Source organism: Chlorocebus sabaeus, chromosome 8 (genome assembly GCF_047675955.1).
Source record: "Chlorocebus sabaeus isolate Y175 chromosome 8, mChlSab1.0.hap1, whole genome shotgun sequence".
Taxonomy (NCBI): domain Eukaryota; kingdom Metazoa; phylum Chordata; class Mammalia; order Primates; family Cercopithecidae; genus Chlorocebus; species Chlorocebus sabaeus.
In genome coordinates this window covers 403,082-547,260 of record NC_132911.1, presented here as the reverse complement: position 1 = coordinate 547,260, position 144,179 = coordinate 403,082, and the positions used below count along the sequence as shown (strand labels likewise).

The following is a 144,179-nucleotide window of genomic DNA, read 5'->3' as shown; positions in this document are numbered from 1 at the left end:
GAGCCTTCCTGGTTTGACCCCCCTACCCCCCATGTTTCTGGGTCTGTCCTCACTTTCACCCAGCGGATGTTGAGTATCCTTCTTTGAGTCCCCACGAGTGTGTTGTGTGCAGTGGGGCCAGGCTGCTTCATCCACTGCACGTTAAATGTTTCCAATACTTTCTGGCCAAAGTTTAGAGTTGCCAGACCACTGACTTTGAATGTTGACCTGGTTCCTTTTGAACAGAGTAAAATCTATTGAAGTTTAAGGTCACCTCTTTTCATGGATGGTGAAGAGGCAGGCTGTTCAGGCGCAACTGCCTCAGGTCTGGAGGGCGGCGGAGGTCACTGTGGGTGGTGGGTGAATCCGGAACCTCTGTGGTTCTAGACTTTCAAATATTTCAGTTTTTCTTTTGTAGTTTTTGTTTGTTGCTTGCTTTTTTCACAATGGGAACTGGAATGTAAGATGCAAAACTAGCCTGTGGGGGACATGTATTTTCACAACAGTAACCACAGAGTGTAGTTTCCATTTCTATTCCCTGTTCATGTGGGAGGCAGAGAAGGAAATCAAGTGCTCAGTTCTAGGGACATCACAGGACTAGGACATGTACAGTGAGGGTGGAAGGCAGAGGCATTGCTTTAGGAGAATAAAATTACTGCATGCACACACATATGTATGTATATGGATGTATGTACACAAATATGCATATTTATAGATTCTGTTCTCCCTCTCTATATATAATTTTCTTTATTTCACACTTGATATGATTTTTTTTATTATACTTTGTGTTCTAGGGTACATGTGCACAATGTGTAGGTTTGTTATATATGTATACATGTGCCATGTTGGTGTGCTGCACCCATTAACTTGTCATTTACATTAGGTATACCTCCTAATGCTATACCTTCCCCCTCCCCCCACCCTACATCAGGCCCCAGTGTGTGATGTTCCCCTTACTGTGTCCAAGTGATCTCATTGTTCAGTTACCACCTATGAGTGAGAACATGCGGTGTTTGGTTTTTTGTTCTTGTGATAGTTTGCTGAGAATGATGGTTTCCAGCTACATCCATGTCCCTACAAAGGACTCAAACTCATCCTTTTTTATGGCTGCATAGTACTCCATGGTGTATATGTGCCACATTTTCTTAATCCAGTCTGTCATTATGGACATTTGGGTTGGTTCCAAGTCTTTGCTATTGTGAATAGTGCTGCAGTAAACATACATGAGCATGTGTCTTTATAGCAGCATGATTTATAATCCTTTGGGGATATACCCAGTAATAGGATGGCTGGGTCAAATGGTATTTCAAGTTCTACATCCTTGAGGAATCGCCACACTGTCTTCCACAGTGGTTGAATTAGTTTGCAGTCCCACCAACAGTGTAAAAGTGTTCCTATTTCTCCACATCCTCTCCAGCACCTGTTGTTTCCTGACTTTTTAATGATTGCCATTCTAACTGGTGTGAGGTGGTATCTTATTGTGGTTTTGATTTGCATTTCTCTGATGGCTAGTGATGATGAGCATTCTTTCATGTGTCTGTTGGCTGCATAAATGTCTTCTTTTGAGAAGTGTCCGTTCTTATCCTTTGCCCACTTTCGGATGGGGTTGTTTGTTTTTTTCTTGTAAATTTTGTTTGAGTTCTTTGTAGGTTCTGGATATTAGCCCTTTGTCAGACGAGTAGATTGCCACAATTTTCTCCCATTCTGTAGGTTGCCTGTTCACTCTGATGGTAGTTTCTTTTGCTGTGCAGAAGCTCTTTAGTTTAATTAGATCCCATTTGTCTATTTTGGCTTTTGTTGCCATTGCTTTTGGTGTTGTAGACATGAAGTCCTTGCCCATGCCTATGTCCTGAATGGTATTGCTTAGGTTTTCTTCTAGGGTTTTTATGGTTTTAGGTCTAACATTTAAGTCTCTAATCCCTCTTGAATTAATTTTTGTGTAAGGAGTAAGGAAGGGATCCAGTTTCAGCTTTTTATTTATGGCTAGCCAGTTTTCCCAGCTGCAATTATTAAATAGGGAATACTTTCCCCATTTCTTATTTTTGTCAGGTTTGTCAAAGATCAGATGGTTGTAGAAGTGTCGTATTATTTCTGAGGGCTCTGTTCTGTTCCATTGGTCTATAGCTCTGTTTTCATAACAGTACCATGCTGTTTTGGTTACTGTAGCCTTGCTGTATAGTTTTAAGTCACGTAGTGTGATGCCCCCAGCTTCGTTCTTTTGACTTAGGATTGTCTTGACAATGCGGGCTCTTTTTTGGTTCCATATGAACTTTAAAGTAGTTTTTTTCCAATTCTGTAAAGGAAGTCATTGGTAGGTTAATGGGGATGGCATTGAATCTATAAATTACCTTGGGCAGTATGGCCATTTTCACAATATTGATTCTTCCTGTTCATGAGCATGGAATATTCTTCCATTTATTTGTGTCCTCCTTTATTTCATTGAGCAGTGGTTTGTAGTTCTCCTTGAAGAGGTCCTTCACATCTGTTGTAAGTTGGATTCCTGGGTATTTTATTCTCTTTGAAGCAATTATGAATGGGAGTTCATTCATGATTTGGCTCTCTGCTTGTCTGTTATTGGTGTATAAGAATGCTTGTGATTTTTGCACATTAATTTTGTATCCTGAGACTTTGCTAAAGTTGCTTATCAGTTTGAGGAGATTTTGGGCTGAGACGATGGGGTTTTCTAAATAGACAAGCATGTTATCTGCAAACAGGGACAGTTTGACTTCTTCGTTTCCTAATCAAATACACTTTATTTCTTTCTCTTGCCTGATTGCCATGGCCAGAACTTCCAACACTATGTTGAATAGGAGTGGTGAGAGAGGGCATCCCTGTCTTGTGCCAGTTTTTAAGGGGAATGCTTCCAGTTTTTGCCCAGTCAGTATGATACTGGCTGTGGGTTTGTCATGAATAGCTCTTATTATTTTGAGATACGTTCCATCAATACTAAATTTATTGAGAGTTTTTAGCATGAAGGGTTGTTGAATTTTGTCAAAGGCCTTTTCTGCATCTATTGAGATAATCATGTGGTTTTTGTCTTTGGTTTTGTTTATATGTTGGATTACGTTTATTGATTCGAGTATGTTGTACCAGCCTTGCATCCCAGGGATGAAGCGCACTTGATCATGGTGGATAAGCTTTTTGATGTGCTGCTGGATTCGGTTAGCCAGTATTTTATTGAGGATTTTTGTGTCAATGTTCATCAGGCATATTGGTCTAAAATTCTCTTGCTTTGGTGTGTCTCTGCCAGGCTTTGGTATCAGGATGATACTGGCCTCATAAAATGAGTTAGAGAGGATTCCCTCTTTTTCTATTGATCGGAATAGTTTCAGAAGGAATGGTACCAGCTCCTCTTTGTACCTCTGGTAGAATTCAGCTATGAATCTTTCTGGTCCTGGACTTTTTTTGGTTAGTAGGCTATTAATTATTACCTCAATTTCAGAGCCTGCTATTGGCCTATTCAGGGATTCAACTTCTTCCTGGTTTAGTCTTGGCAGAGTGTATGTGTCCAGGAATGTATCCATTTCTTCCAGGTTTTCTAGTTTATTTGCGTAGAGGTGTTTCTAGTATTCTCTGATGGTAGTTTGTATTTCTGTGGGGTCGGTGGTGATATCCCCTTTATCATTTTTTATTGCATCTATTTGATTCTTCTCTCTTTTCTTCTTTAAAGGGTTTTTTGTGTCTCTGTCTCCTTCAGTTCTGCTCTGATCTTAGTTATTTCTTGCCTTCTGCTAGCTTTTGAATGTGTTTGCTCTTGCTTCTCTAGTTCTTTTAATTGTGATGTTATGGTGTCAATTTTAGATCTTTCCTGCTTTCTCTTGTGAGAATTTAGTGCTATAAATTTCCCTCTACACACTGCTTTAAATGTGTCCCAGAGATTCTGGTATGTTGTATCTTTGTTCTCATTGATTTCAAAGAACATCTTTATTTCTGCCTTCATTTCGTTATGTACCCAGTAGTCATTCAAGAGCAAGTTGTTCAGTTTCCATGTAGTTGAGTGGTTTTGATTGAGTTTCTTAATCCTGAATTCTTGTTTGATTGCACTGTGGTCTGAGAGAGAGTTTGTTATAATTTCAGTTCTTTTACACTTGCTGAAGGGTGCTTTACTTCGAACTATGTGGTCAATTTTGGAATAAGTACAATGTGATGCTGAGAAGAATGTGTATTCTGTTGATTTGGGGTGGAGAGTTCTGTAGAAGTCTATTAGGTCCGCTTGGTGCAGAGTTGAGTTCAGTTCCTGGATATCCTTATTAACTTTCTGTCTCGTTGATCAGTCCAATGTTGACAGTGGGGTGGTAAATTCTCCCACTATTATTGTGTGGGAGTCTAACTCTCTTTGTAAGTCTCTAAGGCCTTGTTTTATGAATCTGGATGCTCGTGTATTTGGGTGCATATATATTTTGGATAGTTAACTCTTCTTGTTGAATTGATCCTTTTATCATTATGTAATGACCTTCTTTGTCTCTTTTGATCTTTGTGGTTTAATGTCTGTATTATCAGAGACTAGGATTGTAACCCCTGCCATTTTTTTGTTTTCCATTTGCTTGGTAGATCTTCTTCCATCCCTTTATTTTGAGCCTATGTGTGTCTCTGCACATGAGATGGGTCTCCTAAATACAGCAAACTGATGGGTCTTGACTCTTTATCCAACCTGCCAGTCTGTGTCTTTTAATTGGAGCATTTAACCCATTTACATTTAAAGTTAATATTGTTATGTGTGAACTTGATCCTGTCATTATGATGTTAGTTGGTTATTTTGCTCGTTAGTTGATGCAGTTTCTTCCTAGCATCGATGGTCTTTACATGTTGGCATGTTTTTGCAATGGCTAGTACTGTTTGTTCCTTTCCATGTTTAGTACTTCCTTCAGGAACCCTTGTAGGGCAGGCCTGGTGTTGTCAGAATCTCTCAGCATTTGCTTATCTGTAAAGGATTTTATTTCTCCTTCACTTATGAAACTTAGTTGACTGGATATGAAATTCTGGTTTGAAAATTCTTTAAGAATGTTGACAATCAGCCCCCACTCTCTTCTGGCTTGTAGAGTTTCTGCCAAGATATCTGCTGTTAGTCTGATGGGCTTCCCTTTGTGGGTAATGTAACCTTTCTCTCTGGCTGCCCTTAACATTTTTTCCTTCTTTTCATCTTTGGTGAATCTGACAATTATGTGTTTTGGAGTTGCTTTTCTTGAGGAGTATCTTTGTGGCATCCTCTGTATTTCCCGAATTTGAATGTTGGCCTGCCTTGCTGAGTTAGGGAAGTTCTCCTGGATGATATCCTGCAGAGTATCTTCCAACTTGGTTCCATTCTCCCCATCACTTTCAGGTACACCAATCAGATGTAGATTTGGTCTTTTCACATAATCCCATATTTCTTGAAGGCTTTGTTCATTTCTTTTTACTCTTTCTTCTCTAAATTTCTCTTCTTGCTTCATTTGATTCATTTGATCTTCAATCTCTGATACTCTTTCTTCCAGTTGATCAAGTCGGTTGCTGAAGCTTGTGCATTTGTCATGTACTTCCTGTGTCATGGTTTTCATTTCTATCAGGTCGTTTATGGACTTCTCTGCATTGGTTATTCTAGTTACCCATTCGTCAAATCTTTTTTCAAGGTTTTTAGTTTCTTTGTGCTGGGTTCGTAGTTCCTCCTTTAGTTCTGAGAAGTTTGATCAACTGAAGCCTTCCTCTCTCAACTTGTCAAAGTCATTCTCCATCCAGCTTTGTTCTGTTGCTGGTGAGGAGCTGCGTTCCTTTGGATGGGGAGAGGTGCTCTGATTTTTTGAATTTTGAGCTTTTCTGCACTGCTTTTTCCCCCTCTTTGTGGTTTTATCTACCTTTAGTCTTTGATGATGTTGATGTATGGATGAGGTTTTGGTGTGGGTGTCCTTTCTGTTTGTTAGTTTTCCTTCTAACAGTCAGGACCCTCAGCTTCAGGTCTGTTGGAGTTTGCTTGAGGTCCGCTCCAGGTAGGTTCCTCCCAGTTAGGCTCTCCAGTTAGGCTACTCGGGGGTCAGGGACCCACTTGAGCAGGTAGTCTGTCAGTTCTCAGATCCCAACCTCCATGCTGGGAGAATCACTACTCTCTTCGAAGCTGTCAGACAGGGACATTTACATCTGCAGATGTTTCTGCTGCTTTTTGTTTAGCTATGCCCTGTCCCCAGAGGTGGAGTCTACAGAGGCAGGCAGGCCTCCTTGAGCTGCAGTGGGCTCCACCCAGTTCGAGCTTCCTGGCTGCTTTGTTTACCTACTTAAGCCTCAGCAATGGTGGGCACCCCTCCCCCAGCCTCACTGCCGCCTTGCAGTTAGATCTCAGACTGCTGTGCTAGCAATGACAGAGGCTCTGTGGGCTTGGGACCCTCCAAGCCAGGCATGGGATATAATCTCCTGGTGTGTTGTTTGTTAAGACCCTTGGTAAAGCACAGTATTGGGTGGGAGTGACCCAATTTTCCAGTGTTTTGTGTCACAGTTTCCCTTCACTAGGAAAAGAAATTCCCTTCCCCCTTGCACTTCTTAGGTGAGGCGATGCCTTGCCCTGCTTCGGCTCTCACTCGTTGGGCTGCGCCCACTGTCCTGCACCAACTGTCCAACATGCCCCAGTGAGATGAACCCGGTACCTCAATTGGAAATGCAGAAATCACCCATCTTCTGTGTTGCTCACGCTGGCAGCTGGTGGCTGGAGCTGTTCCTATTCGGCCATTGTGGCACCAACCTCACTTGATATGATTTCTAAATTTAAATACCTTTGGGACAAACGCGAATTGTGAAGGGATTTAAAAATGTCAGTGAAAAATGGAATTAAAAATAAAAATATAAATATCAACTTTATTTCTCAATATAATCTCTACTGAGGTCAAGACACTGCATTAAGGGATGATCCCAACCATTCAATCCATTGCTAAAGAACTGAGGGTCATGGGAATTTAACCATGTCAATGCAGTCTTCTACTATTAACTAAAGAAAAATGGGTGCCCTTTACAGTTATTTCAAGATTAGGAAAAATAAGGTCAGAAGAAACCAAATCAGGACTGTAATGTTGATGCCTAATAATTTCCCATGAAAACTCTTTCAAAATTACTGGTGTTTGTCAAGAGGAAGGAACAGAAGTGTTGTTGTGGTGCAGAGGGACTCTCTAGTGAAGCTTTGCAGGGCACTTTTCTGCAAAAGTGTTTGCTAATTTTCTCTAAGAACTCTCCTACTAAGCAAATATTATGGTGCTTTGATCCTACAGAACGTCAACAAGCAAAATGCCTTGAGCATCCCCAAAACCTCTATGGCTTTTGCTTTTGAGAAGTTTGCTTTTGCTTTGACTGGAGCACTTCTACCTCTTGGTAGCCATTGTTTTAATTGTGCTTTGCCTTCAGGATCCTATTGATAAAGTCAATTTCACTCCCTGTTATAATTCTTCAAAATAATGCTTCAGGATTTGATTCTGCTTGTTCAAAATAGTCACTAATAGCTCTGCTTTTGTCCATAGCTGATCTAGGCACAAGGGTATTCAGGACTCATCAAATGTAAAGTTTCTCAACTTTCACGTTATAGTCAGTATTGTGTAAGCTGAACCAATTGAGATGTCTGTGGTGTTGGCTATAATATCTCTCGTTAATTGTCAGTTCTCCTCAATTAGGGCATAGAAACAATTTTTTTTTCTCTCAAAAATTGGAATGGATGCCCCTCCTCTGTGGGCTTCATTTTCAACATTGTCTTACCTCTTCTTAGAATCAGGTATCCGTTTGTAAACGACTGATCCTTCAGGTCATTTTTCCCATAGATTTTTCATAAAGAATAATTTATTTCACCGTTTTTTGTACCCCAGCTTCACCATAAATTTGATGTTTGTTCTTATTTCAGGTTTGGCAGAATTCAAGTTCGGCAGAATTCACGTGGCTCTTTTCAGACTGATGTTTTAAATCCTGTTCACATATGTTAAAACAGGTCTGGGCATGGTGGCTCACGCCTGTAATCCCTGCACTTTGGGAGGTTGGGCAACATGGCAAAACCCTGCCTCGACAGAAAATACAAAAATTAGCCTCTACAAAAAATACAAAAATTAACCAGACAAGGTCCCAACTACTTGGAAGGCTGAGGCAGGAGAATCGCTTCAGCTTGGGAAGCAGAGGTTACTTTGAGCCAAGATTGCTCCACTGCACTGCAACCTCGGTGAGAGGAGTGAAACCCTGTCTCAAAAATAAAAAAAAGTTAAAATAAACTAGCATATTTGTGTTTTGATGCAAAAGCTAAAAGTTCATGCATAGTTTTTTCATAATTGTTATTTTGCATGAACTTATTGAAGCCCCCTACTATTTGCCATAATTTTCTCATCTTATTAATTTCTATATACATACAGAATTTCCAATTTGTGTAAACCTTTCTTCCCAGTTACTGAACAATTATTTTAAATTTGAAAAATATGAGCTATTTTAATCTATATATTTTTTTCTACTTCTGAATATTTTAGAGAAAATGTGGATAATGACACTTGTAAAATGGAGATGTTTGGAAGTTTCTCTTACCAATGACAAATTAATTTTTAAATAATTTCAGGAAAATTTAGGTGAATGTCTGTACTTTCATATGAACATTCATAGTAAAACAGATTTTTGAATTTCTACCCTTGATAAACTTTAATGTAAAATATGTGAGTAAATGTGTACTTTTCCGTTCCTCATGAACATTCTCAAGTTTATACTATCTGGATTTTCTCAGGACGAATTACAAGCTGTATATGCTGCTGAAGTGTCTCAAAGATTAAGTCCCAAAGAGAGTGCCCTACTGTTTTTCCAATATTAATTTCTAAGTTTTACCAAGTTACAAGTTTTTTTTTTTCATAAAATATAAAATGTTTTGCCTCCAGCAGAAATACATTTTGGAACATAACTTTCCTGTAGGTAAGGGGTATAAAGGAAGCTTGGATTTGTTCTGAGAAAGGGAGAGGGTACTTCTGCCCATTGCCATGCACATCTGATTTTAGAGCTGAATGTCTTTCTGAGCTTGGTTCACTCCTCTCAAACTTGCTGGTAAATGGACACAAATTAAAGAGAAATAATTGCACACCATTTGGGATCAAGGAATCCAGATATCTGAACCATTGTTTATTATTAGCCCCTCCCACCCTCTCACCCTTCCAGAGCTCTAGTGTCTATCATTCCACTTCTATGTCCAGGTGTACAATTATTTAACTCACACTTACAAATGAGAACTTCATGTGTTCGTTTGTACAGATTCTCTTCCACCTAGCTACCTCTGAGACTGCAAGAACAATCACTCCCCCCTCCTCCTTCTCAGCCTACTCAAACAGAAGACCAGGAGCATTATCTATCTATCTATCTATCTATCTATCTATCTATCTATCTATCTATCTGTCTGTCTGTCTGTCTGTCTGTCTGTCTATCTATCTATCTATCTATCTATCTATCTATCTGTCTGTCTGTCTGTCTGTCTGTCTGTCTATCTATCTATCTATCTATCTGTCTGTCTATCTATCTATCTATCTGTCTGTCTGTCTGTCTATCTATCTATCTATCTATCTGTCTGTCTGTCTATCTATCTATCTATCTATCTGTCTGTCTGTCTGTCTGTCTGTCTGTCTATCTATCTATCTATCTGTCTGTCTGTCTGTCTATCTATCTATCTATCTATCTATCTGTCTGTCTGTCTGTCTGTCTATCTATCTATCTATCTGTCTGTCTGTCTGTCTGTCTATCTATCTATCTATCTATCTATCTATCTATCTATCTGTCTGTCTGTCTGTCTATCTATCTATCTATCTATCTATCTGTCTGTCTGTCTGTCTGTCTGTCTATCTATCTATCTATCTGTCTATCTATCTATCTATCTGTCTGTCTGTCTGTCTGTCTGTCTGTCTATCTATCTGTCTGTCTGTCTGTCTATCTATCTATCTATCTATCTATCTATCTATCTGTCTGTCTGTCTATCTATCTATCTGCACACACACGCACGTACACATATATATACACACACGAATATATATACACACACATGTGTATATATACACACACTCATAAAGAATTTGCATTTTAAAGAATGGTAGACCCATAGTTGTTCAAAAATCAACTATATAATTCTATATATGATAAATGTCTACTACAAAGTTCACGTTGAAAATTGCAAACACGACTTAGAAAAAATAAAGTTTTTAAAAATTTTATTTTATTTCATTTTAAGTTCCAGGATACATGTGCAGGACGTGCAGGTTTGTTACATAGGTAAGTGTGTGCCATGGTGGTTTGCTGTACCTATCAACCCGTAACCTAGGTATTCAGCCCCACATGGATTAGCTATTTATTCTGACGCACTCCCTCCTCACTCACCCCCAGACAGGCTCCAGTGTATGTTGTTCCCCTCCCTGTGTCTATGTTTTCTCATTGTTCATCTGCCACTTATAAGTGAGAACATGTGTATTTGGTTTTCTGTTCCTGCATTAGTTTGCTGAGAATCATGGCTTCCAGCTTCATCCATGTCCTTGCAAAGGACATGATCTCATTCCTTTTTATGGCTGTATAGTATTCCATGGTGTATATGTATCACATTTTCTGTATCCAGTCTGTCACTGATGGGCATTTGGGTTGATTCCATGTCTTTGCTATTGTGAATAGTGTGGCAATGAACATATGCATGCAAGTATCTTTATAATACAAGAATTTATATTCCTTTGGGTATATACCCAGTAATGGCATTGCTGGATCAAATGGTATTTCTGATTCTAGCTCTTTGAAAAAATCACCACACTGTCTTCCACAGCGTTTGAATTTACATTCGCTCCGACAGTGTAAAAGTGTTCCTGTTTCCCCACAGTCTCGCCAGCATCTGTTGTTTCTTGACTTTTTAATAATCGCCATTCTGACTGGCATGAGATGGCATCTCACTGTGGTTTTGATTTGTATTTCTCTAATGATCAGTAACGTTGGGCTTTTTTTTCATATGTTTGTTGGCTGCATAAGTGTCTGTTTATATCCTTTGCCCACTTTTTAAAATATTTTTATTTTCGCTTTTTAAGACAGAGTCTTGCTGTGTCACCCAGGGTGGAGTTCAGTGGCACAATCTCGGGTCACTGCAACCTCTACCTCCCAGATTCAGGTGGTTCTTCTGTCTCAGCCTCCTGAGTAGTTGGGATTACAGGCACCTGCCACCACATCTGGCTAATTTATTGTATTTTGAGTAGAGACTGAGTTTCACCAGGTTGGCCAGGCTGATCTTGAACTCCTGGCCTCAAGTTATCTGCCCACCTCACCTTCCCAAACTTCTGGGATTACAGGCATGAGCTACTGCACCCAGTTTTTGCTCACTTTTATATGGGGTTGGATTTTTATAGTTTTGGGTTTTACATTTAAATCTTTAATCCATTTTCAGTTCATTTTTGTATAAGGTATATGGAAGGGTCCAGTTTTAGTTTTCTGCATATGTCTAGATAGTTTTTCCAGCACCATTTGTTATTAAATAGGGAATCCTTTCCCCATTGTTTGTTTTCATCCAAAATAAAATGGTTGTAGATGTGCAGTCTTATTTCTGATATCTCTATTCCATTCCATTGGTCTATGTGTCTGTTTTGTACCACTACCATGCTGTTTGGGTTACTGTAGCCTTGTAATATGGTTTGAAGTCAGGTAGCAAGATGCCTCCAGCTTTGTTATTTTTACTTAGGATTGTCCTGGGTATATGGGCTCTTTTTTCATTTCATATGAACTCTGAAGTAGTTTTTTCTAATTTTGTAAAGAATGTCCATAGTAGTTTATGGGAATAGCACTGAATCTATGAATTACTTTGGGAAGTATGGCCATTTTCATGATATTGATTCTTCTTACCCATGAGCATGGAATGTTTTTCCATCTGTTTGTGTCCTCTCTTATTTCCTTGAGTAGTGGTTTGTAGTTCTCCTTGAAGAGGTCCTTCACTTGCCTTGCTAGTTGTATTCCTAGGTAGGTATTTTATACTCTTTGTAGCAATTGTAAATGTGAATTCATTTGTGATTTGGCTCTCTTCTTGTCTATTGTTGGCGTATAAGAATGCTTGAGATTTTTGCATACTGATTTTGTATCTTGAGACTTTGCTGAAGTTGCTTGTAGCTTAAGAATCTTTTGGGCTGAGGTGATGAGATTTTATAGATATGGGATCGTGCCATCTGCAAGAAAAGAAAGTCCAACTTCCTTTTTTCCTGTTTGAATATGCTTTATTCTTTCTCTTGCCTGATTGCCTTGGCCAGAACTTCCAACACTATATTGAATAGGAGTGGTGAGAGGGCATCCTTGCCTTGTGCCAAATTTCAAATGGAACACTTCCAGCTTTTGCCTGTTCAATATGATAATGACTGTGGGTTTGTCATAAATGGCGCTTATTATTTTGAGGCATGCTCCATCAATACCTAGTTTCATGAGAGTTTTTAGCATAAAGGAATGTTGGATTTTATCAAAGACCTTTTCTGAGTCAACTGAAATAATCATGGGGTTTTTGTCTTTAGTTCTGTTTATGTGGTGAATTACATTTGTTGATTTGCATATGTTGAACCAGCCTTGCACCCAAGGGATGAGGCCGATTTGATCTTGGTGGATAAGATTTTTGATGTATTGCTGGATTTGGTTTGCCACTATTATATTGAGAATTTTGCAACAAAGTTTATCAGAAATATTAAGCTAACGTGTAGTAAATACATTGAAAATAATAACAGACTGATTAAAAGACTAAATAACATGAATCCTAAGTGTTTTCACAACTGATTTCTAGAGTAAAAGCATTGCCAAACTAAATGAGCTTGGTCAAAAACTGTACAGGGTCTGAGATGTTGTCTCAACTTCCATTACTCATTGTGAGGTGGACCTGCAGTAACTATATTTGATGCAAAACTTCATGTTGATGGAAGCTGAGATGTCCTGCAGCCTCAGAGGGACAGAATTCTGGTGTGTCTCCCTTTGCCCTGTCAGGAATAAAGATCTAGACTCTACAGGTTTTGTCAAAATTTACAAGATGTAGGAAATGGGGCAGGATTTAGGCTGTGAGGCAAAGCCTAGAGATATAAAGAAACAGCTTCTGACCCAGGGCTCATGAAGTCAGGATAGTTTCAGAGGGGATGGTGGAGTGAGCATAGTACAGTCTTTGGAACCATTCCTTCCCCTTTTTTGTTCATAGGCCAGATGTGCTCAACCAGGGGGCATCTCGGTTCTGATGAACAGAGTCCTGGAGAGACAAAGGGGCAATCCTGAGGAAGAGGCTCAACAGGGAGGAAGGAGCCAGCATTTTCTCTCCTGAGAAAAATCCTTCTCCCTAGGAAACCATAGGATTTTCCTTGGTCCCAGTGAGACTTTTCCTGAGTGAAGAGAGCAGAGAGAGCAAGGGACTGATGTGTTATCTGTTTCCACCTCCTGCAGTGATTCTGAAACCATGGGGGACAGAATTATCTTCAGAATCATGAGCAATCCAGATGCTATGGTTTCACACAAGACATTGGAAGTTCTTATCTCTAGGGGGTAGGTACTGGTCATTGATACTCTTTAAAGCTCATTCGCTGATTACAAAGTGAGCCAAATTAATAATCTACTGCAAGTTTTACTAAACTCAGTTTACTTGACACACAATTCACACAGACACATTGTTAATATACACATTTTGATGCTTGGACAGGGTTGGACCCAAGATTCTGTACTTCTATGGAGCCCTGTGTTCTGCCCAGGTGTCATTTACTCTCAGGTAAGTAAACTTATCACCATAACTAACAAGAGATTGATCTGTGATGATTAGAAATGAGAAGATCTGTTGGTTATGTTTTATTGGGATGGATTCTATTAACATTTAAATACAGTTTAAAAACGCAGATTTACAATGAAAAGTAACAAGCAAATATAAAACGTGAAGGGGCTATTCCCCAAACTAGTTTCCATTGAAATACCACCAGAGAGAAACAACTCTCAGGACAGGGATACTGCTTCAAAGACACAGATTTCACAGCTGGATGGTTGATCTCGAATTTCCGAAAATTCCATCCTTTACTCATGAAATGCAGTTTATTTAAGAACTTTCTAATTTGACTGTAGTTTCATACTCACACACTTCAGTGTGTTGTGTATTATTCCATTGCTGATAAGTATAACTTATTTGAAAATGAATTACATACTGGTGAGAAAATTTTCCCTTTAAATTAAACTTAAACTCACACCATAAAATTAGCAGCATCTGTTTGTCTGTTCCAAGAATTACCTAGGTTCTACCCAGGGCACCTGAGATCAGTTGAAAACAAATGCAAAAAAAGTTGGAATAAAAAGTAAGAACACCCTTCCAATGTTACAAATGCATCCCAGTCTCAATTATTCACATTCACGAGAATGATTCACCTATATACCACTTTAGCAAAATTTCACCGACTCTCGCCTACCAATTGACTAATCAAAACAAACCAAGACAGAACAATAAATTCAAATTCATCCAGTAACCTGAGGGGAAAACCTACACCTCTGTAGTCTACAGATATTTACACAGGATGTCATCTACTGTGAAAACACATGCACAGAGACAGTCCCTTCACCTGATCAGAATACTCACAACTCCACAACAACATATTAGATATGGGATCATCTTGAAATGCGGCCATCACTAACCAGTTGTCCCTTTCACATAGACAAAAACCTGAGGACCACATTATGTTGTGTAGAAATGACTGTGCACCTGTGTGCATGTGTGTGTGTAGGGATCCGGGGAATCCAATAGACATTCCAGCCTCTTGATTTTTTCCATGTTCAGGCTCTTGATTCTATATCCGAGTGAAATGACTTTCCAGTGGGGAACAAGATAAGTCTTTGCAGGAAGCGCTCTGGTGGGAGCTAGATACTCAAATCATAAAGCATCGAGTGTTGGAAACATGCACTGAAGTTAGACGAAATACTCAATGCACAGTTTAGACGGTGAAAGACTTTCAGGTAATCATGCAATCACCGACCGGCTGATTGATGACATTCCCCAAATTTATGATTGCAAGAAGAGACAAATGCTCATAACATTCTATTTCCGGTGGTTGGGGACATACGATGGTAACATACTGTCTGCCAGTCATGCTCATCACACTGTACTTTGCACACACGTCACACAGAGACACTGTTAATACGCACATTTGTGTGCTTGAGCAGGGTTGCACCCAAGATTCTGTGGTTGTACGGAGCCCTGAGTTATGCCCTGGACATCTTTACTCTCGGGTTGGTCAACTTGGATCTCTGTACCGAACGAGAAACGGAGCCTGAAATCCAATCAGCGAATACACAAAAGGAAGGGGCCATTTCCCACAATCACTTCCACTGCAACACCACCTCTGATGAACAAGTCTCATTGCTGGTCAGGGACTGTGCTTCAGAGATGCACCTTTTGCAGCTGGACGATTGACCCGGAATCTCCCAAATGCCATTTTGATACACACCAAATGAGATTTATTTCAGTGCTTGCTGATTTTATTTTAGTTGAATACACACACGCTCCTGTGTTTGATTTCCTTTATTATAAATACGACTTACTTCCAAATGACTCACATACCAGTGGGATGATTTTCTGCTTCAATTCATTGGAAATGGACAGCATTCAATAGGCAAGTGTGTCTGTCTGTCTGTTTCCAGCATTCTGTGGGTTCCACCAAGGGCACAAGTCCTAGGGCGCCTGAGGTCCATTCAACAAGCAATGTAAAAACGGCGAGGCAGGTTCAAAAGAAAAACACCCTTCCTCTCTTCAAATGCGTTCCAGTTTCCACTACTCAAGGTAGGGAGAAGGATCCACAGAAGTCCCACGTTCGCAAAATTTCAACTTCTGGTGCTCACCAACAACTGACGAATGAAACACACTCCAAGAGAAAATAGTCAACCCCGTCCCCTGCAGTAACTTCACGTGCAACCCTACACCGCAATATGTCCTATTCAGAAATTCACACTGAATGTCATCTTCCATGAACACAAACACACAGACAATCCCCCCACAGGTTCAGAAGACTCACGACGGCAAAACTCGATGTTTCCCATGTCTGGGCTCATCCTGAAACGCAGCCGTCACTATCCAGTTGTCCCTCTTGTGTAGACAGAAACCTGGGCTCCTCATTACTTTATGTCGGATTGACTGAGTATGTGATGGTGTGTGTGTGTGTGCGTGCGTGAACCCCCTCGTGGGTGTGTGTGTGTGTACGTGTATGTGTGTGTGTGTCAGTTTGTGTGCGCATGCACTCCTGCGTTTGGGTGGAGACTTTTCCTGAGATCACTGGCACACAAACAGAGCCCTCTTGCTGTGTTTGTTCCTCCCTTTGGATCTCCTGGTCCTCCCTTGCAGAGAAGTGAGTGTGTCAGTGTTCATGGACTCCTGAGGTGTCAGTTTCCTTGAAGAGAGGTTCAGCAGGGAGCTTTGCTGTTCAGGATGATGGTTGTTCATCCCATTCTTGTATTTTGATGGATGAATCACAAGCACGTTGGGAGGCAGGGTACATTCGACTTTTCTGACGTTGAAGTCAGGCTTGGTTTTGTTTTGCTCTTGGAGGAACTTCCAGTGGTCTAAGGTGCTTTCCTGAGTGGCTCTTTCCACTAAGTGCTCCTCCAAGTCGGGTACCTGGAGGCAGGGTTCTCTCTGGAGCTCTCCTTGCGTTGCTTGCCTGTCTTTGTGTTCAGCGCCAGGGGCTCCTGGTTCCCTGCCTATTGACACACTCTCACTGCATCTTTCCAGTTCACTCTTCTGGATGTAAAAGGACATAGGCCTGTTGACTCAGGACAGAAGCGATGCTACAGGCAGTGACCTTGGTGTCATCTATTTTATACCACTGGCCTCCTGGAGCTTTGACATAAGAGAGGTAATGTCCGTTGTGACAACTCCACCCAGCGTGGACCAGCACAGCATAGAGGACATAGACTAGAGGTCCTGTGTTCTGCTGAGACATGTATGGCTGCATGTCAAGGCACTCAGGGTATTGCACATTCTTGGCAAGTTTGTTGCCTGTGACATCGGAGAATCTCTTCAATACAAGGATGAGGACCTTGGCAGAAGTGTGTAGAGTGAACGTCTTGGAGGCAGGTGCCTTCTAGAGACAAAGACCACAATGATAGGCATTCTCTCCATTGAGTTCTTCGGGCTTCACCACCTGTTCCAAAGCTTGCTTCACACTCTGAGCTGCCTGGATATCCAGGGCGATGTCCAGGTAAGGGTCAAAGGTGTCCGAAACGCCCTGGCAGTGGAGACACTTGATTTGAGATCTCCAGCAGCCTCCAAATATCTGGTGGATGAGGGTGGTGTCCTCAGAGTCATGATCTACCTGCTTGTGCCCGGGAAGGCATGCCTTTTTCATCGCATCCACAATAAACATCAGAAACTCATGGGCATCTTCCTGCTTGCCTCGATGGAAGCCAGCAGCCAATGCCTGTGAGGGCTGGATGATGTGGCCAGGACAGTGGAGGGCCCGTGTAATGTGAGCTTCCATCGTACACAGCATGCAGCACTTGTGACGCTGACAAAGTTGAGAGTGCTCCTGCGACAGCATGTAGTTGGCAAGGGGTGGTGTGTATGTCAGGCACTGCAGGGAAGCATTCAAGTAGCAAGTATTTCCCATATTCTGGAGCCCAGCCCCCACCGCAGCAGGTCTCCTGCTACTGAGAGGAAGCTTCTTTCTGGGGGCAGGCTGTCTTGCCACAGGAGCCAAATCATCACAGAGGTTGACTTGGGTCTCAGATGACAGTGATGACTTCTCAGGTAGAGAAGTCCGCTGAATTTCAGCAAAAGCTGCATCTGGCCGAGAAGATATGAGTTTTGAAAAGCGGTTGAACTGCCACTCACCTCCCAAGTGGAGTGAATCGGCCTCCATGTCGCCAGGAGCAAGGATCACAAGCTTTTTCTGCTGGGACCACACGTTGCAGAAAGACGCTATCTCTTCCGAGAGTCTTTTTTTTTTTTTTTTTTTTTTTTTTTTTTTTTTTTTTAAAAAGACATTTATTCAGCGTCACGATCAGACTATTACATTTAGCAATCAACAGCATGGGTGCAAAAAAAAAAAAAATCTACATTAAAACCCTTTGTTGGAATGCTTTACACTTTCCACAGAACAGAAACTAAAATAACCTGTTATACAATTAGTCACAAATACAGTCCTCGAGTTTTTTGCCCATACACATGAGTATTTGTCTAAAACATGTCTTCTTTGTAGCAGCTAGGCCCTGCCACCACTGTGCTTGGCTGAGTTCACGAATCTGTTGTAACCTGTAGCTTCCCTGTCACTTCTCTGGCTCTCCTCTCCTGCTAAGCTTTGTTTCCTAATTAAAATCTTCTGCCACTGCCATAGCTACTGCTGCTGCTGGAACCGCCATAGCCACCTTGGTTTCGTGGTTTTGCAAAGTATTGGCCTCCACCGCCATAGGGGCCAGAGCTTCTGCCTCCAAAATTTCCTCCCTTCATGGGTCCAAAATTTGAAGACTGATTGTTGTAATTGCCAAAATCATTGTAGCTTCCACCACCTCCAAAATTGCTTCCATCATTACCAAATCCATTATAGCCATCCCCACTGCCACCATATCCACCACCACCACGGCTGCCACCAAAGCCACCACGACCACTGAAGTTTCCTCCACGACCGAAGTTGTCATTCCCACCGAAACCACCTCCACGACCACCACCAAAGTTTCCAGAGCCACTTCGACCTCTTTGGCTGGATGAAGCACTAGCCATCTCTTGCTTTGACAGGGCTTTCCTAACTTCACAGTTGTGGCCATTCATAGTATGGTATTTCTGAATGACAATCTTATCCACGGAGTCATGGTCGTCAAAGGTTACAAAGGCAAAGCCCCTTTTCTTGCCACTGCCTCGGTCAGTCATGATTTCAATCACTTCAATTTTCCCATACTGTTCAAAATAATCTCTTAGGTGATGTTCTTCAGTGTCTTCTTTAATGCCACCAACAAATATCTTTTTCACAGTTAAGTGGGCCCCTGGTCTTTGAGAATCTTCTCTTGAGACAGCTCTCTTTGGTTCCACAACTCTTCCGTCCACCTTGTGTGGCCTTGCATTCATAGCTGCATCCACCTCCTCCACAGTGGCATATGTGACAAACCCAAAGCCCCTGGAACGCTTGGTGTTTGGATCTCTCATTACCACACAGTCCGTGAGCGTTCCCCATTGCTCAAAATGGCTCCTCAGGCTCTCATCGGTTGTTTCAAAGCTCAACCCTCCAATGAAGAGCTTCCTCAGCTGTTCGGGCTCTTTAGGAGACTCTGACTTAGACATGACGGCAGGGAGAAGAGAGACTTTAACGATGCTTCTTCGGCGGCGTCCACGGGCAGAAAGCCCGAGAGAGTCTTCAAATGACGTGCCATCTGGCTGCATCAGCCCTTATATAACTCACCCCCGCCTACCGCGAACACCCCACCCACCCATCAGGTACGCGGTCCACCAATCCAATATCAGCACTCAGTTAAAGAATGAGTCATAGGGTGTGTCCCCTTGTATTCCCCAGGGAGTTCACTTAAAACTCCTGGGGAATGCGTTAGTTTACTTAAAACAGTGGTAGGGAATAATTCTGTCCTTACAAAACAATGTGTGTGTTTGTGTGTATGTGTTTGCTTGCGTGAACTTGTGGGCATGCGGAATCATGCCCATGTGAGTGTTTCTTTGTTTTTGTTTATATGTCTGGGTGTGTGTGTGTTTGAGCTGCGATGTGCTTCTAACTATGTGCTCTTGGCAGATACGATCATCCTTTCAGGCATTGAAGGACAGGAAGTCAGACCTGTACTTTCTGACTTGAGAATCATCAATGAAGTACAGTTAGTAACACAGTGTATTTGTTTCCTTAATATCAAAGAAGAAATCCGTGCAGTCTAATAAGTATTCTAGCGATAACCTTTCCATGTTCAGCCTATTGATTCTGTGTTCGAGTGAGATGACTTACCAGTGGGGACCAAGACATGTCTTTGCAGGAAATGCTCTTGTGGAAGCTATATACCGAAATCATAAAACATCAAGTGTCGGAAACATGCACTGAACTTAGACGAAATACTCAGTGTCCAAATTAGACTGTGAAAGACTTTCAGGAAATCATGCCATCACCGACATACCAATTGATGACATTCCCCGTATTTATGATTGCAAGTAAAGAGAAATACTCATGACATTCTATTTCCAGTGATTGAGGTCATATGACCGCAATTTAAGAAATCATGAAATCAGAAAACTTGACTAATCACAATTTAATCCAACTAAAACCTTTGGTTCATTTAAGAAAGGATGAATATAAAACAACATATCACACAGCATGGGAGATAATATTTTAATACGTATGTGATAATGGATCAACATTTGAGAGAGATGAAATAAATAGTTGTAAATTTGAGAATAGCATATAACGAGAATTAAACACTGTAAATGCCTGGGTGATGGGAGTGAGTCCCTGTCTCAGGAGGAAACATAGAGATTTAAAAGCAGGGCGTCTAAAAGAGATTTGCATACCATTGTTAAAACTGGCGGTTGTTTTAGTAAGAAAGGGAAAAATAAACCATTTGTCTTAGGGATTGTTGCATGTATTTTTCATCGTCTGAGATGTTGCTTCCAATTCCAGTTAAGCATTGTGTGGTGGACTTGCAGTTACCACATTTGGTGGAAAATGTCATGCTGATGAAGGTAGACTTGTTTCCCAAACTAAGAGGGACAGAATTTGGGTGTTTCTTTGGGACTTTTGGCTTACTAGGAATAAAGATCCTGGCTCTGGGGATTTTCTTAAAATTTTTCAGATAATGAGAAAGAGAATAGAATTTAGGCCAGGTGCCAAGGCCTCGAGGTGTACAGAAGCATCCCCGGTCTCAGGGCCCATGAAATCAGGATGATTTTAGGGAGGATGGTGGAATGAGGAGAGTGTGACCTTTGGTCTCCTTTCTTTCCCTTTTCTTTTCATGGGTCAAGTGTGCTCTATCAGAAGGCTTCCCCTTTCTGTTGGACAGAGTCCTGGAAGAAGAAATGAGCGCTGCTGAGAAAGATGCTCCACAAGGAGGAAGGAGTCACTATTTTCAGGAGCATGATCCCCAGAAGCATGAGAAATCCAGATGCCATGGCTTTACACAGGATGCTGGAGTTTCTTTCCTCTGGATCCGGGAACTTGGCATCAGTGTTCTGTAATGCCCATAACTGATTTTGAGGTGAGTCCACTTGATAACCTGTCTGCGTGTCATGCTCATTACACTGCAATTCACACACACGTCACACCGAAACCCTCTGAATGAGCATATTTATGTGCTTGAACAGTGTTGCATCCAATATTCTGTGATTCTACAGAGTCCTGAGTTCTGTCCTGGACATCTCTGCTCTTGGGTAGGTCAACTTTGATCACTATACCTAATGATAAATGTACCATTAAATCTAATCAGCAAATACACTAAAGTAAGGGGCCATTCTCCATAATTGTTTCACTCTGGTAGGTCAACTTTAATAACTGTACCTAAGAAGAAATGGATCTGTGATGATTCCACATCAAAGAACCTGTTGATTTTTTGTCATTTGAATGAATTATGTTAACATTTAAATAGAGTTTAAAACCCCTGATTTCCCATGAAATCTAATCAGCCATGAAATCTAATCAGCAGATACACAAAAGGAAGGGGCCATTCTCCAAAATCGTTTCCACTGAAACACCACCACCAATAAACAAGTCTCATTGCAGGAAAGGGATCCTGCTTCCAAGATCCAGTTTGCACAGTTGGACGATTGACCCAGAATCTCCCCTAATGCCATTTTTTTACACCCCAAGTGAGATTTATTTCTGGGTTTTCTAATTTTAGTTCAGCTGAATACACACACTCCTGTGTTTCAATTTCTTTCAAACACCTTTTAATAATGAAGTATCTTGCTGCTTCACCGCTTATATAACTAATGCCCACCCACTGGTTCCACTACATTTACCCATCAATTACCCAATTTACCAATGAAATATCAGCAGTCAATTAAGTTTTGTGTCTTAGGTTGTATCCTTTTGCATTCCTCTGGGAATTTAATGGACACAGCTTAAATTGTGATTATGGAACAGTTGAATCAGATTTACTAATCAGTGTTATGGGCAAATATGATAGGAGTGGAACTGGGTTAGGACAGTGGCTACACATTTGCCTTATTTCATGTAAAACAATGCCAGTTAACAATTGTGTACATATTAAACAGTTTGTGTCTGTGTGTGTATTTGTATCTTTGTGTCTGGATGTGACTGTGTGTGTGTGTGTTGAGAAGTACTTCCAAGCATGTGCATCTGGGAGATAAGATCATTCTTTCCACGATTGAACGACAAGAAGTTGGAACTACATTTTCTGATTTGAGAATGTGTAGCGATGTTATGTAATTAACACAGCATATTGTGTCTTAATTAACATGGAGAGATCAATGGAGTCAAATTGACATTCCAGAGATAACCTTACCATTTTTGACCAATTGATTCTATATCACGTTGTAATGATCTGGCTGTGAGGACAAGACAAGTCTTTGCATGAAATGGTCTTGTGGAAGCAATATATGCAAATAATAAAGCATCAAAAAGGACTATGCCTTCAATTTGCAGAAATATTCACTTAAGTTTGATGAAATTCTCAATGCCCAAAATAGACTACAGAACACTTTCAAGAAAACATGCTATAACCCAGAGATTAATTGATGACATCCACCGAAGTGATGAGTGCAAGAAAAGAGAAATATTCATGGAATTTTATATCCAAGCGTTTCTTGTATATGACAGCATATTTTGAAAAGTCAAAATCAGAAAAACTTGACAAATAGGAAGATATCTAAGCTAAAACCTTTTGTTCATTAAAGGAGCGATGAGAGGCAGTTCCAAGATGGCCGAATAGGAACAGATCCAGCCTCCAGCTCCCAGCGTGACACAGGAGACGGGTGATTTCTGCATTTCCAACTGAGGTACCGGGTTCATCTCACTGGGGCTTGTTGGACAGTGGGGGCAGGACAGTGAATGCAGCACACAGAGCAACCGAAGCAGGGTGAGCCATCACCTTACCCAGAAAGTGCAAGGAGGAAGGGAATTCCCTTTCCTAGCCAAGGGAAACCGTGATACACAGCACCTGGAAAATTGGGTTACTCCCACCCTAACACTGTCCTTTATCAAGGGTCTCAGCAAACGTCACACCAGGAGATTATATCCCGCATCTGGCTTGGAGAGTCCCACGCCCACAGAGCCTCCCTCATTGCTAGCCCAGTAGTCCAAGATCTAACTGCAAGGAGGCTGCAAGGCTGGGGGAGGGGCGCTCGCCATTGCTGAGGCTTGAGTAGGTAAACAAAGTAGTGGGGAAGCTCGAACTGGGTGGAGCCCGCCACAGCTCAAAGAAGCCTGCCTGCCTCTGTAGACTCCACCTCTGGGGAGAGGGCATAGCCAAACAAAAGACAGCAGAAACCTCTGCAGATTTAAATGTCCCTGTCTGACAGCTTTGAAGAGAGTAGTGGTTCTCCCAGCATGGTGTTTGAGATCTGAGAACAGACAGACTGCCTGCTCAAGTGGGTCCCTGACCCTGGAGTAGCCTAACTGGGAAACACCCCCACTAGGGTCAGATTGACACCTCACATCTCACACAACCGGGTACCCCTCTGAGACGAAGCTTCCAGAGGAATAATCAGGCAGAAACATTTGCTGTTCAGCAATATTTACTCTTCTGCAGCCTCCACTGCTGCCACCTAGGCAAACAGGGTCTGGAGTGGACCTTGAGCAAACTCCAACAGACCTGAAACTGAGGGTCATGACTATTAGAAAGAAAGCTAACAAACAAACAGAAAGGACATCCACACCAAAACCCCATCTGTACATCAACATCATTAAAGACCAAAGGTAGATAAAACCACAAAGATGGGGAGAAAGAAGTGCAGAAAAACTGAAAATTCTAAAAATCTGAGCAACACTCCCCCTCCAAAGGAATGCAGCTCCTCTCCAGCAATGGAACAAAGCTGAACAGAGAATGACTTTGACGAGTTGAGAGAAGAAGGTTTCAGACGATCAAACTTCTCCGAGCTAAAGGAGGAAGTTCGAACCCATAGCAAAGAAGCTAAAAACCTTGGAAAAAGATTTCCTGAATGGCTAACTAGAATAACCAAAGTAAAGAAGTCCTTAAATGACCTGAGAGAGCTGAAAACCATGACACAAGAACTACATGACAAATGCACAAGCTTCAGTAACCGACTCGGTCAACTGGAAGAAAGGGCGTCAGTGATTGAAGATCAAATGAATAAAATGAAGTGAGAAGAGAAGTTTAGAGAAAAAAGAGTAAAAAGAAATGAACAAAGCCTCCAAGAAATATGGGAATATGGGAAAAGGCAAAATCTACGTCTGATTTGTGTACCTGAAAGTGAGGGGGAGAATGGAACCAAGTTGGAAAACATTCTGCAGGATATCATCCAGGAGAACTCCCCCAACCTAGCAAGGCAGGCTGACATTCAAATTCAGCAAATACAGAGAATGCCACAAAGATACTCCTCTAGAAGAGCAACTCCAAGACACATAATTGTCAGATTCACCAAAGTTGAAATGAAGGAAAAAATGTTAAGGGCAGCCAGAAAGAAAGGTCGGGTTACCCACAAAGGGAAGCCCATTAGGCTAACAGTGGATTTCTCGGCAGAAACTCTACAAGCCAGAAGGGAGGGGTGGGGCAATATTCAACATTCTTAAAGAAAAGAATTTTCAACCCAGAATTTCATATCCAGCCAAATTAAGTTTCATAAGTGAGGGAGAAATAAAATCCTTACAGACAAGCAAGCGCTGAGAGATTTTGTCACCACCAGGCCTGCCCTACAAGAGCTCCTGAAGGAAGCACTAAACATGGAAATGAACAACCGGTACCAGCCACTGCCAAAACATGCCAAAATGTAAAGACCATCGATGCTAGGAAGAAACTGCATCAACTAATGAGCAAAATAACCAGCCAACATCATAATGACAGGATCAAGTTCACATGTGACAATATTAACCTAAATGTAAATGGGCTAAATGTTCCAATTAAAAGACACAGACTGGCAAGTTGGATAAAGAGTCAGGAGCTCTTATAGGGCAGGCCTGGTGGTGACAAGACCCAGCAGTTTGCTGTATTCAGCAGACCCATCTCACGTGCAGAGACACACATAGGCTTAAAATAAAGGGATGGAGGAAGATCTACCAAGCAAATGGAAAACAAAAAATGGCAGGGGTTGCAATCCTAGTCGCTGATAAAACAGAGTTTAAACCAAGAAAGATCAAAAGAGACAAAGAAGGCCATTACACAATCGTAAAGGGATCAATTCAACAGGAAGAACTAACTATCCAAAATATATATACACCCAATTCAGGAGCACCCAGATTCATAAAGCAAGTCCTTAGAGACTTACAAAGAGACTTAGACTCCCACACAATGATAATGGGAGACTTTAACACCCCACCGTCAACATTAGATCAACGAGACAGAAAGTTAAGGATATACAGGAATTGAACCCAACTCTGCACCAAGCAGACCTAATAGACATCTACAGAACTCTCCACCCCAAACCAACAGAATATACATTCTTCTCAACACCATATCGCACTTATTCCAAAATTGACCACATAGTTGGAAGTAAAGCACTCCTCAGGAAATATAAAAGAACAGAAACTATAACAAACTGTCTCTCAGACCACAGTGCAATCAAACAAGAACTCAGCATTAAGAAACTCAATCAAAACTGCTCAATTAAATGGAAACTAAACAACCTGCTCCTGAATGACTACTGGTTACATAACGAAATGAAGGCAGAAATAAAGATGTTCTTTGAAACCAATGAGAATAAAGATACATCATAACAGAATCTCTGGACACATTTAAAGCAGTGTGTAGAGGGAAATTTATAGCACTAAATTCTCACAAGTGAAAGCAGGAAAGATCTAAAATTGACATCCTAATATCACAACTAAAAGAACTAGAGAAGCAAGAGCAAACACATTCAAAAGCTAGCAGAAGGTAAGAAATAACTAAGATCAGAGCAGAACTGAAGGAGACAGAGACACAAAAAACCCTTAAAAAAGTCAATGAATCCAGAAGCTGATTTCTTGAAAAGATTAACAAAATTGATAGGCAGCTAGCAAGACTAATAAAGAAGAAAAGAGAGAAGAATCAAATAGATGCAATAAAAAATGATAAAGGGGATATCACTACTGACCCCACAGAAATACAAAGTACCATCAGAGAATACTAAAAACACCTCTACATAAATAAGCTAGAAAACCTACAGTAAATGGATAAATTCCTGGACACATACATTCTCCCAAGACTAAACCAGGAAGAAGTTGAATCCCTGAATAGACCAATAACAGGCTCTGAAATTGAGGCAATAATTAATAGCCTATCAACCAAAAAAGTCCAGGACCAGAAAGATTCATAGCCGAATTCTACCAGAGGTACAAGGAGGAGCTGGTACCATTCCTTCTGAAACTATTCTAATCAATAGAAAAAGAGGGAATCCTCCATAACTCATTTTATAAGGCCAACACCATCCTGATACCAAAGCCTGACAGAGACACAACAAAAAAAAGAGAATTTTAGACCAATATCCCTGATGAACATCCACGCAAAAATCCTCAATAAAATACTGGTAAACCAAATCCACAGCACTTCAAAAAGCTTATCCACCATGATCAAGTGGGCTTCATCCCTGGGATGCAAGACTGGTTCAACATACACAAATCAAGAAACGTAATCCAGCATATAAACAGAACCAAAGACAAAAACCACATGATTATCTCAATAGATGCAGAAAAGGCCTTTGACAAAATTCAACAGCTCTTCATGCTAAAAACTTAATAAATTCAGAAATGATGGAACATATCTCAAAATAATAAGAGTTATTTATGACAAACCCACAGCCTATATCATATTGAATAGGCAAAAACTGGAAGCATTCCCCTTGAAAGCTAGCACAAGACAGGGATGCCCTCTTTCACCACTCCTATTCAACATAGTATTGAACTTCTGGCCAGGGCAACCAGGCAAGAGAAAGAAATAAAGGGTATTCAAATAGGAAAAGAGGAAGTCAAATTGTCCCTGTTTGCAGATGACATGATTGTATATTTAGAAAACCTCATCCTCTCAGCCCAAGATCTCCTTAAGCTGATAAGCAACTTCAGCAAAGTCTCAGGATACAAAATCAATTTGCAAAAATCACAAGCATTCTTATACACCAATGACAGACAAACAGAGAACCAAATCATAAGTGAACTCCCATTCACAATTGCTTCAAAGAGAATAAAATATCTAGGAATTTAACTTACAAGGGATGTGAAGGACCTCTTCAAGGAGAACTACAAACCACTGCTCAATGAAATAAAAGAGGACAGAAACAAATGGGAGAACATTCCGTACTTTCCATGCTCATGGATAGGAAGAATCAAGAATCAATATAGTGAAAATGGCCATACTGTGCAAGGTAATTTATAGATTCAATGCCATCCCCATTAAGCTACCAGTGACTTTCTTCACAGAATTAGAAAAAACTACTTTAAAGTTCATATGGAACCAAAAAAGAGCCCGCATTGCCAAGACAATCCTAAGTCAAAAGAACAAAGCTGGAGTCATCACACTACCTGACTTCAAACTATACTACAAGGCTACAGTAACCAAAACAGCATGGTACTGGCACCAAAACAGAGCTATAGACCAATGGAACAGAACAGAGCCCTCAGAAATAATACCACACTTCTACAACTATCTGATCTTTGACAAACCTGACAAAAACAAGAAATGGAGAAAGGATTCCCTATTCAATAAATACTGCTGGGAAAAGTGGCTAGCCATAAGTAGAAAGCTGAAACTGTATCCTTTCCTTACACCTTATACAAAAATTAATTCAAGATGCATTAGAGACTTAAATGTTAGACCTAAAACCATAAAAACCCTAGAAGAAAACCTAGGCGATACCATTCAGGACACAAGAGTGGGCAAGGACTTCTTGTCTAAAACAACAAAAGCAATGGCAACAAAAGCCAAAATTGACAAATGGGATCTAATTAAACTAAAGAGCTTCTGCACAGCAGAAGAAACTACCATCAGAATAAACAGGCAACCTACAGAATGGGAGAAAATTTTTGCAATCTACTCATCTGACAAAGGGCTAATATCCAGAACCTACAAAGAACTCAAAGAAATTTACAAGAAAAAAACAAAAACAAAAAAAAAACAATCCCATCAAAAAGTGGGCAAAGGATATGAACAGACACTTCTCAAAAGAAGACATTTATGGAGTCAACAGACACATGAAAAAATGCTCATCATCACTAGCCATCAAAGAAAGGCAAATCAAGACCACAATGAGATACCGTCTCACACCAGTTAGAATGGTGATCATTAAAAAGTCAGGAAACAACAGGTGCTGGAGAGGATGTGGAGAAATAGGAACACTTTTACACTGTTGGTGGAACTGTCAACTAGTTCAACCATTGTGGAAAACAGCATGGCGATTCCTTAAGGATCTAGAACTAGAAATACCATTTGACCCAGACATCCCATTACTGGCTATATCCCCAAAGGATTAGAAATCATGCTGCTATAAAGACATGCACACATATGTTTATTGCATCACTATTCACAACAGTAAAGACTTGGAACCAACCCAAATGTTCATCAATGATAGACTGGATTAAGAAAATGTGGCACATATACACCATGGAATACTATGTAGCCATAAAAAAGGATGAGTTCATGTCCTTTGTAGGGACATGGATGCAGCTGGAAACCATCATTCTCAGCAAACTACTGCAAGAACAGAAAACCAAACACCACATGTTTTCACTCATGGATGGGAATTGAACAATGAGAACACCTGGACACAGGAAGGGGAATATCACACACCAGGGCCTGTTGTGGGGTGGGGGGAGGAGAGAAGGATAGCATTAGGAGATACGCCTAATGTACTTGACGAGTTAATGGGTGCAGCACACCAACATGGCACATGTATACATATGTAACAAACCTGCACTTTGTGCATATATTCCCTAGAATATAAACTATAATAAAATAAAATAATAAAATAAAAAAGGGACGATGAAAATAAATGAAATGTAACACACAGCATGTCAGATAATGTTTTAATACACATCTAAAAATGCCTTAAAATTCAATAGAAAGTAAATAAAATCTTCTAAAACTTGACAAAAGGAAAGAACAAAATTTACAGACTGGAAAAGCCTGGCTGACTGGAGTGATGTCCTGTCTCAAGAAAGAACAAACACACACACAAACAAGCAAAGGATTCTGAAAACAGAGAATCAAACAGATATTTGTACACCGTTCTTCCTTCTTCCTACTGGCACTCTTCATAGTAGGAAAAGGCAAAAACAACCCAAATGTGTCACGAATTGCTTCATCAGCTTTTTTGGATCTGAAATACTGCCTCAATTTTCAGTTACTCATTGTGGGGTGGACCTGCAGTTACCACATTTGGTCCAAAATTTTATGCTGATGAAGGTAGACCTGTCCTGCATTTTCAGAGGGACAGAATTCTGGTGTTTCTCCAGGTTCCTTGGCTTGCCAGGAATGAAGATCCGGGAAGAATGTATGTGTGTATGTATGTATGTACGTGTGTCCATAAGTATTTCCTGTTTTTAAATTTAAAAAATACGGGATACATGTGCAGAACGTACAGGTTTGTTGTATGGGTATCCTTTGCCATGATGGTTTGTTGCACCTATTGACTCATCCTCTAAGTTCTCTTCCCTCACCCCCAGTCCCCAGCGGACCGTGTTGTGCGTTGTTCCCCTCACTGTGTCCTTGTTTTCTCAAAGTTCAACTTTCACTTATTAGTGAGAACATGCGGTGTTTGATTTTTTTGTTACTGTGTTAGTTTGCTCAGTATGATGGCTTCATCCATGTGCCTGCAAAAGACATGATCTCATTCCTTTTTATGACTGCATAGTATTTTATGGTGTATAGGTACCACATTTTCTTTATCCAGTCTAGCACTGAAGCGCATTTGGGTTGGTTTCATGTCTTTGCTGTTGTATATAGTGCTGCAATAAACTTACATGTGCATGTGTCTTTATAGTGGAATGATTTATATTCCTTTGGGTATATAGCCAGTAATGGGATTACTGGATCAAATGGTGTTTCTGGTTCTAGATCCTTGAGGAATCACCATACTGTCTTCCACAATGGTTGAACTAATTTACAATTTCCCCAACAGTGTAAAAGTGTCCCTCTTTCTTCTCAGCCTCACCAGCATCTATTGTTTCTTAACTTTTTAATAATCACCATTCTGATGGGTGTGAGATGGTATCTCATTGTAGTTTTGATTTTCACTTCTCTGATGATCAGTATTGTTGAGCTTTTAAAAAATATATTTGTTGGTTAGATCAATGTCTTCTTTTGATAAGTTTCTGTTCATATCCTTTGCTCACTTTTGATGGGGTTGTTTGTTTTTGTTTTTTTGCTTGTAAATATGTTTAAGTTCCTTGTCAATTTTTGTTATTAGACCTTTGTCAGATGGGTAGGTTGTGATAATTTTCTCCCGTCCTGTAGGTTGATTGCTCATGCTGATGATAGTTTCTTTGCTGTGCAGAAGGTCTTTAGTTTAATTAGATCCGATTTGTCAATTTTGGCTTTTGTTACAATTGCTTTTGACATTTTTGTCATGAAATCTTTGTCCTTGCCTGTGTCCTGAATGATATTGCCTAGGTTTTCTTCTAGGGTTTTTATGGTTTTGGATTTTACATTTAAATCTTTAATCCAGCTTGAGTTAATTATTGTATAAGGTATAAGGAAGGGGTCAAGTTTTGGTTTTCTGTATATGGCAAGCCAGTTTTCCCAGCATCATTTACTGAATAGGAGATCCTTTCTCCCTTGCTTGTTTTTGTCAGGTTTGTCAAACATCAGGTGGTCATAGATGTGTGGTGTTATTTCTGAGGTCTTTGCTCTTCTCCATTGGTCTATATGTCTGTTTTGGCAGCAGTAGCCTGCTGTTTTGGTACCGTAGCCTTCTAGTACAGTTTGAAGTAAGCGTAATGCCTCCAGCTTTGTTATTTTTGTTTATGATTTTCTTGGGTATATGGGGTATTCTTTGATTCCATATGACATTTAAAATAGTTCTTTCTAATTCTGTGAAAAATGTCAATGGTATTTTGATGGATATAGCATTGAATCTATAATGTTTGGGCAGTATGGCCATTTTTACAATATTGATTCTTCCTATTCATGAAGATGGAATTTTTTCCATTTGTCTGTGTCCTCTCTTATTACCTTGAGCAGTGCTTTGCAGTTGTCCTTGAAGAGGTCCTTCACATCCCTTGTACTCCTAGTTGTATTCCTAGCTATTTTACTTTCTTTGTAGTAATTGTGAATGGGAGTTCACTCTTGATTTGGCTCTCTGCTTGACTATTGTTGGTGTAATGGAATGCTTGTGATTTTTGCACAATGATTTTGTATCTTGAGACCTTGGTGAAGTTGCTTATCAGTTCAAGAAGTTTTTCAGTTGAGATGATGGGTTTTCTAAATATGAAGTCGTGTCATCTGCAAACAGAGACAAGTTGACTTTCTCTCTTCCTATTTGAATACCCTTTATTTCTTTCTATTGCCTGATTGCCCTGGCGAGAACTTCCAATACTATGTTGAATAGAAGTGGTTACAGAGGGCTTCCTTGTCTTGTACCAGTTTTCAATTGAAATGCTTCCAGCTTTTGCCTATTCTTTATGATATTGGCTGTATGAAATAGCTCTTATTATTTTAAGGTATGTTCCATCAATACCTAGTTTATTGAGAGTTTTTAACAGGAAGGGATGTTGAATTTTATCAGAGGCATTTTTGCGTGTATCAAAATAATTGTCTGGTGTTTGTCTTTGGTTCTGTTTAAGTGATCAATTACATTTATTGATTTGTGTATGTTGACTCAGCCTTTCACCCCAAAGATGCAGCCCACTTGATCGTGGTGGATAAGCTTTTTGATGTGCTGCTGGATTCGGTTTGCCAGTATTTTACTGAGAATTTTTGCATCGATGTTCATCAGGGATAATGGCCTGAATTGAGCAGGTGTGTGTGTGTGTGTGTGTGTGTGTGTGTGTTTTCCTCGGTTTGCCAGTAGGTTGATGTGTGTGTGTGACGCGCGCGCGCGCGTGTGTGTGTGTGTGAATGTGTGATAGAGAGCCAAATTAAGGCAGAGGAGGCTCCCTGGCCTGTCATGACATTGAATGTTCTGAATTCAAGATGCTCTAATGGACTGTGTCAGTTGGCCTTCAGCCAGGAGGTGGTGCTTGCAAAAGACTGCCAGCTGTGGTGGTAGTGGTGAGATTTGGACTTGCCTTATGTTACCTATGGGAGGTACTCTGGTGTCTCAGGGAACGGGTAGAGCGAAAGGGCTTCTAAAAGTTTCTTCTGTTATTTGTGTTAATCTACCAGGGTAGGTGGTTGAGCAAAACCAGGTGGGAACTAGGTCAGGTAAAGTGATGCTCTGGCTCTCTACGTGTGGGACAAGCAGTGGCTCCAGTGGGAATTGGAAGGCAGTTCTTGGGCCACTGGGGTAATTTTCCAGAGAGAAGTGAAGCTGCCTCTGCCTCTGTACAAGGAGAGTCCATATGAAGAATGGGGAGTAGCAGCTTGGCGGTAAGCCCCATCCAGCTCCCACACGCTTGGCAAGGCAGGTCTCACACCCACAGTGTTCCACTGGGAGTAGTTAGCTAAGTTTCAAGAAGTCTGAACTCAGAGCTCAAAACTGACCCATACCATAAGCCTCTCCTATTGAGACAGTAACTGCAGCCTTCAGGCCACACCCCTCCTGATCCACCTGCAGAACAGGGGCATCCAGCTCCTGTGCTTGCTGCTGCATCACACGTCCCACTCACCTCTCAGTTCTGGCCTGGGGAGTTTGTCCCCACAGGAAATTATATCAAACATTTCAGTTGGGAGGTTCTCTCAACCTGTGACCACCATTTGAGTTAGCTGGCAGACTTCTGGGAGGTCCTCTGTGAGGTAGAATCAGAAATGGCTTCCCTCCATCCTGCCAGAAACTGGGAACGTGCTGGAGACTCAAAGCACATCCCAATGCCACTCCTCATATAGTCGTCACTCTTCACTGAATCACCTCCAGCCCTGAGTACGATTAAGGCCTTCCCCTATGGCCTAGATTGATAGATTTCCCAATGGAAGTGTATATTTTACAGTCAGTTTATCCCCATCTCACACCCTGGAAACTCAAAATTTTCTGCCTAGCTTATGGTGTAAGCTGCATCCTGCTGCTTCTTTCAAATGGTCTGTGGCTTATTTCAATTTTCCTGTTAAGTTCCTGTGTTGCTCCTTGAAAGAAAGTTCAGTGTGAATCTCTACACACCATTTTGTCTTTCCAAGTGCAAGAGGCAGGCTAACAATGCCTTCAATCCACCATCTTGGAAAACAAAAGTAACAGATTTCTCATTTTTAAAGGTTTTGTTAAGATCTGTTAATGACTCACAAAGAAATAGTATTGGGTATATTTGAAATTAGTATTTATTCATTTATGTTGATAAGTGAAAACACAAGATGGTTATCAAGATGGAAGTACTTAATATGTATATTTCTACATTCTTAGATGCAAATAACTTCACTTTTGATGTATTTTTATTTTACATCAGTTTCATTTCAACTTAGGTTTAAGGGGTTCTTGATAATCTGACATGATAAGTGGTGTTGGAATTGGCGTTAAAATCCACCATGCTCTACAGCACTTCATCCTTCTTCGGCAGGCACCAATTTGATCTTCTACTACTTTGCAGACATCTCTTCTGCAAACACCAGACAAATTGAGACAATGACCTTCAGCAGCACCCAAACCACCTCTTACTGCAGGAAAGAAGATCCAGTGAGATAGTCCACAAATGGAATGTAAATCCTTAAACACTCTTAAGTAACAGAATAAATTGAGTATGAGCATTTCTATGTGGGAGCTTTTGAAATGGTTGCTGCTCATATGTCAGAGACACATGCAGATTAAGAAAGGTAGTAGTTCCGATCCTGGTTTGGCACAACAGTCACGGTATTTTTGGTGGGGGAAAAGGGATGTGGGAGGGGATGGTACATCTTCATCTTTTCCTCTGGGTTTTCTCTCAGAAATGGCTGTTGCTTACTGCAGGGCAAAAATGCCAGTGTCTTCTGCCAGAGTGGGTTACTGAGGGCCATAGTGGTTCCACCTTGTGGCTGATACTGATACTCCCTTTCAGCTTTTTTCGTTCCTAGCCAAAAAAGATGTTTCTGCTGTCTCAGGTATGCTGATTTCAGGAGTTGTTTTTTCTATATGGCTATTCGTTTTTGTTTTTTTGTTTTTTTTTTTTCTTTCACTCTCTCTCTCTCTCTCTTTTTTTTTTTTTCTTTTTTGGCTTCACTGTGTTGCTGTAGTTTCTTAAGTGGTCCCTTGAACCCTCCCAGCGCTATTTTGGTTTGTACATAGCTATCTATAAATTTTTTCTTGGGGGAAGTGTAGAGTTAAAGGCTGGTATATCCTGCTCTTGCTCCCCCGAGTGATTTTATTCCCCCAAGCTAATATTTCAGACTTTCAATTTATTCGTGCTTTCATCTGTTCAAACAAGTGGAAATTACTTTTTCTCTCCACATTTATATTTGCTCTATCTACTTTAATTGCTAATAGTGTCTTAGTCATAGGATAGATTAGTTAGAAAAAAGTATATTTTTGACATTATAAATGATCCTTTCAATTTGTGTCTAAAACTGGAAAATATTAGAAAGCTTGACATTTATTATTGTGTCCAGACCAGTTTTTCCTCCAGATGACCTTTATTACAACAAAGATAATTTAATGAAGATCTCTCTAATGGTAAAGCTGGTGGCTTTGTGCTATTAGAATATCCTTAAAGTGACAGTCTGGTGGAAAGACCAACTAAAGCAAGGGTTAAGAGAAAAACAGTTATTACTTTCATTTTGGTCTCACTCTGCATTAAGAGTTTTCATTGTGTCAAAGATTTATTATTCATTAAGTAGCCTAATGTTCATTTAATAATAAATGGATCCTATTAAATATGATTTTTAAAATTATAATCACATTACTTTTATTCACATCTGTCTACTGATGCCATTCACAGATGAGAATGGTATAACGTTATTTTACTTTTTTCATTTTGCCACATCTTTATTTACTTAGGTTTATGCTGTATCGAACAATATATGTGTGGGAGTAATGGGTGATTCAGGACTGCATGAGGGGGAGGTTTAAGCTCTTTAACTTTGAACAATTAAAATTAGCAACATAATATTGAAATACATGCATAACACTCAAGTGGTACTTTCAAAATAGTGTATATTTCCTCTGTTTATTTGTAGCTTTTAAACCCAGCTAGAAGTATTCTATTTCTTTTAGGCACCATAAGTCTGAAAGTCTGTAGTGAAAGCTACAAGTAGTAAATGATGCTAATTCATGTGCTCCCACCTGTGGAAGAATTGAATGTCTTAGATAAAAAACGATGGTGCAATTGGTGTACCAAGTATCTTAGAATATAATTTGGTGGTGGTTTTTCTGTTTCTGTAGCAGAGTAACATATATAGTATATCCAAGTCATCAAGTTATTTAAATATGGCTTTAAACAGGGAGAACTGAAAATAATACTGTGAATCCTGGTAAGCATTTAAAAATAATGAGGAGAATATTGGCTTTATAAAGTCAAAATTTATCTGAATACAACCCATATAGCAATTTCATAGCAAAACACTTCCTTCAATCCTATTAAAGTCAGAAGGAAAAGAAGAATGCCCACTGTCAATGCTGTATTAATGTAGTTCTAAAAGTTTTGAACAATGAAACATATTGTAAGAAGAGAAGTCAGAGGAGATTTGAGCCCATTGTTTTTCCTCTCCTTCTATACCTCCCAAGATACCATTGGAATGTTGTAACATTTTGAAGAATCTATAGTAGTGTCGCAAATCATAGAATACTATGAATGCATCTGAATCTGAGATATCCCCAAAAGATACAAAATAGGTGTGACTAGAATGAAAGAAAGATTTAGGCTTTTGGCCATGACTGCAAGTGAGCTGCTCTCAAGTGACTGCTGCTATAGAACATATGTATAGTAGAGGATCTCTTTGAAATATTTCTATCCCTGAAAATGATTAGGCAAGTTCTTAAAATATCTCCTCTTTCAAACACAAAAATAGTCTGTGAACTGGAGCTTGAGCAGTGGGCACTTTGTATTGGATAGCTGATGGAGGGGGGTGAGGGTTTCCCAGATCTTCTGGGAAGATCTGCTATGATCAGTAATGCCAATGATGGTACTACTGACTCTTGGGCCATCAGAAATTCCAGTTTGTTAATGCTGAAACTTCTATATTGAGTTAAAGCATTGAGTCAGCTTCACGGAGGAAGTCTGGATAATAGCATTCTCATTTCAGACCATAAAATGATGTCAGGTTAAGGATGAACAATGAGTTCAGTATTAAAAATGATCAGGTAAGCAAGATACCATGAATAAAAGTTAATGAAATGAATAGCATATCTAGACCCTTTAAAACTAAATATATTGAAATCGTCAATGTGAAGAAATAATTAAGCAGGTATGTATCAATTGTTTAAAGAAGCAATCTACTATTACAAAGATGTAAAAACAATAGTAAAACAATATAGTTGATAGAAAAAATGGGCAGATCTGGCTGGGCATGGTGGCTCATACCTGTAATCCCAGCACGTTGGGAGGCCAAGATGGGTGGATCATGAGGTCAGGAGTTCAAGACCAGCAGGTCCAAGATGGTGAAACCTTGTGGCTACTAAAAATATATATATATAAAAATTAGCCGAGCATGGTGGTGGGTGCCTGTAGTCCCAGCTACTCAGGCGGCTGAGATAGAAGAATAGCTTGAACCCGGGAGGTGGAGGTTGCAGTGAGCCAAGATTACACCACTGCACTCCAGCCTGGGCAACAGAGCGAGACTCCATCTCCAAAAAAAAAAAAAAAAAAAAAAAAAAAGGCAGGTCTGAAACAAAAAATAATTTAAAAATAAATGCAAGTTATTAATGATATATTAGACACAGGTAAGAGGATAACTAGTGAAGAAAAAATGTTTAAATGATATACCCAGAATGTAGCATGGAAACACAAGGTCTAACATTTATTTAATTCGAATATGGGGGGAGAGAAGTGTAAAATGATTCACCATTTCAAGAGATTCTCAAAAAGAAATTAAGAAAAGGTATAAATCCATTGATTCAAAGAATATATTTCTAACAGATGATATAAAAATAAACTCACTTTAGTTAAATTATAAAACATTAAAACCAAACACCAGACCATACAAACATTGAAAAAAAGGATAATTTATAATGAAATAATATTTATCTGATTATTATAGTAAAGCAAAAACTAAAAATGAGTAAACTAGTATCAACAAATGTCGAGAGCAAATAACTGTTAATATAGAATTGGGTACTCAGTAATGCTGTCTTTCAAGATCAAAAATCACAATATGAAATTGACAGATAAAAATGAAAATTGTTCACTACCAAGAGATCTGCAGCAAATAAAATTTCAAAGGCTACATATCAGAAAGAAAGAATTTATACCAAAAGCTGATATTAGAGTCAACTTGGAATTCCATAAATATCACTGAACTGATGATAATAGTAACACTTTCTGACACGTGGGGATTCTGAAAAGAAGTGAACTTTTACTTTTGTTTAGAATTTAGAAAGTTATAGAAAAATGCTCTTGCCCTGACAAAGAGAATAAGCTGGATAATCTATAGATCCTAGATTTCATTTTAAAACACAGAACTGAGGTCTCAAAAAAAGCTAATTAACTTAAATTCAGAGTGATGAAGCCCTGCTGAAAAAAGAACAGATCCACAGATGCTTTGTGCCTAGCTGAGTTGCAGCAGCAGAAGCAGGAGGAAGCTGCCCTTGATGGAGATAACAAGGAAACAAGTGAATCTCCAACAAATGTTGAAAGGCTGAGTGTGGGCTTGTGATAGTTTAGCATCATCAGTAGGGACCCAAACACACTCACTCTCACTCACTCTCACTCACGATTGCTTCTTTCTTTCTTTCTTTCTTTCTTTCTTTCTTTCTTTCTTTCTTTCTTTCTTTCTTTCTTTCTTTCTTTCTTTCTTTCTTTCTTTCTTTCTTTCTTCCTTCCTTCCTTCCTTCCTTCCTTCCTTCCTTCCTTCCTTCCTTTCTTTCTCTTTCTTTCTTTCTCTCTTCTTTCTCTTCCTTTCCTTTTCTCTTTCTTTCTTTCTTTCTTTCTTTCTTTCTTTCTTTATTTTCTTTCTTTCTTTTTCTCTCCTTCCTTCCTTCCTCCCTCCCTCCCTCCCTCCCTTCCTTCCTTCCTTCCTTCCTTCCTTCCTTCCTTCCTTCCTTCCTTCCTTCCTTTCTCTCTCTCTCTGTCTCTCTCTCTCTCTCTCTCTCTCTCTCTCTTTCTCTCTCTCTCTCTCTTTCTCTCTCTCTTTATTTCTTTGGAGTCTCACTCTGTTGCCCAGGCTGGAGTGCAATGGCGTGATCTTGTCTCACTGCAACCTCCGCCTCCACTGCAACCTCCACCTCCAGGGTTCAAGCGATTCTCCTGACTCAGCCTCCCGAGTAGCTGGGACTACAGGTTCATGCCACCATGCCCGGCTAATTTTTTGTATTTAGTAGGGACGGGGTTTCACCGTGTTAGCCACTGACCTCGTGATCTGCCCACCTCGGCCTCCCAAAGTGCTGGAATTACAAGCGTGAGCCACAGCGCCCGCCCCCACTAATGGTTTTTTCATGACCTATCTTGTGTGCTCCTAGGTAAGATCTGATGGAGAGCAGAATTACCTGAGACACTTTTGAGGGACAGGCATGTAGGAACTGCTGCAATTTGAAGTGAGAGTAAGGTAAAGGTCTTACTGTGAGAATCGGGTAAAATCCTCTGTTACTAGGGGTGGGTGGGGGAGCAGAGACAATGCCCCCTTCACTCTCTTCTCTCACAGGTGCATAAGCAGAGGGGCCTGATGAGGTCTGAAGGCAGGGCAGGGCAGGTAGATGAGAGAAGCAGATTCTTGGTCTTTCACTGAGTGTGAGGCAGCTACTGCCCAAGGCTGGGCAAGGGATAGGAGCCCTGAGAGATTCTTGAGGTGCAGAGATAGAGGCTTGCTGAGGATGAAAGTGTACAGGAGAGCTAAGAGAGGCTCCAGTGCTGACCATGGCATTCAGCAAGAAGAGAAAATCTGTAGGTAGTGGTTTATGAGGGAAAATCATGAGTTCAATTTTGGATATCTATGACTTTTGAAATTAAGTGTCAAGTAGATATACCAGTTATGCAGTTGGATAATTTATTATAAGCCTGCAGTTCAAAAGGAGGTCCAAAAGGAGAATTGAAAAGGATGAGACTTGCTGAGCCCCTCCAGAGTGTGTGGTGAGGGAGAAGAGAAGAGAATCAGGAACTGAGCTCCGGAGCTCTCCAATAGGAAGTGTGATGGGAAAAGATGAGGAAGAAACAAAGGAAGCTGAAGTGGTAGCTCCAGTGAGATAGGCTGAGAATCAAGTGAATGTGCTGTCCTGGAAGCCAAGTGAAGAAAGTATACTATGAAGAAGGAAGTGATTATTTGTGTCAAATGCTGCTAATAGGCCAATTAAAGTTGTAGTAAAAAATGATCATTGGATCTAGCAATATGGAGATTATTGGTAACTTTGACAAGAGTGGTGTCAATAACATGATCGAAAAAAGGCGAGAGAGCCCAACTGGGATATATTTAAGAGACAATGAGAGGAGAGGAATTGAAGGCAGAGAGTATGGACAACGATTTTAAGATGTTTTGCTGAAAACTGGAGCAAAAAATAGGATGACAGCTGGCATCAGAAGAAAAGCAAGGACATACTTAACAGCATATTTGTATGCTGATGGTAATAATTTACTAGCATAAAAATTGATGACACAGTCACAATTGATGACACATGATATAGTGAACTGCAACAGGAAAATCCCCAAGTACACAGCAAAGAGGGAAGATAATATACAAATATATTTTTTAAAAAATTATTTGAATCTCTGAAACATCTGTTTTGACATTAACCTTTCATTCCTGCAATAGTTATTTTAAGCATGTTCTCGTTTGTCCAGTGTTGCCAGGTTATTATAAAGTATATTAGACTTTATGAAAAACATTTTTTAAAATATTAGTTTTTTTCTCATTTGTTTCATTAATTTATATTTTGTATTTATAACTTTCCCTTTATCTTCTTTAGGTGTATTATGCTGTTTTTTTTCCCCCAAAGCCCTCAAAATGCATGCTTAGACCATTAAATTTTAGCCCGTTTAGTATTGAAAGTGATGTTACCCATTTCTGTGTGGTTACCTGTAATATACCATGAGCGGCACTTCTTGGTGTCTTTACTTATTATTAATTCACTTGTCTGAAGTTCCTTTAACTCTCCTTTCTAGTCCTAAGTTTCACTTTGTGAATCATTTTTTATTCATAGACACGTAAAATAGAATTTACTTTGAAGTCTCTGATATAATTTTCACTTATTCTAGGATTATGATTTTTCTGTTTGTCTCTTTGAATAAAACTTTCAGATTTGTCAGCATTCATTTAGCAGTAGCTCCTGTTGATAGAATTCCATCCATCTCCTTTGACCTAGTGAGCAAATATAATAATAAATGCTGCTGAAATTCAATCCTGTCAGATCTAACTGCCTGCATATAAATTTCCAGGTCCCACAAAGGCATCTCATTGAGGTCACATTCTGTTGTATCCTTACTTTGTATCTTGAGATGCCTTGGTGGGGCATGGAAATTTATATGTAGGCAGTTTGATCTGACAGCATTGAATTTCAGCAGCATCCATTATTATATCCACTCACTAGATCAAAAAACATGGATGGAATCTTATCAACAGGAGCTACTGCTAAATGAGTCTCTTTTCTATTTTTCCCTATTATAATCCTAGTGAAGCTGTAAATATTAGGTTCTTGAACCCACAGGACTGATTCTAGGATCTTGTCTGGCCAGGGATATAGCCTTCTAATCTGCAGAACCTTAGAGTAATCAGCTACCAACTTACCTGGGGATAAAAGAATTGAAAAAAGAAGGAGAATAAGAAGAAGCAAATGGAATCTCATGGCTGAAGGGCCAGCATCAATGTGGGTTGAGCCTGGAGTCTCTGGACATCGTGGGTCTGGGCCTTTTTATGACGCTGTCTGAGTCTGTGATTTGTTCTTGGTTAGTAGAGCCTAACGAAAAGAGAATAACTAAATCTCCCACAAGAAACTTCCAGGGACACACAAGTACATAAATGTGGTGATATCTCAATGGATGAGAAAGCAGGTGAATGCTATTTATTTCCAAAAGCCTCAGGATGTCTTATTGTCACCTGCTTTCTTTATTATTTTCAACATACACATGCAATAATCATTGCTCTTACTTTAAGTATAAAGTATTGTTTGCCAGGCAATATAGTAGGAACTGAAGTAAAATTGTTATACAAAAACTGTAGGTAATTAATGTATATAGTTTGGCAAATTTGCACATAGATATTACTCTTGTTACCGCAACAAATATCCAGGTAATAATATATCCATCACCTCCAAATGTTTCCTATGTCCCTTTATTGTTGTTGTTGTTGTCAGAACCCCTAAGTTCGACCCTCTTAACAAATTGTTAAATACAAAATACCTCAGTAATAACTATACGTACTATGTTTTAGAGCCTATCTCTGTAATTGACTCATTTTGCATAGCTTTAACCCTTGAACAATAACTTCCCATATTGCTCTTTTCCACTCAATAAAATACAAAACTCTTTTAAAGCACATTCTATATAATCCACTTTATGAAGCTTTTTCTAACATTCTTTTGTCTGCTCCCCCTCAGTAAAGGGAACTACTAACATAACAATTACCTATTTTGGATTTTTGTGTCTCTTACATATATTCCTGCATGAACCCATTTAACACTTTATCTCCCATTATCTTAATATGAAGTAAAATAAAACTTGAAATGATTTTAAAAATGAAATCACAGAAGGGCTTTGTAAAAGTATGATGTACCATTGCTTAGTTGTAAGAATTCAAGTGACATTAGGGGTTTTAAAACATCTTTTGTTTTGATTTGTTCTTTGCTTGTAAACCTTGTGTCTTGCATATTGTGGGCACAGTGTCTTTCCCAGCTATTTGCTTGGGGAAGATCAGTGAGAGTTACAATGAACATCAAAGGCTATCTTGTCTAGTAACTTACCTTCCAGATGAGGAAATGAGCTGAGGGAAAGGAAGAAACTTGCCCAAGATCACCCAGTGATCAAGTGAGGAAGGTGATAGGGACGGCACTAACGCTTGGTATTCGGAGCCTCATTCTGTTTTCCACTCTTGCCCCTTCTCTGCTTCCTCCTCTCTTCCCCAGCCTTCTAAAGAGAACTTTGCAGTTCTGCTGCAATGTCTGCCTAAGGACATCCTGAGGAGACCCCACTTTTCATTAGACTGCTTTTTTAAGCACTGTCCTGCATTTTCTTCTTCAGTCTTGTTGCATCCCATTTTTGGCGATAAGTAATGCTTCTGCTGTGCTGTTCTATCCAATTAGTCTTTTTCTATTTTCATTGAGTGAAAATTAAAACAACAAAAAACATGAGTTTATCTAAATTTGAAAGTTTTAAAAATTGATTAAAATTTCCTGGACATATGGATGTAAGACATATATTTTAAAATATTTTTCATTTTCAAAATTAAAAATCAAACCTATATATTTAGCCAGGGTGACTACTTGATAACTACTAATCAGATAGGTCTTCAGTAATGCCACAAGGTTAATACACTTATAAATCAATTCCCTGGTGTTTTGTGCTACTGAGTTAATACAATTTGATACGGTATCACCTTTAACCAGGCTTTGAGGAGTCACACAAAAGAACAGCACAACAGAACCATAGGGTGGGATGTGTGGGGAAACCGAGATGTAAAACACAGCCTTGACTCTGACATTTACTCCACTGCTGGGAAAAGTACTTCAATTCCCCGGGCCTTAATATTTTCCTGTATAAAACAGGAAAAATAGAGCCATCTTTAACGTTTTGTCAAATCTTGTTGCTGAGTGATTTTATAGTGTCTGCAGCTATCCTCTCTGCTAATCACAACAAGGTTAACTAACTGTTCTTTTGTTTAGGTAAAGATATTTCTGAATTTGTTTACAAATACTTATTCCTCCCTTCCCAAAAAAGGAAACATTTTAAAGATAATTTATAAGATGTTCAGAGTCTCTTACATATCAACTCTTCACAATGTGGTAGAGTAGCTTAACCCCGTCCCTAAGAGTATAGATTCAGATCAGCCTGTATGTAATTAACCCCCAAACCTATGTGGAGTGTGGTATAGATAATATATTTCATACACATGAAAAGGCGCATGTGCACACACGCACACACACGCACGCACGCACACACACAGTATTACCAAAGCAGAGGTGCAGATGAAAATATTGGATAGACAGCTCAAAACTCTTAGTACTAAAATAATCCTAATAATAACTTTCCTTCCAAAGTCACCACCAACAGTCAGATCTCTTAAAGGTTGGTGCCTTAGGTTTTTGAACTTTGTGTAACTTTTGACTTTCTTATTTGGTTGTATGCTATTGATCTCATAGAAAGAAACTTCTTCTTCATCCTATGCCAGTGCTGTATTGTAGGGGCTTGTGGACATTTTTCTGATCTATAGCAATCCAGGTTACTGGTCTCTAGCTTCTTAGGAGGAAGACCATCACATGCTTTTGTTCTTTGCTTGCTTCCTTGTAAGAGCCCGACATACAGTGGGTGCTTAACAAATATTTGATCAACTGAACTCATTTTCCACCTCCATTCTCTCCCACTTCAATCTCTCCCTTTTACTTCTTCCAGATTAGTTTTCCTACAGCAAAATGGGAATTGTCCAAAAACTGCCCTTCATCTTTACAACTTGAAGGATTCATTACCCTAAGCAGTCCTTCAAAATTGACTATCACAGACTAGATAAAAAGTCTGGGTTCACCAAGAATAGGCATGTGTGCCATTACATTTTCTGTTGAAAGCTTTGGAAAGTGTCTTTTAGCAAACAACATAAAGCATAGAATTTGACCGTTCCTGACAATGTAAAAGGATCATCTACATTCTCACATGTCCATGGCTACTTTCCCACTCCTTCCCCAACCTTGAAATCCTGAATTCAAAAGAAAACATAAGAAGATAGTATGCCTCATGTGAGGCAACAGGTTGCTTAATCTTTCTTGCCTCTACACATTCAAGAGCTCCAGAAAAATTTCTGAGCTACTTAGGATGTCTGATCCTCTTCTTGGGTAAAAGCAATAAGTCCTACATGTAGTCACCAAAACCATGTCTGTTCAAGGGGTCTTATACCTGTGATTCATGATTGCATGCTAAATGTAGAAGGATATGCTCTGTTGCAGGGCCATGTCTGGTCATTGTTTAAGTTCTACTTTGGAGGACTAGTTGCTGAGAAAGAAGAGGGAATGATAATATTAGAAATTGGAATAAAACTTAAGGGGAAAAATCAAGTACAAGGGACCAACAGTACTGAGGGGCAATAGGTTGAAGATTTCTTCGATTATTGTAATATTTTCAAGGAGACCCCCATGAATCCTTCCTGGCTGACTCCAACATAGCTTTGGCATAGCCCTTATGCCAAATGTCTTAGGCTAACTAGCTTTTCCTAAAGAAAATAGAGGAGTTATGGAGAACAATATTTAGTAGAGTAATGCCTGACTCTCTTGCTTTTGAGGTCTAGTAACTGCTAGTAAACTTGCCTAATTAATTCACATTTAGAGGTAGAGTAATGAGGGTTTCAAGCACTTGAACCACCACTGACTTCATTTCACGTGAGAGTTCTTATGGAGAGCTAATGAACTACAAGGCTACAGGTCTCTTGGCCAATAAGTCTTCTAGATGTCCTGTGACTCCCTTTTCTGGTCATAGATGATTTTGCTTTTGCTTTGAGTATTATAGCACCATACGGTGTCAGACACTCTGCTCTTACCAAGGCTTACACAAAGTTTATCTTGTTATTTGGTAGAGTTTTGCCCATTAAAAAAAAAAGAGAGAGAGAGAAAGATAAAGAGGAGGACAGCAATCCTCACTGCTGAAGGAAGAAGAAAGCTTGGCTTTATTTCCAGTAGGCAGAAAAAACTTCTGTCTGTAGCTCTCTAGCACCAGTGGAATGTCTTTGTTTGGATAATAAGTGTTCTTCCATACCTCATTAGGCATATTCGCAGACAGAGATGTACTATGCATGCAAAATCACCTTCATGGGATGACTGAAAGTCCACGTTTTATTGGACACTAAGTTCATTAGAAAGATGTGGGTGCACCGTTTTGACCAGAAAACCTTGTTAAATGGGAACATAAGCTACAAATATTTTGGCAAAAGGTTAAGGCTTATGAACAACCAACCATTTATATTAAGTTACAATTAATTAGGCCATGTTGAGAAACCATTTGGTTTAGTTAATGATTAGACATTTTGTTAACACTTCCCAGACTTTACTAGCCCTGCTAATCCCTGCTTTGCTCCTGGTCTGAACCCCCACAGTACCTTGTTTATGGTACAGTGCCTACTGCTTGTATGCTAGATTAGTGAATGTCTATTTGCCTCCTCTACTACTGTGTGAGCTTCTTGTTTGCCAGGACAGGGCTATATTCCTCAGAGCTGAGGAGAGAGTTGAATCATGTGGTCATTTGTTCTCAAATCCTCTTCAACAAGTGAAGCGAAACAGGACAGTGAAAGGCCACTGCACATGGAAGCAGGAGGTCTGGATTTGAGTTCTGAATCTCTAGATCTGTTAATAACTGTAGGTAGGGATAGAGTCAGGGAAATTTTCTTCCTTAAGTCTTGATAGCACCTATGTAGGTCCAGATCTGTTGGGATTCTCAATAATTATTGTGCATAAAATCAACTGAAAGTTATTTTGCAATGCAGATTCTTAGCCCCATTCTATGAAATGTTTACTGTTTTATAAATTGATAAATAATTTTTATTAGACAATGTAAATTTCCTTACTTGCACCAGCATACAAAAATATTGCATAATATTAGCAGCAGAATCTTTCAACAAAATAACTATGTATAGCTATTAAACCACTTTGTTTCACTGCTTTTTATTTTCTTTTATTTATCACTATTGTTTTATTTATAAACATTGTTTCTGCTCATAAGGAGTATGTATTCTCTACCTGTTTATAAAATTAATGCCTGAATGAAGTTGCTTAAACAAGACAGAGGTTGATTTCTTTGTCACTTAAAATTCACCTGTAGTTACACCATTCAGGGCTAGTACAGATACTTTCTAATATCATTAGGGATACAGGTCCCTTCCAGGTATCTGCTCTGCTATACTTTAGAAAATACCCTAGATTGGCTGCTAAATTCCCACCTATTATTTCTGAATTCTAGACAACAGGAAGAAAAAAGGTGTGAGAGAAGGGCAAAGGAACATCTACCCTTCCTTTTTAAATTTTTTAACCAACCTCCCTTAAAAACACTTTGTTGAGATATGATTACATTAAAAAAGCTGTACCTATTTAATGTGTATATCTCAGTGAGTTTGAAGATAAGGATACATTGTGAAAGCATCACTACCATCAAGATTATAAACATAATCATCACCTCCTGAAGTTCTCCCTCCCATTCTAATTATTATTTCTATTAGTAAGAACAATTAACATAAAATTCACCCTCCTATTATATTTTAAGTATGCAATACAGCATTCATAACTATAAGCACTATGCTGTAGATTAGACCTCCTGAACTTATTTATGTTTGTATATCTAAAACTTTGCACTATAATCACACCTACTCATTTACCTGCACCACAGCTCCTGGCAACCTCCAGTCTACTCTCTGCTTCTGAGTTTATTTGAGATTTCAAATACAAGTGAAATCATACAATATTTGTCATTCTGTGTTTGGTTTATTTCACATGACTTCATGCCCTTCAGATCCACCGATGCTGTCACAAATGACAGGGTTTCATTATTATATAATACTGAATAATATTCCATTGTGCATACATATATATATATAACGTTAATTCATCCGTCCGTGAATGAATGATAACATGTGTGTCTTCTTCATATATCTTGATTATTGTGAATAGAGCTGAAAGGAACATATGAGTGCAGATATCTCTTTCACATAATTATTTCAATGACTTCATATATATTTATATGTTTTATATATATATGTGTGTGTGTATATATATATATATAAAATAAGTGGGATTGCTGGAACAAAATGGTATTTTTATTGTTAATTTTTTGAGAAACCTCCATACTATTTTCCAAGATGGCCATACTAATTTACATTCCCACCACCAGTATACAAAGGCTCCCTTTTCTCCACATCCTTACCAACACTTGTTATCATCCATCTTTTTGATAATAGTTATTCTAACAGGTGTGAGGTGATATTTCATGGTAGTTTTCATTTGCATTCCCGTGATGACTAGAGAGGGTAAGAATTGTTTATATATATATCGTCCATTTGTATCTCCTCTTTTGAGAAATTCCTACTCATATCTGTTTGTTCATTTTAGTTTTTTAATTTTAATTTTATACACAGAGGATACATGTGCAGGTTTGTTCCATGGATGTCTTGTGTGACGCTGAGGTTTAGAGTATGAATGATCTCATCACACACATAGTGAACATAATACTCAATAGACAGTTTTTAAGGTCTTGTACCCAACCCTCCCTCCTCCCTCTAAGAATCTCCGGTGTCTATTGTTTCCATATAAGTGAGAGCTAAGCAATGTATAACCCAATGTTTAGCTCTCACTTATAACGGTGAATATGTAGTATTTGGTTTTCTGTTCCTGCACACAATACCACACTGGGCTAATTTTTGTATTTTTGGTAAAGATGGAGTAGCTTCAGCATGTTGGCCAGTCTGGTCTCAAAATCCTGAGCTCATGTGATCCACCCACCTCTCAAAGTGCTGGCATAACAGGCATGAGCCACTGTACCTGGCTTTTCTGAATTTTTTTAAGCTTATATTAGGTTTGTCTGTTCTAGAATTTTGTGCACATTTATTTATATTATAGGACACTTTTTAGCTTAGCTTTCCCCACTCAGGGTGAGAAAGATTATATTGTTCCAAGATGTTGATTAATAGAGTTGATCATCCGCCTTTATTGCCCAATATTACTCTATAATATGCGTATAATTTGTTTATCGATTTCCTCTCGATAGACATTTGAGTTGTTCCCAGGTTTTAGCTATTGTTAATAGAACTCAAGGACATTTTTTAAAATAAAAAAATTCAATCCAAAATGTCCTTTCCTTTTGACTCTCCAATATTGTGTCAGGGTTACATTTTTGTTGTCATGAAAATCCAATTACATTGAACAAGATGTGTTTCCAGAATCAAGATTCAGTATATGTATGGTCTAGCTGTGTCCCTAGAATGTAGCCCTTTTTAGTTTTATTAAGCATTTTCCTATATAAATTGAAATGAAGTAGAAGATGCATTTTTCCACAGTAGGAGACATAGAACAGTTTTGGACTTTGGAGAGATAGCAACTTGCTGCTTGCCTGTGCAACCCACCTCAAAAAATACAACTCCTCCAACTTTTGGTTTCTGGTGACTTGTCCAAACAATTAGATGTGAACTGACCTTATTCCCTTACAATACTACAAGTCGGTCTTCTGCACCTGGCCAAATACAGTATAAAATTGATGGGCATACGTTTCTTTTGTTTTCATGCTTTCTATTTAAAGCTATTCTCTTTGGCTGGGCACTATGGCTCATGCTTATAATCCCAGCACTTTGGAAGGTCGAGGTGCAGGGATCACTTGAGACCAAGGATTTGAGACGAGCCTGGCCAAAATAATGAAAGCCGTCTTTCTGAAAAATACAAAAATTTTCTGGGCATGGTGGCACATGCCTGTAATCCCAGATACTCAGGAGGCTGAGGCAGGAGAATCGCTTGAACCCAGGAGGCAGAGGTTGCAGTGAGCTGAGATTGCGCCTCTGCATTCCACCCTGGGTGATAGAATTAACCTTCATCTCAAAAAAACAAAAAGCTAATCTATACTTTTCTTTTGGTGCATTATTAGAATGTAGGAGGTAATAAGGCAAAACTATTGTGGGTATGTGAATGTGTATCTGTAGCACCTAGAATAGTGCCTAGCCCATCACTTGTGTTGAAAATTGAGAAAACCATCTTAATATAACTTTTCCACACTCTAGTTCTGAATTTAAAGACAGAAAAAGATAGGTTAGCAAATATAGGTATCAGTTATTTGTATTGACAGATCATTTGGAGAATACGTTTTTGGATATGGGAGAATAAAGGTCCCTAACTCTCCACCCCAGAAATAATTTTGCTGATACAAAAATCAGTCAGACACGGTGGCACATGCTTATAAACCCAGCTACTTAGGAGGATGAGGTGGGAAAATCACTTGAACCCAGGAGGCAGAGATTGCAGTGAGCCAAGAGTGCCCTATTCCACTCCAGCCTAGGCAACAGAAAAAGACCCTGTCTGAAAGAAAAAAAAAGTTGTTACTATATAGGAGACAATTTTATTGTCATCTCATTTAAAATTGAAGAGTACATTTGAGTCGAATTCTTATGCCTGCAGAGACATTTGCCTCTGGCTTAAAATCACTGGCTCCAGGAGGAAACTCCACCAGAGGGCATCGTAAGGATTTCATAGTGTCTAAGTCATCTTGGTAATTCTTCAAATAATTCCTGGCAATTCTGTTAGGTCTTGAACTTCACTTACTTCTTATATGTTTAATAAAAAGAAGTTCAAAACGTTGCCATGGCTGTTGAATTCCCACAGGCTTGTCTTCCCCTTAAAATTCATTACATGGTTTGTACTCTTTTGTGAATATAATACATAAGTTTGGAGGTGGATGCTTTCAGCCATTAAGTTCAAAAGTACTGCTACATGGGCTGGGCATAGTGGCTCATACCTCTAATCCCAACCCTTTGGGAGGCCAAGGGGTGCAGATCACAAGATCAAGAGATCGAGACCATCCTAGCCAACGTGGTGAAACCACATCTCTACTAAAAATACAAAAATTAGCTGAGTGTGGTGGTGCGCAAGTAGTCCCAGCTACTTGGGAGGCTGAGGCAGGACGATTTCTTGAACCAAGGAGGCGGAGGTTGCAGTGAGCTGAGATCACACTATTGCCCCCCAGCCTGGTTATAGATCAAGATTATGTCTAAAAAAAAAAAAAAAATACTGCTACATGGACATCCATCATTCCGGCATCTCTGCCATAACAGCTGAGTATCGAGAATGTCTGTTAGTTTCTTTAACTCCAAATTTGTGTTGTGTCCCTTGGTCTCCTGTTGTACCATAAAGTGTATTATTTACAAAAAGGACAATTTATCTATAGTTATTTCCTCTCAGTATGCTACATTCTTTTAGAATTTAAACATAGTGTCTCCCAACCTGAAATTTGATTTTTAAAAAACCAGAAAAATGTTTTTGGACATCTTTTATTTCCAGCTGTTTTCATCTTCATCTCCTCTCCTGAACTCACCTGAGGGTAAAGTTCATTCATCAAAATTTCTCCTCAACTCACAACAACCTCATCCCACTCCAATATGATTTTTGTCCCCATGAATTGATGCACATAATTTTTGCTGGCAGTGGTAATGTTCTAATAAAAAAAATCATGAGATGGCATCAGACTTTACCTTATGTTCTAGCTCAGCAGAATTTGATCCCTGTCTGATAAGGAAACCATATTTTCCCTAGAAACTTTTCACTTTTGTCACAGGTTTTGTTCCCAGGGAGCTGGATATAGATGAAGTTTAGTGTGCAGGATGTTTATTAGGAAGTAATGTGAGGATCCACATCTGTGGAAAGGATTAGAGTGAAGCCTTATGTGCAAAGGGACAAGTCTAATGGCAACGCAGCCTGACTTTGTCAACTGGCCGCACAGACAGAGCTGTTCAGCTAAGAAGGCCTCCCCTATTTGTCCCAATTGAATCAAATGGCAAAGTCTATGCATCCCTTGCCTCCATTAATAATTGTGTGCTTGCCACTTGTGGAGGGTGAGACTTTGAAGCAGGTGGCTTTCTGTGGCTGAAGAAAACCTTAAATGTGCTGGTAAAGTTTTCCAAAGAGACAGAGAATGGCATCTGCCATGTATGTTGCCCTTTTTCAAAGAGGAAGCAAGAAGGATAACGTCCTCCAATGGCTCTGTATGCAGATGGGTGGACAGTAATGTCTGTCCCTCCTGTGACCTAAGAAGAACAGGTGGCAGACATGCAGCCAGGCAGTTAGAGGTGCCACAGTGTTAGGAGATAAACATCTGTCATAAGCAGTGCTTCTTTGAATCAGGTGTGACACAAGTCTTGCATCCCTTGCATGAACTCCTTCCCCGTTATCCTGCTGTCCTACCTCATGAAGGTGAGTGGGGGCTGGGTGGTGGGCAGTCCCAAGACGAGGTACACTTTGCCTGCAGTTTTCCCACATGAGTTCCAAGGTAGCCCAGGAGGTCATCCATGAACTTTGTATTTTCCTTATGTTTCTTGTCTTTGCCTTTGAGGAATATGTTTCATTGGACTCTGAGTCCAAACAACTCATGTATCCCTATATCTTCACATTGTCCTTCACTTAAGGGAATCTCTAATCTCTAATGCCTTTGTTTTATTATTACTATCAATATTATAATAATTAACATTGTCGTTATTAACTTCATTGTTGATTTTCAGTTATTTTTATTCATGGAGTTAATATGAATTTTTCTTTTGTGGCTACTTACACCAAGATGAAGATAATTTATTAGTTCAGGAAGAATCTGCATTCTGAAGGTGAATAGAATTTCATGCTACAGATGGGCAGACACATGCCCTCCCAATTCCTGATGGACCTCCTAGTGCCTCCTAGACCTAAGGGGTCTCCTGCAATGCTCCAAGATGCCACCAAGGCAGGGATGTGCTTGTGCATGCCTGAGAGCATCCAGGATGAAGTAAGGCTCTGGAAAAATGCACGAGTTTCCACATAATCCCCAAAAACCTTACAGGAGAACTGGATGCCACAGAAACAGGAGTGGTCATTGACACAACAAAGTCACCAAAATTGTTTTGAAGTCAATTAGGAAACCCAGGAATCACTCTTGCTGCCATTAAGTGGAAGAACAGGAGCCTGTGAATGGCATCCTTGTCCTGCCTGAAACTCCACAGATAATTCTGTGTGGCTTCAGGTACCAGGAATCTCCGTGATTTTCAGAAAGGCAGGGACAGCTTATGCCAGCCCATCCCTCTGCAGAATGTGCCCCAGCAGATCAGAGGCATGGAACCATCATGGACTGCACAAAGGCTCAAGGCCAGCTTCCCAGACCTGCCTGTGACTCTAGGTAAGTTCTGAGTCCACGTGGGTGCCAAGGAAAGGTTAATGATGACCTGGAAAGATGGGACAAGCAGATACCACCCCTAAACAATCTGCAGGATTCTAACTTCCGCAGGAAGCCAGAGACCAGCTCATGCCACACTAGTGCACCTTGAAAACTCCTGAATGCAATGCCGCTCTGCAGAGAGTTCAACAAAGAAGTGGCTGGGAATTTTGCATTCTAGGCTGCATTTTACAGTGCTTCTGGACACGTGATCAGAAATTGAACATTGGTATATCTAACTCTGACATTTTTCACAAAATGGTTTTTTTAAATGAGGTAATATAGACAAAATATAATATAACCATATGTATTATATGCCAAAATATGCTTCACTGGCATCAAGTAGACTCACCTTGAAATACAGTCTAGGACAACCTCCATTTTCAGAGTATTTTCTTTTCGAAAGTGAAACTCTCCCACCAAAAACCAACAACATCACAGGTTTTTGCCTCCAACAAACCGACAGAAAGCCAATACATTTATTCTACCACTGTAAAGTGGACTACGGTGCAACACATACGTGTGAAACCCCATATGTGGCATCACCGTGAGCCAAATGGGGACTCGTGGTGTAAGCAACACTCCCCACGTGTTAGCGTGCGTGAGATTCACTTGGCGGAATTTGACTAGGTGCGTGTTGGTAGAGTGGGGCTGAGGTTCTCTTGCCCCTGTGGATGCTTAAGAAGTCACAGGTCCTGCGAAGACCTGCGGTCCCCTCAATCAACTCTGTTTCAGAGACAAAATGACTTGGATTGCTGACCAGTCAAGAAATTTTCAAGCCCTTGGAAAATCAGTTACACACAAACACGGAATGAAAGTCAAAAGAGAGTACGTCATCTTTTTGAGAATTTTATTCACTTCAAAACAAATTAAACACACCTATTTCCAATGGCATTCCAGAGCCCAATTTTCGAGGCTGAGGAAACACCCCAAGAACGCTTTGCGCAGAACGCTTCACAGCGTCCAAAACACTGCTGTCAGGGCGGGGCGCAGCTGAAGGCCTGCATCTCTCAGGGTTCCCTAACTGTTCCCTGATTCAGTCATCTAGAGAGCAAATGCACAGTCATTCCCCAGTTTCCTACTGACATCACAGCGGAAGTCTGACTCCCACGCGTCACCATCAACCAGTTTCTGAGGCAACGAATCACTGGCACAGAAGCTTCTGGTGGTGGGTTTCCGGAGCGCCCTGTGAACTACAATGTCCCTCACAAGAATTCGATGAGGCAGAGTCTCTGCATGTGGTCCCTGCCTGGCCTGGGCTCCAACATCCCCAGAAGCACCACAGCTGGGGAGCTTGGGAATCACCACACACAGTCTGCTCTCTGCTCTGTGCTCCTCAGTCCCACAGACCCCTCCAAATCACGGGAACTGGATGCAATGGAGCCCTGGCCATCTGTAGTCTCACTCCAGGTCAGAATCGCTGTCCTCTGAGGAGGAGGAAACCTGAAGGTCCTCATAGAGGACACTCAGGGGGACAGGAACACAGGGAGCCTCAGACTTCTCTGAGACATGACGGCTGTGAACGAGGAAGGCTCCCGGCTTCTCAGGAGAGAGAAACGAGGGAGCTGTCAGGAGGCTGGAGCTCCACCATCCGTTTTCCAGTCTCCGGAAGAGCATTCTGAGAGGCTGGGCCCCATCGTGGCTGGCCGCTGGGTGATGGGACATGGTGCAGGCCTGGGCAGTAGGCAGGCAAGGTCTGCTGTGCGGAGGCTGCCGGTCGCTGCTGGGCACCTGGGCGGGTGTCCCCCTGCTCATCTGGGGCGACGGACTTGGTCTGAGTTCGGTTGCAGCTGGCAGAGGTTGGAGAGTCTCCGGGGCCCCCAGCTCACCTCCCTGGATGGCATTTTCGGGCATCTGGAAGGAACCCATTCTCGGTTTCTTGGGGAAGTTCAGGCAAGCCTGAGTCAGAGCCTGGGCAGCTCTCTTGGCTCCTGGCCTGAAACTGAGATTGGAGCCGAGGCCCAAGCTGTGTGTGTCGGCTGGTGGGCAGGGCTGTGAGGTCACCGCAGCACGATTGTCTTGTGCCTGGGGGCTGATGACCCGGATCAGGCCGTGGGGCTTGGAGGCAGCCTGGGGAACTTCTCGACTGCCACCCTGAGGCCTGCTGTGTGTCGGCTTCACCACGACGAGAGGCTCCGGGCCCTGCTGCCTGACTCCAGGCTGAGGGATGTCGGCCACAGCCCCTGTCTGTCGTTCCTTTGGTCGGAGACTTGACGAGGAGCTCGGACTGGCTTTTCTGAGGGGAGACAGTGAAGCCAAGACGGATACCGTGTCAGACATTTTGGTAGCTGAGCCATCAGTGAGGGCAGTGTCCACGCGTGGCCTCTTATTAATTGTGTGGACCGGAATTGGCCTGCTTGCAACCTGAAAGAAAGGAGACCACACACGTTAGAGGTTCCTCGGCATCGAGCCAACATGGAAATCAATCACATTCAAAGACAAGGTGCACACAGCAGGAAATTCTTAATACGGTATGGACAGGCGGTCCTTGGAAGTAGGGACAGATCCTCAAGGTGAGTGCTGATCGGGACAAGACCCATGAAAAATGCACTCTCGAGCTATGATCTGAGAATACCATTTTTCTAAAGACTGTGTCTTGGGCATTCACTGGATCAAAGCGCCTCCACTCAGCCTTCCGTGAAGTGGGACGGACTAATGTCCATCTGAAGGCAGGTCAGTGGCTCAAGGGTTCCCAGGACGTCTTTTCTGAAAACATGCATGTTCCTGGGGTGAGCCTCCTCCATGTTTGGCGCCCCAGAGGGACTAATTTCCTCACGCCGCTAGGAAGATGTTGTTGGCAGGCTTGCCATCATTGCACAGAAAGAAAGCAGCAGGAAATACGGCATCTTCAGATGCCTTCATCTGGAATCAAATGGACCTGGAAGGATCGTGGAGTCCCTGACCCCAAGAAGGCAGGGAAGAAGGGTTCCCCGATCCCCTCACACACACGGGAACCTGAAAGGAAATCAACCAGGGTGACCTAGAGGAGAAAAAGACGAGCGGCCCAGGGTGACACTCACCCTCAGATAATCACAAGATTCCATGGATTCTTTTCGATTTGGCGGCAGCTTCTCCGGAGGTGTCTCGGAAAAGATCTGGAGGAGAGCCTTCCTCTACAGGTCTTGTTGCCTGCAGAAGAGAAAAAGTTCAGGCCCTGCCCCCTGGTTCTCCCCAGGAGACAGGGAGAAGCCTGTCTGGGGCCCAGTCCCGTTCTGTGTTTTGTGATACATAAATGGAACTTTTGTGTCCTTTCCGCCTTTGCACCTTCCCTCATGTGCCAACCTTCCCATCCTGCTGGTGGCCCTCTAGGCTTCCCAAGTAAGGACTGTCATTTGCATTCCGTTGCTTTTCCCCCTGTCATGGAGAACCTGCACGAAGCGCCCCCGCCTCTCCACCGTCCCTGAATCTCCCAGAGCCAAAGGAGCTCCCGGATGGGGAACCCGGTCTGTTTCTCTGCAGCGTTCCTTCCCTGTCCCAGAGACGGAAAGGCACACGGTGTGCGGGTGCAGAGACACTGTGTCCTTAGGTGGCAGTACCCTAAGGGTGGTGAAAACCCCTCCCACTGCTCACCTTGGTCTGGCTTCCTTCTCTCCCTTTTCCTTGTTCAAGGGCCCAGGGTTCCTTCGAACCTGGGGCTTCCATGGTTTCCGGTTTTCCTTCCCTTCCTTTCTCCCAAAGGTCTGGGGAACCAGGGCTCCGTTCCAGCACTTCATGGGGCACCTGGTACTTCTGGCCGTGTGGCCAAAGACCCCGCAGTTTTTGCCCTTGACCTGTGGGTGGAAAGGAAGTGATGTCAGTGAATGAGCTGAAGCCACAGGCAGTGATCCAATGTCAACATTGAGACGGATTGTGAATTCAGAACTGAGTGAGGATTCCAAAGCGGGGACACCGGCATGGGGGCCCTTAAGTGGCGGGAGGGTTCGGTTATGATGTTCCCTCCCAAAGCCCATGTGAGGGAGGAACTCTCAAAGGAAGGACTCAGGGTTCTAGCGGGGACGATCGTGAACCCGATGTCCACAACACAGCCCAACCTGGCTACACAGGATTCTGAGTGGAAAGGGAAGTTGCTCCCAAGAGTCTCTCCAGGGACCTGTCGGACCGCGGAGGAGGTCCCAAGCCAGGCCCACCTTGGATGGGAAAAGCAACCCGGGTGGTGCTGGCAGAACTCTTTGGAAACCAACCCAGTCTCTGAGGACCGTGTGACACTCGCCCCCTCCTCCCCCCTCGATACCCAAAAGATTCCAGGGCTAGACATACCCTGGGATCTTCTTCATCGGGTGGGGGAGCCCTTGGCCCAACTGGGGCCCTCTGCTGCTTCTGGAGTGTCTGGGCTCTCACGAGTCTGTTTACCCCACTTTTGGGGTCATGACGTGCCATCATCTTCATCTCCTGGGCGTTTTATGGCCGCCTTTTTCAGGGGTTGATGGTTGGGTCACCTGAATCACGCACAAACACACACAAAGCGATGGTTAGGCACATTGGATATTCACACACCCACAAGAAACCCTCAGCTAATTCCATGACGGTGTGGTCATGAGGAGACCTCACCACCCGTCGGTCAAATCTGTGGATCACAATGTGGTGTGTGCATCCTCAGATATTGTGTGTTCCTCTGCTGTGACTACCTGGTCCAAGAGTAAACTTCACCTGCCACATGGCCCACGGCCTAGGTATGCGGAGTTGGAGTTGAGATTTCAATCCCAACCAAACAACTGATTCTGGAGACTGGACTTAGGTCTATCACCACTCACTCCAGTAGAAGACACAATGATTCTCTCTCCCCTGAGGGACAAAAGAATAGAAGCTACAGGGCATGGCCGATGTCACCCCTTGGCAGGTCTGCTTGAAGTCAGGGATAAGGGATGCTTCCTATCAGAACTCAAATGGCTACTCTTGCCGTTTCATTAGGCAACTTCCAAACACAAATTCATCGAGAGAAGTTATCTCCCTCTCTACCACACTAGCAGGTGATGGTCTTTCCTGCTCTGTCTTTTTGGCTTTAGCTCCAGCCCCTCTTTATTTATTTTTCTGGTATTTTACACACGCCATACGAATTCATCTAAACAAACGCTGAACAAGTGGCATATGAATTTCTTACATGGCTAAAGGGCAAACCACCCCTTTTCCAAAGTTCTTTTTCCATTTACCCACCAATTCAGCATGCTGGAGTAAATTTCTTTTTGCATTTCCATCTGGCTCTTCTCCCAGGCACGGAGATGGAAATGTTTTCTCGCTTTCTGTTCCAAGAATTACGGGTAAGGAGAACACATCCTACCGCATCAGCGAGCCCCAGTGTGATCTGTTTCTTTCACTTTCCTTTGTCTCTTTTCCCCCAACCCCTCAGGGATTACGTGAAACAACCAGTCGTTCAGGGAAACTAACCTGAAATTACAGGTCTACTTTCTTTCCTCGGCTGGCGCTCAGATGGACAGGTGCACTGGCGCTCAGATGGGCAGGTGCTGGAGCAGCCCTGCTGGAAGCGGTGCAGCCTTCAGGAAGCCGGAGGAAGGGGCAGAGAGGGACCTTTGCTTTCCAGGTTGCCTTTTATAGTGCCTCTGGACCCCTGACGCGAAACGGACCCTAACCTAATCAACTTAATCCAATTACATGACCTGGAAAGGTCTATTTGCCCAGCCCACTCTAAGACGATGTTCACTATGGACAGACATTCTAAAACCTACCTGTACAGCTGCAAGCTTTGAAGAATAGATGTTTCCCGTCAGGTATGTAGCACTGGTGCATGTACCCCTGTCTGGTTTTACATCTCTTTTTTTTTTTTTTTTTTAAACAAGGTGCTAAAATAGACACAGTGTAATTGGACCATATTTACTCTATTTCAACGTAGACCTCAGTGTCATCAAGGAGGTGCACCTTGACATGCAATCTCGGTCGTTATCCATCTTCAGAGCTTCTCCTTCTTCCCCACAGTAAGTGCGTCATCAGAAAACCCTGACCACACCCTCACGTGTTTTCTCCTCCAGGAAGCCCTTGGAAACCACCGTGAATTGGACTGCACTGGGAAACCCAGATGAAGAAAGTCAACACCTTTTTGTCCTTCGGTGCCTGGCTCCTTTTTCAGCTCATCCTGCGGCTCCAGGCATTATGCCTGAAGAGTCTCCAGGACACCGGTGGGGCTCTATTTCCTTGGGTCCTGTTGCCATTTCTCTGGATTTGCGAAGATCCAGCGGACTTTCTGTGGAACTCTCTTGTCGGGGAACTTGGGTGCCACGTCCCCTCATTCTGCCCTTCGTCATCTGCACCTGCACGAGTTAGGGTCCAAGTTCCCTGGACGGGAAGAGACAGGCAGGAGTCGGAATGGTGAACCAGCACACTGGGGGCATTTTCTCACTTGGTCCAAGTGGCCCCATGGTCTTCTAGAGCTTTGGAACCAGTCGCGTCCCACTTGACACTACACCCGACTCTCAGTTGCTGAATCTTGTTGGCCCTCTGGCCATCTCCTGTTGGATGAGTTGCACCTGCTGAAACTCGATTTCCCCTGGATTTGCGCTTCATTAATTATTCATGATTCAGGTGGGAACGCCTGCTTACATCCCCCTGTGGCCATTCTCTGAGCTTTCCGGTCACATCGTTTCCTGCCATGCTCTTTGGTTCATTTTGGTCATGCTCCTTCTGCTGTCAGAGGAGCAGAGAGTTGATCTTGTTGATTCTGGATACTGATAGTTTCTAGTGATCTGGATAACCAAGGTAACGACCCTCAACGGCGGTGGAAAGGGAGCAGCCATTTGACGTTGCTCAGAAAATCCCACTCAGTTCCCAGGCCTTCTAGATGTGCAATCCTGGTCAGAGTTGTTCCCAGGTCAGAGAACGGAGATAGCCTGTGCATGGTGGGATATCTTTACCTAGAGCTTTCAGTGAGTCTCGACCTCAGCTACTCTTAGGATCGGGGGAGAAGCACGGAAAGGCCCTGTGCTCAGGCATCTGGAAAGAAGACGGGATGAATATTCTACCTCTGAAGTACATCCCAAATCTGGGAGTTTACTTCCCAGATTAATAGTGTCATCGATAATTATTAAAATTGGTCATTAGTGTTTAATAATTAATCATATTATTACTCCTAATACCGCAGGGTGTGTACACCTACCTGTGATGTCATTCCTAATATCCAGGGAGGGAGAGCATGGTTTTAGTTTTAATATCGCAATAAGCGCACACTCACCCTGTGACACAAATCCTAATATCCAGTGTGGTAGAGTATGACATGACTCCCAACATAGCAATGAATAGACAGCCACCCGGTGATATGGCTCCTTATATTCACGGAAGATGAGTATGATATTAGTCCCAATATCGCAGGGAGGGTACAGGTCTTCTGTGTTATGATTTCTAATATCCAGAGGAGGAGAGGATGATAATAATTCCAGTGTCATAGGCTGTGTTCACTGGCCCTGTGACATTGTTATTAATGTCTTCAAAGGGAGAGGATATTACTCCCAACGTGGCAGGGGGTGTACATCCACCCTGTGATATTGTTTATATTCCAAGGCTGAGAGGTTGATATTACTCCTAGTATCACAGACACTGTACACCCCCGTGTTTTTAATCCCTGCGATATTCGGAGTAGTATCATCCTCTCCTGGGTGGAAATTGGGAACAGTATCACCGGGGGCGTGTACACACCCTGCGATATTGAAAGTAATATCATCCTCTTCCCTCCTGGATCATGGAAACAACATCACTGTGGGGGTGTACACTTTCTGCAATATTGGGAGTAACATTATCTTCTGTGCCTTGGATTATTAAGGACAATATCACGGGGGCATGTGCACATCTTCTGCAATATTGGGAATAATATTATCCTCTCTCCCCCTGCATATTAGGAAAGATATCACAGAGTGGGTGTTCACCTCCTTCGATATGGGGATTAAAACCATCTTCTCCTGTTCCGGATATCAGGAGGAATATCACACGGGGATGTACAGTGTCTGTGATACTGGGAGTAATATCAACCTCTCGGCCTAGGAATATTAAGAAGAGTATCACAGGGTGGATGTATACCCCCTGTCATATTGGAAGTAATATTAGCCTCTCCCCCCGATGGATATTAGGAACAATATCCCAGACTGGGTGTATGCCTCCTGCTCTACGGGGAGTAATATCATCCTCTCCCTTCTATGATATAAATGACAATATCACAGGGCAGGTGAACACAGCCTGCGATACTGGAATTATTATCATCCTCTCCCCCTCTGGATACTAGGAACCATATCACAGATGAGTTGTACCCTCCCTGCGATATTGGGAGAGATATTATACGCTTCTTCCGTGAATATTAGGAGCCATATCACTGGGTGGCTGTCTATTCATTGCTATGTTGGGAGTCATGTCATACTCTACCCCCTAGATATTAGCATCACTGCACAGGGTGAGTGCACACCTACTGCGATATTAAAATTAAAATCATGCTCTCCGTCCCTGGATATTAGGAACACATCACAGGTAGGTGTACACCCCCTGCGGTATTAGGAGTAATAATAGGATTAATTATTAAACATCTATGGTCGATTTTGATAATTATCAATGACACAATTAATAGGATACCATTATTAACTATGGATAATTATTTTAAATATATGATTATGTACTCTTGAAAATAATTAGTAATATTAATGTCATTTAACAATATTATTAGTTCTTAATATTAATAATTATTTTATTACCAACATCACTTAGTATTGATTTAAGTAACATTAATTGCTGATATCATTATTTTATTAATAGTGATATTATGATTAATTGTTATACTAATCGTTAACATTTTTTACCAGTATTAATTTATACTATCTTTATTGTGATTATTAATATTGATGATTGCTATCAATTTTTATTATATTTATTAATATTAATAATTAACAGACTTGTTCCTGATATCCGACGGGGAGAGGATGATATTACTCCCAATATCGAAGAAAATGTACATCTCTCTATGATATTATTTCTAATAGTCAGGGGGTAGAGGATGACATTATTGAAACTATCGCAGTGGGTGTCCATCCCTTCGGTCATTTTGTTCCTTGTATCCTGAGTGGGAGAGGTTGATATGACTCCCAATATCACAAGAAGTGTACTACCGCCTGTAATATAGTTCCTAACATCTAGGTGGGGAGAGGATGATATTACTGCCCATATCGCACGAGTTGTAAAACCCCTTCGATATTTTGCTTACGATCCTGAGGGGAGAAGATGATATTACTCCCAATATCGAAGAAGATGTACAACCCCCTGTGACACTATGTTCAATATCCACTTTGGGAGACGATGACATTACACCCAATATCGCAGGGGATGTACATCCACCTTGGGATATTGTTCCTTATATCGAGAGGGGGAGAAGATGTTATTACTCCCAATAACGCAGGGGCTGTGGCTGTACACCCCTCCTGTGTAATTGTTTTTAATATCCTAGGCAAGAGAGGATGACACTACACCCAACATCGCAGGGGGTGTACATTCACCCGGTGATATTGTTCTTAATGTACTCCACCTCTGTCCGCCAGGGATATCGTTTCTAATATCCAGGGGAAGAGAGGATAACATTATGCCCAATATCGCAGGGGAGTATACACACCCTCTTAGATGTTGTTCCTAGTATCCAAAGATAGAGACGATGATGTTACTGGCCATATCGCAGCGGTGTACACCCTTCTGTGATACTGTTTTTGACATTCAGTGGGGGAGAGGATAACATTAATCCCAATATCACAGAAGGCGTACAGACCCCTGTGATGTAGTTCCTAATGTACAGGGGAAAGAGAAGAATATTGCTCTCAATATCGCAGGGGGTGAAACCACCCTGTCCCCTGTATATTGCTCCTAATACGCAGTGGCATGGAGGCTGATAGTACTCCCAATATCCCAGAAGGTGCACACACACCTGTGATGTAGTTCCTAATATCTAGCGGGAAAGAGGCTGATTTTACTTTCGATATTGCAGTGGGTGTACACCGCCCCCAACCCCAGGGTATCATTCCTAATATCCAGGCGGGAAGAAGATGACATGGCTGACAATATCGAAGGGGGTGGACACCTCTTCAGTGATATGGTTCCTCTTATCCAGGGGGTGAGAGGGTGATATTACTCCCAATGAAGTAGGAACCGTACAGCCACCCTGGGATTTTTTCCTTAATAACCACAGGGGATTGGTGACATTACTACCAATATTGCAAGGGGTGTACACCCCTCCTGTGATATTGCTTCTCATATCCAGGAAAGGAGAAGATGGTATTAGTACCAATATTGAAGGGATGGACAGCCCCCATGGGATATTGTTCTAAAGATACATGTGGAAAGAGGATGAGATTCCATCCAATATAACAAGAGGTGTACACCCCACCTGTGATATGAGTCGTAAAACCTAGGAGAAGAGAGAATGACATTGCTTCCAAAAACACACGGATTGTACACCCACCCTGTGATATTGTTCTTGTCATCTAAAGGAAGAGATGATGATACTACTCCCACTACTGGAGAAGGTACACATCCCCCTGTGATATTGTTCCTCATAACTTGTGGGGGAGAGCATATTACTTCCAATATGACAGTGGCTTGACACCCAGTCTGTGATATTGCTCCTAATTTCCAGTAGGTAAAATATGATGTTCCTGCCAAGAGAGTAGTGGGTGTACAGCCACCCTGTGATATTTCTCCGAATATTCAGGGAAACACAGGATGAAATTAACCCAAATGTCCCAAAAAGTGTACACCCATTGTGTGATATGGTTCCTAATATCCGGAGGTGCAGAGGATGGTATTCGTTCTCCGATCGCAGGCTGTTTACACACAACATGGGAGATTGCTCCTAATATCCTGAACAAAAGACACTGCTAATAATGGACACACATTGCAGGGGGGAGTAATTGGCTATTACGATCCACATCGCAGGGCGTGAGACACTCCCCGCGATATGGGGAGTAATAGCAACCTCCTCTACCCCCTGGCTATTATGATCCACATCGCAGGACACTTCAGGACACCAGTTCTGCCCCAACCTTGACTGAGACAGTGGGTGTCATGGGACCACCTCAGGGTGGGTGGCAGCTCAGCTCGAAGGTATCCCTGCTGCCAAAGACCAACTGTTCCTGCTAGTTTGAATCTGGCCACAGGGTCTCTGTTGGTGAGACAGATGACCATGAGTCAGATACCCTGAAATCTAGCACGACAGAGCTCAACGCCCCATGACAGGCACCATAGTACGCAAACTTTACAGACATACTAGCAAAGGCCACAGTAGGCGCTGAGTGAGGAACAAGCTGACCAAGATCCTGGGGTTCTGCCACACAGCCCTTAAACCAGGGACTGGAAACTGTTTCCCTAAAGAGCCAGGAGTCAGTATTTTCAGCTTTGCCAACTGATCTTTGCCTCTAGGATGCAACTCTGCCATGGCTGCATGACAGCAGCCTTCTGCAGGTGGCCTGTGAAGAGATGGACATGACTGCACCCCCAATCAAACTTTACTTATGGACATAGAAGCTTCTCAGTGTCATGAAGTGTTAGTTTTTTATTTGTTCAACCTTTTGGAAATGTAAAATCCGTTCTTGATTCACAGGCCACAAGAGCAGGCAGGGATAGGCTGCCCCTGGCCGACCTCTGGAATGAACTTAGAGAAGGAAATGACAGGCTGGGCCAGCGCAGCCTCCTCACAGCGGATTCACTGCAGGAGGGTCCTTCTTAGCAACCACTTCTCATCCTTCAACTTGGCTTCAAGTGCAGCTCAGGTGGAGAAAGAGAGAACAGAACTGGCCTCGGCAACAAGAAGGAAGGAGACGCAGGGTCAAGCAGCCCTGTGGATCCATCACACTCAACATTCACACAAAGCGGAGCACAGGCAGCACCAGCCCGGGGGGTCGAAGTGGAGGCTCTCTGGGGTGCGGAACCTCTGGGGTGCGGAACCTCTGGCGTGTGGAACCTCTGGGGTGCGGAACCTCTGGGGTGCGGAACCTCTGGGTGGGCAAGATTCTCTACCTAAAACTCATATAGAAGATCTACACAGCAGTAGTTACAGAAAACACACACTAAGAAAAAGGCCAAAATAAAAATAGGACACCAAGTTTGGCCAACCGGGTCTCACAAGCCAGTAGGTAAAAAAGCCCAGGAGGGCCCACCAGAGGAGCTGGGGGTGGGTTCCTGCCTGCAGGGAGCCTGGGACACCCCATTCCCACAGATGAGGACCCAAGTTTTAGGGAGGAAGCTGTCAGAGTCACCCAGTGAGCTCTTCAGAGCTGGAGCCACAGAGCAGGTGAGGAGTCCTGGCCATGTCCCTGTGTGCGCTGAGAAGCTGGGGTGGGGGCACACCCCCAGGGGCAGATGCAAACAGTGGACCTCGGGCCCTCCTCCTGCCCAGAGGATGCTCAGCTCCCAAGGGACCACCAAGGCCTGGAACCCAAGGACACACCACCTGACCATCATGCCCAGGCCTCCTGGATCAGGTAATGTCCAGTACAGGCAGGCAGACTGGGCTTGGGGCCAGGACAGGGGTGGATGGTCCTGCTAGGCAGGCCTCCTTCTCCCTACCAGCTGGGCTGGTTGCACTGTAGTTTTGGTTCTGGCAACATATTGCTGCCCACTTTGGCCACATCAGTCCCCGGTTCCCTGGCTAGGCCCAGTGCTGTCCAATCTACCTACACAGGCCCCACACACCCAGTGCCCACTAGGCTCTGTCAGCCAGGAGGACCCATGCTCATCCCCTGAAGTTTCCATGGGAGCCTGCGTCCCACAGGAACCCACAGCTCAGGGCCAACCTCCATGTGGGCCTCTTGGTCGTGGTGGTAGGGGCGGGGGGGAGTTGACCTCCAGCCCTCCCATCCTGGCCACTGTATTTTGTGGGGATCATTCAGTCCTGGGAGCTTCCTGGGGACCCCAGAAGGAAGACAACAGGGTGGTCATGGCAGCCTCAGCCCGAGGCTCTGGGCTGGAATTTGATAACAACCAATTGAGAGCAACCACTGAATTCGATCCTCTTACAGTTACACGAGAAGTTGGTGAAGAACTGAATGTAGACCATTCTATGGTCATCTGGCATTTGAAGCCAATTGGAAAGCTGAAAAATCTTGATAAGTGGGTGCCTCATGAGCTGACCAAATATTTTAAAAATCATCCTTTTGAAGTGTCATCTTCTCTTATTCTATGAAACAACAATGAACCATTTCTTGATCAGATTGTGACATGCCACAAAAAGTGGATTTCATACAAGAGCCAGCTCACTGGTTGGACTGAGAAGAAGCTCCAAACCACTTCCCAAAGTCAAACTTGTACCAAAAAAAAGGTCATGGTCACTGTTTGGTGGTCAGCTGCCGGTCTTCTGATCCACTACACTTTTTGAATCCTGGTGAAATCATTACATCTGAGAAGTATGCCACGCCATTCGATGAGATGCACGGAAAACTGCAGCACCTGGAGCTGGCACTGGTCAACAGGAAGGGCCCAGTTCTCCACAACGCCTGACCACATGTCATACAACCAGGACTTCAAAAGTTGAATAAACTGGGCTATGAGGTTTTGTCTCATCTGCCATATTCACCTGAACTCTCGCCAACCAACTACCACTTCTTTAAGCATCTTGACAACTTTTTGCAGGGAAAACACTTACACATCCAGCAGGATGCGGAAAATGCTTTCCAGGAGTTCGTCGAACCCTGAAAGCATGGAATAAACAAGTTTATTTCTTATTGGCAAAAATGTGTTCAATGTAATGGTTTCTTTTCTTTTCTTTTTTTTTTAAGACAGTCTCACTCTGTCGCCTAGGCCAGAGTGCAAAGGTGCAATCTCGGCTCACTCTACCCTCCGCCTCCCGGGTTCAAGAGATTCTCCTGCCTCAGCCTCTTGAGTAGCTGGGATTACAGGCACATGCCACCACACCCGGCTACTTTTTATACTTTTAGTAGAGATGGTATTTCACCATGTTGGTCAGGCTGTTCTCAAACTCCTGACATCCTGATTCACCTGCCGCAGCCTCCCAAAGTGCTGGGATTACAGGCGTAAGCCACTGTGCCCAGTCCTTTGCAATGGATTCTATTTTGATTAATAAAGATGTGTTGCAGCCTAGTTATAAAAATTTAAAATTCATGGTCCAAAACCACAATTACTTTGACACCAACCTAATAATAGAAGAATTAAAAGAGGCCTTTACATTAGAGAGCCCATGGATGATAAAATAATAAAGAATATTACAATTTCCATAAGTCACAAACTTGGTAACTTAGACCAACTGGATGAATTAAAAGACACAATCTATTAATACTAAAACATAGGAGAAATAGGTAATCTGAATATATTGATATCTATTTTAAAAATGGAATCAATACCTAATAACCTTACAGAAAACCTATATATTCCAAAAATCTGATATTCTGTCATGTTATTCTAACTGGTGGGATTCGGGGATTTCCATTTTGATAAGAACATAGGTGAGTTGCACACACTTACTTTTAGTGCTCACTGGTCAGGAAACCTATGTCCACTATAGGATACCGCAGAGTGATGCGTTTTGGAGAATTTAGGCAAGATAATATGATTTTCAGAGTTAAAGGAAGACAACCTGTTTTATGCACAGTAATTCTTCATAATATCACAGGGGATACCATATTTAAACTTTGGGGTATCCCCAGGTATAATTCTTATTTGAGCCACATGTGAATTTCAGACACGGAGGCTGCCTAACTTTGGTGGCTTTCAGCAGATGTGGAAGTTAATTCACAACCTACTTTGTGGAGGCATAAAATTCAGTGAGCACTCACTTAACCTTTTACTTTAAATATTATTTTTGTAAACTTTGCATTTCCAATTAGGTGAAATTTTAAACCTGTTTCAGTTCTTATCCACCCCTTTTTTTTTTTTTTTTTTTTTTTTTTTCCTGAGACGGAGTCTTGCCCTGTAACCCAGGCTGGAGTGCAGTGGCATGGTCTTGACTCACTTAAATCTCCGCCTCCCAGGTTCAAGCAATTCTCCTGCCTCAGCCTCCCAAGTAGCTGGGATTACAGGTGACCACCACCACGCCTGGCTAATTTTTGTATTTTTAGTAGAGATGTGGCTTCCCCATGTTGGTCAGGCTGGTCTTGAACCCCTGACCTTGTGATCTGCCCACCTCGGCCTCCCAGAGTGATCGGATTACAGGCCTGAGCCACTGTGCCTGGCCTCTCCACTCTTTTTAAACGGAGGGGAGTAAGGGTTGCTTTAAGTTAGGAGGGACTCCTGCGTACCCAACCCATTTGTATAAATTTCTTCCTTCAGAGTTCTTCCAATCAGCATCACCATTGTTAAAGGCCTCCCACATGGTAATAATTGTGCTACAGGGTTTTATGAACATGAAGTTTATGTTTGGCTGAATTAACCTTCTTCCTGTCGCACAAGGGGGGCATAGGTGTTTTCACTAATTATGAAGCGGGTTCACTGTGCAATGGCTACCAACTTTTCTGAGTACAGTGAGACCAAACACATTCATACGTAAATTCCATGAAGTGAATTTATTACTTACAAATAGCAAACAAAAGACAACAGAAGCCTAGGATTCAATATGAACCACTACCACAAGATCAGGAAGGCTACCCAGAGAAGATGGATGGAGTTTTGACTGTAAACCCTTCACTTGCACTACAACTGAGGGACCCCAGCAAGCAGCCCACCTTGGGTTTTCTCCCACGATGTGGTTGCTGGACACAAGCGTTAAAGGCCGTTCTGTTTCGAGCAGGGACTCTAATAGAGCCTGAGCTGTTCTGGTTAATGTCACCTGATTATCAGGATATTGCCTTCCCAGCATATCATACAGTTATCTTGAGAATTACCAGTAGGAAAGGGAGCAAAATGGCCCTGCACCCTTCAAACTGAAGGATCAGAATATTTGCTGTGAAAGAAGCACAGACAGTAACAACAGAGTGTTCTTGTGAGTCATCTACTAGTTCTCTTGACCAGAGCGTGGCACCTGACTGCTTTTCTCTTTCCTTTCAATGGAAACTGTTTCGGAATATTTTGAATATTTTGAATTTCTACATCTACAGAGTTGAGGCACACGATCGCTGGCAGTGTAGACTCTCTGTATAGTTACAGGAAAGAGTTCAGGAGCCCATCAAGCCACATTGGAGGAGACCACCTAATCCTCCAGAGACTGTCACTCCATCTTCCTAGGGTTAGCTCCACATGCAGTAAGGCCATTATGTCTAAGGCCGGCAAGACTTTCAGTCCGAAGATTCGACTTTTGACATGCTGATAAGCAGCAGTGATAAGAAAAGCCCACACATTGGCTAGGAATTTTTCAATGCAAGCAGCTGAGATGCTTCTTCATATGCTTCGATAGGGGCTAATATCAAACTCTTTCTTCCCATTTTCATTACTCATCAGTGACTGAACCATGAGGCACCATGGATGTACTCCTCATCAGGAGGGTGTATGGGACAGCGGCAAGGGGAGAAGCAGCACAAGAAACAATCAAGGCCACTACTTCTGCCTACATAATAACTATTGTCTTGGAGTGTACAATAATTAATAATGTTCACATGGCTGCTCTTAGCATACAGAGATGGTGACCAGAGTAGATGCAGGGACTACAGAGATACAGCCTGATTCTTGCTAATTAGGACATAAGTGTCGGCTTATGTGCTGTGCTTCTGTGCATTAATAAGCCAGGACCTCAAAACTGCCTGCTAAGCACAGGCCAAATGTCATGCTGGGGTGCAATTAAACATTCATGTCCAGGAGATGAGAGCGTTTTAGTGTGGGAGAAGATGACAACACCTGAAGAAAACAAAACGCTGTGCAGACCAAACGGAAGGCCCATCATCAGCTCACGGTTCTGACTCAGGTGACTGCTGATGTGTTATGGAACCATCAGCCAACAGCAGGTAGGTCAAGTTGAGCAGGTGTCCTTCATGAGGGCTGGTCCATTCCATTTGTGTTGTCAATTGTTTCAATACCGTCTCATGCACCCCACTGGTGAGGAAGGAATTTGCGCCCTACTTTTACTGGCACCGTTAAACACATAACATCTCTTACTAAACAGAAAAACCAGACATCAGTTATTAATTACATATAGAAGGATGGTGTAAGTTCCCACAGCCCCAAACAGGGATTAACTTGGGAGCAGAGAGTGGTATCACATTAAAAAAGTGAGGATTTTCCTTTTTTTTTTTTTTTTTTTGAGACAGAATCTCGCTCTATCACCCTTGCTGGAGTGCAGTGGTGTGATCTCGGCTCACTGCAAGCTCTGTCTCCCGGGTTCTTGCCCTTCTCCTGCCTCAGCCTCCCTAGAAACTGGGACTACAGGCACGCACCACCACACGTGGCTAATTTTTTGTATTTTTAGTAGCGACGGGGTTTCACCGTTTTAGCCAGGATGGTCTCAATCTCCTGACCTCGTGATTCACTCGCCTCAGTCTCCCTAAGTGCTGGGATTACTGCCGTGAGCCACCACGCCCGGCCGAAGATGTTCCTTTGTTCCTACAGGAGTATGTGATTGGTTTGTCTGTTGGCTGGTAGGGAACTGAATCATGAGACACTGACTGGTAAGACTGTAATACTCTAAAATACAATATATAAACCATCATACCATAATGGTGTAATACGATCTACTACAATACCAAAGGCATCGATGAAAAGCCCAATGTTATCATATGTGACTGAGAGACTGAATGCTTCCTCCCTCAGATTGGTTACAACGTATCGTCCTATGACAGTCCTCTCTCCTTCATTCAAAGTGAACGATCCAAATAACAGACAGAAATAATAAAGAATAAAGGGCAACAGATGCAAAGAACTCACGAGATGATACTCTATGGTAAACTTTATGTACTTAGGAATTAATACCAACTCATTATTAGCAAAAAATAAACATCTTTACATCAAGAGTAGTTTTTCCTTTAACAAGGAAAGGTGGAATGTGTATAATGAACAAGGGATAATCAAAATTTTCCAAATGAGGCTAGTAAGGCTATCCCAACAATTGCCAATCATTATTCACTGGTCCATTAATCACAGGGCAATACATACAAATGAAACTTACCTGGCCAGGTGTGGTGGCTCATGCCTGTAATCCCAGCATGTTGGGTGGCCGAGGAGGGCAAATCATGAGGTCAGGAGTTCAAGACCAGCCTAGCCAACATGGCGAAACCCTGTCTCCACTAAAAATACAAAGAATTAGCTGGACGTAGTGGTGGGCGCTTGTAGTCCCAGGTACTCAGGAGGCTGAGACAGGAGAATCGCTTAAACCCAGGAGGTGGAGGTTGCAGTGAGCTGAGATCGCACCACTGTACTCCAACCTGGGCAACAGAGTGAGACTCCATCTCAAAAAAAGTTAATAATGAAAGAAAAAAATTAAACTTACCTCCATGTTAGAAAAACATCAAAATTCAACCATGAATCCAGCACATTATCAAATCAATAGACAAGAATTCTACCAACAAACAATATCATTATCTATGAAACTCAAGTACTACTGCTTAAAGAGCATTTACAGAACTCTCACCTCAAGGGTTCCCTGCAAACCAAGGTGAAATACATACTCAAGACTCTTTAAGAATGAGCCACGGGAAAAACAATATACTTGTAACTTGTGTAACATTTCATACATTTTTTCAAGCACTACTCGATAACTAATTTGCATCAGGCTTTCCAAATTAGAAAAGCTTCACTTATAGAACTTCTTTCCTGTGGGAGTTTTCACATGACGTTTCAATTAAATGTGAAAACTGAAAATATTCTTGCAGTTTCTAAACTATTAGAGTCTTAATCCTGTGTACGTTCTTGTATTTACAAGGTCCAGCCAGCTACAGTGTGCATTTTCATAGGTCCTTGAGTGGGTATGAGAGAAATGAAACATTCCCACATTCTGGACATTCATAGGGTTTTTCTCAGGAATGAGCTGATGTCTTCATATGGAACTAACACAACTGAAGGCCTTACCACAAATTTAGATTCAAAAGGCTTTTCTCCAGTCTGAGGCCTCCCAAATCTTCAAAAACAGGAAAATCTGAAGGCTTGGCCACATTTCCTACATTCTTAAGGTTCCTCTGCAGTGTGAGCCTTTTCATGTTTATGAGGGAATGGGAAAGAGTAAATGTTTTACCACATTTCTTACATTCAAGGGGCTTTATTTATTTGTTTGTTTATTTTGAGATGGATTCTCACTCTGTCGCCAGGCTGGAGTGCAGTGGCACAGTCTCGGCTCACTGAAACCTCCGCCTCCTGAGTTCAAGTGATTCTCCTGCCTCAGCCTCCTGAGTAGCTGGGATTACAACCATATGCTACCACACGCAGCTGCTTTTTGTATTTTTAGTAGAGACGAGGTTTCACCATGTTGGCCAGGATGGTTTCGATCTCCTGACCTCGTGATCCGCATGCACAGGGCTTTCCCCCAACCCCCCATTGCTTTTTATGTCCTTGAAAAAGAACTAAGACAACTGAAATGTGCCACCATGCCCAGCTAATTATTTTTATTTATTTGTTTTGAGACGGAGTCTTGCTCTGTCGCCCAAGCTGGTGTGCACTGGTGCGATCTCGGCTCACTGCAAGCTCTGCCTCCCAGGTTCACGCCATTCTCCTGCCTCAGTCTCCCGAGTAACTGGTGTTAGCCACCGTGCCCGGCATTATTTTATTTTTTCTAGAGACAGGGTTTCACCTTGATGCCCAGGTTGTTTCACGCTGTTTTAATCCGGGCTGGTTATGAACTCCTGGGCTCAAGCAATACACACTCCTTGGCCTCCCAAAGTGCTGGGATTATAGGCTGAGTCACTACACCCAGCCTCTATATCATGACTTCTTTCATGGCGAGTAAGATGACTGGAACGAATGTAGGCTTTACCGCATCTCTTACATTCATAGGGTTTTTCTCCAGTATGAATTCTTCCGTGGAGGTGAAGGGAACTGGGACGACTGAAGGCTTGGTCACATTGTTTACATTCATAGGCTTTCTCTCCCGTATGAGTGCTTCTATGGTTACAAAGGGAACTCAAATGACTAAAGGCTTTGCCACATTGTTTACATTCATAAGGTCTCTCTCCAGTATGAATGCTTCCATGGTCACGAAGGGAAGTGGAACAGCTGAAGGCTTTATCACATTTGGTACATTTATAGGGTCTTTCTCCCGTGTGAGTCCTTTCATGCATCTTAAAGGAACAAGAAAATCTGAATGTTTTTCTACATTCCTTACATTCGTAGGGTTTCTCTCTAGAGTGAGTTTGTTCATGTATTAGACAAGAACCGGAAACAGTGAACGCTTTACCACATTGTTTACATTTATAGGGTTTTTCTCCTGTGTGAGTTCTCTGATGTCTTTCAAATGAATTGAGAAAATAAAAAGCTTTCCCACATATCGTACATTTATAATTAGATTTCCACTGTGCATTATCTTGTGTCTTCTAACACCTGGAACAGAAACGAAGAGTTTCCCACACTGTTCACATTTATATTGCTTCTCTCCATATGATTTGTATCCTGAGTGAGCTAAGATGTGCCTGTTAAGGAGGGAATGACGTACAAAGACTTTTCCACAAATACTTCATTCACATTGTTTTAATCCAGCAGAAATGTTCTCATTCAGATCAAGCATTGGAATTTGGCTGACAACTGTCCATACTGACTACCGTCTTTGTTTTCACACAGTCTCTGTATCATATGATTTCTGTAAAAAAAATGTAAAGCACATAATTATTGGTTGGTTTAATAACTTTCTACTTACTAATAGGTCTTGGACTTACACTGCTACCAATACCAAGGAAAATGCTTTTTTTTTTTTTTTTTTTTGCCATGACTGAATTATTGGAAAGTAAATGGGTTACTACTGAAAACACAGTTACCACCTGCATGGCTATGTCCAAATTAGTAACATTCATGCACACAGTTTTGTAGTACTATTTTCAAGTAAACTGTTTTCCAAACACTGACTGCTACACTGAAGTACATTGCATTTTGGGTGAAATTTTTCTAAAAAGAAATAAATTTCAAGTGACTCTCATTTGTTTTGATCGCTTGCTTTTAAGTTCATGACAAGCTAAGATTCCTTCAGAGGACTTTATTTCCTCTTCCGTGCAAATTATCTTATATCTTTCCAAGGTTTTTCGAAGTGATCTTCAATATTCTGGTCTTTTCGTTTGTTTCCTAAAATACAGACCCACAAAATTATCATGAATTATTACAAACTATAGAAACATTACTAGATTTAATGTTCATTGTACACAGTGCCCATGCCTGATTTCTTCACCAAATCATTCCCTTGCGCCATTCCAAATCACAAATAGCACTGATGATAGGGAAATACTTCTGTAATTAAGTGAAATGTTTTGTCATTCTCAGCTACAGAAACCAGGTTCCTGCAGGTTTCCTGCATCACTTCTCTCCAGAGATTCTTCTGAGAAGAATCTAGCAAAGCCCATTCCTCCTGGGTACAGTTCACAGCCACATCCTCAAAAGCCATGGAGTCCTAGAACATTCCACACATGTGGATAGAAGGATGGGTGAGACTGACAGCACTGGGAATCTGTACTCAATCCATAAGCTGTTTACATGATTCTAAAATTTCCAAGCATTTATTTTGTGCCTTGATTGTCAGAACTCTTACTCTGTTCACACATATTCCCTCCCACACAGCAGTACGAATGCTAGAATCGAACTATTCAAAAAGGCAACAGCAAAGTAGAAACACCCATCTTATTAGAGAATCCAGGGAGTAAGATGTGCTGCTAGGAGTTACCTTTTAACTTCACTTTGTACAATTCTAGTATCTGTCATAATAAAGTCCTACCTGATGTGCATAAGGGAGTTAATATTATCAGTCCTGAGACTACTTATTCTTAAAAACGTCTGCTCGCAAAGTTCCATCTTTGTATTAGTAACTTACATTTTGAAAGGGATTCCACCAACCCTAATAAGAATGACTCACTGCATGTAAATGGCTTATGCAATGTATTTGCCAAAACTTTTTCTGCTGAACGTCTATTATTTTGTGTCACTGCAGTGGTGCTTAGGGAACCAGACACCAAAACACTGTCTGAACACTAAGTGTTCAATGAGTTTCCCTGGTAGACAATATTTTACACGTGCTGTCACTTGTTAACTGGGGAGTTGAGCCCATTCCATGTGATTACACCAAGACAGAGTAGGCTTATTAAATTTAATTGAGTAGTAAATAAAACCAATAATTGATATTTGACAATACTAATAGAACAATTTAAAAAATTTCTATTGCACAATGTGAAGGCAGAAAAGAATAAGAGGAAATACGACACACGTTTTTTAAAATGACATTAATGTCATCACTTCCAGATGCTATTCCTATGAAATCACATAAATTCCCAAATCAGGTTGTTTTTAGGCAAGAAAAAGTACTTTTTCATACGTAGTAAAAATGACAAATGTCTAATGATTTTTAGTCATCTAAAAAAAGAGTGATGGCTTGTCTAACATACTTCTAAGATTTTCAGACGAAAATATTCAGGACAGCACAGTATTAGCAGAGAGATGAGCAAGCAGACCAAGGGAAAAGAAAGTCTTAATGACCCAGCATTTATATGGAGAGTTGAGGAATGATAGAGTAGGCACTGTAGAATAGAAAAAGAAATCACATGCACTTTAAAATATGAGGCAAACCAGGCTGGCATCTACTTGGGAAAATGCATTGCATTCTTCTCTATTCCGTGAGCCATAATCAACTTATTATACATTCAAATATGAGAGATAAAACCAGAACACTTTCAGAAGTTACAGGAAGATTTTTTTTATGAAGGATTAGGCAGAATTTCTTTTATGTAAGAAAAAAGTGATGAAGGAACAGACAAACTCAAACATATTAAAATTTAGGGAATAAAAAGAAAATACAATGGGCAGGGCATGGTGGCTCATGCCTGTAATCCCAGCAGCTTGGGAGGCTGAGGAGGGCGATCACCTGAGGTCAGGAGGTTGAGATCAGCCTGGCCAACTTATCAAAACCCTGTCTTTCTGTTGTTTGTTTGTTTGTTTGTTTGTTTGGTTTTTTGCGACGGAGTCTCCCATTGTCACTTGGGCTGGGGTGCAATGGCAAGATCTTGGCTCACTGCAACCTCCACCTCCCGGATTCAAGCAATTCTCTTGCCTCAGCCTCCCAAGTAGCTGGGATTACAGGTGCCTGCCACCAGGCTCAGCTAATTTTTTTGTATATTTTGTAGAGACAGGGTTTCACCATGTTGGTCAGGCTGCTCTGGAACTCCTGACCTCATGATCGGCCTACCTTGGTCTCCCAAAGGGCTGGGATTACAGACCTGAGCCACTGTGTCAGGCCTAAAACCCCCTGTTTACTAAAAATACAAAAATTAGCTGGGTGTGGTAGTGGGTGCCTATAATCCCAGTTACTCGGGAAGCTGACATAGGAGAATCACTTGAACCCGGGAGGCGGCAGTTGCAGTAAGCAGAGATGGCGCCACTGCACTTCAGCCGGGCTACAGAGCAAGACAGTGTCTCCAAAAACAAAACAAAACAAAACAAAACAAAACAAAACCCTCGAATATCCAGATAAGAGGATACAGATGTGTCCACTGTCATAAATTCTTCACCATGCTACAAGAAGGAAACTGACATTTTGGTGAATCTTTGTAAATCATCAATTTATCTATCACACTTTTATTTCACCAGTAACGTTGATAAAGCTAAGTCCTACAATTCCATTTGAAATTACCCTTAAAAAGAACACACCTTTAAAACTTACTACACTCACTCTGGGGAAGAAATAAATATGAATTTTTAGTAAATAAAATACACCATTTTACCTTGCCTCTTTGGAAATAGTATGTTTATCTTTCAAGCTGTACTGATAAAATGTATCTTACAGCCAATGAAAAACTGGAACACAAATAAGCAGACAAGCCTTTTCAAGGTAACAAACTCAGGGAGAGGCAGTGCTGACTCCAACACAGACCTTTGTAAGTGTCACGGCAGGCCATTCTGTCCCTCGGGACACCCATCCTGTTCAGTAAAGTGCTCAGTGATCACCCAGGAGGCACTGGCACTGCTCTTTGTCCTCCTGTGCGCCTTCAGTGCATTTTAATGTTCAGGTTCTTGCACATCCTCTCTGGGGTGGGTTTTCCTTGTCCTTTGGGACAGTTTTTCTATCTTCACAAGTCTGAGACAATCTAGAGAGCAGAAATCATTTCTACCTTTTCCTCTCAATATCAGTATCCCATTGGCAGACCATCATTGTGTCTCCAAGGAATAAAAGCTCTGGCTGGAGGAACAGTTTTAATGACCTAACTTTAATGACATTACGTTGAATTGTCCATTCATTTTAATGTCCTAAAATTTTAATAATCCTAAGGGGTCACCATTTTAGAGAAAACTATACCAAGAGATTCCTCTAAGGCCAAGAGCATCCAGCTGCTCCCCTGAGCGACTCTACCCCCTACCTCAGGCTGTCCTTGGCGATGAGATGACCCCGGGGCTGATAGTCACTAGACCCTCCAATAGACATGGCCACTGTGGGTATCCTGGGTCATCCCCAGACAGTTTTAAAATTCCAGGACTAGGGAAAGACAGGAGGGTGGCTGAGGACACAACACCCTGTAAAGTTTTCACGGAGGGACCTCAACCTAAAGACATTTTGGTAATATGTACACTTAGGAAAGATGAAAAGAAGGGAGGCACAAATATTTCTTTTACAGTAGAGTGTCAGATGATTTATTCTCCACTTTCCTCTCATGTAAAATGCTTGGAAACAGAAAAATATTTTGGCCAAGGTGGCCCACGCCTGTATTCCCAGCACTTTAGGAGGCCGAGGAGGGAGATCAATTAAGGTCAAGAGTTCAAAACCAACCTAGCCAACATGGCAAAACCCTGTCTCTACTAAAAATACAAAAATTAGCTGGACGTGGTAGTGGGTGCCTATAAGCCCAGCTACTTGGGAGGCTGAGGCAGGAGAATCGCTTGAACCCGGGAGTCAGAGGTTACAGTGATCTGAGACTGCACCATTGGACTCCAGCCTGGCGACAGGGCGAGACTCCGTCTCAAAAATATATATATATATATATGTGTATATATAATATACATTTATAATTATTACATGTAGACAGTATTTGAAGTCATGGGACTGACTGTAGGTAGAAACAAGAGAAGGCAAGGAAGTTTTTATATTTATATATAATTATATAAAATTAATATACATAATTATAATATATAAATATATCATATAGACTGAGCACAGTGGCTTACACCTGTCGTTCCAGCAATTTGGGAGGCCGAGATAGGCAGATCACCTGAGGTCAGGAGTTTGAGACTAGCCTGAGAACATGGAGAAACCCCATCTCTACTAAAGATACAAAAATTAGCCAGGTGTGGTGGTGCGTGCCTGTAATCCCAGCTACTCAGGAGACTGAGGCAGGAAAATCACTTGAACCCCAGAGGTGGAGGTTACAGTGAGCCTAGATTGCGTCATTGCACTCCAGCCTGGGTGACAAGGGTTAAACTCCGTCTCAAAATAAATAAATAAATAAATAAATAAAGCAAGAAATATGTATTTATGTCTAAATATATAATTACAATACATAAATGTGTATATAAATATACATTTATTATAAATTTATTAATATATGAAATATGTTTATTTCTGAGATAGGGTCTGGCTCTGTCACCCAGGCTGGAGTGCAGTGGCACTATCATAGCTCATTGGAGCCTTGAACAGATGGCTCAAGGGATCCTCCCACGTCAGCCTCCTGAGTGGCTAGGATTGGATGCACACACCACCATGCCTAGCTAATTTTATCATTTTTTGTGGAGACAGGGTCTTCCTTTTTTGCCTAAGCTGGGCTTGAACTCCTGGGCTCAAGTGATCTTCCTGCCTCAGGCTTCCAATGTGTTAGACGTGGGCCACTGCATCTGGTCTAATGCATTTTTAAATTGCGAGTTCATATTATTTGATAGTTTTAAGTACTGAATGTGTTGAACAATCAACTTGCAGAATTCCTGAACAATGGATGGTCAGCTCTCATGTCCTGGTTCAAATCGCCCCAGCACACCACGGCTAGAAACCTTTCAGCCAACTTCCAATTATGTCTCCCGGGGCAAGACAATGTCACTTGGCCGATCCCCACTAAGAGGGACTCTGGAAAGGCAAGAAACTATTCTGTTCTCTATAACGGAACCTCACCAAGGAGAAGGCAGCTGGGAGGGCCAGCTGGGCCCTTCAACCAGAAGCTTCCACCATCGACCCACTGCCCTAGAACTACACCGTGCTGGGCATTTGGGACACTGTTATGAGCAAGAGTTTCCACTTTTCTTCTCATGGGACCTTCATGCTAGTGGCAAGAGACAATTTTTTTTTTTTTTTTTTTTTTTGAGACAGAGTTTTGTTCTTGTCACTCAGGCTGGAGTGCAATGGTGTCATCTCGGCTCACTGCAACCTCTGCCTTCTGGATTCAAGCAATTCTCCTGCCTCAGCCTTCCGAGTAGCTGGGATTACAGGATTGCACCACCACGTCTAGCTAATTTTTGTATTTTTAGTAGAGATGGGGTTTCACCATGTTGGCCCGGCTGGTCTGGAACTCCTGAGCCACTGCACCCAGTCAAGAGGGAGATTTTCAATCAATAAGTAGAATTATGATGAATGCCAGAAAGAAGAATGTGTGTGATGGGGAGGGGACCTAAGTTATTGTCTCACATTTTAACACTTTCGTAGGCAAAAACTAACAACTGAGAAGCTTAAAACAACACACACCTTTAAGCCAATTTTGGCAAGCTAGTAGTTGAGCATATTTTAGCGGATCCTGTGTTTGGGATCTCACGCCAAGCAGCTGGGCTGCATCCTCATCTGATGCTCCACCAGGGCAGAATCCATTTCCAGGCCCGCTGAGGTTACTGGCAGAATTCATTTCCTCAGACCCGCTTGGCAAGGGCCCAGCTTTTTGCTTCCTTGCCTACGGGGCCCCTCCAAAGGTCCTTTCTCAGCACAGCATCTCCTTCCTGGAGCGCCTGCAGGTGGAACCTTCCTTTCTAGTGTGCGAAGGTGATGCACTGTGACAGTGACATCCCATTGCTTTTGCCAGGCTCTATGGGTTAGAAGCCAGTCACCGGTTTGCTCGTACCCAAGGTCAGGAAGACTATGCAAGGGCATAGGTTATTGGGAAGTCAGTCACTTTAGGGTGTGGCTGACACCACTGAACTTGGTGAGAATTTAAGGGTTGGTAGGAGCTGGCCAGGTACAGGGGTGAGGGTGTGTCAGGCAGGGGTGAGGGCATGGAGGGCGATGCAGAGGCCTGCATCCTGGAATGTCCTTTCACTCCCTGAGGTTTTGTTCTCCTGATCCCTGAGTACATCCCAGAACACGGTGGGGCCCTAGCAGGGGAGAGGGAGGGAAGCCTGTGTTGTTCATCTGGGGAGCTTGTTAGGCAAATCAGATTAGGGGCCAGGCTTTCAGTGGTGGGTGTGAGCGTGGGAGTGATGAGTGTACAGGTGTCTGTGGGAATAAGCGATGGGGATGGGGTTAGCCCCAGCCACCATGAAGACCTTAACTGTGCATCCACCCATCCCAGCAGCATCCCTGAGTGAGTGCCTTCAGGGTGAAGGTCCTGCTTTGCACATGGAAGTGAATCAGAGTGGGACACTGCCTTGCCTTAGAGATGTCACACTTCTCCTTCTTCTTCGTTTTTTGTATTTTTGTTTGTTTGTTTGTTTTTGTTTTTTTGTTTTTTTGTTTTTTTGTTTTTTTGTTTTTTTTTTTTTTTTTTAGCTTACAACAGAGTCTCACTCTGTTGCCCAGCCTGGAATGCAGTGGTGTGATGTTGGCTCACTGCAACCACTGCCTCCCAGGTTCTAGCAATTTTCCTGCCTCAGCCTCCTGGGTAGGGGAGCTGGGACGATGGGCACGCATTACCATGCCTGGCTAATTGTTGTATTTTAGTTTCACTGTATTGACCAGGCTGGTCCCAGTCTCCTGGCCTCAACCGATCTGCCCGCCACAGCCTCCCAAAGCTCTGTGACTATATGCGTAAGCCACCACACTGGGCGAGAGGTCACACTCCATGCCAAGTGGGTGGCAGCGACTCAGACAGCACCCCAGCTGGTGCTGGGAGTGAGGGGTGCTCAGTGTCCTAGGAAGGCAGAGGGCTGCATGAGAGGTTCAGGGAGGAAGGACTGGAGGAGGATTTGAGATTTTCACCTGAGCAGCTGGGTGGATGGAGGGGCTGTTTACAGAGAATCACAAGAATGTGGATGAGCAGGTTAGGGCACTAATAAAGCACTCTGTTTTGGAAAATTTGAGATGCTTCCCTCTGTCCAGCTGGGGCTTTGGGAAAGGTCAGGGCTGGGCATCTGACTGGGATGGATGTCTCTGGCTGGCAGCAGAGCATGTGGATGGTTTGTGAAGCCCGGAAGGGCATGAGATTTCCTGTGGCAGTGCGCACTGCAAATGGAAGGGCATTTGGCCTGAGCCCAGACATATACAAGTTGGGCAGAGCAGCTACGGAAGTACAGAAAAACCAACGGTGTGGGGGCACATGAAGCAGGAATCTCAAATAAGATGAGGAAAGAGGTTTTAAAGACGATCAGGGCTGGGGACAGTGGTTCATGCCTGTAATCCCAACACTTTGGGAGGCTGAGACGAGAGGATAGCTTGAGGCCAGGAGTTTGAGACCACCCTGGGCAACATAGGGAGATCCCATTTCTATAAATAAATAAATACCATTGGTACTTGGCATTTCGGCTGGGGAACAGCAAACACATGAAAGCTCTGAGGCAGGAAAGGGAAGTGATTAGTGCTCGCTCCTGGTTCCTTTATCAGACCTTAAAGAGATGCAGAGACATTTCAGGTACTCCTTAGCCGAGCTCCTTCAGGGAAGGCCTAAGTTCACTTCTACTTCCCATCTATTAATTTTTTTTTTTTTTTTTTTTTTTTTTTTTTTTTTTTTTTTTTTTTTGGAGACAGAGTCTCACTCTGTGGCCCAGGCTGGAGCACATGCAGTGGCACGATCTAAGCTCACTGCAACCTCCACCTCCCGGGTTCAAACGATTCTCCTGCCTCAGCTTTCCCAGTAGCGGGACCACAGGTACGCGCCACCACGATCGGCTAAGTTTTTGTATTTTTAGCAGAGGTGGGGTTTCATCTTGTTGGCCAGGCTGGTTTCGAACTCCTGGCCTCAAGTGATCCACCTGCCTCCGCCCCACAAAGTACTGGGATTACAGGCGCGAGCCACAGCGCCCGGACCTTCTTCAGTCCTAACGCCCACCATACGTGCTTCCAAATGTTTGCTGAATGGCAAGGTGAACGAGTGAATGGGACTATGTGACTTCCGGCAGCAGGCAATCCTATTCCTTGGACCTCTGTTTCACTTTTTGTAAAGCAAGCCTGTCTCTCGCTCTCTGCCCTAAAAGCCTGAGTTCTGGGCTTGAGATGAGCGCGTCCTGTAGACCAGACTGCAGGTGGACGCTGAGCTGGGTCTTCTAGAAGGCAAGGATCCGGTCAGCTCTTGGGTCCAGTCCTCCCGCGGGACTCGGTATGCCCAGTCCCAGCGCCTTCCCGCCCAACCTCCATTTGTTCCCCCAGGCCCCGCCCTCTCCGTGCAGCTCGCTCTCCATTGGCCGGGGGGCGGGCCCTGGGCGCCTGCCTCCGCTGGGAGTGGGGCGGCGGGCGGGGCGGCGGGCGGCAGGCGGGGCCCTGTGCACCTGCACGGTGTGTGTCCAGGCCGCAGCCCCGCGCCAGCTGCAGCTCCTTGCTCCGAGCCGGATCCTGAGCGGAGAACACGCGCTGAAGCGGCAGCGGCGGCCCCGCCCCGGGACTCCATTGTTGAGGCTGCCTCCGCTCTGTAGGCTACTCAGCTGCGCTCCAGTCGGCACAGGCGCCGCGGCGAGGAGCAGGCGCTGTGAGCCGGTGGCCTGAGGTGAGACCGGGCGACGGGGTCTCCGGACCGGGCGGGGGTCTCTGCCCCGGGCGTGGCGGCTCCGAGTTGGATTCCGCAGGGTCCGAAGTCAGGATGCGAGGTCCTTGCGCCTGGGCTTTGTCTCGGCGTCGGGTGGCACCGGGGGCTTCGCGCCTACTGCGATACCGCGTGGGCCTGCGCGGGGGTCCCGGTCGCCCTGCGGGTGGGGGCCGGTCCCCACTGCTCCCCGGCTCCCCGCGTCTGCCGCGGAGGGGACTGCATGGACCCGGGCGCTGGCTTCTGAGCCGAGATGGCGTCACTGCACTCCAGCGTGGGCGACCGAGTGAAACTCCGTCTCGGAAAAAAAAAAACTTGGTAAAGTGTTTTACCCAGCCTAGGTATGTGTGGTAGAGCCGAATGAAAGCTTAGAAAAAGACGACTTGAGAACTAGCCCAGCAGAGGAATCAGGTGGGATGTGTTGTTACTGAGTAAGTGAAATTTGCACCTGTTTTCTCCCAGGCCTCGCTGAGTTGTGTACAACAGAGAGCTCAGGTGTTGGGGGCAGTTGACCGGTTGAAGAATGCATTGCTATTATGGGAGGAACATTGGGCTTTGAAAAAGCAGAACTGGATCCACGTTCTTGCCTGGTAACTCTAAGTATCATCTAGTTTGTAAAGGGGAATGCAGTTCACTGAAAAATTCTTATGACAGTGCGGAAAGGATTGGGGTGTCTGCATTGTTTTGTGTAATATAGGTCATATGAACGAGCATTTAGGCTGGAGGGAGGCTTTTCATCTCTATAACTTTACTTTCACAGGACAATTCCATCACGATTTGAAGATTTTGAGTCAAAACTACATTATTCTGCTATGTGTTTCGGGGCAAATGTATACATACAATTTGCTTAAATATTTCAGTGATACAAGAATATATGTGTGGGGTAAAAAGCTGAAATTTGCATTCTCCCTTCTCTAGAAGTAACCATTGTGAATAGTTAAGTCTGTTTTCCAGCTATTTTGTATACTATAAATACACTGTGAACATTTGAGTGTATATAGACCTGTATGTTACACACAGTTTTAGAGATGGAATATTGCTGTGTTGCCCATGCTAGTCTCAAAATCCTGGGCTCAAGTGACCGTCTTGCTTCAACCTCGCAAAGTTTTGGAATAACAGGCATGAGCCACCGCGCCTGGCCTGCATGAGTATATTTACTAATTGCTAAGTTACTCTGTTCAATACGTGGCTATTGAACTCCCCCATGTGCCGAGCATTGTTCTGAATACGTTATATGCACCAATTCACTTAATTTTTAGAGCAGCTCTATTATTGTGGCCCTTTTACAGTGAGGAAACTGTACCACAGAGAGGCTGGGGACGTTGTCTAACATCACACAGCCGGTGCTGTTGGAATTGAGGTTTGAACCCAGACAGCTGGCTTCAGATCTCTTAGCTGTTATCATAGACGGCACACCCAAACCTTAGGGCCCTCCCAAGCCTTGCCTCCGATACGGGCTCGCCTGAGCTCTGCGAGCGCCGTGTATGTGAGGTTTCTTTCCTCTTTAAGAACACAAGTCTTGGAATTGTCGCAGACCCTGGTAGGACCTCTTGAGGACCAAAAACAGGGATTCTTCAAGCCTGCCCCAAGGGCCAGATCTCTGATTTAGCTACTTGGAAGGTAGACGTGGAAGAGAGTAATTTTACCAGAACAAAAAGTCAGGATGGCTGGGCTGACTTGGCCAGACGCAGTGCCTCATGCCTGTAATCCCAGCACTTTGGGAGGCTGAGGCAGGTGGATCACCTGAGGTCGGGAGTTCAAGAGCAGCCTGGCCAAGAAGTTCAAATTCCGTCTCTACTAAAAATATAAAAATTAGCTGGGCGTGTTGGCGGGTGCCTGTAATCCCAGGTACTTGGGAGGCTGAGGCAGGAGAATTGCTTGAACCCGGGAGGCAGAGGTGGCAGTGAGCTAAGATTATGCCACTGCACTCCAGCTTGGGTGACAGAGCGAGACTCCGTCTCAAAAAACAAGAAGAAGAAGAAGGGGGAAGGGGAATGGCTGGGCTGACTCATAGGGAAGAGGCCCTGCAGCAGCCGTAGGACCTTGGCCACTTGGGTGGAAAAGAAGGAAGGAAGAGCTTCACCCATGGCGGTGACCTGGACTGCAGAAACCACATTAAACAGTCCACATCCTGGAGCCTGGCCACCCCATTTGCTTCTCTTCTCCTTGGGTAGAGGGTTTGGGGCGCTTTCTACCCTGGAGGCTGAGCAGCGCAGCTTCTAACCAGGGTAGGCATTTTTCTGTCCCTGGGAATACAGACAGCATTCTCATAAGCAGCCCAAATCCTCCTGAACAGCTTTTTGTAGGGTGGGGCGGGGTGGGGCAGAGGGTCATTTTGACTCATAGGTGCCTTTTCCACTTTCACTGCTGATAACTGTGTTACAGATTGAAGTTTTGTTTTTGATACTGAAGAGGGCTTAAGAGAGTGAGCTATTATGGCACATCTAAGTCTGCTAAAATAGAACCACGGGGTAGTGTAGGAAAATCTCTTCTAAATTATGGATCATATATGGTGAACGTTAAAAGCCACGTGTACCTAAGTTGAAAAATCAAAACATGTCTTGTATTTGGGTGACCCCGGTAATTCCGGATGCCACTGTGCCTTGTGTAAACCCAGGATGCTGAGGTGTAGGGATCAACAGGCTTTTTCAGGACATCTGTGCTTCTCCCTTGGGGTAAAGTGGGGCAGCAGTAGGAGCGCACAGCTGTTGGGCCCCTAATATTTGTCAGCTGTTTTACATGTGGGATTCCATTTAATGAAATCTTGGAGGTAAAATTATGTTATTGAAGATGAAGATAGAGGCTTAGAGAAGTTAAGAAAATTGTTCAAGATCACGTCATTTGTTTTGTTTTGCTTTGTTTTGTTTTGTTTTGAGACAGAGTTTTGCTCTTCTTGCCCTGGCTGGAGTGCAATGGTGCAATCTCGGCTCACCACAACCTCTGCTTCCCAGGTTCAAGTGATTCTCCTGCCTCAGCCTCCCGAGTAGCTGAGATGACAGGCATACGCCACGATGCCAGGCTGATTTTGTATTTTTTGTAGGGACGGAGTTTTTCTATATTGGTTAGGCTGGTCTTGAACTCCCAACCTCGGTTAATCCACCCAACTCGCCCTCCCAAAGTGCTTGAATTACAGGTGCGAGCCACCACGCCTGACCAAGGCCATGTAATTTCTTAAGTGCAAAGATGAAGTACTTGATGAACCCAGAAGTTTCACTTCAAGGCCCTTGATATTTCCATAACACATGGTTCCTTCCCTGGTTGGTGGGAGTGACTGAAGAACTCAAGAAAGCTGTGTTTTGTGGAAAGAGGACCTGAGGGGTGTATGGTCTTTCCAGGCTTGGAATCTGCCATGCTGGGCTTCTGAATTGTATAGCTTGACCATATAGAGAAGCCCCTCATTTAAGACTTATTCTTCGGGGGAAATAAAGGAAAGCCGCCCACATGAGATAGGCAGAGGCGACTTTCTCAGAGCTGCTGTGGCAAGAAAGTCAGCACCATCACTTGCGTGTGGCAGGGACTGACATGCAAGTGAGTGGCGGATGAGGAGTGGGGAAGCTTCAGGATGGAAAGAATGGCTCCCAGTGGAGGCTGTTGTGGGGGCTGGAGGCGGCTGTGCAGAAGTGGGGTGTCCTATGTGATTGGTTAGGGGCATATTTGGCTTTCTCTGAATGATCCTAACTGGAAACAGGGGCCAAAATTAGGGTGGCTGTCAGTTTTGAGTCAAGTCCTGGTCACCTGGGACAGAGTTGTGGTTTAGTCTCTGGGTTGTGGAGAGAGAGCAGTCTGGCTTCCTGTCTGATGTGCTAGCCTGGCTGGCCTCCTGGCTGTTGACTGTAGATAGGGGATTGGTTTCCTGGGTGGGCAGCTACAGGGTGTGATCTGAGTTCTGTCTTTCTACATATGATCAGGCATGGTCTGTTTGTATATTCAGTCCCTCATTTTTCTTGTCAGTAAAAATATCAAGTGACAAATTGGACACATTGGGAAGATTTTAGATGTCTGTGTCCCCTGGAGGAAGTTTTGACGTTCACATTTAATCAGAATGAATGTAAACAATTGGGCCATTTATCTTGAAGATGTAAAATAGGAAATCTTCAACAATACTACCTCGGCGCCATTGCCTCTCTGTCCATCGTTAGGGAATGTGTTTTTATCCACCGCCGGCTCATCGTCCACCAGTTTGTGGTTGATCCACTTCTCTATACGTCTTGTCTTGTGTGCAACTCATTGTTTGCTAGTGTTAGCTTTCCCCTTCGTCAGTGTAGTTTATTTGTGTAGCCTCTGTTGGTAGGAAGTTATTTGTGGAATTTGTGAATGGAAGGGACCTTGGAGGTCTGCTAGGTCGACCCAGTGATTTTAGAGATAAACGGAAATACAGGGAAATGTTCCAGCTTTTTTGGTGACAAAACCAGGAATAGAAAGCAGTGTTCTTTGTGCCACAATGTCATTGGAAGACAGCTCAATGTGGGCCTAAAATGCAGAGTAACTAACTTTCATTTATCTCTGCTTCTGACTCTTGTTATCAGACATTTTAAATTGACCTAAATGTGTTAGCAGAAATATGAAAAGTCCTGACTTGTTTACATACAAGGTACTTTGTCACCTACTCATTTGGGTTTTTTTTAAACAACAACAAGGATTTCAAGGATTGAAAAGACGTTGTTACAAACTGAATGTTTATGTCTCCCCCAGATTCTTGTACTGGAGCCCTAACTGCCAGTGTGATGGTATTAGGGGATAGGACCTTTGGGAGGTGATTAGGGTTAGATGAGGTCATGAGCATAGGCCCTGGTCTGACAGGATTGGTGCCCTTAGAAGAAGAGAAACTAGGCCAGGTGTGGTGGCTCACACCTGTAATCCCAGCACTTTGGGAGTCCGAGGTGGGCAGATCACGAGGTCAGGAGATTGAGACCATCCTGAAATCCTGTTTCTACTAAACATACAAAAATTAGTTGGGTGTGGTGGCACGTGCCTGTAATCCCAGCTACTCGGGAGGCTGAGGCAGGAGAGTTGCTTGAACCAGGGAGTCGGAGGTTGCAGTGAGTTGAGATTCTGCCACTGCACTCCAGCCTGGTGACAGAGCGAGAGTCTGTCTCAAAAAAATAAAAAAAAAAAAAAGAAGAAGAGGAGAAAGCAGAGAGCTCGCACTGTCCTGGTGTGAGGAAACAAGAAGAAAGGTCGCTGTCTGCAAGCCAGGAAGAGGTCCCTGTCAGGGAACTGAGTCGGCCGACACTTTGATCTTGGACTTCCAGCCTCGAGAGCTGTGAGAAATAAACTAATGCTTAAACCACACAGCCTATGGTGTTTTTGATGGTATTTGCCTATGGTATTATGGCCATCTGATTTGACTGATACAGAAATGGTTCCAGAATATACTGTAGCCTGTATCTGAGTTGGTGATGCCATGAAAATAAATGTGGTAGTTCATTCCTTTATATAAAGATAGCGCTGTGAGCCGAGGGCCTTTGCTCATGTCTTAGTTGAGTCTTGTTTTCTTATAATAGCTTCCTAATTTCTCTTTTCCCCCTCTAATTTATATTATATAGCTGGATTAAATCATATATGGTATGATTTTATACTTTATGTCTATACAAACTTGTAGTGATTTTATTTCATTTGATTTGATTTTTGAGACATGCCCTTGCTCTGTTGCTCAGGCTGGAATGCAGGCGTGCCATGACAGCTCCCTGTAACCCTAAATTCCTGGGCTCAGGTGATCCTCCCGCCTCAGCCTCCTGAGTAGCTGGGACTACAGGTGTGCTATCCTGCCTAGCTAATTTTTAAATTTTTTGTAAGGACAGTCTTGCTGTGTTGTCCAGAGTGGTTTCAAACTCCTGGCCTCAAGCAGTCCTCTCGCCTCAGCCTCTCAAAGCACTGGATTACAGGCATGAGCTGTCACACCCGGCCCAGTGATTTTTCATTGTTAAGATCGAGGACAGATTCTCTGGCTTGGCATTCAAGGCTCATGATCGGGGCGTGATATGCAAATTTGGGTTTCGTGTTTCCATTCACACCATCAGCCTTGCACTCTAGCTTGTTGTCTAAGCCCTGTTCTGAAGCCCAGACTGAGAGCTGCACTTAGAATTTATACCTTCTCATCTCTTCATCGTCTTCGCCTATGTTCTTATCTCCATCTGGGACATCATCTCCACACTTCTGCCTCTTTAAATCTTCTCCATCCTTCAAGACTTGAAATACTTCTGTTACATGATCCCCACTCTGACGTCCAAGCTAGAATTAATCTTTCTTCCTTTGAACTCTGATAGTGCTTTATGTTTTTCATCCTTTAATTATACAGCAGTCCTGTGTGTTAGATATTATTATTCTCCCAGTTTTTCATAGTTACTTTGAAAATATTTGCTGTAGTCACATATTTGGAATAGGTAATATGAGCGACAATCAAAAGGTTCTGGAGAGTGAAAGGCAGTTCTACTCCCATCACTGCCCTGTGATCACTCTTGCCAGTTTTTGTTTGTTTGTTTGTTTTTCCAAGGCAGAGTCTTGCTCTGTCACCAGGCTGGTGTGATCTCCGCTCACTGCAGCCTCCGCCTCCCGGGTTCAAGCGGTTCTCCTGCCTCAACCTCCTGAGTAGCTGAGACTACAGGTGTGCACCACCATGCCCAGATAAGTTTTGTATTTTGAGTAGAGACGGTGTTTCGCCATGTTGGCCAGGATGGTCTGGATATCTTGACCTCGTAATCCACCTGCCTCAGCCTCTCAAAGTGCTGGGATTACACACGTGAGCCACTGCACCCAGCCTATGTGTCTTGTTTTTAAAAACACAGATGTTGGCATAAGATAAACACGGTTGTCCACCGGTAAGTATTTAGGTTGTTCCCAACCTTTTGCATTAATCAATGCTGAGATGTACATAATTCTTGCATATTTGCGTGAATATGTTCATAGGATGCATTGCTAGAAATGGAATTGTGGGATCCAGGGTTCTGTGCATTTTAAATATTGATGGGTGTTGCCGGATTCCCTTCCGTTAGGGCCATACCGTTATCTCACTGTCAATGTGTAAGGGCGCCTGTTTCTATTTCCTTGCCAACAGCTTCTTCTCAACTTTTTTGTTTGACATCACACACACACACACACACACACACACACACACACATACACACACACACACACACAGATACACACACACACCCACACACACACACACACACACAGATACACACACACACACACACACACACCCACACACATACACACACATACACACACACAGATACACACACACACACACACAGATACACACACACACACACAGATACACACACACACACACACAGATACACACACACACCCACACACACACACACACACACACAGATACACACACACACACACACAGATACACACACACACCCACACACACACACACACACAGATACACACACACACACACATACACACACACACACACACACAGATACACACACATACACACACACACAGATACACACACACACACAGATACACACACACACACAGATACACACACACACACACACACACACACAGATACACACACATACACACACACAGATACACACACACACACACAGATACACACACACACAGATACACACACACACATACACACACACAGATACACACACACACAGATACACACACACACACAGATACACACACACACACACAGATACACACACACACACACACACACAGATACACACACACACACACACACAGATACACACACACACACACACATACACACACACAGATACACACACACACACACACAGATACACACACATACACACACAGATACACACACACACACAGATACACACACACACACAGATACACACACACACACAGATACACACACACACACACACACCCACACACATACACACACATACACACACACAGATACACACACACACACACAGATACACACACACACATACACACACACACAGATACACACACACACACAGATACACACACACACACACACACACACAGATACACACACACACACACAGATACACACACACACACACAGATACACACACACACCCACACACACACACACACACAGATACACACACACACACACACACATACACACACACACACACACACACACAAATAGCCCGCTTGTTCCAAAAGCATGGACATTTTACATTTCTACTTACAGTGTGCGCACACTGACTGAAGCTCTGTGTTGCAGTGATGTGTGCTGCTAGGATTGTGGCTCTGTTTCGAATTTGCTAGCCAGGCTATGGCTTTCCAGTCAGGTGTTTTTTGTTTCGTTCATGCTGTTGCAGCCGTTGAGCTGTGTGAATTTCCCTCCACTGCCCAGCCAGATTTCCCTTCCGGTGGACGGGCTTAGTGTCTCATCCAGCAGCCCTGTGCCCTGGTGATCTGGGCCGAGTGTGTCATCCGATGGCCCTGTTTCCTGGTGACCTGGGCCGAGTGTCTCATCCGGCAGCCCTGTTTCCTGGTGATCTGGGCTGAGTACCTCCATGAGAAGTTGCACCCATCTTCTCCAGTAGTGCATCATTTCACAGCAAGCAACACATTTTCACCACGTTTCTAGTGGGACATGTGCTAGCTCTTTTCTGGGCATCAGCAGACCTGGCTTTTTTCTGGTTCAAGCAACAGCTGGTGAGTTACCAAAGACAAGTCGCATCTGGCCCCTGGTCCTTTGCTTTATAAGTAGAATCACAGTCCGAGTGGGCATCACTGCCCTGGTCTCTCTGCGGTGCTGAGTGTTGTGGGGATGATGGCTAAGTGTCAGGGTGCATTTCCACCACTAGGGGATTACAGTCCAGCAAAGACACAGGAGGAAAGCTAACAGCCCCGGGCAGGTACACAGAACCAGAGGAGTTTGGAAGGGTGGTTCCAAGCTCCGTGGTGTGATTGATGTGATCACAATAAACATTTTATCTCTAAGTCTTGGGCCATTGGACCAAGAGAAGAGAGAGCTGGTGTTGAGTTGTAGTGAGAGGTGTGTGGTTCGTGTACCTGCTGAGCCTGGCTGGGACTCAATTCCATTTTACCTTCTGTTTCCACCTTTTTCATGCTCCTGCTTGTTTCTCCAGAAAAAATTGCAATAAATTCTTTTCAAAAATTTTACAAAAGCCATAGATGCTTATTGAAAATAGTTCAAATGATATAGAAGACAGAAAGATAGTGAATGTTTTTCTGTTGTGTGTTTGGATGAATGTGTCTTTGGGGTAGTCACTATTAACACTGGGTGTATTTCCTTCCAGATCTTTTCCAGTGTACCTACAAATATGTATGTACACTTTGTAAAGAACAAAATAGTACCTGATAAACACTGAGTCTCCCTACTCCCACTGCGCAGTCTACGTGGACATCCTTTCATGGTGATACAATGAGACCTGATCGACTCCTTTTGTTCGCTGGAGTGACAGGTAATAATAGCAACAGATAACTCACCTTCAGCGGGCATTTACCATGTGGCAGGGTCTGTGCTCCAGGCAGGCTACATGAAGTGGGTCTTAAGGCTTTTTACAACAATGCTATGGGTGAACACAGTGATTGTTAACATTTTGCAAATGATAGAATTGCAGTAGAGAGAAGCAGAGCTGCTTGCTCAAACTCATGGCACGATTCCCGAGAGAGAGAACACTTTTAAAACAATTGTTGTTATAGCCAGGTGATTCACGATCATTTCAAGAAATAGTGCATTCAGTGAATAGATTTCAGGGTCTGGTACAGTCTGGGAGTTGTTCCTGAAAATGTACTGGGCTAGAGGTAAGGGAACGGTCCATTGGCCCTGGGACCCTAGTGCAAGGAGGGAGGTCCCGGGGAGAGGGGGCATGGAGAGGAGGTCTCTGAACAAACCTTGCAACATCCATTTCTGCCGAATCTGGCCCGAGGTCTGGTTCTTGACATGTACACTTTTCAGAGATACTTGGTTTTGATTTTTATCATGGCTCACCTGAGCAGCCATGGTTTCAAACTGCCTGGAGATGTGGTCTGGCAGGCCAGTGCTATGCCCATCCTTCCCGCTCCTGCAGGAGGGGAGTCATCCTGGGACTAGAGGGCTTCGCCTGTAATCAGCTATCTCATAATAAGTGGATTTGATGCTGGTTTCGCTAGGTCAGGAAATTTCCCATTTGGAAGGAAAACGGATACTTGTTTTTGGGTTTTGCTGAGGAGTCACAGGGTTTAGAGCAGGGACTGGAAGTTTGTTGAGACACATGTGAGAGCACTCAAACATCTTCCATGAAGCGGGGAAATAAACATAGTGTTCCAGAGAGGTCCCTGGCTTTGGGATATAAATATTTCTGTAACAGAATGGTACTGGATGTCTGCTGTATTTTTTCTCTACTATTTTGGCAAGTTTTATTTGGGTGTGTTTCTCCTGTACAGAAGGTATGACATCAGTTTTTGCCACCAAGTATTTACAGCCATCGGTGCCTCCTATGTGGGTCACTTTTGTGCTGTGGTTTCTTTGGGGAAATTGTAGGTCTCCTACCCAAAGCACATTGCCCATTTCAAGATGCTCCTGGTTTCTGAACACCTGTGGCAGTGCCTTCCATGTGGGTGAAGCCAGCCGAGAAAGTATCCCTCCCCAGGAGGTGGGGATTGGTGATTGCCTGAGGGAGGAGGCCGGGGATGAGCCCTGGACTAGAACTTGTCACCGGCTGCTTTTCCTTCCCCTCCTCTCCCTCCTATTTTTCCACCACCCCCACTTTTTAAAAATTTCTTATAAAAAATTAAGCAATTATTTTGGTTTCGTTTATTCACTATTCCTTGCTAATTTTATGCAGAGTGAGCCTGGGACAATGGGAAGGAAAGTTGTACTTAGCTTCAGATGATCCTACCAGCCCAGCATTGAGGGGCTTCCACCAGGCGGCATTATCAAGTGGCATTGTGGAGGTTCTCCTTTCAGTCCTCAGCGTTAACCAGCAGAGGCAGGTGATACTTATTCCTGGTTAATGTTGAGGAAGTTGAGCTCAAAGTGGCTAAGGGAACTTCCCAAAGTCACATAGGAAGTAGCAGAGTAGAACCAAACACAGATTGTCTCTGAATCAGGCAGGTCATCAGATTCCAAAATGGGCTCTTACTTTTTGGAGGTCAAAAAGCTGAACAGACACAGATCTATCTTTCTTTCTTTCTTTCTCTCTTTCTTTCTCTCTTTCTTTCTTTCTCTCTTTCTCTCTTTCTCTATGTCTTTCTGTCTGTCTTTCTGTCTTTCTTTCTTTCTTTCATTTTCTTTCTCCTCTTCCTCTTCTTCTTCTTCTTCTTCTTTTTCCTCTCCTCCATCTCCTCCCTCTCCTCCCCCTCCTCCCCCTCCTCCTCCTTCTTCTCCTCCTTCTACTCCTCCTCCTTCTCCTCCTTTCTCCTTTCTCCTTTCTTCTTCTTACTTCTTCTTTCTTCTTCTTTCTTCTCCTTCTTTCTTCTCCTTCTTCTTTCTTCTCCTTCTCCTTCTTCTTTCTTCTTCTTCTTCTTCTTCTTCTTCTTCTTCTTCTTCTTCTTCTTCTTCTTCCTCCTCCTCCTCCTCCTCCTCCTCCTCCTCCTCCTCCTCCTCCTCCTCCTCCTCCTTCTTCTTCCTTCTTCTTCTTCTTCTTTCTTCTTCTTCTTCTTCTTCTTCTTCTTCTTCTTCTTCTTCTTCTTCTTCTTCTTCTTCTTCTTCTTCTTCTTCTTCTTCTTCTTCTTCTTCTTCTTCTTCTTCATTTTTTTCTTTTGAGCTAGGTTTTCACTATGTTGCCTAGGCTGGTCTAGGCTCAAGCTGTTCTCCTGCCTTAGCGTTCTGAGTGCTGGGCTTACAGGTTTGTGTCACCACATCCAAGCGAACAGAGATTTCTTTAAAGAAGATTTACAAATGGCGAAAAAATATGTGAAAAAAATGCTCAGTATCACTTATAATCAGAGAAATGCAATTCAAAACCACAGTGAGGTATCATCTCACCGGTTAGGATGGGTATTATCAAAAAGACAAAAAATAACAAGTGCTGGCGAGGATATGGAGACAAGGGAGCTCTTACACACTGTAGGGGTGTGTAAACTAGAGCAGCTGGCTGGGCGCAGGGCGCACGCTGACATCCCAGCACTTTGGGAAGCCGAGGCCGGCAGATCACCTGAGGTCAGGAGTTTGAAACCAGTCTGGCCAACATGGTGAAACCCCGCCTCTACTAAAAACACAAAAATTAGCTGGGAGCGGTGGATCACACCTGTAATCCCGGTGCTGTTGGGCGGCTGAGGTGGGCGGGTCACTTGAGCCCACGAGTTCAAGACCAGCCTGGCCAACGTGGCGACACCCCATCTCTACTAAAAAATACAAAAATTTGCCAGGTGCAGTGGCGGGCGCCCGTAATCCCACCTACTCAGAAGGCTGAGGCATGAGAACCACTGGAACACGGGAGGCGGATGCTACAGTGAGCAAGCCGAGATTGCACCATTGTATTCCACCCTGGGCAACAGTGAGACTCTGTCGCGAAGAGAAAAAAGAGAAAGAGTAAGAGTAAGCTAGGGCACCCACTATGGCAAACAGTATGGAGGTTCCTCAGAAAACTGCAGATGAAATTACAGTGTGATCCAGCAGTCCCACTACAGTGTAGATACCCAAAGAAAAGGAAATCAGTGTCGGAGGGGCATCCACACCTCTGTTTCCTACAGCACTGTTCACCATAGCCAAGATATGGAATCAGCCTCGGTGTCCAACAGCAGATGATGGATAGAGAAAATGTGGTCTTTATACACAGTGGAGTACTATTCAGCCATAACACAGGATGAAGTCCTGTTATTCTCCACAACGTGAATGGAACTGGAAGATATTACGAAGTAAGCCAGGAACAGAAAGTCACACAGCACATGTTCTCTTATGTGGAAGGTAAAAAAGAGTGGATCTCATGGTGAGAAGGGTGGGGGGAGAGGGAGATAGGGAGAAATTTGTTAAAGGATACAAAATTATAGCTGGATAGGAATAAGTTCTAGTGTTCTATAACATAGGATGACTATAGTTAACAAGAATATATAGTTTCAGGCTGTGCGCGGTGGCTCATGCCTGTAATTCTAGCACTTTGGGAGGCTGAGGTGGGTGAAACACCTGAGGTCAGGAGTTTGAGACCAGCCTGGCCAACGTGGTGAAACCCCATCTGTACTAAAAATACAAAAATTAACCGGGCATAGTGGTGGGTGCCTGTAACCCCAGTTACCAGGGAGGCCGAGGCAGGAGAGTAGCTTGAACCTGGGAAGCAGATGTTGCAGTGAGCTGAGATCACACCACTGCACTCTAGCCTGGGCAACAGAGCAAGACTTTGTCTCAAAAAAAAAAAAAAAAAAAAAATGTAGTTTCAGATAATTGGAGGAAGGGTATTGAACGTTACCAACACAAAGAAATGATAAATGTTTGAGATGGTGGATATGCTAATTACACTGATCACATACATTACATGTATTATAACATCACTCTGTGTGCTCCATACATATGTACAGTACACAATTATGTGTCAATTAAAAAAGAAAAAGCTGAACTTAGATTGGAATGGCTATGAAGTAGCTAGCTTTTTCATATTTTTGGTATAGACCCTAGGCATTTATGTTAAGTAAACTACCGTTGGCTTTAGGAAATGTTTAGTATTTGAATTTTAGCCTTGCATTTTATAATACAGAGAAGTAAAACTGTAAGTTTACTTTAGATACAGTCACAGGGGTTGGCCGTGATGACTTTTTTATGTAATAAGGGGGAAATATACCTTAATTAATAGGCATACATGCTCATTTTTCTCCCTTGTACACATTTTCGGCTGTTGTACAGGCATTGTGATACTTATGTAAACAGTATACGATATCTTAGGTAGGAATCAGAATTTTAAGGTAAGAATACTTAGAGTTATATATTTTTCAAGCTTTCAAAGTGGACATTTTGCATGTCCATTTTATAACTGTAATTAAATTTTCAAAAAGACAATACCTGTCTTTAATATGGGTGATGCTCTAGCATTTTTTTTTTTTTTTTGGAGACAGGGTCTCACTTTCTCCCAGGCTGGAGTGTAGTGGTGCGATCATGGCTCACTGCAGCTTCAGCCTCATAGGCTCGAGAGATCCTCCCACCTCAGCCTCCCAAGTAGCTGGGACCACAGGTGTACAACACCATGCCCAGCTAATGTTTAAAATTTTTTTGCAGAGACAGGGCCTTCCTCTGTTGCTCAGGCTGGTCTGGAATTCCTGGGTTCAAGTGATTCTCCTGCTTCATCCTCCCAAAGTGCTGTGATTACCGTCCTGTGCCACTGCCTGGCCCCATATAAGTGGGATGATGACTTGAGCCTAGGGGTTCCACACCAGCCTGGGTAACATGGCACAAGATCCTGTCTCTACAAAAACTAAAAAAATTAACTGGTCATGGTGGCACCTGCCTGTGGTCCCAGCTACTCCAGGAGGCTGAAGCAGGAGGATAACTTGAGCCCAGGAGTCGAGGCTGCAGTGAGCTCTGATCTTGTCATTGCATTCCAGCGTGGGTGACAGAGTGATACGTTGTCTCTTAAGAAAAGTTACTGGCTACCTGATTATTCATAGGGAAAAAACCTGAACTCTGACCTAAACCTCATACCTCGTACAAAAATTAACTCAAAATGGATCATGGACTAGAACGTAAAATGCAAAATAAAGGTGAAAAGAGGAGCTAGAGACTGGGAGAAACTATTTGCAAACTACATGTCTGATAAAGGACTCATATCTATAATATATAAAGAACTATCCAAATTCAGCAGTGAAACCAAATCATCTACTTTGAAAATGAATAAGAGACCTTAAGAGACATTTCAGATAACATATAAGCACATGAAAAGATGTTCACCATCATGAGCCATCAGAAAAATGCACACTAAAGCTACATCACTATACACCTATCAGAATGCCTAAAATAAAAAGTAGTAACAAGACCAATGCTGGTGAGGATGCAGGCAAACGGGATCACTCACACTTGGCTGCTGGGAATGGAAGATGGTACAGCCAATCTGGAAAACAGCTTGACAGTTTCTTAAAAAACTCAATGTGCAATTGCCATAGGATGCAGCACTCACATTCATGGGCAGTTATCCCAGAGAAATGAAGACTTATGTTCACACAAAAGCCTATATGTATCTGTTCATAGCAGCATTATTTATAAAGGCTAGAAACTGGAAACAGCCTGGAGACTGCTCAGCAGGTGAATGGTTAAACAAACTGGTGCACCCAGGCCCCAGATACCACTCTGCAGTAGTTAATGACATCCTTGTTCATCAGTCTTTCAAACTAGAAACCACCATCGTGCTTACTCCCCTTTTTTCCATCCTGGTGGACTTCATTTTGTATTTCTTTCCAATGCATTTTCCCTCTGTCCTTTCTGGTTGCACCTCATGCCTCATTTGAACCGTTGTAAGAGCCCCCGAATTGTTTATCTGCCTCATCATGGAATCCTTTCTACACTTCATGTCCCGCATTGTCATTGGAACAATCTTTCCAAAACATGAACAAACTAACTTAAAAGAAATATCCCAGGTAGCCTTCCAAATAAGTATAAGCTTTCTGTTAGAAGTTTGACTTCTTGCCTATAGGGATCCCGAGGACTGTAGAGAGACAGATTTGCTGTCTGCATTTTAAGATCAGGCAGAAATCCCTGGAGGGGCCCATGTGGAACAGTGGCACAAATACTGGTTCTAGAATCAGAAGCCCTCATATCCTGGTTCTAACACTAGCTGGATGTTCTTGAGAAAGTTTTGGTTTCAAACCTCAGTATGAGGAAGCATACTCAAGGGATCACACAAGGCTGCTGGGAGGAGCAGATGAGGGGCATGGTGAACATGCTGTGTAATCCGTGAAGTACGTCTTATGTGTGAGAAGTGGAACTGTGTGGATAACGGTTCTGGAATCATTGTATGAAAACGATGGAAAGCACATTCGTAGTTCTGCCTGATGATACCACTGGGCACCTGTGTTGTACGTGACTGCAACATGGGTGAGGCCCGGGTCAGTACAGCTCACGGTTTGGTTTTCATGCAGTTAGAAAGGCCCGAGAGGACCCTTCCCCCCTCCAGCTGTAGGAAGGAGGCGGCTGTCTCCTGCCTCTATTTGGTGGGATTGTCTGTGGCTCCTTGGGGACAGGAATGCAGGGAGTGGGGGAAGAAAGCCGGCCTGACTGCTAACTAGTCACCCTTTCCCCAGGAAGGAGTGGAGGGGTCATTTCGTGGTAACTTGCCAAGTCTTTCTTAACTCATCTGCTCTTTGAAATGACCAGCATGACAAGTAAAAGACCCGTTAGAGACAGATGGGCTGTGTGTCCCGTGCGTTTATGGCTTTGTGGACTCAGAGCTGCCAGAACTCGATAGCTTTCTGGGGAACGGTGGGTCAGCCAAGGGGCTGAAAATAGTGAGAGGAAGAAAATCCACCCTCGTTGCTCTGGTCTGGGAGTGATTACTGAGGAGAGCGGCATGGAGGGCCCAGCCGTGGGGTCCCTCTCAAGCACACCCTCACCGCAGTGGGAATGCGGGTCTCAACCTCCCTAGGCCTCCGTGATTTTCATCTGTCACATACTCACCTCCAGCAGGGACGTCTATGGTGATGAGATGAGGGAGCATCATAGCACATGTGGCACTTAGTAGGCTTGTGGTGAGTGGACGCTGGCGTCAGTGGAACAGGAGACTGGGAGCTGCATGTGGACGCACTCACGTGCTGGTTGCATGAGTGGACAGAGGGGAGAGGGACGCTCTGCCGTTCTCCTTTTGGTCTGTCACTCCCGCTGTTGTGAACAGAATCCGTGAGTGTATTCTGTTGCCCCAGTCTACTTGGTAGGCTGATTGTTCAATTTTTTGCTTCCACTTTTGATTTCTTAAGAATGGGAAAAGGAATACTTCAGTTACTTTTCTGGTTGATGGCATACTTTCCTTGATATCACCTTAATGCTTTTTAATTTCTATGTATTTTGGATGCTGGAGCTTGCCTGACATCTGTGTTTTTATGCCTCACCCTCTCGCGTAACTGTTGGCCACACCAGGACCAGAGAGAAGTGACCAGATCGATTGGTAGCACGGCTAGGACTGGAATTCTCCAGCCTTTTAATGCCCAGCAGAGCAGGCTCTGTTTTCTGTATTGCACTGCTCTTCCCTATTTCGACCCCTGTTAGGACAGTGGATGTGAAATGTAGCTGGACGCTTTTGGGGGTGTGCTAGGAGTGTGGCAGATGCCTCAAACTGGCAGGCAGATGCCTCAAACTGGCATTTTCCCCTGATTCTGAATTCTCATGGCTCAGAGTCAGTCTCTAGGCTACGGACCAGGAAGACGCAGGAAGTTGTTTTGTAGGAAAAACTATGCCAGGGCATTTTTTTCACCCGGTAATTTATTTGGTTTGGACTGGAATAAATCTCTGATATTGGTTTCTTTGCCAATATTATTAGGGAGTGGAGCCTGACTTGTTAACTTAATCCGATTCATAGTGCTTAGAATCTCAGTGAGTGTGTGTTGAACGGAGTGGAAGTGTGAGAGAATCTTGGACAGTGGTTTGCAAACCTAGCTGCATCTGGGGCGCTGTGAAAAACACAGGCGTGCTTACTCCAGACCAGTTGAAATAGAATCTGCAGGAATGGAGCCTGGGCAGCTATAATGCTGTTAAAAAACCCCAGGTGGTTCTGATATACCCTAAAGGTTGAGTAAAGGTTGAGATCCACTGATCCACAGTGAATTGGAGTCCTGGATCATAGACATGCCTTATGCTTTCACCAGCTTAGAATGGTTCTTGTGCTTTAGAACTGTGAAAAAGTGTTATGCAAACAAGTGTGGAAATAGCCTAAATGCCACATCCTGTTACTACCTGTCATGAAGTACATTGACCAGTTATTCACTCTATTCTGATCTCTACCCATTCCACCTTTTCTTCATGGAACAATGATTTGACAGTTGGTTATGCAGAACCATTGTAAGTCCAGTTTGATTGGCAGGAAACGATTTTGGGTATGAAGTACCTTTTAGGCATTTATTGAACTCTTGTTTGTACCACCGCTGTGCTGGACAGATTATAAATATTACTTCTTTAAACAAGGCCTATAGAGTCAGGCTGCCTGGGATTTGCTAACTAGCTGTGTCATTTGGGACAAGTTTTTAAGCATATATAAACCTGACTTTCATCTATGAAATGGAATGACAAGGGGTAATTATCATCTCACATGATCGTGCAAATGTGTGTGTAAAGTGCCTAGTTTGGTGCCTAACACATAGTAACTACTCAGTAAAGTTATTATTACACCATCATCATCATATTTAAATGTAAATATTAAGAGCTAATAAATTTGTAAAAGGTACTATACCTTTACCCCTTGAATCAAAGACTACTTTAGTTTTAAGCGGTTGGGTGAATTTATCACTTAAATATTGGCCTCTTGAATACCTTGAATTTCAATTGAACGTAGCCAGAGGATTTCATAATTGGACCGTTTCCTCTGGAACTTGGAGCTTTGTTTGTTTTTTGGTTTCACTTCCTACTCTAAGCTTGGGGCTATGCACACCTTTATGGTGACTTCTGGTACTGGGGAATCAAAGCTTCATTCGCTGATTTGGAGGAGATGATCTTATGCTATATGAAGCACTCAGACTTTGTTAACTGTGTACCATCCAGACAAGACCAGGTGCTTCCCATGGCAGCCTGTCCTTTTCTTAGCTCTCTCATCAATCTAGCCTGTTCCTTCTATTCCTCTTTATACTAGAACTTGCCTTTGAACAAGGAATGTTGTTTTGTCACTACTAGGTCCCCAGCAATTAGTAATGCCTAGCATATACTAGGTGCCTCCTGAATGTTAATAGGTGATAATCTAGCAGAACACAAGATAAATCCGCAGGTTGAGATTTAAGCTGAGTGGTATGAGCGCTGCATTGGCAAACTTATTAAATCAATTTTGTTAATACAAGTTTAACATATCTTAGTAACTGACTTAGTTCAGGAATCATTTACTGAGTGTCTTCTAGGCCAGACATTGGGGACAGAAAGGTAATAATATGTGATCCCTGCCTCATGCACAGGAAGTCTAGTGTGATGGACAGACACGTGCCAATGGCTGCCATGGAATATGGTGAGCATTAAGATAAAGGGGCACCCTGTGTGCCCTTGGAGCATAGAGCAGGGCTTGTGTTCTGGGAACATGGGCTCCATGTGAAAACACAATTTAAATTTTCTTTCTTTCTTTCTTTTTTTTTTTGAGATAGAGTCTTGCTCTGTGGTCCAGGTTGGAGTACAGTGGTGTGATCTCGGCTCACTGCAACGTGCTCCCCCCAGGTTCAAGCGATTCTCATGCCTCAGCCTCCCGAGTAGCTGGCATAACAGGTGTGCGCCACCATGCCCGGCTAATTTTTGCATTTATAGTAGAGATGGAGTTTCACCATGCTGGCCGGGTTGGTCTTGGACTCCTGACATCAGGTGATCCTCCCGCCTCGGCCTTCCAAAGTTCTGAGATTATAGGCATGTAAGTATTCATCCTTTTAAATATCTGCGGGTAGCACTTAACTTTAAATGGGTACTAATTAAACTATTGAATGACTTTAGTATGGATTGAATGACTTTGCTCGGGCCTCGTTTTTAATTTCCTTCATTAGAGAGAAAAAAAAAATGCAGGTTGAATATCCCTCATCCAAACTGCTTGGAACCAGAAGTGTCTCAGATTTTTTAATATTTTTGGATTTTTGAATATTTGTACTATACTTGCTGGTTGAGCCTCCTGAATTCAAAAATCCATAGTCTGAGCTGTTCCAATGAACATTTCGTTGAGTGTCACGTCGGCACTCAAAAGTTGTGGATTTTGGAGTTTCTGGTTAGGGAGACTCATCCTGTATGGGCGGTGGATTGTCGCAGGAGTTCCGGACCAGAGGTTGGGTGACTAGGGTTTAGTTTTCACTTTGTTACTAAACAGGCTGTTTTCTTCCATAAGCTCAGCTTTAGATCCCCCGGTTGTCAAAGAAGGGAATGGGCCATCTGATGTTTAAGGCCTCTGTTAGTTCTGACTTGGAGACACCTGGCTTCAGTTCATCTTCCTTAGGAGTGGACAAAGAATATGGGAATTTTGAAATTGTTAGTCAACATCTACAGGGTCGTTGCAGCCTGGTTTTGAGTAAAGGTCATCTTTAGTGAGCCCAGGGAGAAACAGTGGTTTAGCTGTCAGCTGAGAGGGGTAAGCGGTTCTATTAATTTTCCTCTGTGGTAGTGGAAGCATTGTTAAGGGTCACAGCGTTAGTGGAGCTGACTGGAAAGAGGAGGGGAACTCACTGTTGCAGGTTATATTGAATGTCTTTTCAGTCACTAAATGCTTTTTATGATATGTTTTTCAGGATTTCAGTGTTGTATGATTTCTCTGTGTTAAGCACAGGAAATTTAACATCAGCAAAAAAGAATGCTCTTTTTTTCTTTTTTTTTTTTTTTGAGATGGGGTTTCCCTCTTGTCATCCAGTCTAGAGTGCAGTGGCGTGACCTCAGCTTACTGCTACCTCGGCCTCCTGAGTTCAAGTGAGTTTCCTGCCTCAGCCTCCCGAGTAGCTGGGATTACAGGTGCCCGCCAGCATGCCCGGCTAATTTTTGTAGTTTTAGTACACATGGGGCTTTGCCATATTGGCCAGGCTGTTCTTGAACTTCTGACCTCAGGTGATCCTCCTGCCTCGGCTTCCCAAATTGCTGGGATTACAGGCATGAGCTGCCACGCCTGGCCTTGAATGTTCTTTCTGTGGGAATCTACAAAAGCCAGGTTTTGAGTCTAGTGGCAGAAAACCTCTTCTTCATTGTTTAGCTGTGCTGTGAACTTGGAGGGCTTCAAGCCCAGCTGAAAAAGCTGTAGTATTTTCTGTCAGTTGGCTGTCTTGGAGAACTTAATGAGCACTGGGCTGGAGTGATACTGTCAGAGTTCATGAGCGATGTGAGGCTCTCAAAGCCTAGATACTGGGGTTGCCCAAATACATCGGCTGGTCTCACTATTTCTCTTGGGAGTTGGGGGGTGGAAAATGCAGTGGTCTTAACTCTGTTCTTAATTTGATAGTGCTGTTATTAATGGTAGGAATGATTTCGTATGTTTGCATTTTGCTTTGTAATTCACAGAGAATTTTAAAATCCATTATCTGATTTCATTCCCTCAGCAGTTCTGTGAAAAAGGCAGAGCAGTTTTCATATCTTATGTTTTCCCATGATTCTCTTGTGGTTCACAGAAGCTAAGAGCCTTCACCAAGGTCATAGGGTGAATGAGTCGCAGAGCTGGGAGTAGAGGCTCAGGCTTCTAGTGACCCTGTTTCTTCCTTGATAGCTCGCTCTGGTGGCGCTATGCTCAGGTAACGGCACACGTTCGGTTTGGTCTTTTGTAAATCCCTGCCCCATTTCGGGGGAGGTTCTTGGGAGGCTTTTATTCATTTTGGAGCATTTAAGTATCTTGTCCTCTCTCCCTCTTCCCAGATGCATGGGCATTTCTGCAGGCCCTCAGGCTGGTCCTTGTGCGTGGGGGCATCTCCTGCCTCCACGTTGCTTGCACGCCCCCTTCTGAAGGTGCTCTTCCCCGCATGGAGCCCCCTCGTGCTGCCTCCACACTGCAGGCTGTTCGGTAAATGTTCCTAAGTGAGCATCGTTGTTTTCTAGAAATGGGACGGGGTATGGATGCCAAGTTCTTTTCTGTGTGAAGTCTTCGATTGTATCATCTTGCCTTCCCCGTGTGTGCTCCTTGAGGTTGTCGCTGTGCTGCGGTCATCTGTGTTCCCTAGGGTGCCTCCCTTGGAGTCCTGGCCATAGTAGACATGCAGTCAGTGTTCACGGCCTAAATGAGAGAAAGGCCAACAGAGTCATTAAATCTGGAAAATGACAAGTGAGGGAAAGGAATTTTTATTGAAGGCATGTGAAAAAGAAATCTTTTTAGAAAAGTTGACCTGTTTCTCAACTGGAGTTGAATTTCAGCTCAGAAAAAACAGCTGTGTGCCCAGATGGCTTTGGGATTTCAGTTTGTGACAGATGAATTGAATTTGTTGTTGTATGAATGTGTTATCCTTTTGTGGTTTTATTAGGCCTTTCTCCCAAATGGAATCGATTTTTCTATAAAACTCACACTTCCTTTTTGAGAAGTGTAACACTAATTGTATGGAATGGTCTCCCAAAAGATTACCTGCCATGAACCGAACACACTGCCTCAGACTCACGGTCCCTGGTTTCTGCCTGTGCAGCTGCAGGGCAGAGAGGCACGCTCGAGCTGAAATCAAGACGCGTGTCTGCATCTTCTCTTTCTTGACTGCTGTTTCGTCTCTGAGCTGGCCTGCCTTCAACGTCTAGGAGCTTGGTGGGTGTAGACACATTACGGTATGGAGGAGGGATACGGCGTTGCCACAGCCAGGAGACTCGCTGAAGTCTCTGTTCTCTTCCTGCTCACTGCTCTGACTTTGTATAAGTCACATGTGTAGGGCTGTGCACAGTGGCTTACACCTGGAATCCCAGCACTTTGGGAGGCCAACCTGGGAGGATCTCTTGAGCCCAGAGTTTGGAACCAGTCTGGGCAACATGGTGAAAGCCCATCCCTACAAAAAATAAAAATTAAAATATTAGCCAGGTGTGGTGGCTCATGCCTGTAATCCCAGCTACTGGAGAGGCTGAGGTGCGAGAATCACTTGAGCCCGGGAAGTCGAGGCTGCAGTGAACCATCATCACGCCACTGCACTCCAGCCTGGTCAGAGCAAGACCTTGTCTCAAAACAGACAAAAACAAACAAACAAAAACCCATGTGTAATAGTGGCAGTAGTTAACTTTTGAAAGTTTGAAGAAAAGTTTCTAAATCACCCGTGACCATGGACAATTTACTTAGCCTTTCTATGCCTCAGTTTCCTCATCTATGAAAAATGAGAGAATATGGTACTGATCTTACAGGATCATTAAACCATTGCCCAGATTGCTTATAGAGCTAGAGCTTTTTCCTTGAAGTACATGAGTATGGCTGTCAGACATCTGAAACCCGAAGCCATCTTACAACATCATTTGGATGCTACCCCCTCTTCGCCCTCTTTTTCCATTCGTAAGGGACAAGGATCCAGGAAGGAAAGAATCAGCTTACAAAGGCTTTTGTTACAATTAATCGTTCATGTTCTTTCTTTCGGTATCTTATTCTCTGTTTACATTTTTTTTTATTACATTTTTTGAGACAGAGTCTTGCTCTGTCACCCAGGCTGGAGTGCAGTGGCACGATCTCGGTTCACTCCAACCTCTGCCTCCCAGGTTCAAGTGATTCTTGTGCCTCAGCTTCCTGAGTAACTGAGATTACAGGTGTGTGCCACCACGTCCAGCTAATTTTTATGTTTTTAGTGGAGACAAGGTTTCGTCATGTTGGTCAGGCTGATCTTGAACTCCTGAACTCAGGTGATCTGCCTGCCTCAGTCTCCCAAAGAACTGAGAGTACAGATGTGAGCCACCGCCCCCGGCCGCTGTTTCCATTTTGTAACACTAGCGTCACCCCAGTGTAGGGTGGCTAGGGGTATTCTTCTTTCCTGTTTCCTGGTGTATTTTCCTCTACAGTATTGATCACTCTTTAACATACTTTTTGGTTGTCTGTCGCTACCTACAAAAATATATGTTCGCTGTTATATCACCAGTGCCTGGCACATAGATAGTCAATATTTGTTGAATGAATGAATGAATGGGCTGAAAGAACCTTATTCTTCTTTCTTCTGTCAGTTCACACCAAATGCTTTTGGAAAATGCTATATGAACAGGGATCATAAGCAGCAGAGGTTACACACATGGCTGTGGGATAGCCCATCATCCTCAGATAATTGTCTGGAAGGAGGTGGAGTACTTGAGTAGAAATGATACAAGATAACTTCTTCAGGAAATCAGCCAAGTGTCACAGCTTTTCACACAGGCGTGTGATGTTTGCGTATGTGTGTATGAAGAGCTGTCATGGCCTAGAATCACGGGCCTTTAGATCCCTTGTACAGATAGAAAAGTAAAGTCGGAGGCCCAGGAATGCTGTAGGCCACCAAGGTAGAGTCCCTGTCTGTCCTTCTCAGTGTCCAGTCACTTCTCACTGCACTCCCCTCTTTACTCCTAAAGCCACTTTCCCTGACTCTGAATGTGTAACCACGAGGGAGAAAATGTACTCCAGGCTCACAATTTGTGGAGAAAAAGCCCAGCACCTAAAAATAATGTTCACAAAGTTTGTACCTAGAAAACGTGGCCATTTCTATCATGTCTTTGAATTTCCCTGTTTCTCATACATTTTATAAACAAGACAGTAGAAGGAGATTCGTGAACAGCAACTTTAGAACAAGGGGGAAAAAATCAAACCTAGAGCATTCCAGTTTCTGTTTTCTTCTCAGTTTAGGGCTGAGGCACTTTAGCTTCCTGTCTAAGGGACTACTCAAATCTGATTAGAAGCCATTGTGGGCTGGTAATTATCCATAATTTTAGGAAGACAGATGTAGCACCAACTCTGTTCTCTAATAGCAGGCTTATTAATTTTAAATTTGCATGGCAGGAGAATCAGATGGCGAGGTGAGATAAGCATTCAGATGCTTGGTCAATGATAGCTGTTTACTTCCACCTGTCACATGGGGATTTGGGACCCGGGAAGTCCACTGAGAACTGATGATTGTCTGTCCCCTAACCAGCTGGGTTCTTTTTCATCCTGAGCTCAGAAAGATTGCTCCTACTGCAGCCAGGGAAGACAGGTTGTTGACTGGTTAGAAATCATGGTAGGTTATTTTCTCCACTCGCAGTTCGCAGTTGGAAAGCAGAGCTATCAAAAAGTTGTCTCTGTTGTATTTCAAATCTGGGTGTTTAAAAAATTATGTAAGCAATTTAATCATTTCTTTAACAGTAGTTGTGTGTGTTCTTGATGCGAATGAGAGGTGCATTCCCTTGTAAAATCCCTGGGACTTAATAGGAAGATGTGAGCCTTAGAACAGAAGTTGGTTTTATAGATGATCACGTAGATATGATGCTGAGCACTAGACAAAGATGTTGATTGAAGCGATTTAAAAAAATTTTGTCTGAGTTCAGATTTTACACCAATATTTAGAAAATCAGCAAAAGAACTTGGAGGAATGTTCTCAGGCATCCAGTTCAGCCCCCTGCGCACATTGTCATAAAATCCGAGTGTGTGTACAGGGAGACGCATTCCTTTCTGTTCTCATCACTGGCCCTTCCCTGGCTCTGCACCTGCCTGTCATGCGCGTCCCTGTGAAGAGACCACCAAACAGGCTTTGTTTGAGCAATAAAACTTTTTAATCACCTGGGTGCAGGCGGGCTGAGTCTGAAAAAGAGAGTCAGCGAAGGGAGATAAGGGTGGGGGCGTTTTATAGGATTTGGGTAGGTAAAGGAAAATTACAGTCAAAGGGGGGTTGTTCTCTGGTGGGCAGGAGTGGGGGTCACAAGGTGCTCAGTGTGGGAGCTTTTTGAGCTAGGAAAAGGAATTTCACAAGATAATATAATCGCTTAAGGCAAGGACCGGTCATTTTCACTTCTTTTGTGGTAGAATGTCATCAGTTAAGGTGGGACAGGGCATTTGCACTTCTTTTATGATTCTTCAGTTACTTCAGGTCATCTGGGCATATAAGTGCAAGTCACAGGGGATGCGATTCCTTGGCTTGGGCTCAGAAGCATGACATTGCCCTCTTCCCTACCTTTTCCCTCCTGTGCGGTTCTCTCACAAAGTGAATGGCCTCAGCCACAGCTTCTCTGCAGCTGCATCAGACTGTGGCGACAGGAGTGGTGGCTCCTGCAGGGCCTGCTGTCCCCACTGAGCCCAGTCTTGCTTGCCGCTGGAACCTGGTCACCATTTTGCACCGAAAGTATGTAATTCTATGGAATGAAAGCCAACATGCTGGGAATGGAGGTGTCTTTATCACGGTGCTCTGCATATTTTAATCTTGGGTGGAAAGTATGGAAAAGTATGTGATACCTGTGGTTTGATGTCAGAAGGACGTTGTGAACTTGACGTGGACTGAGGATGTTCAGGTGCAACAGGCACCCTGGCTTCATTAAATGAGACTTCCCCATCTCCCTGTCAGGCATGCACAGGTGTATGGCCACATCTTATGTGTTATCCTTATCTAGAGTGCGCCTTGTCGTCACGTTTAAAGTTACATGATGATATTCTGCCTCATAGAGTAGGTCCCAAACCGCATTCAACACAGAAATGCACTCTTGCTTTTATACATAGAAAGTGCGTTCATATACCAAGTGGGAGAGCAGTCCTAAAATCTGGGCTGGAATCACAGAAGGAAGACTTGGGGAAGCAATAGATTCCCTAATCCAAAGCTGGTTTTTGATGAACCTAGAAACAGGACCAAGAGAAGTGAATTTGCCTAAGGCCCTGACAGTGTCTCACGGTAGCATTTGAACCTAGCAGTTTCTTGACCTATTTCTTTAAATGATTAGTCATGCTTCCTCTGATTCCTATATAAACGTATTCCTCATTCATTCTTTTGTTTCAGTGAATTATTGCGGTGCTACCACGTAGCAGTATTTGAGTCAAAATGTAGCAGTGTTTATCCCTTTCCAAGGTTTTTAGTTGTACAGTTTGTCAAAGTTGTGCTAACAGTTTCTTGTTGGTTGCAAGGTGTCCTTTCAGAAGCCAATTGTGTGGTGTATTTATATTGATTGTTGGAGGTAGTTTGGTTAGAACCTACTTTGAGTGGCTGGCGTGGGCCTGGGGGACAATAACAGCTGCCTGCTTCATGGGCAGAGATGAAATAATTGCTTCCTGGGAAGTACCATCCTCCTGGCCACACTCTCCAGCCCATTTCCTTTGTGGTGGTTTCCTTGCATCTGCATGGTTCTGACTTCGTGTGAGTCTCTTTTATTTTAGCATATGACTTCAGGCTGTGGGGAAGAATGGCCATTTTAGCACAGAGATGCACACAAAGGAACAACTGGCTAAATGTGAGTGAAGACATTCTTGGAGGGGGATTCATTTCTTTTATTCTGTAACAGGCAGTCTGGGAAACATTCTGGACATGTGGCCTGTGGCCTGCACTGTCACAGCTCCTCCCTGCAGGATCGCAGATGTTTGGAGATTGTAGTGATAACTGTTATCATTGAGAATGTCATTCTCACAGGCTCTAATAAGTCAGGATTTATTCAGTGTGAATTTGTTAAAGACAACTGTATTTCTAGCCAAATCCATGGGAGACGTTTCTCCTGGCAGTGTTGCTGGGGGTATTCCCGTGGCTTAGTCTTAGGGGAGCACACGCCTTTGAATACTGCTGAAGCTGTGAGTACCCAAAGCGCACCGGAGTACTTTTGCCATACGGGGTGTTAGTCACTCATACACGTCTCAGTCAGACCTGATGGATTCTTGACCCCTTCCTTTCTTAATTTTTTAATTTTTATTTTTTATTTCTGTTTTTTAAGAGCACAACCTCTCAGGTGGCCACCATGAATCTCTGGTGTTTTCAGTTGGCTGCAGCCTATTTGCTATCTCTGGTTCAAACATATTCGAAGTCTGATGATGCTTCCCTCTGTTGTTCTTCTGCTGTGTGACCTCCACGCATGCAGGGTTCAAGACTGTCAGAGCGGGGAGCCACCTTCACAACTGCCATGGTTTCCGGAACCTCCTTTATCTAGCCCTGGGGATGGAAGAGATGTCATCAGAGACGGAGGCTTATTAGGTTTACATGCCATTGATAACGAATGAGGAGGTTTTCTTTTATATAAGGGGAGATTCTTATAATGTGCTTTAGTAGGGTAAAGAAGCTTTTGAGGTTTGCTTTCTCTGGAAAGATAATGTGTGATCCTGCTGTTGCTTTCAACAAAAATATCATTTGCATACCAGTGCATGTTGTATTACTGAGCACTGGCTGACAAACGGTTCTTAACTCGTCATTCACTCCACCACTGATTTTTGAATGGCATATGTGTGCCAGCTGTAGTAGGAACTTGCTAGACTCTAGAACTAACCCTTATGAAATAGGGGTCCTGGCGGAAGCAAATGCATATAACTATAAAGGTTTGAGGGGATATCAGAGGGGGTGCCTATAGATGCAAACTTCGTTCATTCATTGCCCCATCTAGGAGATTTTGTGTCTTAGCAGCGTGTTCCATAGCAACACATCCCTCTATCAAAATATTCATCATATTATTTTGAAATTCTGTGCTTAGGTGTGTGTTTTTCTGACTAAGTTTAGAACTGGTTAAGGACAGGCTATGGGGTACGTATTATATATATGTACACACACACACATATATATATACACATTACCATTGTAAATATAGTATATATTTATATATATACTCATATATATATTTCTCCCTCTCTATATATACATACACACCACACATATATATACACACACACATATACATGAAATACACACACATACACACACACTCTTCTACTGCCAAGCACAGAAAGTCAAAACTCGGCAAGGGTTCTTTTAGTGTTCATGAAAAAATAGATATGTTAGTTGAGAGCGTCCTTAAGTTGCCAGGGGAAAGAGGATGGATTCACAAAGGGAGATAGTGTGTTTTTTATTTTTTTCTTTGTTTAACTCTTGAATTCGAAATAATCCAGACTTATGGAAAAGTTGCAAAAATAGTACAGAGAATTCCCATATACTCTTCCCTCAGATTCCCCAAACATTTCACCCCATTTGTACTTTCTCTCTCTGTGGATATAATTTTTTTTTTTCTGAAATGTTTGAGAGAGGAAGGTAGAATGCAGGGCAGGGTGAAAGGCGGAAGGAGAGAGGTGGGTTGGGAGGCTTTTTTTTTTTTAACCTTCTAAGATGGAGTTTCGCTCTTGTCACCCAGGCTGGAGTGCAATGGCACGATCTCGGCTCACTGCAACCTCTGTCTTCTGAGTTCAAGTGATTCTCCTGCTTCAGTCTCCCGGATAGCTGGGATTACAGGCACCCACCACCATGCTCGGCTAATTTTTTGTATTTTTAGTAGAGGGGTTTCACCATGTTGGCCAGGCTGGTCTTGAACTCCTGACCTCTGATGATTCACCTGCCTTGGCCTACCAAAGTGCTGGGATTACAGGCGTGAGCCACTGTGCCTGGCGATTGGGAGGCTTTTGCAGTAACCCAGAGCGCTATGATGAGGGCTGGACCTGGTTGGAAATGATGAGGAAGGTGAGGAGTGGTTAGGTCTGGCACATATTTTGAAAGGAGAGTTTAAATGGGTTGGATGACAAGAGAGAGAAAAAGAAGTATTAAGGATGATGTCAAGGATTTTGGCCTGAGTAACTGGAAGACTAGAGATGCTGTTATTGGGATCGGGAAGACTATGGGAGGAGTGGGTTATAGCAGGGGGAATCAAAAGTGTGTTTTCGGCATGCTAAATTTGAGGTACAAAAAGGGATGTCAAGAAGTGTTGGCCGGGCGTGGTGGCTCACACCTGTAATTCCAGCACTTTGGGAGGCTGAGGCGGGCGGATCACCTGAGGTCAAGAGTTCTAGACCAGCCTGATAATTATTAAAATCGATCATTAATGTTTACTAATTAATCATATTATTGCTCCTAATACTGCAGGGGGTGTTCACCTACCTGTGATGTTGTTCCTAATGTCCAGGGACAGAGAGCATGATCTTAGTTTTAATATCGCAGTAGGTATACACTCACCCTGTGACACTGATCCTAATATCCAGGGGGGTAGAGTATGACATGACTCCCAACATAGCAATGAATGGACAGCCACCCGGTGATATTGCTCCTAATATTCACAGAAGAAGCGTATATTACTCCCAATATCGCAGGGAGGGTACAGCTCTTCTGTGATATGGTTCCTAGTATCTGGAGGGGGAGAGGATGATAATAATTCCAGTATCACAGGCTGTGTTCACACACCCTGTGATATTGTTATTAATATCCTGGAAGGGAGAGGAAGATATGACTCCCCATAGAGCAGGAGGCGTACACCCAGCCTGGGATATTGTTCCTAATATCCATGGAGAGGAGAGGCTGATATTACTCCCAATATGGCAGGGGGTATACATCCACCCTGTGATATTCTTCTTAATATTCCATGGCTGAGAGGTTGATATTACTCCCAGTATCACAGACACCGTACACCCCCGTGTGATACTCTTCCTGATATCTGGAAGGGGAGAAGACGGTATTAATCCCCATATCGCAGGAGGTGAACACCCATTCTGTGATATTGTAGAAACCTAGTTTTTAGATTCCTTCCTGGGCAGGGGTCGTCGCGAGAGACCACTCGACACGGAAGTCACAGCGCAGAGATTTATTGCTAGCGCACTAGGGTCCTATGTCCGAAGTTGGCCACAGGACCCTGAATGCCTAGTACAGGCAGTTTATAAAGGCAAAACCACAGAAACTCACAAAGCTTGAGGAGCAAGATGATTGGAGCAGGTTATGGCCTGAGCAAGGTGTCTTACTCTGATTAGTTGGTTTGAACCCGCGCGGGGTATTTCTCGGACTTGTTTTTCTGTTTGAGTTCCGGGAATTTTGGGTGGGTGTTTTGGATAGCCACCTGGTCATTGGGCGGGTGCTTTAGATGGCCACCTGGTCATTGGGCGGGTGCTTTAGAGCCTGGTGTGGCTTTTCTAAGCTTTCTAAGTTTCTAAGTCTCTTAGTCTCTAAGTTTCTAAGTCTATAAGTTTCTAAGTCTCTAAGTTTCTAAGTCTATAAGTTTCTAAGTTTCTAAGTCTATAAGTTTCTAAGTTTTTGTGGCCTATTTTCAATATCTTTCCTAATATGCAGGGGGAGAGAGGATAATATTATTCTCAATATTGCAGAACATGTACATGTCCCCCCGTGATATTGTCCTTAATATTCCAAGGCACAGAAGACGATGTTACTCCCAATATCACAGAAAGTGTCCACCCCCCAGTGATGTTGTTCCCATGATCCAGGAGGGAAGAGGATGATATGACTTTCAACCCCTGCACCCTGCAATGCTCTCACCCTGCAACACTGACACCAGCTCAACCTGACATGAGAGCAGAGGTGCTGGCTGGGGGTGTTCATTGCTTCTCTGTTCTCCCTTGCCAGACTGAGTAGAGGAAGCTGAGACCGAGCAGCCGCAGGAACAAGGTAGGTTTTGCCCGTGGCTCAGGCTTCCTCTGGTTATGAGCTGGGCCTTGGAGTAACGCCGGGGGAGGGGACAGAGCTGAGTACGGTGGGCATTGGATGTGGCTGTCACCCCTCTGTGGTGTGGGCAGGGGACTTGAGGGATATCGCCTGAAGTGGGCCTGAACCTCCCATCTACTCTGGCACTGGAGGCCGTGGGGTCCCACACTTCTTCCAATGAACATGCTGAGCCCCGCCTGGTCCCCGACCGAGGTGGGGCATCCTTTCCACTGCTGAGGCCCACATGTAGCTGTGGGTTCCTTTTTCATGACCTGGAGAAACTGCAGTTCACCCTGTGCTCTGCCTCAGAGATGGGAGGCCACACTGCCCTCAGCAGGTAGCGGAATTGCCTTAGGTTACAGGGGTCTCAACTGAGGTCCCTGAAGGGTCTGCTCCTTCCTGGGGAGCCAGTGGGGAAGGGAAGGCTGTTGTAGGTTTGCCTCACGGAGGGGGTGGTTCTACCCTCTGCCAAAGTCACTGGAGCAAAGGCACGTGGCTCTCCAGCTGCCCCAGAGGCCAGGATAATGGCTGGGAGGGGCTGTGTGCCTCTGCCGGGTGGGGGAGATTTCTTAGCTAATCTAGTATAGTCAAGTCAGACATTTGCCTCTAAATCATATTTATTTGTTTTTTTAATTCCAAGGCTTTACACATGAATAAGGAGGCCGTTTGTATTGAAAATATTTTTTACATGTGATCTTGAAACAGAGAGTCTGTTTCAATCTAGGTTTTTCCCTTCCCAGTAATGCCTCCTTTCATCCCAGGTTTTCCAACAGGAAATGCGCTTGTTTGCTCACCTCTGGGAGGGGGTTTTGGCTAGGAATCCACCAAAGCCAGCAGGCACCAGTGGGCTGCTGGAGCAGTCTGGCCTTTGTTAACCCTTTAGGAACCGTGGGCTTCAGGTTTTCAGACCATCCAAGGTGAAGGTGGCCACAGGGGCCTGGAAGCTTTCCCATCCTTCCTGCAGGGATGGTCCGTTTCCCTGCACGGAGCTGGGTACATGGGTACAACACCCCTGTCCTGTGCCTTCGGTGGCTTTACCAATTTTGCATAGCAGCTTTTGAGCTGATCAATAGCTCTGATTGGCTATTGAGGATTTCATGGATTCCTGTGCCCCACCGGGGGGCCCAATATGCTGACAGAAGTTACATTTGTAGTTGTGGTGCTGCATATTCATGGGTCCAGTTAGAAGGCTTTGATTCTTTCTGAAGGGAAAGGCATCTCTGAGGGATCACTGAGCTGACATAGTCTCCTAAAACCTTGCTGTCAGGTGGGTGACAAAACAGGACAGGAGGGTGATTTTGTAGGAGAGTCGGGCCACGGGCCTGCGTGTTCTCTCTGTCCCCATAGTGCCGGAGTTCCTCCGTACTCCAGGCCTGGGTTTGCATTGCACATAATTCTCAAGGGCTCATGGCAAGCTGCGCCAGGGACACAGAGTGCGGGGATGTGGGGACCCTGCCCCCAGTGGACCAAGGACTCACTGCCGGACTCTAATCTGTCTAGGTGTTTTTGTGACTTGCAGAAATACCTCCTCTTTGCCTGGGCCTGGATCCACAGGAGACCCTGCCGAAGGTGAAGAATGTTCTGAAACAATGCAAGACCTGCCCAGGCTGCCCCCAGGAGCCAGCGTCCTGGGGTCTCTGTGCAGCATCCAGCAACGTGACCTTACAGGACCCCAAGGAGCCCTCCTTGTTGTTGGAAGCTGAGGACCACTGAGAGGACCCAGAGGCCCTGAGCTCACTGCTGCTGTTCCTGAACGCCCCCGGGTCCAAGGCCAGCTTCTGTGGGGCATGTTCAGCAGCTTTAGTGACGAAGAGGAGCTGACTGGGTGCCTGGCACAGGCCCGAGGCGTGGCCAAGAAAGCGACTCTGCTTCCTCCTGGGGCGGCTGTGCAGCAGGAGGCTCATGCTGTCCCAGGCCCGGGTGTACTTTGAGGAAGCCCTGGGGGCCCTGGAAGGCAGCTTTGGGGACCTGTTCCTGGTGGTGGCTGTGTATGCCAACCTGGCCGGCATTTACCAGAAGCAGAACGGGAGAAGTGTACATAGGTGGTTCCCAAAGCCATGGCCCTGCTCCTGGGGACGCCCGGCTACATCTGCAGCACCGAGGTGGAGGGAGAGCTCCTGCAGCTACCGCTGCAGCAGGCGTTGCGTGGCCAGAGCCTACAGGCCGAGGCCCGGGCCTGCTTCCTGCTGGCCAGGCACCATGCGCACCTCAAGCAGCCCGAGGAGGCCCTGCCCTTCCTGGAGCGGCTGTTGCTTTTGCACAGGGACTAGGGAGCCCCAGAGGCTGCGTGGCTCTCAGACTGCTCCCTACTCCTGGCTGACATCTACTCCTGGCTCCTACTCCTGGCCGCAAGTGCCTGCTCCACCTGGGGCTGAGCTGTGTCAAGGTGGCCTCATTGAGGACACAGGACTCACTGGCCGGCTCGCTGAGAAGCGTGAACCTGGTGCTCCAGAACGCCCTCCAGCCCCACAGCCTCCCCACCCAGACTTCCCACTACCTCAGGGGATCACTGGCTTCCCTAACCCCGGGCACAGGCCAGGCGCTGCTCGGCCTTCTCCACGCCAGCCTGGCCCAACTGTACAGCCACCGTGGCTACCACGGCCCAGCCATCACCTTCATGACATAGGCAGTGGAAGCCAGCGCTGTTGCCAGAGTCCGTGCCATCCTGGACCGCCTGATGGCCCTGGCCTGGCTGCACGTGCTTCATGGACAGAGCCCGTTGGCCCTGAACATCCTGCAGTCTGTCCAGGATGCAGTGGTGGCCAGCGAGGACCAGGAGGGTGTGATTGCCAACATGGTGGCCGTGGCTCTGAAGAGGACGGGCCGGACGAGCCAGACAGCTGCAGGCTACTACTGCGCCCTATGGGCGGCTTGGGACCTGGGCCAGTGGAGGAACCAGGCAGTAGTGCTGGCCAACTTCAGGACCCTGTGCCTGCACGCGAGTGCCAGCAGGCTGGCCCAGCACTAACTCCTGGGGGCCGTGCGGCTGTTCTCGAGGCTGCCCTGCAGGGAGTGTGGCCGGGACTTCACCCACATACTCCTGTAGCTGGGTACCCCTGCACCCGCCAGGGCCCGGCCCAGCAGGGCAAGGGCTACTATGAGTGGGCCCTTCTGGTCACCGAGGGGATGGATGCCGTGGAGAGTGAGTGCCAGTTCCTCCTGTGCGCCCTCTGGGGCCACTCGGGTCAGGGCACACCTGGGGTTTGTGATTCGGAAACAAGTGGTGGTTTATCCACCATCGAAAGTGCTGAGTCATGGCCAGCAGTAGATGTTGGCAAACGCCCTGGAGACAGGCGGTTCCCATGCAGGGCCAGGCCCTCTGTGCCCTACTGAGGCAGCCAGCTCTTCCTGGTTTGCCCAGGGACCATCCTGCCTTGAGCACTGAAGGTCCTGCATGCTGAGAATTCCTAGACATAACCCTGGGATCAAGGCAGGCTCGGCTGCGCTGGGACTTCGGGCCCCACCATGAGCCAGGCCCTGAACACCAGTTCTTGTGTCCGTGTTATCTGCTTGGAATGTTGGCAGCCTGCACACCTGTCATCCCACTTCACAGAGGACACGGGGCGGGTGATTGCCCAAAGCCGCAGAGCAGTTCATGCAAAAGCAGCTCGTTGTGCAGTGTGCCAGGCCCCCCCCACAAATGGGGCTTGTGGGGTCCTCGGGTGGCAGAGACTGAGCATGAGAATGTGAGCTTCAGGCCCCAGAAGCCACAAAAGGGTGAGTGGCGTGATGGTGGGGCAGCACTTGGCCCCGGGTTAGGGAAGCCTCTTTAGTCTGGGACCAGAGGGTTGAGAGCATTTAGTCAAGTAATAGGTGGTGGGGGAGGGGCTGGTGGTGGAGCCTGTGTGAAGACCCAGGGGTGAGTGAGTGGGGGTGAGTGAGCGGGGATGAGTGGGGTGTGAGTGAGCGGGGTGTGAGCGGGGGTGAGTGAGCTGGGGTGAGTGAGCAAGAGTGTGAGCGGGGATGAGTGGGGTGTGAGCGGGGGTGAGTGAGCGGGGATGAGTGGGGTGTGAGCGGGGGTGAGTAAGTGGGGGTGAGTGAGCGGTAGTGTGAGCGGGGATGAGCGGGGGTGAGTGAATGGGGGTGAGTGAGTGGGGTGGGAGCGGGGATGAGTGAATGGGGGTGAGTGAGCGAGAGTGGGAGCGGGGATGAGTGAATGGGGGTGAGTGAGTGGGGTGGGAGCGGGGATGAGTGAATGGGGGTGAGTGAGCGGGAGTGGGAGCGGGGATGAGTGGGGTGGGAGCGGGGATGAGCGAACGGGGCTTATGCAGGGAGGTGCAGAGTTGGGAGGGGGTGGGTTGGGTGCTGGATGGTGAGAAGCTCTTCTGGAGAGCTAAGCAGGGCCTGGGGCCTCAGGCTATGGCTTGGCCTTTTCCCCAAGAGCACTGGGGAGCCATGGAGTGCTATCGAACAGTCTCTGCAGACTGAGCAGTGAACGGACAGTAGGTGGGCAGGGCTGTCTGAAATCTAGGCCACAGAGAATAGATGAGGAAGTTGAGTCCAGGGAAATGGCTGAGATAAGGGATACTGTTGAGTTCCCTCTGCCTTGCAGCGTTTTGTCATGGCATAGTGAGACCACTCAGAGGTGCCTCCTGTGGCCTGGACCAGAGCCCCAGGGGCTGTGACCAAACCTGCGCATTTCCCAGCACAGGCCCGGCACCCACTCCTGGCCCTAGGAGGGGTGAGATTTTGGAAAGGACTGAGTGAAGGGGCCCCGGTCCCACACATCTGCCCAAGGAGGGTTGGGGGATTCAGACCCAGGCTTCTTCCCCAGGGGCATTCTCTGACTGGAAGGAGACCCTCCAGGAACCCAGCGTCCCAGGCCCCACTGCAGCCTCCGCTGGCTCCTGGCACAATAGACTCTGGCACCTCTTCCTGTGAGGCCCTCCCCGGGGTGCTGGGGGATTCAGACTTGGAAATGCAGGCCAGGGAACGGGGATCATGCTTCCCTGTCTCCCCACCCTGCGCTGAACTCTCGAGGAGACCGAGGGCGGGGCTGATACCCCACATGCTTCCTTGGGGTCATTTTTGAGTCACTTTCGGTAGTTTGTGTCCTTCTAGGAGTTTGGTTGTTGTGTCTAGATGGTCTGGTTTGTTGGTGTACAATTGTTCGTAGTGTTTTCATGGAATCCTTTTATTTCTGTCAGGTCGGCAATAATGTTTCCTCTTTCATTTCTGATTTTAGAAACTTGGGTTTTTAATTTTTTATTTCTTCATTTTTATTAGAGATGGTGTCTCATCATGTTCCCCCAGGCTGGTCTTGAATGCTGGCCTCAGCGATCCTTCCACCTCGGTCTCACAAAGTGCGGGGATGACAGGCATGAGCCATGGTGCTCAGTCTCCAATTTTAGTCATTTGTGTCTCATCTTTCTTTTCTTGGTCAGTCTGGTGAAAGATTTGTCAATTTTGTTATTATTTTCAAAAAACCCACCTTCGGTTCTGTTGATTATCTCTTTTGTTTTTCCATTCTCTATATTTTTACTTCCCATTTCCACTCTCATGTTTATTATTTTCTTCCTTTTATTCACTTTGGGTTTAGTTCTTTTTCTAGTTTCTCAAGGTGGAAGGTTAGGTTTTTGATTTGAGATTTTTCTTCTTTCTTTGAATGTAGACATTTACAGTTATAAATTTCCCTTTCAGCATTGCCTTAGCTGCATCTTGGAATGTTTGATACACTGTGCTTTTTTTTTTTTTTTTTTTTTTTAAGACAGAGTTTTGCTCTATTGCCCAGGCTGGGGTGCAGTGGTGTAATCTTGGCTCACTGCAACTTCTACCCAGGTTCAAGCCATTCTCATGCCTCAGCTTCCCGAGTAGCTGGAATTAGAGATGTGCACCACCACACCCGGCTAATTTTTGTGGTTTTTTTTTTTTTTTTTTTTTTTTTTCAATAGAGACGGGATTTCACCATGTTTCCCAGGCTGATCTCAAACTCCTGGACTCAAGCGATCCTCCCACCTCGGCCTCCCACAGTGCTGGGATGAGAGGCGTGAGCCACCGCGCTGGCCCGGGCTGTGCATTTGTTTGCATTCTTCTCAAATTAGTTTTCGGTTTCCCTGATGGTCTCTTTGACTCACTGGTTGTTTAGGAGTGTGTAATTTCCACATATTTTTGAATTTTCCACATTTCCTTCACTGTCGATTTCCAGTTTCGTGCCAGTACAGCTGAAGAACACCTCTGCTTTGGTCTCAGTCCTTCTCCCTTCACTGAGGCTCCTTTTGTGGCCTGGCACATGGTCTGTCATGGGGAATGTCCCATGGGTGCTCAAAAGGATTGTGTATTCAGCTGTTGTTGGGTGGCGTGTGTGACAGATGTCCATTCGGTGTATCTGTTTTCCTGTGTTAATCTCCGGAATGTTTCTGACACTAGAAAATCAGAAGTTTTCCACAGTTCCCAGCGCCCTGGCTTTGGGAGAGGCCAGTGAGCCTGTGGGTTTGGAGCCTGGTTGCATGAGAGAAGCATGTGTGGGAATGCCAGGGGCCGGCTTTGAACCCCATTCCCCCAACATGATGCCGTGTGTGGCAGACATAACGCTTGGCTTTGCTCTCTCAGGGTTCCATCTGTGACAGGGGCTACTTGTGCCTCTGACCTCATCAGCTCAGGCTGAAGGTGGCCCTGGTCCTGGCCAGAGGGGCTTTGTGAAGCAGAAATAGATGGCCTGGTGCAGGGGCCGAGCCCCTGCTGTTCACTCTGTGTCCATCCACAACCTCGGCCCTGGGAGTTGTAAAGAAGGCCGGCCTGTACCATGAACATCTGCACCAAGGTGTGCCCATGTCACAGGGTGCTCGGCGTCTGCCCTGGCACAGGTGCATGGCCTGTCTGCGCTCAGGCGCCCCGCCTATGGGGCCCAGGCTCACAGAGGTGTGAAAGAGGCAAGCAGGGGCCTCCGAGCCCAGCCAGCCTCGCTTCGATGCTGGGAGACTAACGTCTTCCATTTTGTCTTCTGCCCAGGCCAGCTGCGGGCCGTCCAGTGGCTGTGCTACTTCTACAGCGCCGTCAAGCCCAGCGAGGCCCAGTATGTCATCTACCACGATCTCCAGCTGTCCCTGGCCCACAAGGTGGCCGACAAGGTGCTGGAGGGGCAGCTCCTGGAGACCATCAGTCAACTGTACCTGTCCCTGGGCACGGAGCGGTAAGGGCTAGCTTTGCAGGGGTGGAGGTGGGGGTAGGCAGGGAGAGGGGCACAGGGAAGCTGGCCCAGGGCCCAGCAGCCCCTCTCCTTTTGAGCATTTGGTGCTTTGGCATCAGATGCTTTGAGCTGGTGGGCCTGGGGTCATCCCAGGGCTGCTGCTAGCCCGTGAGTCACAGCTTGAGCCTCCCTTGTTGGGTCAAAGGTCATCTCAACCCCAGCAGAGGCAGTAGGTGCACTCTGGGCTGTTCTTCCTACTATGGTGGCTTTTGTCATCTGACCTATGCCTGCCCCGAGTCTTCACTCCTGGCCTTCGTCTGTCCCCTTAAATGTGACCACAGCAGCCACCTGTGGCTTCTCTCCCACAGAAGACAGAGCCAGTTGTGTCACCTGCTTCCCTGGGGCAGGGTTTCAAGGTCTCACGTCCCATATGTGGCCTACTCACCTTCCCCCAAGCATCCTGACCTGGTGGGGTAACCATGGCCCTGGCCACCCCACCCACAGGGTCTGGTGACATTGCTGCAGTCACACCCCCTCGAGTGTCGGACTTACTTAGAGAACAGGGAAGGAGCCAGATTCCATGGGGACCTGGAAGACTGGCTCCAGTCTTGGCCTCAGGTTCGCAGAAGGAAAATGGGCCAGTGTGCTAGAGCCATGCTTCTCAAAGTGTAGTCCCTGGACCAGTAGAGCAGCATCCATGTCACCTAGGAGCTTGTGGCAAGTGGGAGTTCTAGGGCCTGCCCCAGGCCTGTGGAGTTGGAAGCTCTGGGGGCAGGGCCAGCAAGCTATAAGGACAGGCCTCCGGGTGACTGTGATGCCTGCACAGCTTGAGAACCATCGGCCTAGATAGCCTCTGAACACTAACGGCTCCTGGTGCGTCTGGAGAAGACACAGGCCATATCTGGGAGGCAGGGGAGATGGACGAGCACACTCCTCCTGCCACAGGGCAGCACGATGCTCGATTCCCTCAGAAGGATGTCCTTCATCTTTTCCATGCCGTGTGTGTTCACCCTGGGTCTCCCAGCTGCCTGGCAAGGGCAGAACACTGCACACACAAGAGGGCCGTTCCCAGTCCCCACATGCCAGATTCATCTGTCACCAGACCCACGGGAGGAGGCAGACTGGTTCCAGGAGGATGAGAGCCCTTGTTCTGACACCTGCGTCTGATTCCAGTGATTCCAGGGCCTACAAATCCTCTCTGGACTACACCAAACGAAGTCTGGAGATTTTCGTTGACCTCCAGAGGAAAGAGAAGGAGGCGCATGCCTGGCTGCAAGCAGGGAGGATCTATTACATCCTGCGGCAGAGCGAGCTGGTGGACCTGTAAATCCAGGTGAGTGGCAAGGGATGCAGGAGGACCCCTGTGCTGTTCACTCTCTGTCCATCCACCCATCCATTCATCCTTCCATCCATCCATCCTTTTATCATCCATCTATTCACTCGTCTATCCATCCATTCACCTGTCCATCCACCCATCCATTCATCCTTCCATCATCTATCTGTTTACCTGCTCATCCTTCTCTCCATCAATCCATCCTCCATCCATCCATCCATTCTTCCTTCATCTTCCCATACACCTGTGGGTCCTTCCATCCATCCATCCATCATGCATCCATCCATCCATCCTTCCATCATCCATTCATCTGTTCGTCTTTCCACGCATCCATCCATCCATCCATCATCCATCCATCCGTCCATCCATCTATCCTCCATCCGTCCATCCATCCATCTATCATCCATCCATCCATCATCCATCCATCCTTTTATCATCCATTCGTTCACCTGTCCATCCATCCATCCTTCCGTCTATCTTTCCATCATCTATCCAACTGTTCATCCTTCTATCCATCCATCCATCCATCATGCTTCTGTTCACCTCTTCGTCCATCCATCCATCTTTCCATCTAGCCTTCCGTCCGTCCATCCTTCCATCCATCCTTCCATCCATCTTTCCATTATCCATCCAACCATCTTCCATCCATTCACTTGTCCATTCGTCTATTCATTCAGTCATCATCCATCCTTTTATCATCCATTCTTTTATCATCCATCCATCCATTCACCTGTTCATCCATCCCTCCATCCATTCTTCCTTCCTTCCATCATCCATTCACCTGTTCATTCTTCCATCCATCCATCGTCCATCCATCCATCATCCATCCATCCTTCCATCATTCATCCACTCGCCTGCTCATCCATCCATCCATCCTTCTATCATCCATCCATTCACCTGTTCATCCTTCCATTCATCTGTTCATCCTTCCATTCATCCATCCATCATCCATCCGTCCATCTATCATTCATTCATTCCTTTATCATCCATTCATTTAGCCACCATCCATCCACCTGTTTGTCCATTCATCCATCCATCCTTCCATTATCCATCCATTCACCTGATCATCCTTCCATCCATCCATCCTTCATCCATCCATCCATCCATTTATCCATTCATCCATATATCCATCCATCCATCTATCATCCATCTATCCTTCCATCATCCATCCACTCGTCTCCTGTTCATCCTTCCATCCATCCATTTATCCATTCATCCATATATCCATCCATCCATCTATCCATCTTTCCTTCCATCATCCATCCATTCATCTGTTCATCCTTCCATCCATCCATCATCCATCCATCTGTCCATTCATCCATCCATCCTTTTATCATCCATCCTTCATTTATCATCCATCCATTCACCCATCTATCCATCCATCCGTCCATTCACCATCCATTCACCTGTTCATCTTTCCATCCTTCCATCCATCCGCTTGTTTATCCTTCCATCCATCCACCATTCATCCATCCACCATTCATCCATCATTCAACCATCCATCATTCATCCATCCATCCATTTATCCATTCGTCCATATATCCATCCGTCATCCATCCATCCTTCCATCAACCATCTACTCACCTCCTGTTCTTCCTTCCATCTATCCATCATTCATCCATCCTTTTATCCATCCATTCACCCGTCTATCCATTCACCTGTTGTTCCATCCATCTATCATCCATCCACCCATCCGTTCATCCATCCTTTCTCCCATCCATCCATTCACCCACCCACCAATCTACCTATTAATGCATCCCTCCATTCATCTATCTGTCCATTTGTTTATCCATACATTCGTATATCCACCATCTATCCATCCACATGTACATACATCATCTACCCTCCACCCATCCATAATCTACCCACCCATACATACATACAGACATACACACATCATTCCATCCATCCACCCCTCCCAGCATTAATCTATCCACACACCCGTCCATCCATGTGTCTATATCTCCTCATCCATTCATCCATCCATCCACTCATTCCTAAGCCACTGCTGAGCACCTGTTGTGTGCCTTTTCCCTCCCTCCACCTGGTTCCCTCACATCCTCCCCCGGTGGCCAGCATCTTCTCCCTGAGGGCAGAGGCGCAGCCCCTCACAGTGCCCAGCACCTGCTGGTATACAGCACATGCTCAAATAATGTGACCACTGAGTTAACACACAGAAGAACTTGCTCCAAGCGACAGGTGGCACATCTCCTTACAAAATGAATCTTAATCATAGTGGCTGTTTTCAGAGGCTTTCCCAAACGCAGTGTGATCTGGAACAAATTGTGAAGCACACGAGCCTGGTGAAGCTTTCATTATTGAGCACCTGCTGTATACCTCCTTGAGCTGAGGAGAGGGATCAAGAGCTCATGGTCAAGAGGGGACCAGGCCCACCCACAAACACTGTTGATGTGGCAGGGATGTGGCAACGCAGAAAGGAGCCAGGGGCTGGGCTCCCAGCAATCTGGGGGCCACGGAGACTGGTTTGAGTGCAGGTGGAGTGGGCTAGGGCTAACCCTGTTGGTAGGATTCACAGGTATCAGGCTCCTGGGCTGCAGCTGCTCAGTCACCTCCCGGCACTCAGGTGCATCAGTTCATTGTCCTCATGCCAGTGGTGGGAGCAACCCTCATGCACAGGGTCTGAAAAATGCTCAGGTGTACCTGTACTGTGTGAGAGGAAGGAGCCTGGCAAAGGCGCACGTAGCCTCCTCGCTAGGTGTGGGTCTTGAGGGAACTTCTGTCTCCTTTCAGGTGGCACAGAATGTGGACCTGTACACAGGCGACCCCAACCTGGGGCTGGAGCTGTTTGAGGAAGCTGGAGACATCTTCTTCAATGGGGCCTGGGAGCGGGAGGAAGGCATGTCCTTCTACCGGGTGAGCTGGCCTGTGGGCTGATGTGGGTGGGCCTCAGTGGGGCACCTGGAGGGCTGAGGCACAGGTGTAGCAGGGTAGAGGCCTCACACCTGGAGGCAGGGCCACCCATGCACATGATGAGTTTCCAAGTGGTCTCACTGGGAATGATATTGACCATGCCCCTGCCCGGGACAAACGCTCAGGGCCTGGACATGACAATGGCTCTACCCTTGTACCTGATGACCTCAAGCAACCATGAGGGGGAAGTCCTGTCCCCATCTTCCAGATGAGGAAACCGAGGCTCAGAGAGGCACAGGGATATGTCAAAGGACACACAGCATACCAGTGGGAGGCCCAGGTCTGCATGCATCCCAGAGTGGGGCAGCTTCTCCCTTCCTCTGAGCTCACGGTGTGGCTCAGCCCTGGGCACAGATAAATGTGGTGTTTTTAGAGCGGAGAGGAGTGCTGGCTTCCCCCAGTCAGACCCCCGGTGGGTCTCCGAGGTGGGAGAGGCTGGTCTGAGGCTGTCGGGTGTAGCTAGATGGGCGGCAGGTGACTCTTCAGCCCCCAACTTGGGTGTCTGAACTATGTGTTATCCCAGAGCACAGAGCTGTGTCGAGGTGCAGGGGTAGCTGGGGCCTGGGAAGCTCCAAGCACATGTTTGAGCTCTGAGAAGGGCGCTGGGCAAGGTGGGTGCTGTGGGAAACCTGACCCCACCTGCCTGTGTGGTAGGACCAGTCCCTGCCCCTGGCAGTGACTACGGGCAACCGCAAGGTGGAGCTGCAGCTACAGCTGTGCAACAAGCTGGTGGCACTCCTGGCCACACTGGAGAAGCCCCAGGAGGGCTTGGAGTTTGCCTACATGGCCCTAGCACTCAGCATCACTCTGGGTAAGTCCCCTGAGCCGCTGCCCTGCCAGGACCCACACTTTGCCAGAGCCCAGCCTCCAGGTCTGCAGGCCAGGAGCTGAAACAGCTGCTGGATTTTCCTGGTCTCCTGTCCAGGCAGGCAGATCTGCCCAACTGGCTTCCCCGTCCGGCTGTGAGGAACAGCCCGAGGTCTCTCACGCAGTGCAGAGTTCCCTGCCTGACTGAGCTCTGCTTCCTCTGCCTGTTCCCGCTGCTGACCACAAGGGCCGCCCAGTGTGCCCTCTGCCTTCCAGACATGCCAGGCATCTCATTGGTCCCTGTATGTGTCAGGCTGAGTGGCACATTCCCTTTCTCTTGTTCCCTTCCCACCCTCATCAACCACACGGCTCTCTGGCTGATAAAATCCCGGTTCCTCTTCCAGCAGTCTGCCCCTTAAGGCCGGGCATCCCCTGGTGCTGTGCCAGGGTCATCTGTCCCCCTCCAGAGACAGAGAACCCTAGGCAGGCCACATGCCCCAGCGCCTTGTGTCCCGTGGCCCTGTACACAGTAGGTGTGCAGCTGACTCCCCAAGGTAGGGGACTCTGATCGTGACACACCCAGGAGGAGTCAGATGTCATGTCTGTGGGTTGCCTGGAGCCAGGGAGCCCGGGAGTACCTGGACTGCATGGCTTTTGGGCTCCTCTGGTTAAAACCAGTGAGCAAAGGCAGGTGGCTATGTGTAGACACAGAGCTGGGCCATCCAAGTCCCACTTTGCCAAAGCCTCACAGTAGACAGGGGCAGGCCTTATTAGTTCTGCTTTGCAGATGGGAAAGTGAGTCTGGGAACCTGGAAGAGAATGGCCAGAGCTGCCCAGGTGACCACAGGTGCCTGGAGGCAAGTCAGGTGTGCTGCCTGGGGTCTGCATACCTGCTCCTGAGGGGCCTGTGCCCTCCCTGCCCCAGGGAGCCACGTCCTCACACCTGCCCCTTTGGCCTGCACCCCAGGTGACCGGCTGAACGAGCGCGTGGCCTACCACCGGCTGGCCGCCCTGCACCACCGGCTGGGCCATGACAAGCTGGCGGAGCACTTCTACCTCAAGGCCCTGTAGCTCTGCAACTCGCCGCTGGAGTTCGACGAGGAGACCCTGTACTACGTGAAGTTGTACCTGATGCTCGGTGATATCATCTTCTATGACCTGAAGGTGGGTAGGAGGGGCAGGGCTCGGAGTGTTCCCAGCCCCCTCGGGGTGGGATCCCAGAGGCCTGGGTTCCAGCCTTCCTTAGGAATGGCCCAGTGGCCTCCCTGGAGCTCTGTACCCAGCTGGAGGAGCCAGCAAGCTTAGCAGATATAATCCAGCTCCCAAGATGGCCAGGTCCCACCCTCAGGAACTCAGTCTCAGCCACGGAGGCTAACACACGAGTGGGCAATGGTGGCCTCTGAGTAAAGAAGGGGGATTGTAGTCAGGGGGCCCTCCTGGAGGAGGTGACACCAAAGCTGAGTCTTGACAGTCAAGTGTCAAGTTGCATTTAACAAAGAAAACAGGGTCGGGAGAGTGACATTTCAGAGGATGGCATCATCCTCACATTGAATCCACGTTGCAAGATCCAACCCAAATCCTGGCACCTCCTCTAGGAAACCTGCCCAGGGTGCCAGCCTGCACTGAGCAACTCCTTCCTAGAGTCCCGAGACACCTTGAATCTTCACACCACCCAGGAAGGGTGGGGTGGGACCAGTGTCTTACCATTGGGTTCACAGACAGGGAAACCCCAGCTCAGGGCAGGTGTATTGGGGCGAGGCCCCAGCCAGCCAGGCCTAGGCCTTGCTGGGTCGGGTCGGTCTGGAGGGGACGTGCTGTGCTCCCTCTGCCCCCAGCCCTGCAGGGCTGGAGAGCTGGGACTGGCAGACTCAGACCTGGGCTGTCTCCACCCCTCTGCCCAGGAGGCACCGCCCCTCCTCAGCATCGCACTGGCACCGCGTCAGTGCTCCTTATGGGCTGAGGGGCCAGGGCACTCTAGTCCAGGGGCCGAGATCTTGGGGGCCTTAGAACAACATAAGGAGCTGGGGCAGCCCTAAGACCCTGCCCCGTATTCCCCACCGCAGGCCTACGGCGGCCCGGGACGCCTCAGCCCAGTGCTGGCGACACCTGGTGGTCAGAAGTGGTCCCTGTGGACTCCCAAGTCCCAGCCAGACAGGGAGGTGCCAAGTGTCAGGCCCAGGGGGACACTGCTCACCGCTCAGGGGCTCACCTGGGACCCAGGAGGACGGGCCTCCCAGAAGAGGCCTTTATCTCTCTTGGTCAAGCCTGCCACCCACTCCGCCTGTCCAGGAGAAAGGAAAGGGCCAAGTAGTACCTGAGAGGCCAAAGTCCACTGTTGGGGTCGAGGGGCAGAGGCCTCCTTCACCTCCTTGCCATGCACAGTCCTCCTTCACCTCCTTCCCCTGCACAGTCCTTCTTCCCATGTACAGTCCTCCTTCCCCTTCACAACCCCCCTTCACCTCCTTCCCATGCACAGTCCTCCTTCCCATGCACAGCCCTCTGGGCCTCATCGTGACTGTGCTGTCAGCACAGGCCAGCTTCCCACAGGGAAGCCCCCTTAGAATTCCCCAAGGGCAGCTGTCTTTCCAAGGCTACACCCTTCTCCTTGTATAGGAGGCTCTGGACCCAGGGCCCAGAGGAGTGGGAGAAAAAGCCGGGCTGGATGGAGTCTGGAAGGCTGGCAGAGAAGCAGGGGAAAATGGGCATCTTTGCCGATTGCCTCTAAAATGGGGTCCCCTTTACACGTGAGAGTGAGCCTTGGAATAGGGTGGATTAGGTGTTTACTGGCTCAGCCTGCCACTCACTAGCTGCTGCACACACTACAGGCACACGGAAATGCACACGCAATTTCACACAGGCACAGGCACGTACACAGGGACACACATGCAGGCACACAAACACGTACGAGCACAGGCACACGCAGAGACATATGCATTGACTGGCTCCTTCCTGTTTAGTTGGGAAGCCCCCACCCCTTCAGGAAGCCTTTGCCTTCCACCCCCAGCTGAGTCTGGGGCCTCCTGGGGACCCCACAGGCTCCTGGGCTTCCCTCTGCCACAGCCCGGGCCACCCTGTGTGGTCAGTGTTGACTCTTAAGTCCTTCAGACTGGGAGCAAGGACGTTAGGCTCAGCCACACACCCAGCGCAGAGTCCAGTGTTCGGCTGGGCTGGGAGCATTGGATGAGCAGTGGCCGTGACTCGGGGACTTCTCACGCCCCTGCTCCGTGTGTGGGGCGGGGCAGTGAGGGAATGGACTGCTGCATCTTGGACTTTGTCATTGGCCCTGGGAGCCATCTTGAGATGGTAAAGAGGGACAGGCCAGGCATGGGTCTTAGAGAGGTCCCTTGGGTGACCCCCATGTGGAGGAGGTGCCTGGGGAGAAGCCGGGTGGGGCATGGGAGGGTGAAGGAGGAAGTCTGGGAGACAGCATCCCAACCCAGGGATGGTGAGTTTGAGCCAAAGATGCATTGAAAATGGGAGTGGATGTCTGGGGAGTCACATTCCGTCAATATTTCAGGGAGCATTGCCAGAGAGGACACCTGAGAGATGGTTTTGTACCTGGCCTGGCCCCTGGAGGGCCTGGAAATGGTCAGCATGGACAGGGGCCAGAGGGGAGCCTAGGTCACTCAACGCTGTGCCCCTGCTGTGGCTTGGAGCCACGGGTCCTGCATCGAACTCTCAGAGCAGGCGGGATCTGCCCTGACCTCAGCCCATGGGGAAAGCAGCCACTGCCTGCAGATAGGGTGGCACTGGGGCAGGAGGCTTGGGGTGATTGGGGTGTAGGGACAGTCAGGAAGGCTTCCAGGGGTGTCAGGGTCATCCCCACCTCCTGCAGCTGAGACCACAGCAGTGTCACAGGCTTCGGGGCTCATGGGGTAAGCCAGCATCGGATGGACATGTGGAATGACCTGGAGACAGGAACGGCCTCTGGGAAGACGGGCTCCGAGTCCCCCTTTTGCTCAGCACGGCCTGTCCCTTTCAGGATCCGTTTGATGCAGCCGGGTACTACCAGCTGGCACTGGCAGCCGCCGTGGACCTGGGCAACAAGGCACAGCTGAAGATCTACACGTGGCCGGCCACCATCTCCCACAACTTCCTCCTGGACTGCGAGAAGTCGCTCTTCTTCTACCAGAAGGCCAGGACCTTCGCCACAGAGCTCAACGTCCGCAGGGTCAACCTACAGCCTCTGCCACTCTGCGGGTGGGCCCCCTGGTTGACCACTAGCCACCCTCACTGAGGACAGCATCCGAGGCAGTGGGTATTGTGCAAGGAGGATGGTCTCCTGCCTCTCCTGGTGTCTCCCGTGGCTCACTTTCTGGGTAATGGAGGCATGAAAGCAGGGTTCAAATAGCAATAAATGTGTTTTTTTTTGCAATAACATACCGAAGTCCCCAAGGCATCCTTCCCTGTGTGCTTCCTGGGCTGTGTCTAGGGGCCAGCTCCTTCCCTGGTGGCAGCCCTCTGATCTTGGGGATGAGAAGGACCCTGAGTCCAACAGACCTGGGTCAGGTCACCATGAGCCTCGGTTTCCTCGGAGACCAGAGGGGAGATGGTGGTGGAACTCCCTGGGCAGCTCCCTGCTCTCCCTGCTCAGAGCTCTTGCTGTAGGTCTCGTGCCACCCTTGCCTTTAACCTTCAGGCCACTATGCCCGGATGTGGGGGCTGCTAGTGTCCTTGTTCGCCATTGAAGAAACAGGCACAGAGAGGTTAGGTGTCTGGCCCACTGTCACACAGCAGGTAGGGACGGAGACGCAGAGCCCAGTTCACTGACCACCACACCACGCTGCCAGCCTGCAGCCAGGAAGGTGTCCCCCATTAGGACCCAAGGCCAGCTCCTGGACCTCTCTTGTGGTGTCAGGACAGCCACAGGCCAGTGAAAGTGGGCCTGGGGATCCCTCTCTCAGTGTCCTCTGCTCCCAGACTCGGTTGGGCCGAGCCTGGCCAGTCCCACCTCTGGCCACTGGTCAGCCCTGTAGTGAGATGCAGGGATCTCCGTCTGTGTAGACGCTGCTACCCAGTATTGAAAGCCTTATCTGGGCTGCCCCCCAGCCTTCCCCCACGTACCCCTCCCGTTCCGGCCCCTGGCCGTCATCCCAGTCCCAGGAATCCCAGGTTTTCCTTCTTGGAATCTCTTGGCCCCAGGGAACACAGTTCACACGGTCTCTTTGCCAGTTTACACAAGAAAACCGAGGTTCAGAGACTATGGGTGTCCCACGTGATTCTCACGTACACTGCACTCTCCCAGGCCCCTCTTTTAAACACTTTAAATGAGGTGACTTTCACATCGCACGCAATTAACTATTTCAACGCGATTAATGTGGTGGCTTTTGTACATTCACAGTCCTGTGCAACCACTCACGCCATCTAGTTTCAAACTATATTCATCTCCCCAGAAGAAACCTCCCATCCTCAGTAAGTAGTTACGGCTCCTTGGTATCCCCCAAGCCCCTCGTTTAATAGAAGGGGAAACTGAGGCCCCGAGAGAGACTTGCCAGTGGGCGGAGCTCTGATAATAAGGAATCAGGCACCCATCTGCTGGTTCAGTCCTGGGTTGGTTTTCCACCCAGCAGAGGTGACAGAGCCAGGAGGTTCTGGGACCCCATGCTTGCAGCCAGAGCCGAGCCCTTCCCTGAGTCTCCCCACCAGGGGGCAGCAGAGAGCTTTCCAGAACTGGCCGCGGGGCTGGCGGGAAGCAGCGGGTCAAAGCTGCTGACAAACCTCAGCTGGACCCCAGATCGCTGTCTCTGTGGGTTGGGTTTGGGAATTGGAGAGGAGGCCGCATGATTGGAAACGTAAAGACAGCACGGCCTGGCTGGAGCAGCCGGAAGCGCCGTCACATTGACTGAGGACACAGACATCCTGCCCGCTGGGCCAGACCTGCAGCTATTCTTCTCGGGGTGGGGCCCGTAGGTCCGGGTTGCTCTTGGTCCCCGACCTGCCTCAGAGTCCGGGGGGCTTTGGAACTCTGCCTCCCCATCTCCACCCATCCTGGCTGGTGCCATGAGGGGCCTGGATCCTGGGATCCTGTTCTTCTTGGGCAGCAGAGACTGGGGGACCAGAGGAGATGATGGGTCTTCAATCCCCACATTCAAACCCCAGCCCACCACTGACAGTCTGGGGTTCGGGATGAGGGAGTTGATGTCTCTGAGCCCCAGTTTTGTCACCACTAAAATGAGGCCGACATACTGGGGCAGAGTGCCAGTCCCCGGGCTAATAGAGGCCTGTTTCCTACTGACAAAACCTCTTACTCCTAGGAACAGCTCCAACCACCACACACTAGGGAACACTCAACCCAGGCCAACTTGTCAGAGGCACGTGAACCAGAGCGACTCCATCTTGAATGGGGGCTGGGTAAAGGGAGGCTGAGACCTGCTGGGCCGCATTCCCAGGAGGCTGGACATTCTTAGTCACAGGATGAGACAGGAGGTCGGCACAAGATACAGGTCATAAAGACCTTGCTGATAAAGCAGGTTGCAGTAAAGTCGGCCAAAGCACACCAAAACCAAGATGGCCACGAGAGTGACATCTGAGTGTCTTCACGACTCATTATGTGCTAATTATAATGCATTAGCTGCTACAAGACACTCCCACCAGCGCCGCAACAGTTTACAGATGCCATGGCAACATCTGGAGGTTACCCTACATGGTCTCAGAAGGGAGGGCAGAAACCCTCAGTTCTGGGAATTGCCCACCCCATTCCCGGAACACTCGTGAATAATCCAACCCTTGTTTAGTGTATGATCAAGAAATAACCATGAAAATGGGCAACCAGCGGCCTTTGGCGCCACTGTGCCTGTGGAGCAGCCATTCTGTTTTTTCTTTTTTCTTTTTCTTTTTTTTTTTTGAGATGGAGTCTCGCTCTGTTGGCCAAACTGGAATGCAGTGGCATGATCTTGGCTCACTACAAACTCCACCTCCTGGGTTCAAGCGATTCTCCTGCCTCAGCTTTCCTAGTAACTGGGATTACAGGCACCTGCCACCATGCTCAGTTAATTTTTTGTATTTTAGTGGCGACAGGGTTTTGCCATGTTGGACCAGGCTGGTCTCGAACTTCTCACCTCAGGTGATCCACCTGCCTCGGCATCCCAAAGTTATAGGATTCCAGGGGTGAGCCGCTGCGCCCGGCCAGAGTAGCCATTCTTCTATTCCTTTTCTTTCTTAATAAACTTGCTTTCACTTTATGGACTCTCTCCAATTTCTTTCTTCTGTGAGATCCAAGAAACCTCTCTTGGGGTCTGGATCGGAACCGCTTTCCAGTAACAAACTTGCTTAACCTCTCAGACCCTTCGTCTCTTCATCTGTAACCAAAGACAAAGCCTTCCCCGAGGTTCCAAAAGTGTGGAGAGAACGCATGGAAAACGAGGGGCACAGAGTTGGTGTGCAGAACCAATATCACAGACTGGGTGTCAAGCCACTGTCATACTGGAAGTAATATCATGCTCTCCCCCACAAGTTATGAGGAACAATATCACAGGGGGGTGTGTACCTTTTCCGGTAGTGGGAGTAGTATCATCATCTCTACCTTTAGATGACAGGAACGATGTCACAGGGTGGGTGTACACCCCGTGTGTTTTTGGAAGCAATGTCATTCTCTCTTCTAGGTTTTACGATTCACATCACAGACTGGATATACACCCCTTGTTATACTGGATGGAGTCTCATCCTCTTTCCTCCTGTAACTTTAGAACAATATCTCATGGGGGTTGTATATCTCTTCAATATTGGTAGTAATACCATCTTCTCGTTTCCTGGATATAAGAAACAATATCACAGGAGGGGTGTACACCCCTTGCAATGTTGGTATTAATATCACCTCTCCCCTGTGGTTATTAAGGACAAAATCCCAGGGTGGCTGTACGGTTCCTACTTTATTGGGAGTAATAACATCCATTCACCCCCTGGATATAAGGAACCATATCACAGAAGAGTTGTCCACCCCCTTCGAAATTGTCATCCATGTCGTCTTCTTCCCGCCTGGATATTAGGAACAATACCCCAGGTTTGGGGGCGGTGTACACCCACTGCGATATCGAAAGTAAAATCAGCCTCTTTCCCGCTGGATATTAGGAACTATATCACAGGGGTGTGTGCACCTTCTGGGATATTGGGACTACTATCAGCCTCCACCCCGCTGCATATCAGGAACAGCATACAGGGGGCAGGGTGGTTACACCGCCTGCGATATTAAGAGCAATACTCTTCTCTTTCCCCTGTACATTAGGAACTACATCACAGGGTTCTGTACACCTTCAGCGATATTGGGATTCGTGTTATCCTCTCCCCCATTGAATGTCAAAAACGATATCACAGAAGGGTGTACACCCCCTGTAATATGGCCAGTAACATCATCGTCTCTACCTTTGGATACTAGAAACAACATCACAGAGGGTGTGCACACTCCCCTGCAATATTGGGCATAATGTTATCCTCTCTTCCCCTGGATATTAGAAACGATATCCCTGGTGGAGGGAAGTGGAGTACATTAAGAACATCATCACTGGGTGGGTGTACTCCCCCTGCGATATTGGGTGTAGTATCATCCTCTCTTGCCTAGGATATTAAGAACAATATCACAGGAGGGGTGTACAGCCACAGTCCCTGCGTTATTGGGAGTAATAGCGTCTTCTCCCACTCTACATATAACGAACAATATCCCAGGGTTTGTGTACATCCCTTGCGATATTCGGCATATTGTCATCGTCACCCAACGTGGATGTTGGGTGTAGTGTCTCAGAGGGGTGTACACCTTCTTCGATATTGGGAGTAATATCACCCACTCCCCTCAGGGTCGTAGGCTAAATATCGAAAGGGTTTTACAACTCGTGCGATATGGGCAGTAATATCCTATCCCCACCTGGATGTTAGGAACCGTATCACAGGCGGCTGTACACTTCTTGGCATATTGGGAGTCTTATCCTCTCCCATCTTGAATATTATGAAAAATATTACAAACGAGGTGTACACCCGCTGAGATATTGAGAGTAATATTATGCTCTCCTCTTCGGGATATTAGGAACAATATCGCAGGAGGTGTGTGCAACCCCTGCAATAATGGGAGTAATATCATTTTCTCCCCTTGAATATAAGAAACAATATCACAGGAGGATGTACCCCTCCTGTGATACTAGGAGTCATATCATGTTGTTCGGAACAACAGCACAGTGGGTGTGTAAAACCCCTGCGATATTGCCATTAGTATTATCTTCTCCATCCCAGGATATACAGAACAACATCACAAGGTGATGTACACCCCTGTGATATTGGGGGTAATATCTTCCTCTCCCCGGGTGGCTATTACTAATATCTTCGTCTCCCTGGCTGGATGTGAGGGAAAATATCACAGTGGAGGTCCAGGCCCCCTGCGATATTGGGAGTAATATCATCTTCTCGTACCCTGGATAGAAGGAACAAGATGATCGAAAGGATGTACACACACTGTGGTAGTTTCAATAATATCATCCTCTATCCCCTGGTTATTAGGAAAAACATCATAGAGGAATGTACACTTTCTGCGATATTGGGAGTAATATCTTCTCCCTGTCGGATATGAGGAACAAGTCTATTATTAATATTAATAAATATAATAAAATTAATATTAATCATCGACATTAATAATGACAATAGATACTAAATATTAATACTGATTAAAAATATTAACGATGAGTATTAATAATTAATACTAACACTATTAATAATAAAATAATGATATCAACAATTAATCTTAATACTGAGTGATGCTGGCAAAAAACGATAATATTAAAAATTAGTAACATTAATCAATGATATAATTATTAAACGTTAATTTTTGACATCATCTATTTAAAATAATTATCTATATTAATGGTAAAATATTAATTGATAATATTGATAATTATTACAATCGATTTTTGATGTTTAATAATTAATTACATCACTGTTCCCTGAGCAATACACTGAAGGTGTACACCCGACTGTGAAAGAGTTCATTATTTCCAGAGGGGGAGACGATATTACTCACAATATCTTAAACAGGCTATGAGTCCACCATGGCTCCCAACAGCCAAGGAGGGGAGAGGGGATGGCTATTGGACCCCACCTCGCGGGAGGTGCCTCACCCCCCTGCGAGGGGGCGCCCAATAGCCAAGTGGGGGAGAGGGGGTGGCTATTGGGCCCCACCTCGCGGGGCCTCTACCTGTGCCTCAGCTCCCACCCCGGCACCCTCCAATCTGTTCACACAGACTGGAGACCCATCTATAAAAAACATTCATCTGATCCAGTCATTGAAAACCCTTTGCTCTCTTCAAGTACACGTCAAGCCTTTCTCGAGAATCCCTGCTTCGCCTGGTTCTGACACCAGGTCCCACTGTAGCTCCAGCCACCCCAGGTCCTCCTGGGGCCTCTGGATACGCTGGCCGCTGTGTGCGTCACATTCAGGCACAGTGGTGGGCGGGAGAGCGACCCCCAAAGGAATCCCGGTCCCAATCCCTGCAACCTGGGACTGTTCCCTCATGCGGTGATAAAGGTGAATTCTGACGACTACCCAGGTGGGCCCTAAGTGCCACGACCTGCATCGGCAGATGAGGGGTGCAGAGGCTGAAGGCGCTGGAGCAGGATGCTGCACACCCACATGGGAGGAGGCGGCGCCAGGGAACAAGGCGTGCAAGGCCCGCAGCTCTGGGCACCTGAATGGGCCACGAGGGACTCTCCTGGAGCAAACACGCGGGTCTCAGTCCATGGCTCCTGCCCTCCAGAGCTGTGGGAGAGGGAGTATTATTTTCCAGCCCCAGGTGTATGGTCAGGGTCACAGCGGCCACGGAACACACACAGGCACCTTCCTTAGCTCTGACCCAGAGGGAAATGCCATTTCCTCAGGAAAACGCCGCCTGGTTTCTAAGACCGCAAAGTTCCCTCTGTCAGGGGCTCTCGGGGCACCTCGTGTCCTCTCTTCGTAGAAATCACCCCAGTGTCTCTCCCTGCAGTTACCTCGTGGTTATTTGACTTGCAGTCGTCACTAGGCTGCAAATTCCATGAGGGCAGGAACGGTGGGCTGGGCTCACACCACTGCACCATCAGCAGGACCCCGCCGAGCCCAAACAGCAGGCGCTCAAGAAATACTTGTCTCTGAATGACATAAGCACAGTATTCCCCAGGAAGTCGTCTGTCCATCCGTCCGTCCTGGTCAAGGGCTGATCCTGCAGGATTCCCTAACAGGCCTCCATGGGACTCAGTCAAGAGTAAAAACATGAAGTGGGGGTGTGGACTTGAGACTGGGAGCCATATGAGAGTCTGTGCACCAAAGTTTAACACCCACTGGGAAATTTTCACTTGAGTACCTCGGATGAAATTTAAAAGCGCATTTTGTTGAGTAAACACAGGCTTGATTAAACCATTCCAACCTATACTTGGTTTTTTGACAGATTCTTTTCCTCCCAAAATAATTGGTTGATGTATTCAAAACTGAACACGGGCTCTAGTTAGAAGGCCTCTTTGCATTGTGTAGAAGCCGAGGTGGGGAGAGAAACAGGCAATAGGAAGAATTCCCATCTTTGTGCTTAGGAAGGACAGAGGACAGAAACCCGTCAAAGGTCCAAAGAGCCCACAACTGCCTTCTTGAAGGGCCAGTGCAGAATTCTGAGGGTGTCACTGTTCCACCTGTACCGGGTCTCTCTCTAATTGCGATCTAAGACTTAAGATGCCATAAGGCTTTAAGACTTGCCCTTGGTGTTAGAGAATCCCGGGCATGGGAAGGAAAATGTGGGTGGGGCATCAGGACCCCCAGAGGCACAAAGCCTCATGGGTTATTTTTCCAACTGAATCTCCCCCGCAGCCCACCCTGAGGTGGGGAATTACTGTCACTCATTCAAAGAATGACAATCGCTTAATGGCAAAAGAATTCTGCAGGCAAAGCAGCTCTCCCAAGAGGCTGATTTGTGCCCAAGAGAGTCTGAGTTCTTGTCCTGCCAGGCTACTGCTGTGGGTGCATGGAACAGCTCAGCCCTGACACCTGAGCCACGCCCGCGACCGTGTGCTCCTCTCAGTGTAAACGCAGTGACAGCTGGGATGGAAGAATCCGCCTTTGCTGGAGCTTAGATACAGCTTTCCTGAACTCTCTCCTCATTACCTAGATGGCATCTGAAGCCTGAATTAGCCTCTAAAAATAGCAAGTCACTCCAGCCGTGCCTCAGGCAATTAGTCAAAGTAGCACTGACCAGAAAAAGGCCGATCCCAAGCGTGGCCCTGCGTGGACAGCAGCTGTGAGCCGCACTCGTCAGGCAGAGCCTGTGACCTCAGCCATTCTTGCCACACAATGGGATGTGCCTGGCAGACACAACCCCCTGCAAGGGCACACACACAATCCTGCTAGGAAATTCCCTAAGGAGTCCCATGGGAGCGAGAGCCCCAGGCTACAGTTCAAACATAACTGGCACGTTGCTCCGTGGGTGTAAAGAACTATACATTGGTGGTGAAAGATAAGGTGGCGTTTGCTACAGCGTTAAAGTAGAAAAAAGCCACTGACTTCTCTGTGAGAACCACCTTGCTCTGTGAATCTGCAGGGAGGCCAGTTTTCCCATGACTGCTATCCCTCACGGCAGCCGAGCCTCTACTGAAGTCGGTGGCCAGACGGGGCAGGGGGTAGGGGTCCCGTCCCTGCTACAGCAAGGGACCCGCAGCAAAGCACAGCCGCTGGCCGGGGTTGTGCTGCGCCGCACGTGGGGTGCGAGGGTGGAAGCATGTGTGGACATCTACAAGGTGCTAAAGGAGAGCGAAGCCAGCGATGGCCGGAACATAATGGCATTCAATGAACAGGGGTCAAACACGGGGCCCAAGAAAGTCCAGGGAACGAGCCGGGGCCAGCCTCTGCAAGGCCAGCACAGCACCAGGGAACACGACAAGGAGAAGCCCAGGAGAGAGATGGCCCTCAGCTCGAGTGGGAGGCACGGGAGGCTGCAGCTGATCTCACGGCCCCTCCGCTCCCTTCCCTGCACTGGAAGTCAGTTCTGAAGGAAGAACCCGGAACAGAACCGCTGTTTTCCGAGGTTCTGTGCCAAGCTGAACTAAGGAGTCTCCAACAGGGCTGGGAGTTTTCACCTCAAACTCCGGAGGTGGTTTGGACGTGAACATCTAAGGTAAAGGCCAGCGGCTGCTCTTCAGAAGGCACCAGGCGGACAAGCCACTGATGTGACTCCACCTGCCAAGGTGGCCATAGTCCCGTTTGCAGCTGAGTGAGGACACTCTCTGCAGCAAAGGCCTGTGGGAACTCCCACAGGTCTTCATGTCCAGCTCATGATCATAGAGGTGGGTCAGCTTATCAGGGACCTGAGGGGCCACCATGTGGCTGTCAGCACCATGCCCATCACCGGCAGGATCCACTCCTCCCAAAGCACATGTTGGTGAAGCTGCCTGCCCAGGAGGACTTGATTTCAGCTCTCTCAAGAACCTCTCATCTCACCAGGAAGGCTGTGGTTCCAGGCAGCGGCCCCCAGTGGACACGGCTGTGTCCCAGAGCTCTTACATACCACGCACTCAAACCCCTTCCTGCAGGCTCCCACAGCTGGTCCTGCAGCCTCGCTAGTCAACGCAGGCAGGAGAGGCAGGCTCCAGAGAAATGGTGCTCACCGCTCCCCTAGTCTAGGTGGGATAGAAACATGACCCCAAGGACTGAATATATCATCTCACTTTTAATCAATAAAGACAGATTCTCCCTAAGGCAGAGAAGCTAAATAATTTACCCTGTTCTAGCCAGGGTGACCGACATAAGTCAAGCTAACAAAGAGTGGGGGAGGGTGGGGAAGAGTAATAATAAATCTGGCTCATTCTTAGCACAGAAGAAACAAATTGCTAAAATAAATGAAAGAAAGCAATGGGAGGAAATGGGGTTCTCTTACCTAGACAACAGCGTTCAGGCCAGTGTCAGCGCCCAGGCTTATTTCTGTGCCCGGGACATTGTTGCTAATCGTGGCCGGCACCACACACAGGGGGATGCAAAGCTCCTGGCGGCGGCCTCACGCCTCAGCCATGTCGCACGCGCTCTTGTAAGCCTGAAGCAGCAGGGCCAAGCGGTTAGCGGGGGGTGCCGGGTGCTCACCTGCCAGCCCCAGGGCCTGCGCTGAGTTCCAGGAAGGGACAGAAGGGGCCTGAATCACCAAGGGAAGCCGGTTCATGCGAGTCAAGGGGCCACGGGGAGCTCTGGAGGCCATGCGGTAGCAGGACAGGCCTCAGCGACACAGGGGACTGCCTGGGCACAGCCCAGGTCCTCGTGAAAGGGGAGGCCTGGAGGCAGCACAGCAGGGTGGGTGTGAGGCAGGCAGCAGAGCAGGTTGCAGGCAGTGGCGAGTTAGTCACGAGCGGGACAGCTCAGCTCTCGGCATCTCATCGTGGGTAAGGGAGGCCAGGACGGTCAGCAGGTTTAAAGGCAAAGCCAGTCCTGTAGCTTCCTGCAGGCAGGCCACGATCAGTGGGATGGGCACACAGCTGTAAGGACCATACCAAGTGACAGCCTTCATCGTGCAGAGGCAGCCTCCACGCTCAGGCAGGGAAGGAGGCAGGCAGCTGGATTACCGGCGGGTCACACTCAGCCCCACGCCACATCTCTGCTCACCGGCAGGAAGCCGCACACAAAGCCACACAGGCGAGCAAGAGCCCGAGTTACTGCTCTGGGGTTCCACTGGGAAATGGGTTCTGGTGTCAGAAAGGGGAGCGGTTCTGGAGCCCATGTGCACCGGGATTTTCCAGACTCCACCTCAAGGTGTTAACCAAGGTAACAGCAGGACAGGTCTACACGCTCACTGTTCCCACCTCCAAGCGGCCCCACACAGCAAGGTATTTTTGTCATCCACTTGGCGGCAAAACCAACTGTTTATGGACTTGGACGTGTCCCTCTTCCTGTGAATATCCCCACATCTGCTGCAGAAATGCTACTGCTGGGACGCAGGGCGGGGCCCACATCACCCCGGGAGAGTTGGACAGTGAGCGACCCAGGCTCTGCAGCCCTGGTGCAACCCAAAGCATCCCAAGGCCAGGAGTCCGTGTGGGCCGAGGGCTTCCGACAGTGGGTAGAGATCTGTGGCAGAGGAGTTCACAGAGTGGTGGGTAGGAGGGTAAGGTGGATGGGTCAGTGCTGGGCGACCACGAGGTGAGCTGTGAGCAGGGTCCCCCGCACCCCATGGCATGGCCTCCACGTCCACCCAGGCCCAGCACATGCCCAGTTCTTGGGCTGCTCTGTACAGGCTCTGCCTTGCAGGCTCTGGCCATGGCAGTTTGTGCAGGACTTCAATCCAAATGGCAGCCTGCTTGCCAGCCAGAAACACTCATCTGGGGATACTCACTGGCCTGGTGCCCAGGATGTGGCCCCGTCAGCACCATCACGTGGGGGGCTCCTTATGCTTTTCAGACAGGTGATGTCACTCCTTTCCTGTAGAATACCCAAGGTCAGGACTGACCAAGAGTGGTCACGGGGAGCTGGCTGCTTCTCCACGAAGCCCTGGCTGGAAGCCAGAGGGTGTGGGTGACTTGGGGCCAGGAGGGGCCTGAGGCACACAAGAGGGCAGGTGGGGGAGGTCTCGGCTCCTTAACTCCACATTGAAATCTGTGGGAATGACCACATTGCTGCAAATCCTCTCTCCCCTCCTTCCCTATCGTTCCTCTTCTCCTTCCTTCAGTCTCCAAAAAAGGGGAGGGAAGCTTCAAGATGGGGGAGACCCTGCCCAGAAAAGCATAAAACTCTGAAGACCGAACACAGCCGAGCCCCTGGGTCCGTGGTGGGGCCACTATGACAAGGAATTACTCTCAATGCTGTGGTCACCGCCACCTTCGCGACACCTGACGGCTGTGTGACACCCAACTACTGTGTTTCTGATGTGACCTGATCAAGCTTACAGGACAGAGTAATGCACCAGCCAGCACTAGGGAATGAAAGGAGTCCAACCGAAACTCCCTGCAGCCATATCCTGAGAATGTGTAACACCTGCTCTGAGGTATTTCATTCATTCTGTTCTGCCCAGAAGACCCACTCACCAGCACTGCATAGATTCTGAGGGGCTGTGGCATCAGCTAAGCATCAATGCTGGCAAGAAGGAAATCACGAGTGAGGATGAGGACACACGTGTCCAAAGAAAATGACGACTTCACCGTATCAGATCCGCCCAGGGCTTCTGAAGCACAACACGGCCACGTCCTGAGCCAGACTCCTACTATGGAGCCAGCCCTGTGCTTGGAGGGACTTTCCACGGTGTCCCTTGTCTCCAGCACCAGAAGCTGGGAGCACCCCTTCTCCCAGTTCTAACCAGAAACCTCCCTGGACGGTGCAAACATCCCCTGGGGCACAATCATCCCAATGAGAATCACCGAATTTACTGAACAACTGGAGCCATCCACAGACCCCAAACATAAATGCTGCCCAGGACCAGGCCATGAGTCATGGGGCACAGAGGGTGTGGCCGGACAGGGAAGAGACGCTCACTCCCACACATCCTCAGCCTCCGACGGCTGCAGGACAGTGGCTGGAGCGACCCGGAGCCATCCACATCAAGTCGCCTCACACCCTCATGTCCTGAGTTCGTCACCAGCTCCTGTTCTATGGCCAGACGAGCCCAGTTCAGACCCAAATCCAAACCTTCTCAGGCTTCATCCTGTTTGGCCGTCAGTAAACAGGACTCTGGAGAACACAGCTGCCATGTTCACATCTCCGTCCCTCTCCCTTCAGGCGTCCACAAAGGGACCCTCAGCAGCTTTTTCATCCCTGTCCCGGCTCCTGAGCAGCTGCTGCATTTGCCAGGGTGACCTCGATCGGCTGGCGTCACTCACCCATCACGAGACTAGAAGCACAGCACTCCCAAGACAGCCTCATTCCTCGGAGCTCAGGATCAGAAGCGCAATGAGGACACACACATACCCTTACCAAGGTGGCTGTGCCTGGCCAACGGAAGCCTCAACTAACTACACGCTCCAGTTCTTTCTCTATTATAATCAGTTAACTTCAGGCCCGGCGCGGTAGCTCATCCATGTAACCCCCATGCTTTGAGAGGCCAAGACAAGGGGACTGCTTGAGCCCAGAAGTTTCAGACCAGCCTGGGCAACACAGGGAGACCACGTTTCTGTAGAAATAAAAAAAATTATTTTATTTCTACAGAATTAAAATTTTGTAATTCTACAAAATTATTCTATTTCTACAGGCATGCACGTGTAGTCCCAACTACTCAGGAGGCTGAGGTGGGAGGATCGCTTAAGCCTAGGAAGTGGAGGCTGCAGTGAATCGTGATTGCACCACTTCATTCCAGCCTGGGAAACAGAGTGAGGACCTGTCTCAAAAAAAAAAAAAAAAAAAAAAAAAAAGAAAAAAAAGAAAAAAACAAAACAAAAAAAAAAAAGAAAGAAAATGAAATTGTTTAACCTAGCTTTGAGTAACTCGAATGAATGAAAAACTGAATTTAAAACAATCGCGTAATAAATCACACAGTCCCTCCAAGGGAAGTCAAAGCGGGTGGAACTGATCATTTGTGGGGTGTTTGCCTCACGTATTTCGGTTTTCAAATTTTGACCCTACACATTTGTTACATATTTACAAACTGAAAAACAACAAATAGAAAGTTATTTATAGCAGAGGACCCTGGAATTAAAGAGAGATTTTTTTCAAGCCTGGAAGTGTACATCACATACCACAAGGACCTCTACTTTGTGTGGAAACTTGAAAATAAAAAAGTCACAGGGAGCTCAACACCAGCTTTGTCCCACATCTTTCAGATGCTCAACTAACTGCAGTGATTGCTCTCAAATTCACCCATTCTCTCTGGGTAAGATTCAATTAGGTAACAATTAGGAGAAAAAAAAAAGGAAGCTTCAATCCCTCCCATTGCACACCCAACTTTCACAGACCCAAAAATCCAGCTAAAGCTGGAGAAAGAGCAGCGAAAGCCATGCTGGAATCCCCTCTTTGAAACAAGACACTCATGTCCATGTTCCCAGCGTGAAGGTCAGCCCAGAGCCGGGCCGGCCCCGCAGCAGCAAAGCCGTGACACCCATCACCAGGAGAACAGAAGCAACGTCTAGGTCAGAGATTAGTGACTGCCAAAAATAAGGTGAAAGTTGCCCCCAAAGCCAGTGAACACGGGAAAACCTGGGCAGATTTCCTTCGCAAAGAAAGTGAAGAGAGTTTAAGACGCTCAGAAAAGCAAGAAACGAGTGCTAAACGTTACTTACTACAGGTGCTGTATGTTAAATGCTTTTTTTTATTTACCAGTGCTAGAAATAAGTTTCATGCCAAGAGTTTACAAAAAAAAAAAAAAAAGGCAAAGAAAAACTGAAAAATATTCGTGAGAACTAAGTCGGACAAGAAAAATTAAAACTTGAGAATTAGTGAAAAATTTTAGACATTAAAATTAAAAAAAAAAAAATGAAATGCTTCCTGCATTAGGTACGGATCTTCAGACTCCCACGTGAATAGCTGGGAATGGTGGCACGTGCCTGTGGTCCCAGGTACTCAGGAGGCTGAGGTGGGAGGATCACCTGAGTCCAGGAGGTTGAAGCTGCAGTGAGCCGAGATCACAACACTGCACTCAAGCCTGGGTGACAGAGTAAGACCTTGTCTCACAAAGAAACAAAACAAAACAAAACGAAACAAAAAAACCAGAAGAATATATTTCTATGTTTTATTACTGTCTCTTGGCAAAATACTCAACTAGCCCCAATATTGCCTTAGATGTAATTTAACATCCCCGGTTTACACAGGGGAAAATGAGGTCAACAGCCAAGACCGAAGAAATAACAAATGCAATGGTGCGTTCAGGACAATGACTACAATTATAAAATATTCAGTTCAATTTCTACCCTCAGCATCAAGGCAGGGGTTCATCATAATGGGTATTGGAGGTTTA

General features: G+C 45.3%; 1 long non-coding RNA gene and 5 pseudogenes across 1 annotated transcript; 2 read left to right on the top strand and 4 right to left on the bottom strand.

Moving 5' to 3' along the window:
- Positions 1 to 16,195: 16,195 nt before the first annotated feature.
- LOC103247770 (ubiquitin carboxyl-terminal hydrolase 17-like) lies at positions 16,196 to 17,903 on the bottom strand (annotated as a pseudogene).
- Positions 17,904 to 18,015: 112 nt separating this feature from the next.
- On the bottom strand, positions 18,016 to 19,277 carry LOC140712157 (heterogeneous nuclear ribonucleoprotein A1-like; annotated as a pseudogene).
- Positions 19,278 to 53,651: 34,374 nt separating this feature from the next.
- On the bottom strand, positions 53,652 to 56,630 carry LOC140712161 (protein FAM90A5-like; annotated as a pseudogene).
- A 15,228-nt stretch (positions 56,631 to 71,858) lies between these two features.
- Positions 71,859 to 76,683, bottom strand: LOC140712151 (uncharacterized; annotated as a pseudogene).
- A 10,407-nt stretch (positions 76,684 to 87,090) lies between these two features.
- Positions 87,091 to 98,715, top strand: LOC140712165 (uncharacterized). Its single transcript, XR_012093628.1, has 3 exons — positions 87,091 to 88,932; positions 91,372 to 91,536; positions 94,427 to 98,715. It is a non-coding gene; the product is annotated as an uncharacterized lncRNA (long non-coding RNA).
- A 2,435-nt stretch (positions 98,716 to 101,150) lies between these two features.
- LOC119620519 (SH3 domain and tetratricopeptide repeat-containing protein 1-like) lies at positions 101,151 to 129,711 on the top strand (annotated as a pseudogene).
- The last annotated feature ends 14,468 nt before the right edge of the window (positions 129,712 to 144,179 follow it).